Below are 144,179 nucleotides of genomic sequence, written 5' to 3'. Positions count from 1 at the left end.
TCTCTGTAGATTGAGTCCTGATGCTGGAACAAAATATCAAAAACCTAGTTCACTTGCTGTCTCAAACACTTAGTTGTTGGAACCCTGGTATCCTGGATAAGTCACTTACATTCTTTCAGCATTAGTTTTCTCATATGTAAAATAAAGTTAACAACTAACACCTCACTTATAGGTTTATAGTGAGAATCAATTGATATACTGTATGTAAAATGATTTTCAAACCTTAATTGCCACCTAAATTTTAGCTATTAATATTACTATTAATCTCTCTAGGCCTTGGCTTCTTCATCTGTAAACCAAGGGGTTGGCCTAGATAGCCTCTGAGGACCCTTCAAACTTTAAATTAGGACGAGGGTTATCAGATTGAAATGTGGCATTGAAAGGGAGTATATCATATTTTGAAGACAAGAGATAGTCTAGGAAAAAACAAGTTGCATTAATTTTGCATATTTCATTCTGAAATATGATAGTAGCTGAGAGATTTACAAAACGTGAAAATGAAACCATAATTGAGTATAAATTGCCATGTATATTATAACAAAATGGTCTTTCTTTAAATATCTAACTATGAAATCTTGATGGTTTAAGAGAGAATGATAAATGATATTCCATATCACCTGTCTTTTCATGTGAACCACTAAGTTATAATTATGTAGCACATAGCTACAAGATATTTATTCTAGTCTAATTTGTACTATTCGTTTATATTTAGGACTTTTCTTAGATTGTTTTTGTTTCATAGATTAATAGGTGATGAAATATCTATAATTAAAACTCTTTTTAATGCCATATTCAAGCTTGCATGAATTTATTTGACATTTGGAGTTGATAAGCACTATTTACAATAGGTCTGTAGAACATACTGAGTATGAATCTCACTATGGTTACAACCAATTGCTTTTCCAAATTTTTCAGAAATAGAAATAGAGGTGAACACAGAATTTCATAGGATTGAACATATAGAGATAAAGAAGACCTCAGAAACCATCTTCATTTTCCAGATGAGGAAACTATAAACATATATATAAGGTCACATAGATAATGATTGTGAAAGGAAAAATTTGAACTCAAATCTCTTGATTAGAGTTTCCTTTCCATTGTAGTTTCCAATACTTTCATATGAAATACAAAATCTGTTCTTCATGATATATTCATGATGTCATCATCAGGATCTAGGAATATATGAACTGAAATTAGGCCATCAGTCACTTAATGTTTATTTAATATTTAAAAATAACATTGAAGAACATTATAGAAAAATATAAAAGAAACTAAAACACAGTTTAAGTTGTTAAGCTTTAATCCACTATTTACTAAAGATTGGATCCTAAAGAGATGATTAAATTCAGGAGTGAAGGTCTGGCATCACCCTATAATTACAACAAACATTCATCCTTGATATTCAGTGAAATTCCTGTTTTAAAATATTATGACATTGTTTTTCACAAACCATGGAAATGTCTTGAATATTCTAGTACCTTGAAAAATTGTAGCAAAATGGATCAATGTGGTAATGTTTACAATGAAGATATACATGTCAAAAAAGAACAGAGGCCATGAAAGAAAGACCACCATGGCCTGAAAAATTCGGAGATTTCTTGTTGTCCCATTTACTACCTCTTCAGGGTTGAGGAAAGGTAGAATTTCTTCCATAGAGCTGATAGAACAATGGGCAAAATAACTGAGAAATCAAAGCCCAAAACCCATAGTATCTAAAATTAGGTAAGAAATCAAATGGGTTCAGATTTTGGGGTAAAGGAACGGGCTTGCTTGGAATATTGGAAGAACAATAAAGAGGGGGGGAAGTTTTTTAATAAAGTATTATAATCTGTATTATACAAATAATTATTTTGAGAGAAGCTACAAATTGAACATATTTTCTCGTATTTCTTTCCCCTAAAACTCTATAAAGCTCTTCAATAAAATACACAAAAATGCAAAAAATATGAGCCTCATTCATTATACAAATGTTTGTATGAGGAATATTTGATAAACAAGGGGTATAAAGCCTAATGGCATGCAGATTAACATGATATTTCTCAATTTAGTGTATCAATATTCATCACTATTAATATGAATTTCTTAAATAGATACAACATATAGGAATTGACTTTGCAGTTGAATAGTAGGAAAAATTGTACTGGAATGTATATGTAAAAAACAACAACAAAAACAATATAACAGCTCCACAATGTTTTCAAGGATCCTAAGTCATGCATTGCTGCAAAAACCCCTTTCCTTTCATGTTAATATTCTCCAAATGATAATATTCAGTTGTACATAATGAAAAACTATGATTTTAGAAGAACCAAAATTACATATAGTGCTCACTAAAGAATTTCAGTACCAGCCTGAATCCTGATCATGAGTGAGTAGCAAAGAGGCTGAACTTTAGTATAACTCTACTTTAATTATAATACACCTCCTGACTTCTCAGGCTGAGATGCCCCAGGGGGGATTGGGAGCCAAACCAGACATATCAGCAGGGTTCCACTGGACTAAAGGGTCTTATACCTTGCCCAGGGTTTCCCACTATTTGTGGCCCTCTACATCTCCCACTTTCCTTTGTTTTAATTGAAGAAGGTATAGTATATATCAGTGGTTAAATCCATCAGCATGGGAGGAACACACAGGCAAGTAGTAATATAACAAGCAATATGAATAAACAAGATACTATAAAAGACTTCATTAGTCCCAGAAGGAAGGTATAGAAAATAACTATTAGTTTACAACCACACATACACTTCCTTCAGCAGCTAAAGACAATCAGTTTCCATCACTTCATATGCCAGGGCATCCAATGATTCCTACAGGTTTTGAAGTCCTGCATCAATCTCATCAGCAATTATTTTTATGGTCATGATAATATTTGTTACACAATTGCCATACACATAGGATTAACGGCCATGCTCTTTCAGTGGCAGATATAATCAGAGTTGGAACCAGCTGCTGTTTTCGGTTTCCCCCCCTCAGGGGTCTTCTCTTTTTCGATGTCTCTCTGAATGGACAAGGTGGATATAATGTGTCAGCATACTGGATTCCTTCTCCATCTATAGAGACACAAGCAAACCTTCTCCTCCAAGCAGTTAACCTATCTGGTCTCTTACATTCACCACTCTCTAAGTATCTTCATATCATCTGGTGCTTGTCTAAATATAGTAGGGCTGCTGGCAGTGGACACTGCCCTTCCAGCAGGTTATGAAACCTCTCTGCTAGAGCATCTTTATCAAAACCCCCAAAATTAATAGTATAAGGAGCTAAATTTAGAAGTTCTCTAGGGTTACCCGTGGCTCCCCCTTTCTTTTGTTTTTGGAGTTCTTGATATCTCTGTTTTTCCTCTCTATTATTGCCTGTCCTTGGGGATTAAAAGGTATGCCAGTGGTGTGTAAAATATTATATTGTGCACAAAAGTGTAAAAAATGTTTAGAAGTATATGCAGGTCCATTATCTGTTTTTATTGCTTGTGGCACACCCATAATTGCAAATCTTTGTATAAGAAATTCAGTGACCATTCAGGCTGTCTCTTTTACTTCTGGTATTGCAAAAGTAAATTCTGAAAAGGTGTCTACTACAACATGGATAAAAGAGAGACGACCAAAAGATTTATAATGGGTCACATCCAATTTCATTGGGTCTCAAACCACGAGAGTTCTTCCCTGGAGGGAGCATAGGAGCATGGAAAGGAAGGCAAGCTCTACAGGCTTTTACTATGCTCCTGGCTTCCTCTTTTATTATGCCTAAATTGCAAACATAAAGTTCTGGCAGCCTTATGATATTTAGGATGAGATTCTTGGGCTGCCTGAAATAAAGGAGTATTGGCCAACATGGTTAGAAAACCATTTTCCTTTGAATTATCATCAAAAATAGGACCTGGAAGTCCACTATGAGAATGGACATGCAAAATATAAATCTTACATGGATGCTTTCTCACTCGCTCTTGAAGTTCCTTAAAGAGCTGATATATATTGGAAGCTACAAATTTTATTTGGGTTGTGGCAATACTTTGTACCACACCTACTGAATAGGCTGAATCAGATATTATATTTATATCTCCTGGATGATAAGTAAGAACTATAATGATTGCATACAATTCACTCTGCTGAGTGGACTGAAAAGGACTTCTGACTACTCTCTTTATAGTTAAATCATGAGAGTATACAGCACAAATTTTATGTTTGGTAGTATCTGTCCTTTAAGAGGAACTTTAGAAACCTTTACTTCAAGAATCCATTGCCAATTATGTAATAGTCAGGTTATCTTTAATGAAGACCAGTGTGTAAAATTTGGAACTGTGGCTAATAAACTTTGCCACTCTGGGATGGTTTCACTGCATACATTAATTTGTGCATTGGTATAAAAGGTATGTATCTTGTCAGATCTTAACCTAGATAATTGTACTGCTCGCTTAATGGTTTTTAATAAAATTCTAGCCAAAAGAACTGTAAGAAGTAAGGCTTTGTTCGGGTTTGCTGGGAGGTTCACCCACTCTATCACACTGTCTCCTTGATGAAGAACTATTGTGAGTGCCTGTTTTGTAGCAAAAACTGATATTTTCAAGGGTTTTTGAGTGGCTCTTTCAACCACATTGGATAAAGCCAGTTCAACTTCTCTCAAAGTCTCTTGAACTTCTTTTTTAAGCTGGTATGGTGAGTTTAAAGCACTGTCTCCCCTTAAAACATCATATACTAGTTGCAATTGATAGGTAGTCAAGCCTAACACTGGACGCATCCATTGGATAGCTCCTATCAATTTCTGAAAGTTATTTAAGGTGTTTAGCTTCTCTGTTCTTAATGAAAGTTTTTTGTACTGTAAGCACTTTAGGGTATACTTCATATCCTAAATATTGAAAAGGAGCATGTCTTTGAATTTTTTCTGAAGCTATATGCAATTTGTACTCCCTTAGTGTTTTCTCACTTAGTCTTTTGTAGACATGCTTCTAACATTTGTTCCTCAGATGCACATCCCAATATATCATCCATGTAATGTAACAACATTACTTTTGGAAATGCTTTTCTTACTAGAGTAAGAGCAACAGCAACATACATTTGACACACAGTAGGGCTATTTTTCATTCCCTGTGGCAAGATTGTACATTCATATCTTTTATAAGGCTCAGCTAAGTTAACATTGGGTTACTGAAAAGGCAAATCTTTTCATATCCTCCTTATCTAGAGGGATAGAATAGAAACAATCCTTAATGTCTATAACCCAATGAGGCTGTTCTCTAGGCAATTGATAAGAGATGTAAATCCAGGATGAAAAGTTCCCATAGTTTCCATCTGTTCCTTTACTTTTCTTAAATCAATCAGCATCTTCCATTTTCTAGATTTCTTTCTTACAATAAATAGAGGGGAATTCCAAGGACTTAGAGAATGTTGTAAGTGTTCTTGGTCAAGTTGCTCTTGTACTATATCTAATAAGACCTGAATTTTATCTCTAGCTAAGGGCCACTCTTCTAGCCACACTGGTGTGTCAATTTTCCATTGAATAGGAACAGGTGAGAGAGTTGGTAGGTCTTCAACATCAGCCCTGTCTAAAAACCAGCGTACTCATTTGTAATCCTAACTGTTTTAAAATGTCTCTTCCCCACAGATTGATGGGGATTTTTTCAACTATAAAAGCAGTAAAAACTCCTGTTTCACCTTCAAATGCATTAACTTCAACTGCTATTGATCCTCCTACACAGACATATAGGTGTCTGCCTTAATCTCTGGCCAGTGACTGGGCCAGTTGGCAACTCTAATGACTATATGATCTGCATCTGTGTTTACCAATCCTTCTAATAGTATGACATTTATATAGCTAGTGAGCATGGGACTGTCAGCTGTAACTCTTGCAGTCTAGAATATTCCTGGATTCTGTTGCTTGGAGTCAGAATCTGGGCAACTATCACCAGATTGCCTATTAGGTGTCTGTATCAATAAAGTTATGTTACTACTTCTCCTGGTTGATAAGTCACACATTGTCTACTTGTATTAGTGACTGGGATATTATCTACACATTCCCCAGTTTCCCACATCAGTGTATGGATGAACACTGTTTTGTAAGTATTCTCAGGAGGTGAAATGGTCAAGCCTACTGTGCTTGGAGGCAAAGAATCCATAGGCTGGAGAACAGATTTCACCTCTCCAGGGGATTTCTCAGTAGTCCCAGCTGCTTAACTCTATTCTCTCCAGTTGTAATCCCTCTCTCCCATCAGATTGCTTTTTGCCTGATTGGTCATGTCTGAGTACTGAACTTGTAAAGACTCTCTGGGTGTAACATCAGCTGCCATCATGCCCCAAGTATTTTTTGTTTTGGGTGCTGGGGCTGTGCTTCCCATCCAGTTTCCCTGAATCACTCTACATTCTGATGCCCAATAGAAGCCTCTGTTGCATTTTGGACATGGGGTTTTGGGTCTTGTTCTCCCACCCTGTTTTCTCACTCTTGTCTCTATGCCAATATTGAGCTTTCAGATGCCCTACTTTACCATATTGAAAGCATTGGCAAGTCTCTCTGGAAGTCCCTTGCCAAAAGGAACCCTGTCTTCCCATGTTCGGATGTTGGGAAGTCTGCATCATAGCCTGAGTATAAAAGCTATTTGTGCCCACTATAGCACAGCCTCTTATGATCTCCAGGAGCATCCTTTTGTAGTCCTAGCATAATTCTTTTACAAACCTCATTAGCATTTTCTTTAGCAAGTTGCCTTATAACTTTTTGTTGCTACATTTTCACCAATAATTCCTATGACAGCTGTCTGCAGACATTTCACAAAATCACCAAAGGGTTCATTTGGACCTTGTGCTATTTTTGTGAAGGCTTCTCCTCTGTCCTGTTTACCTGGGGAAAAGCCCCATCCTTTGATAGCAGCAGCAGCAATTTGCTCATATGCTGCTATGGGGTAATTAATCTGTGCTGAAGTGTCTGCATAAGAACCTACACCTGTTAGTTGGTCATAGCTGATTGCTGTATTAACTCCAGTTTGACTATTTTGTTGGGCTTGTTTTCCTATAGAGTTCACTATATTCAGAAAGCCACAACAAGTTTTATCCAGATTCTAAGCATGTCCAGTCACTAAGGGTTAAGATTTCATAAGCCAAATTCTGTAATAAGACCTTAACATAAGATGATGTAGCCCCATAAAGAGTGCAAGCCTTTTTCAGATCTTTGATAATTTCTAGATTAAAAGGAGTGTATCTTCTCCTTTCTTGACTTAAAGAGTTAAGCTGTTCAATCACAGGATACATTTCTATTCTGATTTCAGAATTGTGCCCTTCTTCTTTGGCTTTAAGTAGTGTCATTTGCAATTGAATCATAGGAGGGGATGATTGCTGGAAGGGAGGTGCTGGTGATATCACTGCCCTTCCCCCTCCTTCTCCACTCTCCACCCAGGAAGGTGAAGTTGTTGGGGAAGGGTCAAAGGCAGAGTTGAAGCTGGGATGTGAGAGTGAGAATCAGTATGCCCTTCAAGTTGACCTAACTCCTCATGCCCTCTGGCAATATTTCCATTAATCTCTCCCTTCTCTTCCTTTTTCTCCTCAAACTTCCTCACCTGGCTGTTCTTAAAACTTTTATTTTTTTTTTTTAGAAGTTGTGAGATTATTTAAAGACAATTGTATTATGTTGTATATATAGAATGTTTTCTTAGAAATTGAATCAGGACCTTTATCATTGTAATATTCACATAGCTGATCTCCTACTAGTTTCCAATTATCTGCCTCTATTTCTTCCTTGAAGAACCAAGGGGACATGCATTCTAATGTATCCAAGAGTCCACCAATCTGCTCCCAAATTATAAGCAAACCTTGCCTCTTTATTAGTCTGAGTATGCTTTTTAGAGAGCTCCCATGGGGTGGGGGTGGGGTAGAATCTTTTCTTAATATCTGCCCCATTTCAGCTAGAAAATTAGAGAGTTACTAATTTAGCTCTTAACAAAGTAAGTTCCCTGTTTGTCTATTTAAATACTCACTCTATTTCCTGGTCACAGGGACTTCTTCAGTGAAATTAGGGTCCTTAGTCACATTGGGTGCCAAATGTAAAGTATGTGCTAGCTCCCCGGGATCCTGGGGATCAGCCAGAGTCAGGATGACTTTAAAGTCCCTTGGTCTTTAGGGGGAGAAGTTAATGAGACAGGCAAGCAGAATCTTTGATTCTTGAGTCTGGAGTTACCAACTTCTCTCCTCCTCGTCCTGCTGCCAAGTGACTCTGCCCTCTCTCCCTCCATCCTCCAATCCTTGCCCACTTCCCTCAAGCACTTCTCTTCTTTATAGCCCCTTCCCCTTTTTTATATCTTTCTTCTACTATTTGTTTTTCCTTCTATGAGCCTCTCCCTTTCCATTTTTCCTTTTCTTCTCACTTTCCTATAATATGAGACAAGATTCTTGGTGAAATGAAATATGTCTAATATTCTCTCTTTGAGCCATATCTTATGACAGTAAGATTCACACAATGTTCATCTCCCTCCCTTCTTTTTATCAATTATAATAGTTTTTTTTTTTTTTTTTTTGCCTCTTCATGATATGTAATTTCCCTCATTTTACCTCCATTTCCCCTCTTTACCCAGTATAATTTCCTGCATTATGCCTGAATTCTCTATGTACACCCATAACGGAGATATAAGTTCTTTCCTTTTTTAAATTTTTATACTTTTAGAGTTCTATCTTTGGAGGTCAGATTTTTTTGTTCAGCTCTGGTCTTTTCAATCAGAAATAAATGAACTTCACCTGTATCATTGAATGTCCATCTTCTTTCCTGAAAGAAAATGCTCAGTTTAGCTAGGTACTTTATTCTTGGCTGCATTCCAAGTTCCTTTACTTTTCAGAACTTAAGATTTCAGACCCTTTGATCTTTTAAGGAGGACGTTGCTAGGTCCTGGGTAATCTTGATTGTGGCTCCTCAGTATTTGAATTGTTTCTTTTTGGCTACTTGTAATATTTTTACCTTGCTCCAATAGTTCTGAAATTTAGCTATGATATCCCTTGGAGTTTTCATTTTGGGGTCTCTTTCAGGAGACAACTGGTGAATTCTTTCAATGGCTATTTTGCCTTCTGATTCTAGGACATCATGGCTGTTTTCTTTGATGATTTCCTGAAAGATAATGTCTGGCCTCTTTTTTTCATTATGCTTTTCAGAAAGTCCAATAGTCCTTTCATTGTCTCTCTTAGATTTATTTTTTAGGTCAGTTGTTTTTCCAAATAGGTATTTTACATTTTCTTTTCTTTCTTTCTTTCTTTCTTTCTTTCTTTCTTTCTTTCTTTCTTTCTTTCTTTCTTTCTTTCTTTCTTTCTTTCTTTCTTTCTTTCTTTCTTTCTTTCTTTCTTTCTTTCTTTCTTTCTTTCTTTCTTTCTTTCTTTCTTTCTTTCTTTCTTTCTTCCTTCCTTCCTTCCTTCCTTCCTTCCTTCCTTCCTTCCTTCCTTCCTTCCTTCCTTCCTTCCTTCCTTCCTTCCTTCCTTTCTTTCTTTCTTTCTTTCTTTCTTTCTTTCTTTCTTTCTTTCTTTCTTTCTTTCTTTCTTTCTTTCTTTCTTTCTTTCTTTCTTTCTTTCTTTCTTCTTCTTCTTTTTTTTTGCTTGACTGATTCCTAATGTCTCATTGAGTCATTTATTTCCATTTGTTCAATTTTATTTTTAGTGAACTATTTTCTTCATTTACTTTTTTTTTTAGTTCTTTTTTTATTTAGCCAAAATTTTTAAGTGAATTATTTTGTTCTATGGATTTTTTTTTCTATTTCACAAATTGTGTTTTTCAGAGAGTTGTTTTCTTTTTCCATTTTGTCAAATCTATTTTGTATATGCTTATTCCATTTCACTAAATCTATTTTGTAAGGAGTTTTCTTCAGATAATTTCTGTGTTTCATTTTCCAACCCTCTTGCAAAATTCTCATTGCCTTTCCCCATTTTCTTCTAGCACTTTTTTTAAGATCCTTTTAATTTTCTTTTAAGAGAGCCTTGTGAAATAAGGGCCAATCTATATCACCATTTGGCACTTCATCTGGAGATAATCTGCTTGTAGTGATTTCAGGGTTTGAAATCTATTCATGTCTTTCATCATAAAAACTATGATTGCAATTTTTTTTTGCTTTTTTTGCTCATTTAAAAAATTGATGTCTGCTTTTGGGGCAAGGATGAGATTGTTCAAGCTTCCTTTATAAGTGGCAATGGCTGTGCTGAGTCAGTACTGATTGACTTCTGGTGTTGGGTAGGAATGGCCAAGTCCTATGAAATTCTGGAGTTTTGGGGTTCACCATTTGCCTTTGTATTTGTTGTATTTGTGTTGAATTTCTTATAACTAGTCTGCTGATCAACTGGCTTATCTACAGAGCAGAATAGCCAACACTTCTGTAGATTCCTCCCAGTAGATTCTCTGGCACATGTGGAATCCACATCACATAGGACTGTGCACTGCCTGCACTGGCGTCTGTGCTTGGCCTGTCTCCCTCCCACATCCAATTGAAGCAGACCTTTTCTGGAGATCTTCAAGATTATTATTAGCTGGTAATTTGTTACACTCTCAAATTAGTGGGTTCTTTTATTCCAAAACCAGTTCACAGGATGGATTTACTTTTAGTGTGATGGTCATGGGAAGAACTCAGAAAAAGAAGGTGCTTCTCCTCTCCACCATCTTGGCTCTGCCTTCCCCCAATAGCATCTTAACATAAGATGATGCAAACCCACAAAGAGTGCAAACCTTTTTCAGATTTTGATAACTTTCAGGTTAAAAGAAGTGTGTCTTCTCCTGATTTGACCTGGAGGGCCATTAGGGTCAGGTTCTTCAATCACAGGGTATGCTTCCATTCTCAATCCAAACATACTCCATCCCTCCTCTCTTGCTTTATCTAATGCCTGCTATTATTGGGATATAGGAGGAGGGTAAAATGGCTATGATAGTGGTACTGACAGTGTCATTGCCCCTCCCACTCCTCCCTCTCCCACTCAAGAGGATGGAGTTGAGGGAGGAGGATCAGGAAACAGAAGATACCCCAAGGGTGCATGGAGTGGGGCATACATAGACAGAAGTAAAGTTGGATGAGAAATAAAGAAGTGTCTTGCTCATCAAACTTCCCAGCCCCATGTCTTGTATCATCCAGAACTGTGAGTGCCATTTCCCTTCCTATTCTTCTCATGCTTCCTTGTTTGACACCCCACACTAAAGGCTTATCTTTTCTTTTTTAATATATGTAATTTTTAAAAGACAATTTTATTACATTGTACAGACCCATAGCCTTATAGTATTCAGTTAATTATGCTCTCACTACCTTCCACATTCTCTGGCTCCAAACCTCTCCTCCCCAGAGAACCATGGAGACCACAACATCTGAGAACTCAGTGATCTGCTTCTGAGTCACAAAAAAAAACCTTGCTTCTTTATTATACTAACCAAGCACTATTTATACTTCCCTGGAGAGGGAGGCTCTTTTGTTAGCACTAGCCTCATTTTGGCTGAAAAAAACCCAAAACAAACAAAAAAACAAACAAACAAACAAACAAACAAACAAAAAACAAAAAAAACAAAAAAAAAGAGGGACTAGAATAGGACTTTCCGAATCTTCCTTTTTGCCTAAACTAACCCCATTCCTGGATCCTGGGGACTCCTCACCCAAACTCACACTGATCTTGTCAGCCAAGCTTCTGAGTGCCCTGTTTCCCAGGGTCACACACTGAACACCAATTGTCCAGACTCACTAAAGGATTTTACCAGCCTGAATCCTGATCATGAGTGAAGAATGAAGGGGCAGAAGTCACAAAAATGGTCAAACAGGAGTCCATTTAGTGAAATTTCTCAGCCTTATATACCCTAATACACTTATATAAGTATAGCATAGGATAGTGTGCATGCAGGACCACATAAACAACTTGTTATTGTGTGCAGATGTTTCCTTGTTACTTAGTATAACTCTCCTTTAATTACAACACAGGTTGTCAGCCTCCTGACTTCTCAAGAAGATCACAATGTCTCTTGGGGATGGGGAACCAAACCAGATACAAAAAGCAGGGTTCCGCTGGATTACAGGGTCTTATATCTCACCCAGGCTTCCCCACTATCTGTGGCCCTCTATAGTACTTCCCAAAAGCCTTAGTGCAGTTTTAAGCTTTAGTAAAGCAGCTTAAATTTATACTAAGATTTTTAGGATAGCCTACAAATGCAATGGAAAAAAATTAGGTTTAACTGTAACATGTTTCCAGTGATGAGTTACATAAACAAAAAGGATTAAGGGCATTATCACCAACCAATATTACAATATAAGCTCTTATCCTGAAGGAATTGTTTCATTCTTTATATCTGTCTCCAGTGTATAGCACAGAGCTTGGTTAATAGTATCACTTAAAAAGTGTTTATTGATTATTTAATTGATATATGCATGAGAAGTATGGCAGCCTTGTCTTAAAATGAGAATGGAAGGGAAGAATTGGGTTTCCCAAGTATTACCCTGATATCCCCAAATATTTAAGGAGCAAGAAGCCTTTTTTTTGTGATGTTGGATATATTCCCTATCCAGAACTCATGGGAAAATATGGATAAAAATCTTTCAAGATGAGACAGTATGAAGGACTTAGAATCTATATGAAGTGATGAGAATATTTACATTTATAGAATTGTGAGGATGCGGATGTACCACTAATCAATGCCAGCTTTATTAAAATTACAGGTACTTAAATGCTATGCAAAATATTACTAAGAAAAATATTTTAAAATGAAGTTTTTGTTGCTTTTAACAATGATACTTCTTTTGGAGCTGCAAATATAAGTAAGGATTCAACCCAGCCACTGCAATACTTTGTATTTTGTAGTTTCCATAAAAGATGTTCTGAGATTTCTTAAATAATCCCAACAAGTTTCTTAAGGAAGGAAGAAAATCGTTTATTAAGTTTTTAGAATGTCTAAGCTCTGAAGATACAAATACAAGGAATTGGCTTTTTGATATAGGGGGAACACATATACATACACATACAAACACACGTATGCACACACACACACACACACACACACACACACAAGAGAGCTTAAAATCAATATAATGAAAGATTTTAAAGTTAAGTCAGAAATAGGACCAGCAGGGAATTGAAAAGGGAGGTTGAATTTCTCATAAAATTGGTGTTGCATGAGGAACTCATCAAAGTGAGAAGGAGAAAGGGTTTCTATGTTGAGATCAATGAAGTGGTCCTATGTTCTAGATCAAGGAGATTTCAGGCACGGAGGGAAGTTCCAAGATGAAACAACATGGTTTGTAAAGTTTAAACATATTAAAACTAGCACTTTAAACTGAAGATTAATCTACTTTTCATTCCCAACAGATACAAAAGAAATGAGGTGTCTCTAGAAGCTGAAGCCTTTTTATAGTCTACATGGCTTCTCAGCCTCCTGACTAAAGCGAGTTAGAATAAAAAAAAAAAAAAAGTCACAATCCAGTTCACATTTGCACTAAGACAGCTCTGACAAAACTAAAGAATAAATCTCAGTATAGTGGAAGAAATACAGGACTAGGAATTCTGGTTACAACCTTCCCACTATGTGACATTGGCTAAATCAATCTACTTCTGTATCATGAAGAGATTAGATTAGATTAAGACATCTGATATCCCTTTTATTTCCAAGATTATGATTTAAAATAATGTGCCAAAATAATAGAATTAATTCACTGGGACAGAGAAAGATACATTATAAGTTAATGAATTAGTTCACAGGATTTAAAAAACAACAACAACAACAAAAACAACAAAAAAACCCCAAAGTATGTCATTTGATTCAATGTTCTTTATTCATTATTTTGGATAATTTTAGGTCAGGCTTACCATTACAATATTTAATAGCATGCTGCTGAATGGACTATTTTCTCAATACAATGAAGCCTCATTATTTTGAAGGGACTTTTATAGAAAATTACAGTTAACTTTTTCGTTATTGGCAGGAACAATTTATGGATTGTAAAGTATCCCTTCTGGGATCACCCCCCAACTAAGCACTTTCATATTCATAGGTTGGGGGCTCTTAGGAATATAGCTGCTACTACCCTCAGACTTCTAAGGGTAGAAAACCTTGAGGGGATAGATTTCTAATAGTTTAGTTCCTGAGTCCCACCAGTTTGCTCTGTTACCCTCAGCCAGTTGAACTTCATTAAACTTTTTAGAAAGAGATTTACTGAGAAGTTACAATAAGAATAGTAAGAATATAAAATCTCCCCTGCTTCTCTTCCCCTGCCCTTGTGCATATACAAGATCCCAGAGAATGGTTTCAAAATTAAAGTACAACAGTACTTTATATTTGTAGACAATCTGTGTAATCAAGATGTTACCCCTAACTCTTAGCTCTGAAAATGTTTTTCTTCCTTCAGGGTTACCTCATGAAATTCTCCTTAAATCTATGCTGGGCAAATCATACACTCCAGGATCAGACCACTTTTTTTTTTTTTCACTTCATTTTTGGTGTTGATATTCTATCATTTCTTCTTGGATGTTTGGGAAGAATAGAATGCTAGTTATAGCATACATATTCCTTTGACTCTTTATCATGATCTGTTATAACTGTTCTTGGCTATCCTATAATTTTTTTCAAACTTTATGATAACCATTAGTTCAATTCCAGAGGACATCAATCTCATAGTAATGAGGGAAAGGAAAGGAGGGACCCCATTTCTCGGCGCATAGATGATCCCATTAGGCGCAGTGTCCCCTGTAAAATGAATTTACAGGCCCGAAAACCTAGATAGATAAATAAAAGGTTTATTGTAGGAATTTGGATGTAAAGCTCAGTTAGAAAGATGCCAGGACCAAAGGTGGCCGCTGGGCGGGCAGGAACCCTTACATGGCTGGAAGGATACCATGTGTTGGCTGGGAGAGCTTCTGCAATGAGGGCGTTCTGACTCACTTCTTTTATACCCAAAAGATGATGAGCGGTACCCCTAAGTTCTTGGCGTGCTTTTCAGTTAGCTCAGATAAGGTGAGGGCTGGGGGAAGCTGAGCTGAGAGTGGGGGCTGGGCCCAGATATTCAAAGGGTGCCTTTGACCAGGATTTGTGAATCAAGGTCAGCCATGGGTTGGGCAATTAGAAAGGAATCTTAAAGGGACCCCAACCCTCATCAATAGTTGCTGTTAAATAGTTACAGGGTCTGGTGGCCAGTGGGGCTTCTGATAATCATGATAGGACCACTAAGTTACCTAGACATTGCCATCTCAGAATACTGGTTGACCTACTATCAGAAAATATAAAAGAAACAAAAGTGATTTGTTCTCATAAACAAATTGATTGGGGGCAATAGCCCCTTTAAGATTTCCTTTCTGATTTCCTAACACTCACAGCTGATCTTTGATTCACAAATCCTGGTCAAAAAGCATCCTTTTAAATATCTGGGCCCAGCCCCTACCGGATCTGAGCTGACTTGGGTTTTTTCAGCCCCCACTATCTGCTCAGGTTTCCCCAATCCCCACAAACAGTTTCTTCCTTATCTGACAAACCCGGCAACAACTTGGAACCGTCCACAAGCCCCTTTTAGGTATAAAAGAGCCAAGCTGGAGCTCTCTCTCTTGGCAGGAGCCCTTCCCCCCAAACAGGGTATCCTTCTGGCCATGTAAAGTGACCACCTTTGGCCCTGGCGTCTTTCTACCTTCAACTTTACTTCCAAATTCCTACAATAAACCTCTTTTTTTTAAATCAATCTAGGTTTTTGGCCTGTAAATTCATTTACAGGGGACTCTCGCCACCACTAGAACTCATTTAACTTTGTATCCTTGTGTCGAATCGAAAGGGGTTGCAGGGGAGCTCCATTTGACTTCCTGTACCCCAAACCTGCCACTAGACCTCAATTAACCTTAATTTTAATTAGGTATCCCTTAGATAGACCGCAACATTTGGTTATACCTCATCATTATGACTACAAGAAAAATCTTTTCAGCTGCCCTTCTTCAAGAAGTTCCAAGCAGTCTTCAATCTCTTCCCTCCAAAAAGACTGGTAGTTTAGTAGGCTTTCCCTTTGATATGCACATTAATTTCCAGGTAGGCAGTTTCCTGAATCATCAGTCTTTTCAGCTACATAGCCACTTAGATGGCTTTTTATCATTACTCAGTAAAAATATGTAAGCCAGTAATAGCTGAAAGTAGGCTCAATAGAGTTTTCACATGGTTGGATTGGAAGCAGGCAGAGAATATTTGCCAAAGTTCTAAATATTAAAAGGAAACAGAGAATATCTTTACATGATTCAAGTACTGAAACTTCCTTAGCTCATTCCCATCTCCTCATTATGATTGTTCAATGGAGTTTTGACTGATGAGAACCCAGTTCTGGAGTGTGATGTGGATTGGAGGGGCCCAGATCTTTATTACAGAACATGTGAAGGTATTCTCTGGTTATTTCCTGTCTACTTACTACTTGGTGAATAAAAAGCACTTTTGGTTAGCTGCTAGGTATGCATACAAAACACACTAACTGGTCAAATCAATCTTTTTTCCCTGAGGGTAAGGGAATAAATGCTATCATGTTGAAAGCTTCCAGGTGGGGAGAGAGAAGTAGCAGTAATGATAGCAGTCTCATGCTGCCAAATGTCCTCCTTATCTCTCTACCTGGCCTACATGTAGTTAAGAACATAATTCCTCAGTATGAATCTTTGCATTCATTCTTTCTGGTTTTTAGGTGAAGGAAAATAGCAAACAGATGCATGCAACTTCGTGAGCTTTGAAGGTGCCAACCTCTAGTGACCCAGGAACAGGAGTTCATATCAGTTTTTCATCTGATGAACCCAGTGAAGTGTAACTTTAGAATCTAGCTCAGCAGTCTATATATGACAGCTAAGATGATATTTTCTGGAGTGAACTTAGAATTGTCTATGCCACATTTGGAAGTGAACCTGTTTGGTTGAATGCTTTGTAACATCTATTTGAGTCCATTCTCCCCATAAATTTATGTGGTATAGAGGAAAGTTTGTCCCTGGGTTAGGAGAATGTGTTTTTAATTATATTTTTTGTTATAGCTTCTCAATGGATATTTCTTCATTAAAGCTAACTTATATTAATTGATTAAATGATATCAGACCTCTAATCAATGGCATTAATGATATTGAAACATGACATTGACAATTGATGTAAATGGGAGTACACCGGGAAAGAGGCTTGAGATGATAACCCTTGAGAATAAATTTACTGCCCTTCAGAGTACCCAATAATTATGAAAGGGAGATACTGCTAGTCTTTTGGGGGCTTAGTATATCAGTGCAAATGAGAGTTAGGAAAATTATTCTTTTATTCTATAAATGTTATTTTTAAATAGAAGAGCTCCTATATCATACTTGTTTAGGGATTCTAGAGAAAGACCTTCCTTCACAATCAACAAATTCACTACTGGGATAGCCTTCTCTAAAATAATTGAAATTTCACCATAATAGACTCATTCCTTTGGTGGTAAAAATGAATTATTTTCTAGGTTATAAGTTCTAAAACTTTTAGCATCATGAATCCCTTTGGCAAACCAGGTACTCTTTATAACTAAACTATTTTAAAACTATTAAAGAAAATGCTAAATTTCAGTTAGAGATTATTGAAAATAATAATGCAATATTGTCTATTTAAGTTCACAAATCCCCTGAAATCTAACCAAGTATACCCTTGGGAGAATCCATAGACCTTTTCCCAGAAGGTTATTTATTCAAATTAAAATGTAATATTAAACGATTATTGTCCATTAAGATATTAATGTGAATTCTTTATTTCCCCCTCAAAATATTTTCTAAAGGGCCAGCATACCAATAGTAGGACATGAAGAGATTAAACTCTAAACAGTTAAGTTTTGATCAGGGTAGAAATGAAAGTATAGGTCTTAAATTATGACTGCAACTCCACAGAAATAATGCCTGGGTAAGGCACAATAGCTCTTTCACAGTCATTGGGCAGGGTGATCATCAAAAAAGGAACCTGGACACAAAGGGACACTATAGAGAGGATTTTGGAACCTGTAACCTAGGTCATTACAGAAACCAGGGTCTGGTCAGATAAGTTATGGCAGTGACAAATCTTGTCAAGTATATAATACTGACCACACCCTAATTGCTATAATGACTGAGGTTATAAATGAGTAGATTGAAGATCAGAGAGGCTGCTCTGTTTTTTTAACCTACATTCATGAAATCATAGGATTTAGAAGTAGAAAGGACTTAAAGAGCATCTACTTTAAGTCTCTCATTTTCAGATGAAGAACCCAATTTCCAGAGAGATTTAGTGACCTCACTAAAAACATCTAAACCCTGATACCAAATCCATTACCCTTTCTTCTAGACAATGCTGCTTCTTCACCTAAATTCTTAAACTTTACTTACTATCTTCATGGAAGAGTATTTTCTCATTTTTATTATGTAATGAATCTTCATTCATAATATAGTACAATGGTTTTTCAGTTACTTATAGGAATCTCCCTGAAGTACTGATAGTCGATACATTTAGCTTTCTTCTTTGTGACACTACTTTATGATTCCAGAGCCTTCTCCCACATTCATGGGGCCCAGGAGCATTTTACCACTTTCTTCTACTGCCAGTGAGTCAGTGCATGAGTGTTGTGCATCTTCAGTCTCACAGGATTCTGTTTAAATAGGTTGAGTTCAGACGTTGGAGAAAAGCTACTTTTATTCTTTCCAGTCTGAGAAAAAAGAAATTCCACCTCACTGATCTGAAAATCAAGTGGAAACTCTATTTCTGTAACCTAGGCATATGGGATCATAGAATTTAGAGGTAGAAAGGATATCTATTAGTGTGTTAATAGCATTTCTATGGTTCTTCAAGGCTTACAAAGTGCTTTTCATATGTTATCTCATTTCATGATCTCCATTATATTCTTATTTTACAGAGGAGGAAACTGAGTCCCAGAGATATTACCTCCATCAATATGAGGAGTGTAGTAAAGCTTGTTCTCAGCACTCTTTCCTAGGGAAGGAGTAAGAAGTTTCCCACCAGCTTGTCACCTGAGGAGAACATGGTAATCGTGCTATAATCATCCCTTACAGGTGACAGAGGTGACAAGGTTTGGGACTCGAGGACAAATATGTATACTACAAATATAAGAAAATCACCAAGTATGACTAGAAATCCCTAATTTTGAAATAGAAAAGCTTTTTATTAAAGAATCTGAATCCTACCACCTTCAATAGCCCCTTCAACACCAATAAATCCAAATACAATTGACAGATCTATTAATTCTCCTTGCAATTCTTTGAGGATTGTCAAGAATACTACTGCCACTTCCCATAAGTATAACAATGCATCATCAAGTAACAGGTTCCAAGGAAAATGTAGCGAATTTTTCTTGATGCCTGTGGGAACAATGAAATGATGTGTGTAGAAGGTAGACTAATTAATGCAATTTGCATCTAGTACCACAGTAATTTACAAACAAATTATACCTTTCTTTCTGGGGGTAATAATCAGCTATAGTCTTATAGAAGACATATTTTTCTTTGGTTTAATCAATAAAAGTGTATTGTATATAATTGATTGCATAGAAACAATATTATAGCTATTATGGCTATTGTATATCCTCTCAAGTTAAAGCAGAAGCTGAAAAAAGTTACTATGAAGATGTGAATGGTAGTCATTTTCTACATTATTGTTTTTGGAAAGAAATCCCATAAAATCACTTTATGTTTATGTTTCTTCTCCCAGAGAAAGTGGGTTTTTGAAGAATTTATGACTGGATAAATGTTGAGAAAGCTTTGATTCTTCTTCCCTAACCTAAAAATGAACTTTGGTTCAGTGATATCAACAAATATAACTGTCTAACTAATTGGCTCAGTTATCATTGGCATGATATCAGTAAGTTCAAGCTCAAGGTTTGATCTTGGCGTTTTCTATTTAGCTTTATTTTGCTTTATTACCACAGAATGTGATCGTAGCAGCAATCATCCAAGATCATGAATATGTGAGGGTGACCAGGCAATGTGTAGTTGCTAGAGGAAGAAAATTACTCTAAGAGGATGTCTCACTAATAACAATTTGGCAATGTGTTATTAAGTACAATGAACCATTCTCTAAAATAGACATTCTTAACCTTTTTGTATGTGTCACATACTCTTTTGGCACGCTGGAAGCTTTTTTTAGAATAATGTTTTTAAATTCATGAAATAAAATTCATATAATTGAAAAGGAAAACAATTATATTGAAATAAGTTATCAAAATATTAAACCAGATTCAGAGATCCAAGATTAGAAACACTTGCTGTAAAAGAAAACTGTAAAAAGGGACATGAAATAAATCATGAAATACACTATCCACCTCCAGATATAGAAGTGATGAACTCTGAGTGCAGATTAAAGCATATTTTACGTGTGTGTATGTGTGTATGTGTGTGTGTGTGTGTGTATGTGTGTATGAAATATAGTGGAGTGTTTTTTTTTTTTGGTTTTTTTTTTGCTTTCTCAATGGATAGATGAGGAGCAGGTAGGAGAGAAAGAATTCAGAACTGACAATGAAATAAAATTCAAAGAATATGAGCAAACAGTTTTTAAAAGAAAAATTGAACACTATTAACAAATCTATAAAAATGCTCCAAATCACCAATTTAAAAAAGAAGTGCATATTAAAATACTTCTGAGGTTTCACTTCAAAGCCATGTAACTGGCAGAAATGATATGATGGTTGTATCTTCTAAGATGGTTAAATTTGTAAGGATTACAATAAAATAGGTACATATACATTGTAGGTGTATTAGTTGGTGGAACTAGAAATTGGCCTAGTTGTTCTGGGGGAAAATGGACTCTTTCAAGGAAAATCTTTGAATTATTTATACATTAACCTTTATTGATGAAAAAAGAAACTTATGTCTTCTCTAAGGCTACAGCTTACCATTGCCTCAGAAAGAAAGGTGTAATTTGTAAATTACTATGATGCTAATTGCAAATTGCATTAATTAGTATACCTTCTACATACATCACTTCATTGTTACCACAAGCATCAAGGTTTTGGTTCAGGTTACTAAAGTTACTTGAAAATGTCAATTTTCTTTTCCTCTTTCCAGGGATAGGAATCATCATGTCTGCATTGGGAGTGTTGTCCAGTCCAACTGGGGTACAGATTTCCTCTCCTCCCTTTGAAAATTGAATACATCAGGCTTTCCTCATTTCACCATTGTGTGTGAGAACTCTTTTCATGTAGGATATCTGGTGTGCTAAAATTTTATCTTTTTCTGGTCCCCATGACTATCCTACCCATTTTCTAGTCAATATATTAAGTAAGTTTATAAGTAGTCAATATAAAGTGTCAGGGGCAGGAATAAGTTTGCAAAGCAGAACCTGGAGGCCACATACAAACTATCTGGAAGATCACAGAAGTATTAAATGGTGCATACAACTCTGAGATGATGTGGATTTGTTAAAGAGGTAAAATTGAGATGATTTGGATATGTTAATTAACTAACCCCAAGACATCATAGTTGAGTTAGTCTGTTCCCCCTGCTTAAAATCCTATAAAAATGAGAATTCAAATTCCTGCCCCCAAGTATTCTTTCATCTCCAGTGGGTCAATACAGTCAAGTACTCTTAACTGTAATCCATGGTTACAAGAGTGATATTCTCTTCTTCTCCCCTTGTCAATACTCTTCCAACACTGTTTCATCCCCTTCACCACCCTATCCCTTGTTCCCACACTCTCCAGCTCTGTATCCCTTTTTATCTATATCTTTTGTGCCTTATTAAAAAGTAATTTTAGTCCCCCTTTACTCCTTCCATAAGGGCCTTTCCCAATGAGTATCCAAAGAACAAGTTGTGTCTTTCCCCATTTCATAATTTCATAAATTATCAATTCACCTGGAGGAACCCACTTTTATGAAACTTTTTTCCCAGTGGACCATTTGACTTTTATATATATATATATATATATATATATATATATATATATATATATATATATATATATATATATATATATATATATATATATATATATTTTATAATATTATCCCTTGTATTCATTTTTCCAAATTACCCCCCCTCCCTCTATTCCCTCCCCCCGACGACAGGCAATACCATACATTTTACATGTGTTACAATATAGTCTAGGTACAATACATGTGTGTGAATATCATTTTCTTGTTGCACAATAAACATTAGAATCCGAAGGTACATGCAACCTGGGCAGACAGATATTAGTGCTAACAATTTACATTCCCCTCCCAGTGTTTCTTCTCTGGGTGTAGCTACCTCTGTCCATCATTGATCAACTGGAAGTGAGTTGGATCTTCTTTATGTTGAAGATTTCCACTTCCATCAGAATACATCCTCATACAGTATTGTTGTTGAAGTGTACAGTGATCTTCTGGTTCTGCTCATTTCACTCAGCATCAGTTCATTTAAGTCTCTCCAGGCCTCTCTATATTCCTCCTGCTGGACCATTTGACTTTTACTTTAATTTTTGCGATTAGGAATTTAATAAGCACCAGATAAAATAAGCCTTTTATAGACATGAGAGAAGAAAAAAAAATAAATGTAGAAGAAAATGTGAATCTATTATGTACAGTTTATTTTTCTTTTTAAATATATAATAAACAATTTGTAGCTTTCAAAGCTATTCTGTTTGCCTGTGATTCTTTTATACTGTATAAATTGTTTTTCTTAAATATTTTACAACTTTTCACAATTTCACAACTTTTGATTTTGGAAGCTGTTCTGCTTATCTATCATTCTTTTTGGCCATTCTTCACTTCTCTTTTATGTATTTAAAAAAATAGTTCAGGGGCAGTTAAGTGGTGCAGTGGATAGAGCACCAGCCCTGAAGTCAGAAAGAATCTGAGTTCAAATCTAGTCTCAGACACTTAACGGATCCTAGCTGTATAACCCTGGGAAAGTCACTTAACCCTAATTGCCTCAGAAGAAAAAAAAAATAGTTAATTGATTCTTTTCTGTATTTTCACAGTTATCAGCAAATGTGGATATTTGTTTAAGAATTAAAAAAGGAGATTGTATATGAAAATGTGATTCTATCATTGGCAGTTATTTTTTTAAGAATACATGAAGTTTCACAGCATCAATGCCATATTTTTTCCTCTGCTTGTCCTGTTCTGATTATCCTTCTATTCCTATCTCTCTATTTTCATATGTTTTAATGATATTATTTTTTTAAACTATCATTATCACTATTTCCTCTCCCCCATAATCTTCCTTCTGTTGATAAAGCTTCTTTTGTAATAAATAGTCAAGGAAAACAAATCTGTGTTGTATTTGTTGATTGTGCTTTAAAACACCTCTCTATCATGTCTCTTCCAAGACACAGGATGACTCTCTGTCATCAGTCTTTTGGAATCATTATTGGCCATTGCATTAATTATAGTTCTCAAGTCTTTCAGTTATTAATTTTTACAATGTTGTAATTAGTGAATGAATTATTTTCTTTCCTTTGTTTGCTTTAGTCTGTCTAAGACACAGGGGATTTCTAGGGTAGAAAGTTGCTTAAATAGACAAATTTGGTCACTGAATTGGGTGATACTGATTTTGTGTATGTAGTTATAAGGGTGAATTCAGTTTTGAGGTGGGAAGAATATACCTGGTATTTTTTATTGTTATTTTCTGCCTATGTTTCTTTCAAAGGAGAGAAAAGATCGTAAATTGCTTATTGTGTTTTAGTATGATGGCAGATTTTCTAAAATTATTATTTGTCTGCAAATATGTAAGATCCAATATGCTACTAGGCAAGCATGATCGATATTGCTTCACTATAGTGTCCTATTGCATATATGTTTACAACCTAAGATATATATAATCTCAGTGCCAATAACACATCTATCACAGAGAAAGTCCTGTCTTTTTTGTCTTATTTCTTAAGGAGCCCTATCTCCTGCTGGGACTTTGGGTTATGCCTGTTGATTCATTTTCATTGCCTGTTGTTTGCCCTCCCGGGTGCAGATAAGAAATAATGACATGGAGAACAACTATCAGTTGAATATTCCTCTTCATTTCTTCTGTTTATTACCTAGTGAGGGCTCATGTTGTGGGAGGACACGGCAAGTGTTCTGTTCGAAATGCTGCCAAATAGCCTTTTTGTGTTGCCTCATAGGTTTTTGTTCATTCCCTGAAGCCTTCATCAAAAAAGAGCTGGACTTTGAAAAGGCTCTAACATAGGCCATATGCATGTTAGTGGGTTACCCCCCCATTTTCTAATTTTTTCTTTGGACAGGGAGGGTTGGCTCCAAGACCAAAATATTTGTAAGGTGTTTTTTGCTGTAGGATGCTATAGAATAATAATATGTAGGTATAAAATGGGATGAAGACTTTCCTTTAGCTAACTCTATTCCATAAAGACTGTGAGTGAAGAATAGGAAACTAGTAAGAAAATGGTCCTTATGAAAAGTTATTAAAAGGGAAGGGGTTGATTTCTTTTCAAGGATGTCATTTGTTTGGAATTAAAGTGTTCTGAGAAACCTGATTATGGATATAGAAAATTTGATTCCCAGAAGAGTTCCCTGTTCAATTTGATGAGCTTACTAGATGTGAACCTTTTAATTAAATGTCCCTTTGAAGGTTGAGGACATGCTTATTTAGTCCATTTTGGACTTAGTGTAGGTGGATTAGAGATGAATTATTTGGCTCTGTAATGGGAGAAGTCAACCATTTGTGTTAAGCCTATTGCAAAGTGGTGTGGTTACAAAGCTGGTCCCTTTTCACCTTTTCCCATTCCTTCTTTTCTGGATAGATCTTCACATCAAGGAGCTAGTAGCAGATCTATCTACAGAGTTAAGTTTGGGTTCTAACATGGTTGACCTTTGCAGGTAATAAACTACAGGCATAGACACAACCTATATAAAGATGCACAGCAACCTCACCTGCCATATACACAAGTATATAAATTCCAAATATGGGACAATCTTTCATTTTTTTTTTTACTGAGAGGCAGCATTCTTACATGAACAAACAGCATCGTATAATAGAGGTGAGAGAAGAAACAGTGTGATTTTGGAGGTCACAAGAACTGGATTCTAATCCTACCTCTGATATTCACCTGTGTGATCTCACATAAATCATCTCTTATCATTCCTGGGCTTTAGTTTCCTCACCTGCAAAATGAGAAAATGGGATTACATGGTTTTTGAGGCTCCTTACATCTCCAGGTTTATAATCCTATGATGACTATATAAGTTACGTGGAGATCTGGGTTCCATTTTTTTTTGTTTTGTACTTCCTCATGTAATTCTCTGGAGTTTCAGTAGCAGCCAAAATAAACAAACAAAAAATTCCCTAAACCTATTATAGTCTTGAGCCACATCCAGCAAGAAGGTGAGAGTCCCAGTGTATTTTGTCCTCATTGGGATTCATCCGAAGTACTGTTTTCCATTTTTGATACCACATTTTTAGATAAGATGGAAAAATCTCCAGGGAAGAACATTGTAAAGAATTTGCATCTAAATAATTTAGTTGTAAGAGAAGAGAAAGACTTAGGGGGACCTCAATGGCTGTCTTTAAATGTTTGTGTTAAATGTTATGTGGAAAAGGAATTAAAATTATTATGTTTGGTTCTCAAAAGAAGAACCAGAAACAAATGGTAGAAGTTGAAAAATTTGGGGTGAATGCAGGCTTAAAAATATATATCTTTCTAACAAGTAGAGATGTATAAAAATGGATGGGCTTCCTAGAGAGGTCATGGAGTCCCACTCTTTGGCAATCTTCACTCAGAGACTGATCAAACAAAAATGATCACTTTTGGGGGATATGATAGTGGGAATTTCTTTTTCACATGAGATACTAACATATCTTTTCAACTTTTTGGTTCCTGTGATTCTGTGAAGGTAAAGCAAATAACATGTGAAACTTTCTCTTAAATGTGACAGCAAGGAAGAAATGTTTAGGAAGTGGAAGTGATAGTAACTTTGAGGGAAAGTGACTGGATTAGGTAGATATTCCTAGAGAAGGAATGGAACACTGGACATGAGATAAACAATGATTTTTAGAAAAAAAGAGTCTTTCCTCCCCCATATAATCTCATGGGCAAACTTTCAAAATCAGGATATGGCTGAAGAAGGAAAGAAGGTTCTATATTTTTACTATATGATAAAAATTGGTACCCACAAGAAAGAAAAGGGGCAGATGAATAAATCATAAGATGTTTTCTGATGAGCTCAGCTTTTATTAAAATTATTTATTTTTATTCTAAACTTAATAAATACCAAACAAATGGAATATTTCCATTATAGATAGTAGAAAAGAAAAAGAAGGTTCTTTATGAAACTCTATCTCTATTATATATATAGTTTACTTTTTTTGGTAATTATATAACAATTCAATCTCTAGCTTTGAAAGCTATCCTGCTTTTATGTGATTCTTTCTTGGTCTTCCTTCTATTCCCCTTTTGTACATTTTAAAATTTTGTACATTTTAAAACATTGGAACTGGAGTCAGGAGGACTTAAGGTCAAATCTGGCCTTAGATATTTAGTAGCTGTATGACTTGGGCAAGTCATGGGAACCTTAGTCTCTGTTTCCTTACTTGTACAATGGGGGTGACTATAGCATCTATTTCATGGCATGGTTGTGAAGATTAAATGAGATATATGCTATGGAAAGAATACTGGTTTTGTAGTTAGAGAACCTCAGTTTAACTTATTCTCTGTGTGGCCTTAAATAAATCACTTTCTGAGCCTCATTTTTCCTATCTGCAAAATCAGAAGCATATATTAGATAACCTCTATGTTCACAATTTTTGATTTAGAGCTGGAAAAAACACTTTGGAGGTCATTGGGTGCAATTCTTTCATTTCACACATGAGGAAACTGAGCTCCAACAAGGACTTCCCCAGAATCACATGGCTCACTGTCTGAGATGGGATTTTAACTGTATTCTTGACAATATAAACAGGGCTAATATCTTAAGTCCAAGGAGTGATGTTAAAGGGAAAGGAGGAAAGTAGAGGTGCTATTTGGGAGCAGGGAGGATATCTAGCAGCTACAAAGACTCGTCATCTCTCTCTGGATATTCTTATCAACATACAGGGGCTATGGATAGCTCTGAGTTAGATGTGGTTTTTAAGGTGTGACTCAAAGGAAAAAAATAGAGAGAGAATTAAAGGAAAAGGTAAAAAGACTGAAAAGCAAACAGCAAAGGAAATACTAAAACAATTGGAGGAATGACCAAAAAAATAAAAATGAAGGTGTGCTTGGTAAGTATTAACAAAAATTGTGTCCATGTGCCTTACATGATGTAGACTGATCTTCTTGTTACAGAAGCAAACTTTTGGGTAGCTATCTGACTTAAAAGAGAACCTAATAACAGTTTAAATTTGTTTTTCTTTATACAAGAAAGCTGTTTTTTTAAAGATCATGCACAGTATGTGTATATTTACATATGTATTTTTGTAAATCAATCATATTTTAAATGCATTAGAATAGCTAACTATTTAAAGGAATACTGTTATGAATCCTTATAAAAGAGAGATTTTCTTTAAACCACAAGGGGGTGTTGCTAGTCATTTGCCTGATCCTATTCAATACAAAGGTTTAGCAAATGAAGGTCTCATGCACCTCACAGCAATTATGGCTTGTTTCCAAGGCCAGAGAGCACTCTTGAGAAAATGTCATGCTCTTTATGGTTCACAGGGGTAACTACCTCTTTTTCTTACCTCTTTCTCCATTACAGATGTCAACACTCTCTCATTAATCTATGTGTATGGTGTGGATTTATTCAATTACTTTTAGGGCACATGGTGTCCCCACCCAGTAGTAAACTCTGCCTTCATTTCTTTCCTATTGCATTTTAATAGAGTCATTCACATTTGTATGCTTTAGTGGAGCAAATCATACATCCCTGAATTAACTGGATAAAATTCTTTTCTTAAACTATGGAAGCATATGGAATAAAAAAGGCTTTTTTTGCCCCTTCCCTATCTTTATTCTTATATTTATACTTTTCTCCTCTCTACTTACTCTATGATCCAACTACACTGGTCTGCTAGCTGTTCTTCCACATCACACATATATAGATGTGGATATGACTATTTATATTGTCTCTCCCATTAGAATTTTCATTCAACCAGTCAAGTTAGCAAATATATGCCTGGCAGTGTGCTAAGTTTGGAGAAAAATGAAAGAGCAAAACCAACTTTTTGCTTAAAGAGCTCAATTCTAAAGATCCAAACAATTATACATATACAAAACAAATGAAGGGCAAATTGGAGGCAGTTCCAGAGAGAAAGCTAGGAGAAAATATTTCTTGTCCAATGGGAAATTTGAGCGGAGAATATGAAGCTCTTTAAGAAAAAGCATCTTATTTTTGCCTTTCTTTGTATCCCTGGCACTTAGTAGTATGTTCTGGCACATAATAAGCACTTAGTAAATTGGCCAACTGACTATTAAAGGGAGAGACCTCTGATCCCATCCTCTAATTGCTTCCTGGAAAAAAGAGTCTGATTACCTGAACTGAATTGCTTCTTATTGCATGCTCATGAGTAATGGTGTGATGGAATAAAGTTCAAGAGTGGGTCTGGGACTGAGATTCCTTTCAACCTCTTGAACAAGTCATGCCTACCTTGGTTGATTGCAGGGTCTTTCACAATTTACTCAATCCACCTTCCTCTTGCTGCTGCTTTTCTTCCGTTAATTTACTGCTAAGGTAAATTCTTATCTTATTGGACGTAACAAAGTTGTGAATAAGAAACAGAGGGAAGAAGTGTGTTATGCTCTCATAAAACAAATTATTCTACTCCTTGGATCTCCTTTTTTATCCATGTTTTTTTTAATATATTGGATTTGTTTATAATTTGTTTCTCTAATTCAAAGACACAGGTATAAAACCTATATCACTCAAAAGTTCAAAAGCAAATAAATAAATGTTTTCCTCTAAGAAACCTGAGAGGTTTCATGTCTAGCTCTACTGTTAGCAGAACAAAAGCTCATCCAATCTTTAGTTCCACTTTGCCTTCTAAACAGTAATTTCATGACACCATCATTATCTTCTAAAATTTTTACATGAGATTATGGTAATGTTATTGTTTCTCAAATAGAACATCTGGGGACATTTTGAAGCCAGATGGAAGATGGTTCCTTGATGAATATGGTACCTAGGGCAAAATTCTGAATTTTGTTCTTCCAGAATTCATTTCATCCCGTGAATCTTCATTCTATTTTAATGTCATTGTTTGTTTAACTTCTTTGTTTTTAATTGGATAATAAAAAGTACAACACAGGGTAGAGAGAGAAAGAGAGAGAGAGAGAGAAATAGAAGGAGAGGGAGAGAGAGAGAGAGAGAGAGAGAGAGAGAGAGAGAGAGAGAGAGAGAGAGAGAGAGAGAGAGAGAGAGAGAGAACAGAAGGAGAAAGATTTCAAAAAAAGGTTAAAATTGATGAGCTGACTAAAACATCAATTTATACTACCTTCCTCACTTTATAAAGAGATTGTGCTAGGCTTATATTTCAGTAGGAGTGAGTATGAAGTATGTTCAATAATTCAAGGAGCCTCTAGAATAATTCCTACCTAGTGGCACTTTCTCTATCACAATAGCATATCTTTATATGGTTTCATGTTTTCCACATTATAGGTCACTTATTACAGTCATTTCCTATACTTCTCTGTGAATCTGTATCTCCTCCAATAGTTGAGTCTGGATAAACATTAAATGAAATATTGATGACTCTTTCTAACATGATTAAAGCTATTATTCTATTATAAGAATTGTTGATACCTAAAGGTCATTCTAAATATAATTTCTTTCTATCACCTATTTCTTTTCAAATAAAAAGTTTGGAGGCAAAAAGTCATGTCAGCAACCTCAGACAGTGCACTGGAAATGTTACAAGCATATTTACACCTAAGAATTGTTAGAGGACTTTTTCCCCTCTGGAGATAGTAGCTCAGAAAATTCCCTTAAAAATTCAAGAAATAAAACCAAGTGCCCAGAAGATCAAAGGCATTGTTTTTAACTGGGTCCAGATATGAACTAAAAATCACAATTGAATACAGAACATAAAGTCCACAATTCATATTTCTGGGTCATGAAAAATGGAAGAAATTTCCAAAATTTAGAGAGATGTCAGAAGCATAGGTGATTAAGTTAAAAAGTTATTCTAGAAATGTTGACCAAACAGCGGTTCCTCTTCCTCCTCCTCCTCTTTTTCCTTCTTCCGTATTTTACATACAAACCAGATTCCAGTTCTTACATTAGTTAATTTATTTAATAAGAATTTATAAATCATTAAGCCCCTACTCTGTGTTAAACATTGAATTAAACGCTTAGATATAAAGACAAAAATGAAACAGTCCCTCCCTCAAGAAGCCTACCTACTTTCAAGCTGTTATAGGCCACTAGATGGCATAGTGGACAGAGAGCCATGCTTCAGGTTAGGAAGACGTTTTCCTGAGTTCAAATATGGCCTCAGAACTAACTGTCTGCTGCTAGACAAATCATGTCGCCCATAAAGTGAGCTGAAAAAAGAAATGGCAGTGTCTTGCAAAGAAAACCTCAATTGGAGTCACACAAAATCAGATAGAACTGAAAATGAGTTGACAACAAGAAATTTTGTTGGGTACTATGGTAAATACGGGAAAAAACAAACAAACAAACAATGACAGGTTCTTTAAGTTACAACAACAATAATGATAGTAAACATTTATATAGCATTTTAAAGTATGCAAAGTCTTTTACAATTTTTGTGACTTTTGCAAACAAAATTGAAACTCATTTTTATCCTTACAACCCTGGGAGGTAGGTGCTATTTTTATTCTCCTTTTGTAGATGAGAAAATTGAAATTCAGGAAGATTATAGTATAGTTGAATGGTAACACTTATATGAATGAGAAATTAATTGGAAATATAACACAATACAAAATATTTCTCATAGAAATTATTAATGTTAATAATTATTATTAATGTATTAATTAGCACATTAACATTACAGATATATTCAAAGGATTTTCTAGCCAGGAGGAACTTTTATTTCATAGCTTCTTAACCTTTTTTTGTATCATGGGCCCTTTTGATAATCTAGAAAGTCCGTGGACCATCTGTTTTTAATAATGCTCTTAAATGAATAAAATGTAATACATCATATTATTAATATATAATATATGTACATACATACACACATCTACATACTGTATAGACATATATATATATATATATACATATATATATATATATATATATATATATATATATATATATATATATATATATACATGCATGTGTGTGTAGATATAGTTAGATATTTTGTTATTTTTTTAAAGCACTCTGACTTTAGAGTTAAGAAACTCTGGATTGATTGGCTAATATGACTAAAAGGAAAATAAGGAAAATGTTGGATGTTGTAGGGAATGTGGGAAAACTGGGACACTAATGTACTGTTTGTTGATGAATTCTGAATTGATCCAACCATTCTGGAGAGCAATTTCAAAGCTATGCTCTAAGAGCTAAAATAATAATAATAATAATAATAATAATAATAATAATAATAATAATAATAATAATAATAAATAATAATATGTATACTCTTTGATCCAGCAATACCATTGCTAGGTCCATATCACAAAGATAACCACAAAAGTGAGGGAAAGACTTATTTGTACAAAAATATTTATAGTTCCTGTTTTTGTGGTGGATAGAAATGAGAAAGTCAAAGGGATGTCCAAAAACTGGGGAATGATTTTACAAGTTGTGGTATATGATTGTAATGAAACATTATTGTGCTATAAGAAATAACAAGCAGGGTTATTTCAGAAAAAAACTTAGAAAGACTTACATGAACTGATCATAGTGAAGTGAATGGAACTAGAAGAACTTTGCACACAGTAACAGCAATATTGTTTGATGAAAAGTTGTAAATGACTTAGCTATTTTCAACAATACAATGATCTAAGACAATTCTAAAGGAATAATGAAAAGGCATACTATCTGCCTCTAGAGAAAGAATTGGTATTGTTTGAATACAGACTGAAGCATGCTGTTTTTCACATTCTTTCATTTTTCTTTTACTTGAGTCTTTTTGTACAAAATGATATATGGAAATGTCTTAATAATTGCATATATATGACTTGTATCTGATTGCTTACCATCACAGGGAGGTTGAGAGGAGGGAAGAAGAAAGGTAGGGACAGAATTTGGAATTCAAAATTTTAACTAAAAAAAAGAAATAAGGAACTGCTGTGGTACTCCATCTTCTTAATTTACATATCAGGAAATAAGGCTTAGGTCACAGTAATAAGGTCAAGATATATAACTAGATCTTTTTACTGCCTACATAGTATCCTCTTCATTGTGCATGCTAACTGTGATCTAAGAATTACAAGTCTGAGTCTATGTGGTCAAATTTGAGGAGAGTCTTGCTAAATGGGAAAAAAAAAAAAGAATTAAAAACATGTCTCTTGGTCTTAGTAGACAGAAGCAGGAGAGGACACTTGGGATAGCTGGGAAGAGGAAAATAACAAACAAACAAACAAACAAACAAAAAAGGATTGTCCATGGCTAAAGATATGAGGAGTTCTGGGAAATTATTCCTGTCTCAGAAATTAGATATGGATCCACACTTAACACCATATACCAAGATAAGATCAAAATGGGTCCATGATTTAGGCATAAAGAGGGAGATAATAAATAGAGTAGAGGAACAGAGGATAATCTACCTCTCAGACTTGTGGAGGAGGAAGGAATTTATGACCAGAGGAGAACTAGAGATCATTATTGATCACAAAATAGAAGATTTTGATTACATCAAACTAAAAAGTTTCTGTACAAATAATACTAATGCAAACAAGATTAGAAGGGAAGTAACAAATTGGGAAAATATTTTTAAAAACAAAGGTTCTGACAAAGGTCTCATTTCCAAAATATATAGAGAACTGACCATAATTTATAAGAAACCGAACCATTCTCCAATTGATAAATGGTCAAAGGATATGAACAGACAATTCTCAGAGGAAGAAATTGAAACTATATCCACTCACATGAAAGAGTGTTCCAAATCACTACTGATCAGAGAAATGCAAATTAAGACCACTCTGAGATACCACTACACACCTGTCAGATTGGCTAAGATGACAGGAACAAATAATGACAAATGTTGGAAGGGATGTGGGGAAATTGGGACACTAATACATTGCTGGTGGAGTTGTGAAAGAATCCAGCCATTCTGGAGAGCAATCTGGAATTATGCCCAAAAAGTTATCAAACTGTGCATACCCTTTGACCCAGCAGCGCTACTACTGGGATTATATCCCAAAGAAATACTAAAGAGCGGAAAGAAACATATATGTGCCAAAATGTTTGTGGCAGCTCTTTTTGTTGTAGCTAGAAACTGGAAGATGAATGGATGTCCATCAGTTGGAGAATGGTTGGGTAAATTGTGGTATATGAAGGTTATGGAATATTATTGCTCAGTAAGAGATGACCAGCAGGAGGAATATAGAGAGGCCTGGAGAGACTTAAATCAACTGATGCTGAGTGAAATGAGCAGAACCAGAAGATCACTGTACACTTCAACAACAATACTGTATGAGGATGTATTCTGATGGAAGTGGAAATCTTCAACATAAAGAAGATCCAACTCACTTCCAGTTGATCAATGATGGACAGAGGTAGCTACACCCAGAGAAGAAACACTGGGAGGGGAATGTAAATTGTTAGCACTAATATCTGTCTGCCCAGGTTGCATGTACCTTCGTATTCTAATGTTTATTGTGCAACAAGAAAATGATATTCACACACATGTATTGTACCTAGACTATATTGTAACACATGTAAAATGTATGGTATTGCCTGTCGTCGGGGGGAGGGAATAGAGGGAGGGGGGGTAATTTGGAAAAATGAATACAAGGGATAATATTATAAAATATATATATATATAATAAAAAAAGAAATTATTCCTGTCTCAGATATTCTATTATGTAAAGGCACAATGGAGAAAAATATGTGTTCTATTGAAATATACATACTATCTATTCCTCCTCTGAGAGATGGAGGGAAACATTAATTGAAAGCAGATGAGTTGAAATCTGAAGGAGGCAAAATCAGAACAATGACAACATTTTTTCTTCAGTTCCTTAATCCCAAAGCTATAAACTTAAACACAATAGATATTAGTCAAAATTAGAAGAATTAAAAGGATTTATTATATATATATATATATATATATATATATATATGTATATATATATATATATATATATATATATATATATATATATATTTTTTTTTTTTTTTTGCCTCCTGGAGATCTTTGACCCAAGGAATAGAATTGTTGGATAAAGATGTCACTTGAAGGATCAAAACCCATTTTTTTTAACATGTCACTTCATACAAGTTCATGTGATGATAAAATAATAGTCCAATAAATTCACATTCTTGTACATCTTTTAAAGAATTACTCATCAAAAATAACAAAGCTTTTTTTCTTTTTTCTTTTTAGGGAAAGAAATAAGTAGATGCTCCAATGGACTGGACTAGATGAGAAAAAGTGAACACTTTTGAAATATTTTCTATATATTTTCTATATGTATTTCTATATATTTCTATAAAGAGTCTAGTTAATAAAATTTTTGGAGACTAAAAGGTATCATGCAGCATAGAAAGAGTGGATGGATTTGTTTTGGGATGAATTTTTTTTAAATAGTGACACAACATACAGAAAATAATTAAAATAAAAGTTTGTCCAGTAATGACCTCAGAAATCTCTAAAGAATATCATGGGTGCAGGCTAATCAGCAATCAGTAAGCACTTACTAAGTACCTATGTATTAAGCACTGTGTAAAACACTGAAAATACAAAGGCTAAAGATAATTCCTAAACTCAAAGAGCTCACTATCTAAAGAGAGAAAGAAGCAAACAAGTACAAACAAGCTATATAAAGGATAAACAAGATATAATCAACAAAGAGAAGACTCTAGAATTAACAGGGATTAGGAAAGGCTTCTTGTAGAAAACAAAATTTTAGCTGGAATTTGAAGAAAGACAGGAGACAGAGAGGGATTGGAAGAAGCTTTCAGTCATGGGGGACAGCAACCTCTCTCTCTCTTTCTCTCTCTCTCTCTCTCTCTCTCTCTCTCTCTCTCTCTCTCTCTCTCTCTCTCTCTCTCTCTCTCCTCTCTCTCTCTCTCTCTCTCTGTCTGTCTCTCTGTCTCTGTCTCTCTCTCTCTCTGTCTCTCTGTCTCTGTCTCTGTTTCTCTCTATGTCTCTCTCTGTCTCTCTCTCTGTTTCTCTCTCTCTCTTTCTCTCTGTCTCTCTGTCTCTCTCTCTCTGTCTCTCTGTTTCTGTCTCTGTCTCTGTCTCTTTCTGTCTCTGTCTCTGTCTCTGTCTCTGTCTCTGTCTCTGTCTCTGTCTCTGTCTCTCTCTCTCTCTCTGTTCACCCCCCTTCAATTTAACAAACATTTATTAAGTATCTACTATGTATGTGTTGGGGCCTGGTGCCAGGTTTTGGGAGGAAAAAAAAAACTGCCCCTGTACTTATATGTTTATTTATTATTTATTTATATTTATTATACGTAACTGTAAATTATTATTTATATTTATTATATGTAACTTATATTTATAGAGATTACAATAATGTTCATTTTATATGGAACTATTAACCTGATGCAACCTGCTGCTGCTTTAAAGATTAGCAAACTCCATTCAAGCTACAAAATAGCCATTTGAAATCATCCATTGAATCAAGGCTCAAAATGCAAAAGAAACAGCTGGTATAGTAGAAGGAGCATTGGACCAGGAGCCATAAAACCTGGGTCATTTACTAGCTGTGTGACTTTGGGCATGTCCCTTTGTCTCTGAAGACCTCAGTTTCCTCATCTATAAAATGAGAATCAGGGTTGAGTAATGACTAGGTGATTTTCCACCTCTCAGATTCTAGGATTCCAGTGAAACACTGTCAAAAAACCACTGGGAAACTTCAGAAAAAATATCTTAAAAAAATTTAAACAGGCCCCTATTTTTTCAACACCTGATTTCAGTAACTTAAAAAAATAGAAATAAAGTTCCCTTTTTGTGGTTACCATGAGTAGGATGGGGCCTCCCTCCCTGCCATAAAATGGCTGGATTGTAAATCTCTGCAAAGTGGCATTTGGTTTAAGCCCTGCAGTAACTCAGTTTTAACTGCTTTGTCATAAACAAGATTCCACAGTATATAAGGGGCTCCAGTGTTTTGTAACTTTATTAGTAAATCTTGGTAGGATCTTTAGAACATTCTGGCAGACCTGCTATTTGGGCACGTGACTCTTGTCTCTGCCTACCTCCATAGAATTATGTCTATGGAGGTTTACTATTGTCCCCCAACTCCTATCTCTTTCCACAGATGTGCTAATTAACTTGCTTTAGATACTCAAGGCTAAATTGCAACCATTTCCTTTGGTGTCATTCCAAGTTATTTATAGGGAGAAATTTTCACAGTTACTTGATGTAAGATGCAATTTATGGGTAACTGAGTACATTAGGAATATCACTATGCAGATTTTCAAAGCACACAGTAGCATGCATTATGCTCTTACCCTGTGTGACAGCAATCCAGTCAAAGAAACATGTCCAGATACTGGGTGTTATGTCTGTCAGCTGATGGTTAGACAGGAGGTCAGACTGAATCAATTAGCACAGCTTCCCATCTGGTGCCTGAATTCATTTTGTGCAATTGCTAGAGATGGAGAGTCTACAGATAACAGTTACTGTAACAAGGACATGGCAAAAGCATATACTATATTTATGAGACCTTATCACTAGAAGATGACTTTGTTAATCATGTTATTCTGAGGATGTATTCACTTGTATGGGATGTAATCTCTATTTCCTACTAATAAAAGTCATCAGATAAAACATCATATAAATTAAATAGGTTATCAGATTTGGATAATTTCATCCATTCATTCATGTTAATTCAACACAGATTTATCAAATGCTAATCATTTATTATTCTGGCTAGAAAAAGGAATCATGGGACATAATACGTCACATAGTCATATCTATTTTATATATACTAGCTAGATATTGCAATCAATAGAGTGCCAAACCTGGAATAAGACTTGTCTTTCTGAGTTCAAATCTGACCCCAGACATTTAGTTGTATGAATCTGAGCAACTTACTTAACCCTGTTTGCCTTAGCTTCTTCTTCTGTAAAATTAGTCTGAAAAGGAAATGGCTAACTACTCTGGTATTTTTGCCAAGAAAACTCCAACTGGTGTTATGAAGAGGTGGACATGATTAAAACAAAGTAACTAAACAACAACAATTATTTTACCAGTAGAGGAAATTGAGGGGCTAGGGAAGTAAATGACTTAAATGAGGTAACGCATCTAATTGGTGGCACTAGGAACTAGAATCAAAAACCTAATTTATTGTTCTTTGTATTATAAATTATTCTCTTTGGACTAAACAGTTAAAATCAAATTAAGTATCTGGAAAAGTCAGGCAAAAATGATTTTACTGCTTTGTGTTATGCTTTTTCTCTCCATTGACCTCTTAAAAGACAGTTTTTATTTGTTTTTAGCTTTTGCTGTTTCTTATTCTGACTCCAATTTAATTCAACAAGCATTTATTTAGGGTAGCCATTGTTATTGTGCTAGGCACTGGATGGTATAAAGGCAAAAATCTGAACTAACTCCGCCTCTCAAGTAGTTTACATGCTCTTTGAAGGAAACCAAAATAAATACAAATTATTATATTAAATAATTTCAGTGGGATGGTATGGGACATGAGACAATTGCAAAATGAAACAATTCACTCCCAACTTTTCTTCCAGGACTTCTTTCCTTTTTCTTTCACACATAGATGAGGATGATTTGTTCCAAAGGCCATGAAGATGGCTGAAGAAGCATGGTGGTTAGAGTTCAGTCAAACAACCAAGATGAGTGCATCCCAAGTCAGTCATCTTGACTTATGTCTTGTCATTGGACTTGATGATCCTGGAACAGAAAGTGAAATTTTGTGTAACTCTCCAAGTGAAGACATCATCCCTTCATGTCATTGGTCCTCTTTGAAAACCAAGGCCAACAACTTTTTCTTTCCCTGCTTTCTTATTGCCCAGAAGAAATCTCTGCCAGTAGAGCTCCTCTTTAATGATCTGTGAATGATTACCTGAAACATTATTTTAGGAGGTCTCAGCAATGCTCCCCAGCATTGTTGACTATACAACCTTGACTTCTTTTCCTTTGCTCACCATCCCCTCCCCTTTCCAGCATCTTTCTATTGTATTTTTTCTCTCCTTAGAACATAAGCTCCTCAGAGTTTTGGATTGTTGTCCTATTAGGATCTGAGCTTATCACAGTAAGTCCTCAATAAATTATCTATTTACCTGCTTCTCTTTTCTCTGTCTATTTCCATGACTGTGTCTGTGTCTGTCTCTCTGCCTCTCTCTGAATCTCTAACTCTTTTCTGTTTATATCTCTCTGTTTTCCTCCCTCCTTCTCTCTCTCTCTCTCTCTCTCTCTCTCTCTCTCTCTCTCTCTCTCTCTCTCTCTCTCTCTCTCTCTCTCTCTGTCTCTCTTTGTCTCTGTCTCTCTCTCTCTGTCTCTCTATTTCTCTCTCTCTCTCTCTTTCTCTCTCTCTTTCTGTGTTTCTCTCTCTGTCTCTTTCTCTCAGAATTATTGGGACAGAGGTATTCTGGTTCACAATAGGAAAATGAGTATCTATTTACATTTTCCCCACATTTATTGAGCTTAGTATCTTAGATATTGAATAAATATTTTCATACCAGTGGTTCAAAAATTTTCATCGAAAGGCTTATTAGAGGTTTCTTGAGATCAAGAATTTGTTGTTAATACCCTCCATCCAAAAAAGAAAAATAAGTTAATGGCTTACTGTGGTATAAGGATGAATACAGTAAATTTCCAAAGAATTGATTGCTGCTGTGAGGGTCCTAGGTTTGGAAACTCTGAAGGAAGAAAAGTTAAATCCATTTGGGCTTGAAGGACTGAAGAGAGGGGTTCTCCTTCTGGCTCCATAAAGGGAAAAGTAATCATCAATTCAAAGAGGCAGAAAGGATGATTTAAAAGGTTTTAGTGGCTTCTGAAAAAAAAAAAGTTATAATTAACATACTTTGTAGTATTATTTACCAGTTGGCAAGGATAACTATTAGTAATTAGCTTGGAATTGTGATGTAAAGAATAGCCTATTAGATGCTAAAGGTGAAACATCCTCAGATGTGTTTGTACTAAATCACCACTTACAGTAGATGGCATAAAAATAGTATTTTGAAATTTAGAAACTACTTTTAAATCCCCTCTATTTAGATTTAGTAAACAACCCTGTATCATCAGTCTCATTTTACAAATAAGGAAAGTGAGGACCATAGAGCTAATAAATGTCTTGACTAAAGTTACCCAGCAGTGTCTGGAAGTTAAAATACTGGGAATTCAAATTCAGGTTTTATGAGTCCAAATACGATGCATTGTATCTTAGTTGTTAGTTACTATGGATGGGATGAAATGTTAGTGCTGCTGTTGTACCACAGTTCCCTTTTATTGTCCTGACTCAGTTTCCCTAATTGTTTTACCTCAATTTCCCTGAATTGTTCTGCCTGGTTGCAACATCCACCCTTCTAATCATCATGATCCAGATAAGGAGAAAGACCTTCTATCTTAGACATCATGACCTCAGACCTTCCCAAGTTATCAGAACATCTGGTGCCTCTCCCCACCCTGTCAGAACTGGATTGATAGTCCATTCCATTCTCAGTACTCTGACACTGCTCCTGCCTGAGTCTACCCCCCCCCCCCGTTAGCTTGGAGCCACATGCATTTATACTTCATGGGAAGCACACATTAGCTGCTGGATGCTGGATTCTTGGAGACAATAGTTGTATTTAGCCCTGGGACCAAACCAGGGATCCATTTTGTCCCAGTAAATCCCTCCCTTTCAAATGAAATATTAAAAACTCTGTAATGTCTATCTTGCCTCAGTTTCTCCGGCATTACATTGTAAGAAGTCAGAAACATAGATCCAGAGCTCAAAAGAGAATTAGTGACTGTCCAGTTCCAACCCTTCATTTAATAGTTGAGGAAATGGGGACTGTAAGTGTCTTACCTAATACAATTCAGGTAGTAACAGTGAAAATTCATTCCTTACTCAGGTTCTCTAAGGTTCTTTTCACTCATGCTTCTTTTTTTTTTTTTCTCCTTGGAAGCTAACAAGCATGGGGAAGCTTGAATACTAAAAGCATCACTAGTCCCTTTTCTGAATTCTAGGGAATTCTTTCTGCTACTTCTGAAGGGAGAGCAAGCTTTTTGGTCAGACACATTCTAAGGAAGTAAGTTGGGAAGTTAGCTCCTGCAGTGGATAGAAGGCCAGTCCTAGAGTCTGGAAGATTTATCTACCTGAATTTAAATGTGGCCTTAGACACTTACTAGTTATGTGACCCTGGACAAATTGCTTAACACTGTTTGTTTGAACTGGAGAAAGAAATGGCAAATTACTCTAATTTTTTTTTTGAAGAAAACCCCAAATAGAGTCATAGAGAGTCAGACACAATTGAAGAAAATGAACAACAAAAAAGAAGGAAGCAATCATTGAAATTAGGACACTACTGGTAAAGTTGAAAGAATGTTATTACAATACTTAAGTTTAGACTGATTCTTACATGAACTACCTGTGTGTCTTTGTTTAAGTTACTTTATCTCTGAGTTTTGAAAGCTCATTGATCTTGAGCTGTAATGGACCTTAGAATCCATCTAGTGCAACAGAGGCTAAATAGCAGAATTCAAATTCAGTTCCTGTGTCTAGCACCATGACTATGATGGATCAGCTAGGAAACAGGATCAGCTAGAATAAATTATGAAACCAAGAGTGACAAGAAAAAAACTATATACTCTTTGCTACTATAGAAGCCATTGGTGAATCTTTTCCTATCATTGGGGGAGAGGCAGACTAGGTATGTGACATAACCTAGCAATATAGTGCAATGGGTAATAATGTATGTAACTAGATTAGGTATACCCATACTAATAAGTATCCCTATGAATGGAAGGTCATTTGACTATAAGCTGTAATGGTCACATGTTTTAACCAATGTCTTAATTTGCTTATTCTTGGGTGCAAGCTGTGGGTCTTAAACAGTAGGGAGAAAGGAGGAAATGATGCGAGAAGGCCTTCAAGGTGAAAAAGTGTACTCAGTTTATTCAGCGGGGGTCTCTCTGTCCCCACTAGCATGTGGCTTTAAATGTTATAGCTCTGGTTGCCATGATTCCCTAAGATGCTTAAAGTCTATTTTGAGAAGTCCTGCCTCATACCTAAATGACTTTCAAAGTCCTGCCAGAATCCCAAGGCATCTTATGTTTTGAAATGACTATAATAAACTAATAAAGGACTAAACAGAATTCCCCCCATTTATATCCTTCCCTTCCAAATAAAAAGAAAAATATCAGCAAAAATAACTAATAAAACCCAATTTTTTTTTTATTCTAGACAAATTTGGAAGATTATGTTTGTGGAACGTCTTTGTTTTATTTAGTTATCTTTCAAAGCAAATCTCAGAGTAAATATAAGAGACCTAAAAAGCAAATAGGATAATTGTGATTAAAGATTAAATTCAGGTTATTTAAAACTACTTAGAAGGCCAAGTCCATTATTGAGATTCTGAACCAGGCTTTGCAATGGTAGGGAATGAAAGAGATCTGAAGCAACACAAAACAATTACAAAGTCAAGAAACAGAGGGGGTGAAGAACTTCACATTTGGAAGTTTCTTTAACATAAAAGGCTTCCATGTGTCTGTCCAGGGCTCCTCTTCTGTTGATGACTTGAATTGTAAAGTTTGTCTGCTCAGTGAAAGCTTGGTAGTGCAATGCTTAATATGCTCAGGAAAACTTGAGTTCAAATTCTATCTCATTAGTTTGAGATTCTGTGGAAGTTATTTAATTTTTCTATTTCCCACTTTCCTCTTCTGTAAAATGGGGATAATAATAGCACCTACATCCCAGGTATAAGGATTAAATGAGATACACATATAAAGTTCTTTGTAAGCATATATATATATATATATATATATATATGTATATATATATATATATATATATATATATGTGTGTGTGTGTGTGTGTGTGTATGTATTTTATATAAACACATATAAATGCACATATGTAAAAATGTATCTGTGTGTATGTATGTATAAATGTATACAGATGCTTGTTCTTCGGTTGTGTCTGACTCTTTGTGACCCAATGGACCATTCTGTCCATGAGATTTTCTTGGAAAAGATATTATGGTGATTTGTCATTTCTTTCTCTAGGAGATTAGGGCAAATAGAAATAATTTGCCTAAGGCAAATGTCTGATGTTACTCAGGTCTTCTTGACTCCAAAGTTAGCTCTCTCTTCACTGAACCATCTAGCTATTTCCTAATAAATGCTAGCTATTATTGTGAGAGACTGACAAAGATTGTTTGCACAGTTTTACTCCCTCAGCACCCCTCCCTAAGTAGATAGTGAGAAATATTAAAGAGTCAGACTCCCACAGAATGTGGCAAGCTTCAAAAGTAATATAAGATTATAAGTATCACTGACCAATGAGCTTTCAGAAGGAGAAACTAACTTGACAACAAATTTCTGATAAAGAAATCTAGGCTAGAAATTGGATTAAACTTACCAGGATCAATGACTTGGAGAAGGTTTTTCTGTATCGTGCTTGCTTAATAAACCTCATGCATGTAAGCTGACACATCCAGCATAAAATTAGGGCTTCTTTAACATAATATGTGATGCATGACAAGGGAGGGAGAACATGTTCAGGAAAAACATGTTAGGAATGATGTAATCATAAAGGAAACTGACCAATCCATTCTCTGAAGGAAAGGAGCTGTGATGAATTAACAGTATAAAGTTTGTCTTGCTTCTGTACTTAGTGCTCCTTCTGCTTAAAGAAGGCAGAGCCCACTTCCAGCCAGAAACATCCAATTCCTCTGAATTTCCTCTTTCTGCAATACATTTTCCTTGATATTTGAATTTCAGTGTCAAATGTGTTTCTAACATTATGATTCTCATTTTTTCTAAACTAGATTTTATCCTTTATGAGAGTTTTCCTGTGTTGTGTCATATTTTTATTTATTTGTCAAGCATTTCCCAATGACATTTTAATCTTGTTTGGGCTTCATTCAGGAGGTTTGTTAGCCTCTTGCTGGCAGCTAATGTCAAGTTTGTCACCTCTATGTGGCCTACAGAATGCCTACCTCAGTTTCCCCCAGGGCACTTGGGATTGTCATGACTTTGGGGAGTACTAGCTGGAAAAGTATCATATCCTGTAAATCTAGGTAAATCAGCTAGCCTTTTGATTTCCTAGGTTATTATAGGTTAATTATAAGGTTAAATTGTAGAGAAGATATTGACCTATATTGGTTGAGGTAGATCCCAGAGTTCCTTATATTAGCTAAATCCCAAGGCCAGTCCCTCTGGCTATTAAACAACTGGAGATTTCAAATGGAGTCTTTTAGGACAGCAAATAAAAGAAATGCTTGCCTGCCTGTCTACCTAGATCATTGTTTTGCAGTTGGATGCAGAGAATAAAGCCCATTCTGCACAATTTCCCTTGGTACTTTTGACCACGAGCAACAAATAGATGAAAGCACAATTCGTGTTTGTGTCCATGTTCTGTGTATCCTCCTCTTCCTACTCTCAGACAGCTAATAAAGGCTTAGGAGGCAGGTGACAAACTACAGACTTGTGGAAGGAAGCTAGGCCATTAAGCCATTTAGACCCTTTTCAAGATGCTGCTGACAGATTTAACCTCTTCTCTGCCTGACAAAATGGGCTTCCAGCTGTCAGCAAAGCTTCATATCATTTGATATATAGGGCACTTATTTTTGGAAACAAGCTGTATATCCAAAAGCACTCATGATTAAGAGATTTAACCAGATGGTGGGCAGCACTGACACCCTCCTTGCTTCAGGCTCTGGCAGTCTAAGCAACAGCAGAATTTGGAGCCACGGGGAACAGAAGCAGTGGCCTGCTTTAGATAAATGATCTCCTGCTCCAATTTGGTGACACACCCCCATCCTCCAGGACAAAAGTACAGTAAGCTCTATGAGTATTAAAAAGTCTAAAGTTCAATTCAATTCAATTCAATTTAACTTAATAATAGGTATATGCAATCCAAGAAAACAAATCCATCTGCTATGATTGATTTCAACTCCAGCCCCCTCCATCATCATCATCATGCCTCCCTTCCCCCAACAAACTCATCTCCAAAAAACTTATCAGCCCGGAGATTGCTTCATCTTTGGCAGTCACACTTCATCAAAACCCTCTCTCGTTTCTGAATTCTGACTGGAAGGCTCCCCATAACCTTCCTTATAGCTATGTTTTAATTTACCAATAGGCACTCTGCTTGCTTTCAACTTCTTCTTCTTCTTCTTCTTCTTCTTCTTCTTCTTCTTCTTCTTCTTCTTCTTCTTCTTCTTCTTCTTCTTCTTCTTCTTCTTCTTCTTCTTCTTCTTCTTCTTCTTCTTCTTCTTCTTCTTCTTCTTCTTCTTCTTCTTCTTCTTCTTCTTCTTCTTCTTCTTCTTCTTCTTCTTTTCCCTATGTTCTCTAGTGTTTTTAATAGGAATCAGTGCCATGTTTTGTCAAAAGCTTTTTCTATTTCTTTTTTTTTAATTTTTTTTATTTTTTTATTTTTTACCTTATCTTTTTTTTAAATAATTTTTATTATATATATTTTTATAATATTATCCCTTGTATTCATTTTTCCAAATTATCCCCCACCTCCCTCTATTCCCTCCCCCTGATGACAGGCAATCGCTTACATTTTACTTGTGTTACAATATAACCTAGATACAATACATGTGTGTAAATACCATTTTCTTGTTGCACAATAAGCATTAGATTCCGAAGGTACATGTAACCTGGGCAGACATTCATTTCCTAGTGTTTCTTCTCTGGGTGTAGCTACCTCTGTCCATCATTGATCAACTGGAAGTGAGTTGGCTCTTCTTTATGTTGAAGATTTCCACTTCCATCAGAATACATCCTCATACAGTATTGTGTTGAAGTGTACAGCGATCTTCTGGTTCTGCTCATTTCACTCATCAACAGTTGATTTAAATCTCTCCAAGCCTCTCTGTATTCCTCCTGCTGGTCATTTCTTACAGAGCAATAATATTCCATAACCTTCATATACCATAATTTACCCAACCATTCTCCAACTGATGGACATCCATTCAACTTCCAGTTTCTAGCTACTACAAAAAGAGCTGCCACAAACATTTTGGCACATATATGTCTCTTTCCGCTCTTTAGTATTTCTTTGGGATATAAGCCCAGTAGTAGTACTGCTGGGTCAAAGGGTATGCACAGTTTGATAACTTTTTGGGCATAGTTCCAAATTGCTCTCCAGAATGGCTGGATTCTTTCACAACTCCACCAACAATGTATTAGTGTCCCAGTTTTCCCACATCCCCTCCAACATTCATCATTATTTGTTCCTGTCATCTTAGCCAATCTGACAGGTGTGTAGTGGTATCTCAGAGTTGTCTTAATTTGCATTTCTCTAATCAGTAGTGATTTGGAACACTCTTTCATGTGAGTGGATATAGTTTCAATTTCTTCATCTGAGAATTGTCTGTTCATATCCTTTGACCATTTATCAATTGGAGAATGGTTCGATTTCTTATAAATTAGGGTCAGTTCTCTATATATTTTGGAAATGAGACCTTTGTCAGAACCTTTGCTTTTAAAAATTTTTTCCCAGTTTGTTACTTCCATTGTAATCTTGTTTGCATTAGTATTATTTGTACAGAAACTTTTTAGTTTGATGTAATCGAAATCTTCTTTTTTGTGATCAATAATGATCTCTAGTTCTCCTCTGGTCATAAATTCCTTCCTCCTCCATAGGTCTGAGAAGTAGACTATCCTCTGTTCCTCTAATCTATTTATTATCTCCCTCTTTATGCCTAAATCATGTACCCATTTTGATCTTATCTTGGTATATGGTGTTAAGTGTGGATCCATATCTAATTTCTGCCATATTAATTTCCAGTTTTCCCAACAGTTTTTTCCAAATAATGAATTTTTATCCCTAATGTTAGTATCTTTGGGTTTGTCAAAGATTAGATTGCTATAGATGTACCCTTTTTTGTCCTTTGTATCTAATCTGTTCCACTGATCTACCGGTCTATTTCTTAGCCAATACCAAATGGTTTTGGTGACTGTTGCTATATAATATAGCTTTAGATCAGGCACACTTAGACCCCCTTCCTCTGAGTTTTTTTTCATTAGATCCCTTGAAATTCTCCACCTTTTATTCTTCCATATGAATTTTGTTGTTATTTTTTCTAGGTCATTAAAATAGTTTCTTGGGAGTCTGATTGGTATAGCATTAAATAAATAGATTAGTTTGGGGAGTATTGTCATCTTTATTATATTCGCTCGGCCTATCCAAGAGCACTGAATGTCTTTCCAATTATTTAAATCTGACTTTATTTTTGTGGCAAGTGTTTTGTAATTTTTCTCATATAATTCCTGACTTTTCTTTGGTAGATGGATTCCCAAATACTTTATACTCTCAACATTTGTTTGGAATGGAACTTCTCTTTGTATCTCTTGCTGTTGCATTTTGTTAGTGATATATAAAAATGCTGAGGATTTATGTGGATTTATTTTGTACCCTGCCACTTTGCTGAAATTTTGAATTATTTCTAGTAGCTTTTTAGCAGAGTCTTTGGGGTTCTCTAAGTATACCATCATGTCATCTGCAAAAAGTGATAGTTTGATTTCCTCATTTCCTACTCTAATTCCTTGAATCTCTTTCTCGGCTCTTATTGCCGAGGCTAGCGTTTCTAGTACTATATTGAATAGTAATGGTGATAGTGGGCAACCTTGTTTCACTCCTGATCTTACTGGGAACGGTTGCAGTTTATTTCTATTGCATATTATGCTTACTGACGGTCTTAAAAATATGCTCCTGATTATTCTAAGGAATAATCCATTTATTCCTATACCCTCAAGAGTTTTTAGTAGGAATGGATGTTGGATTTTGTCAAATGTTTTTTCTGCATCTATTGAGATGATCATATGGTTCTTATTAATTTGATTATTAATATGGTCAATTATATTAATAGTTTTCCTAATATTAAACCAGCCCTGCATTCCTGGAATAAATCCTACTTGATCATAGTGTATTATCCTGGAGATGATTTTCTGAAGTCTTTTTGCTAATATCTTATTTAAGATTTTAGCATCAATATTCATTAAGGAAATTGGTCTATAATTTTCTTTCTCAGTTTTCGATCAACCTGGTTTAGGTATCAGTACCATGTCTGTGTCATAAAAGGAGTTTGGTAGGACTCCTTTGTCCCCTATTTTTTCAAATAATTTATATAACATTGGAGCTAATTGTTCTTTAAATGTTTGGTAGAATTCGCATGTGAATCCATCTAGTCCTGGGGATTTTTTCCTGGGGAGTTGATTAATAGCTTGTTCTATTTCTTTTTCTGAAATGGGACTATTTAAGCAATTTATTTCCTCCTCTGTTAATCTCGGGAGCCTATATTTTTGGAGGAAGTCATCATTTGGAGGAAGCCATCCATCATTCACTTAAGTTATCAAATTTCTTGGCATAAAGTTGGGCAAAGTAACTCCTTATTATTTCTCTATTTTCCTCTTCATTGGTGGAAAGATCCCCCTTTTCATTTGTAAGACTAACAATTTGATTTTCCTCTTTCTTTTTTCTGATCAAATTTACCAAAGGTTTATCTATTTTATTGGCTTTTTCATAAAACCAATTCTTGGTTTTATTTATTAATTCAATAGTTTTTTTACTTTCAATATTATTGATTTCTCCTTTTAATTTTTGTATTTCAAGTTTAGTATTTGGTTGGGGGTTTTTAATTTGGTCTTTTTCTAGCCTTTTAAGTTGCAAGCCCAATTCGTTAATCTTCTCTTTCTCTATTTTCTTCAAATAAGCCTCTATAGATATAAAATTTCCCCTTATTACTGCTTTAGCTGCATCCCACAGATTTTGGTATGATGTCTCATCATTGTCATTATCTTGGGTGAAATTATTAATTGTTTCTATAATTTGCTCTTTCACCCAATCATTCTTTAAAATGAGATTACTCAGTTTCCAATTACTTTTTGGTCTATTTTCCCTAACTTTTTACTGAATATAGCTTTTATTGCATTGTGGTCTGAGAAGAAGGCATTTATTATTTCTGCCTTCCTACATTTAATTTTGAGATATTTATGTCCTAATATATGGTCAATTTTTGTATAGGATCCATGAACTGCTGAGAAGAAAGTATATTCCTTTCTATTGCCATTCAGTTTTCTCCAAAGGTCTATCATACCTAGTTTTTCTAATGTTCTATTTACGTTTTTAATTTCTTTCTTGTTTGTTTTGTGGTTTGATTTGTCTAAATCTGAGAGTGCAAGGTTGAGATCTCCCACTATTATGGTTTTACTGTCTATTTCTTCTTGCAACTCTCTTAACTTTTCCTTTAGAAAGTTAGATGCTATACTACTTGGTGCATATATGTTTAGTATCGATATGGCTTCATTATTTATGCTACCTTTCAGCAGTATATAGTTTCCTTCCTTATCTCTTTTAATTAGATCAACTTCTGCTTTTGCTTGATCTGAGATAAGGATAGCTACTCCTGCTTTTTTGGCTTTACCTGAAGCATAATAGATTCTGCTCCAGCCGTTTACCTTTACTCTGTATGTATCTCCCTGCTTTAAGTGTGTTTCCTGCAGACAACATATTGTAGGGTTCTGATTTTTGATCCAATCTGCTATCCGTCTCCATTTGATGGGATCATTCATCCCATTCACATTTACAGTTAAAATGACTAATTCTGTATTTCCTGCCATCATATTATCCCCAGATTATGCTTTTTCCCTTGATGCCCCTGATCCCCCTCCCCGATATTTAATTTACAGACCCCCCTTGTGACGCGCAACCGTCCCTTTTTTTTTTAGTATCCCTCCCCCCTCCCTCCAAGTCCCTTCACTTATTCTCCTTTTCCTTTTCCCTTTTTCTCTCCCCCCTTTTAATGAGGTGAGAGAAAATTCTCTGAAAAACAAATATGTTAATTATTTACTCTTTGAGCCTTTCCTGATGAGAGTAAGATTCACACAATGATTCTCCCCCTTACTAAATTCCCTCAGATATGGTGTATTTTCTATGTCTCTTCATGCGATGTAGTTTCCCTCTTTTTATCATTTCTTCCCCTTTTTCTGAAACGACCTCCTTCCCTTTACTACACCCCCCTTTTTTTCTTTTATATCAGTAAAATCAAATTATCCTTGAGTATTTTTATATACCCACAACAGAGTTACAGTTCTCAACGGTTCTGTGTACCTTTTTCTGTGTCTCTTCAGTCTTGTGGATGTAGATCAAATTTTTTGTTTAAGTCTGGTTTTTTTGTTAGAAACATATAGAATTCCTCTATTTCATTGAATGACCATCTTCTTCCATGGAAAAAGATGCTAAACTTAGCTGGGTAGTTCATTCTTGGTTGCAGTCCTTGATCTTTTGCCTTACGGAATATCAGGTTCCAGGCCCTTCTATCTTTTAATGTGGAGGCAGCCTGATCTTGAGTGACTCTTATTGTGGCACCTTGGTATGTAAATTGTTTTTTTCTAGCTGCTTGCAGGATTTTCTCCTTTGTGTGGTAATTCTGCAGCTTAGCCACAATATTCCGTGGTGTTCTTTTTTTAGGGTCTATTTCAGAAGGAGTTCGATGAATTCTTTCCACATCTACTTTCCCTTCTGTTTCTATTATCTCTGGACAGTTCTCTTTGATAATTTCCTGTAAAATAGAATCTAGGCTCTTTTTTTGGTCATAGTTTTCGGAAGTCCAATGATCCTGAGATTATCTCTCCTAGATCTATTTTCCAGGTCTATAGATTTTCCTAGTAAGTATTTGACGTTGTTCTCTAGCTTCTCTTTTTTTTTTTTTTTTTTGTTTTGTTTGACTGATTCTTGGGTTCTCTGTGAATCATTCATTTCTATTTGTTCCATCCTGACTTTTAAGGAGTTATTTTCTTCTTTCACAGTTTTTAGTTCTTTTTGTAAATGCCCAATTTCGTTTTTAAATGAATTATTTTGCTCTATTGAATTTTTTCCATTTCCCTAATTTTTTTTGAGAATTATTTTCTTTTTCCAATTCAGAAATTCTATTTTCTTGAGATTTTTTTATCTTTTCCAATTCAGAAATCCTACTTTCCTGTGATTTTTTAATCTTTTCTAATTCACAAATTTTGTTTCCCTGCAAATCCTGTGAATTCTTTATTTTTTCCAACTCCAATTTCAGGACATTGTTACTCTCTATCATTGCTTCTCTTTCCTTTCCCCATTTTTCTTCAAAATCCCTTAACTTTTTAATAACCTCTTCTAGGAGAGAGTTATGTGATGGGGGGCTGGAATCGTTCCCCTTTAGGTTGTTAACTGCTGTCTCTCTGCTGTTAACTTCCTCGGGGTTGGATACCCGCTCTTTCTCTGTATAAAAGGAATCTATAGTTTTTCTGGCTTTTTTGCTCATATTTAAAAAATCTTTTGGGGTCTGTCCCTGGGGTAGGAAGTTATTTATTTACTTCTTTACGAGCTTCCTCCCAGACCGGATGGATGCAGAGGCTCTTGGGCCTGAACTAACATAGAGCTCTGGGAGAGAGTTCCCCATCCCCTCCCTGGAATTGCCTCAGAGGTGACTAGCACTGGTGTGCCTTGAGGGCGTTGTGTTCTAGCGGCTTCCCTGACTTTTGAGATTGAAGTAAAGAAGGCACAAAGCCCAGCTTATGCTTCCTGGTGGGGTGTGGATGTCTGTAGCAGGTGACGTGAAAAGCCCCTGCGCTCAAACTGGAAGTGTCTGCCAGAAACCGTGGCCCCTAGTTCAAAGGTTCCTCTTCTCTGGGACTTCCTGGAGCTGAGTTCCACACCTGAGTTCCACCCCCTCCAGCTAAGCTAGGCAGTGTGTGTTGCTTTGGGCCGTATCCGCCCACTTGTCAATCTCTTAACTAGTCTTAGGTGGGGGCTGAGGCCACACCCCCTGGTGCCGAGATCTGCTGAGTCACCCCCCAGGATCCGGGAAACTCTAATCTATCTGAATTTTTAAAGTGTTTAGATTTCCCTTCTGAACTGCTATATTATAAGCAGAGAAGAGCTAACAGCCTGTGCCAGATTCCTTTATCTCAGTGGCTGCTCTGATCCCAGAGCCCTTCCCACCACAAATGGCGCAGTATGCTAGCACCCAGCCGTCTGTGCTGGCCTCTCTTCTTCCTCCCCTGGGAACTGACCTTTTCTGTTGAAACTCCAGATTCTCTTCAGCTGGTAAGTCGTGCTTCCAGTCCTTGTGGTATCTATCAGTCCAGGGCTATTTCTGAGGCTGATTTATCTAATTTGTTGTGAGGGAGTAAGGACGTTGACAGAGTTGTGTGTTTCTTCTCCGCCATCTTGGCTCTGCCCCCTTCTTTCTATTTCTATTGAGATTATCGTATGATTTATATTGGATTTGTTATGGATAAAGTTGATTATGGTAATAGTTTTCCTGATACTGAACCAGCCTGCATTCCTCATATAAATCTCATTTGATCATAGTATATCTTTGTGCTGATAAATTACTGCAATCTCTTTGCTAATGATTTATTTAAAATTTTTGCATCAATATTCATTAGGGAGATTGATCTGTAACTTTCTTTTTCTGTTTTGCCCCTTCCTAGTTTAGGTATCTGTGTCATATTTGTGTCATAGAAGGAATTTGATAGTACTCCTTTTATATCTATTTTTCCAAGTAATTTAAATTGTATTAGAATTAATTGTTCTTTAAATATTTTGTAGAATTCACTTGTAAATGCATCTGGCTCTGGAGATTTTTTTTTTCCCTTAGGGAGTTCAGTAATAACTTGTTCAATTTCTTTTTCTAAAATGGAACCATTTAAGTATGTTATTTCCTCTTCTATTAACCTGGGTAATTCACATTTTTGTAAATATTTATCCATTTCAATTAGATTGTCAGACTTGCTGCCATAGAATTGGGCAAAATAGCTCCTAATTATTGCTTTAATTTCTTTTTCACTGGTGGTAAGTTTACCCTTTTCATTTTTGTTGTTGGTGATTTGGTTTTTTCTTTCCTTTTTCTAATAAAATTAACTAAAATTTTATCTATTTTGTTATTTTTTTCATAAAACCAACTCTTATTTTTGTTTACTAATTCAATAGTTTTCTTATTTTCTATTTAATCATCTCTCTTTTGAGTTTCAAAATTTCAAATTTGATATTTAATTAGTTTTTTTTTTTTTTTTTTTTAGTTTGTTCTTTTTATAGCTTTTTTAGTTCCATGCCTGATTCATTGATCTCTTTTTTCTCTATTTTGTTTATGTAGCTATTTGGATATATAAAGTTTCCTTTAAAAATTGCTTTGGCTGCATCCCATAGGTTTTAGTAATTTGTTCGATTATTGTCATTTTCTTGGGTGAAATTATGAGTTATTTCTGTGATTTGTTATTTGAGCCACTCATTCTTTAGAATTAGATTAATTTCCAATTGGTTTTTAGTGTATCTTTTGCTGGCCCTTTATTGAACATAATTTTTATTACATTGTGGTCTGAGAAGAAATAATTTACTATTTCTGCCTTTTTGCATTTGATTATGAGGTTTTGATGCCATGCTCAAATTTTGTGTACGTCCCATGTACTGCTGAGAAAAAGGTGTATTCCTTTCTGTCCCTATGTACTTTTCTCCAGAGATCTATCATATCTAGGTTTCCTAAGATCCTATTAAATTCCCGAGTTTCTTATTTATTTTGTGGTTTGATTTGTTTGATTTTGAGAGGGTAAGGTTGAAGTTCCCCCACTAGAATAGTTTTGCTTTCTATTTTTTCCTGTAACTGGATTAAAATCTTCTCTAGGAATTTGCCTGCTCTACCACTTGGTGCTTACACATTTAGTATTGTTACTACTTCATTAATTATGGTACCCTTTATCAAGATGTATTTTTGTTCCTTATGTCTTTAAATAAGATATGTATTTATTTTTACTCTTTTGAGATCAGAATTGCTACTGGTGATTTTTTATACTTCAACTGAAGCATAATAAACTCTGTTTCAGCATTTTACCTTTACTGTGTATGTGTCTCTGTGTCAAATATGTTTCTTGTAAACAACATAATGTAGGATTCTGTTTTTTAATACACTCTGCTATTTAATTCTGTTTTATGGAAGAGTTCATCCCATTCATATTAACAGTTATGATCAAGCTCTGTATTTCTCTCCATCCTATTTTCTCCCCTTTATATGCTTTTGTTCTCTCTTTTCACCCTGTCCTTAGTCCAGTATTTTTTACCCATCCCACCTACTATTTTATCTCCTATCACCCCTCTCTGCTTCTCTAACTATTGTTTTTTAATCCATCCAACTCACTACCTTAAATCCTATCACCCTTCCCCTTTCCCTTAGTAGTGTTATTGATAGAAGATAAGGTAGTGGGTGAGTTGGTTTAAAAAAAATAATAAACCACCCTACCCACTACCTTATCTTCTATCAACCTTTTCCCCCTTCTCTTACCTTTTCCATAGTGTCTCTGCCCTCCTTTCCATTCTGCCCCCCCTTTTCTTTTCCTCTTTCTCCTACTTTTTTATCTGGTTAGATACATTTCTATATCCAACTGAAGGATTAAATTATTCCCTCTTAAAGTCCAAAAAATGTTTATTACATTCATGACTCATAACTGTAGTAAGACAGGGAATTGCTATGTTAGCACATATAGCCAGCCATCTGAAGATAACTCAATTCATTAAGCATTTATTGTTATTGTTTATCCTTCACAAAGAGGACCAATGACATTAATAGGATGATGCCTTCTTTGACTTGCAAGTTAAGATTTAAGTGAGGTAGAACAATGCAAATTTATTAGCCTTTCTCTTTCCTGCAAAGTCATTTAGAGTCCTATGGCTAGATATGTTATAATATTGGCAATTACCTTCAGGGAAATGCTAAAAGTGCCTCTAAGTCTCTTGGTTATTTTGAATAAGGACTAGAAACAGGGACAGGGAATCATTGGGCAGCTTTAGGGGCAAAGTACCATCAGAGGAACAGGAAATAGGAACTCTAAATTTTACTTGGTACACAAATCCTAGCCTCCTTTCACTTTTTTCACCTAGACCTGATACTCAAACTTCATTGGATTTAATATTACACTGCCCTCTCCCAATTCTTGACTCTAATCACAGATCACCTCCTTAAGGGAAGGAAGTATGCAAATAGCCCCAGAAAACTAGAGGAAGGGCTATATGTTTATAAACATTTTATCTCATTTATTCTCATATCAGTCTGTATAAATACCCTCCAATTTTTTTTCTTCGCTCAAATTCCAATTTTGTATCTCCATATTAATGCCAGAAATTTCCATTTGGCTTTCTTGTCTGCATCTCAAATTTGACGCATCTAGAATGACATTTATCATTCTCCCCAAACCACATCTTTTCTAAACTTTCTCCTTTCTGCTGATGAAAATGCCACCAAATCTTACAAAATCACTTGGCTTTAAACTGTTGAGCTTACTTTTTTTTCCTTGTGATTCATATCTAATTAGTTGCCAAATCACCTTGACTCTTTCTCTACAATATTTCAATCATTAGCCCAATTCTCTCCATGAATATTGATAACATTCAGACCCTAGCACCTCTCTACTAGATAGCTTTAATAGACTTTTAAATAGACCACCTGATTCTCATCTATTTTTTCTCCACTTAGCTTCTTCCTACACAATTCCCAATATAATCTTCCTGTCTTATTATTTTACTCAGTGCTTCTCTGTGGTCTACAGTATAAACTACTAATCCTTTAACCTGACATTTTCCATTATATGATCTGACTTCAACTTACAATACTTTTTTCTCCTTATTTCATATGCTTTCTATTCTTCACACATTGTATATTGCAGCTAAACTAGACTGAGTTTATTTAAACTGGTCCTGTCTTTTGTGTCTGGGCATTTATGAATACCGGAAATGTATTTTTTACTCTTTCTCTAATATTGAAAATTTTCCATTCCTTCAAGGCCACCTCAAGTAATATTTGCTCTAGGAAATCTCTGAATCTCTAGGTGAGATCACCTTTCTATATACACAAACATATACACACACATACACACACATGCTCAATTAATAAGCATTTATTATTTTCTCTCCTCTAACACCTATTGTAAAAAGCAAACAAAAACAATCCCCTTGTAACAAATAGGCATAGTCTAGAAAAACAACTTTCCATATTGGTGTGGACTCCTTTCTTAAAATTTCATAGAGCATTTAGCTAAATAGATCTTTTGCCCATGTAGTATGCTATTTATTTCTGTTCAGTTCACATTTGCCTTCTTATTTTGGAAGTTACTTGAAGAGGAAATTATGCCATTTTTAGCTATCCACAGAACCCAGTAGAATGCCTTCAATATATTAGTTGCTTAATAAATATTTGTTGAATTGCATGAAATGGGATTGAAATCTGACATTTCCTGTCTGTGAGCAATGTCCTTCAAGTGCCTATGGCTCCTGAGGCCACCAGGATTGTCTTATTTAATTGTTTGCTATGGCAATTGTGCATAGGTTATTTTTATATATAGGATTTGGATGACTAGATTCCTTTTTGTGAGATTTCAAGAGTTGGGAAGGTCCCTTGACTCCCCAAGTACATGCTTCGATGCTTTTTAATTCCTGAATTTCCTTGCTGTTGGGAAGAAGAGGAGAGGAGAAGGCAAAGGCACACTGGGGAACCTGAGTGATGGGCAGGAAAGCTAGAAGCAATTCAGAAACTGAGGGAAGGCTATAAAAGCCGACCAAGGAATGGTACTGCCAAAAAGGGATACACTCCAGACTGTCAGTCACAGAAGTTGCTTCATAATTATCTCCCAGCCTGGCTTGAACTTGCTGATATTTCACAAATTGTCATATTTCACACATACTTCATCTACTAGCCTAGAGACAACCATTTCCCAAGTAACACAGGGTTAGTTTCAATATAAATTCTAAATGTGATTATTACCTAATTTAACCATAGGGCATTGATAAGAGATTTTATTTCATTATAGTATATAGCCTAGATCAAATATCAGTTTAGAGCTACTGATTCTTCTAAAAGATATAATGATTATGGACTCAATTCCCTTCCCCAAAACTTGTTTCCTTTTTCTTAATAGGAAGTTCCATTACAAATGGTTAAAGGTAATTGGATAAGGGTAATGCATTGGGAATGAGGTACTTGAATGAAGCTAAGTGCAATGTGACTGTGCTTCTTTTTAATTAGACCCACAGTGATTTTCAGTCCAGCTAGACCCTAATTCTGGTCTTATTAATTATAATAAGTCAGAATTAATTGATGTTTGATCTTGAAAAAGACTCAGAATATAGACACACACATGTACATGTGTATAAATGTGTATATATAGAAAATATAGACATGCATATATATGTACATTTATATATACATATATATATATATATAAGCATGTATATGTGTGTGTCTGTCTCTCTGTGTCCATTTGTATATCATTGTTAATGAAAGAACTTGTTCTTCTTGAATTGGCATTTTTGTCATAAAGTTATGGAAGGTGGTGAAAGGGAAAGAAAAAATATAATTTATGTTATAAGTTGCAAAAAATAAAATTTATTTTTTACCAATTCTTGGTTTAAACTGAGATTAACAACTTTTTCCTTTTTTCATCTCAATGTCCTCATCTTTTTCCTCCTTTTATCCTGAAAGTAGATATGATGAATAAGCTTCATAGTGAAGTATAGGTGGTGTTTCTGTATGTGGACTGCTGAATCCTTTTTAGAGTTATTCACCTACTTTTGTGTACACTTGATTCATCTAATTCTCACCTGTTCTTCTAAGAAGCTGTAGCATATTCATCATGCAACTGTCTATGCAGATATTTTAAACCAGGTTAAGGGTAACTCACAGGTGTCAAGCTTGTTGGCAAGTTAAAAGGATATCTATCCTAAGCTTACAAAGACTTATAGCTTCTGGGAGCTACAGATCAGAGTTAAGTGAAAAAGGTGGACACGAAAGTGGATGAGCAGTCCTAAAAATGGGCTTAGCAGCCTTCACCCAAGAGATGATAATACTCCTGAATACTGGTGTTGTACCAGTTTTCATATCTTTGATATCATATCTTCAAAAAATCACTCCACTTTCCTGGGACACTGTTTTTTCATCTGGAAAATGAGAAATTTAGACTCTCTATAAATGTTAAAGCCCATTTTAGTTCTGTAATTCCATGATTTTGTGGTTCCAATAGGCAGAAGGATTTGATGTATTGATTCTCTCAAGTAGGAGTGAATAGAATGATCACTGCGATTTGGCTAATGGTAGCTCTCATAGGCAAAGACATAACATGAATTTTGTTGCCCAGAGCAAGTACCATAAAAATGGTCTCATCAAACTACTCAAAAGGATTTTTCAAATTTATTTCTCAGTGAGAGACCTTAAATTTCACTGTGTGTAAGTCCATTGCTGTAAAAACCTCCTGGGAATGGGAGAAATCAGGATGGGACAGACTAGAAGTTACTTACTGAAGTGTGGCTGCTAGAAGAAATAGCTTCCTATTTTAAACAATTATTGTTCCTAATTTGTTGCAAAGTTTAGTAATTTTACCTGTTAAAGAACTGTGAATATTGTCATCATCATGCAAATTTTGGCACCCTGAAGGAAATTCTTAAATGTCTTTTTTGAAATTTATTTTTCAATTAACAAGTATTTTATTACTCTTCTTCCTACTTCTCACCTTCCTCAGCAAAAGAGAAGAAAAAAAAATCTTGATAACAGATATTACAATTTAGCAAAACAAATTCCTTCATTGTATGTGTCCAAAAAATGATTTCTTTCTGTATCTGCAACTATCATTTTTACTAAAAGTAGCATAAAGAGCATGATTCCCCTTTACTTCTTTTAAATTAAGGTTGATAATTGAAGTGATCAGAGTTCTCAAGTCTTTCAAAGTTACTATACTATTGTTGCTGTATTAGTTCTTCTACTTAACTCTGCGTTAGTTCATATGCATCTTCCAATCCTTTTTTGTCATTTCTTATAGCAGTATTTTATTACATTCATATATCACAATTTGTTCAGCCCTTATTGATGGATTTCCTCTTAAAATTTAGTTCTTTGACACTAAAAACTGGGAAAGCTCTAGCTGTGTTACTTTACTTCAATCTTAGTTCAGAGAGGATATCTTCAAACTATCTAATTCCAAACAAAATTGACCTGGGAATCCTGAAGGATAATAATCTTTGAAGAGATTTATTTTTGGTAATAAATAGAACAGGGAAGTAGAGGAACTAGATTTAATTAAATATAAACAGGAATATGAATTGGGGAAAATAATGAGAAATCAATGTTTCACTTAAATAAACGATAAAAAAGACCTTTCATTTTAGATATGCATGCAATCTTCCTTTTCTCTGACTTGAAGTGGAAAAAAAAGACATATAGTACAAAGACAAATTAAGAACACCTTGAGGAATCATGGACTTTTCAAACTTTTGGGGGGGACTTTTTTGGAATTCAGATTGATGTTTTGTTTTCAGAGTATAGCTTGCTGCTTTTTAAGATGAAAGATTCTGTAAGAAGAGTCCAAGAACCTGTATAAACCAATGACTTACGAAAATCCTAATTTTTATTCTGTAAGGGAATTTAAAAGAGATGTCCTCAATTATGCTTGAGAACACAAAACTTTATTGAGCAGAAGTATTTTGAAGTAATATGTAATTTTATAAAACATATGTTTTAACCTTATTGAATTAGAAACATTCAGTCTGAGAAATTGAAATGAAACACACAAAGACATACCTGATTTATCTATTCATTCTTCAAGTTATAATTTATCTGACTCTGCATGTATTTTATGTTCCCTCACCATTGCCAATGAGAATACTTCAATCCTGTCCCATCTTTATCAGTATTGTTCCATAAGTACTATTATAAATAATAAGTAGTACCTTGATATTTAGATATGGCCTCATTTTCCCTTTCTTCCCAAGGATGCATAGTTCCCAAAGGAAGAAGACTCTGAATGGATTAATATACATTTAGTAGAAATTTTCAAAATTAATTTTGGCAAGAAGATGAGATATGACAAAAAGAGGAAGTTGGGAGAAGAAAAATGATGATGCATATTGTGTCTTGATAGTTTTAAAGACCTTAGATTTCTCCTCCCTTCCTAAAGGTCAGTCATTGGGCATTGATGTGGCTAACTGATACTTTTCCCAATACCTAACTTAAGATTTAACAATAGTCCTCTAGACTCTGAGTTCACATTACTTGTTAATATACCTTATTAAGAGGGCAGCTAGGTGGTGCAGTTGATAGTGCACTGGACTTAGAACTAGCAAGATTCATCTTTATTAATTCACATCTAACTTCATACACTTACTATGTGGCTCTCGATGAGTCACCTAACCCTGTTTTCCTCAGTTTCTCATATGTAAAATGAGTTGGAGGAGGAAATGGCAAACCACTTCAGCATTTTTGTCAAGAAAAATCTAATTTAAGAAATAAGAAAATTGGAGTGTTTTTTTCCCCCCATGATTAAAGACATTCACTCATACCAAATACAGGTAGTATGAGTCAAAAAACAATGGGGGGGCCATAATTACAATTTTTAAACAAAATATTTTTTCTTCATCCACCCTTTCATGGGGGAAGTCAGCCTCAGCCTTAGGGTCAGGATTCAAATTTAGGATTATTCCTTCAGGAGGAAAAATTGCTAACAATCTTACTCAGTAGGATATTGCATTTAAAAACCATCAGACTATCCATATCTCTTCTGTTTGATAGCTGGTAGTAATCTACTTCTGTTTTTTCTTTTTACATCTTCCTGACTCCAACTGGGTGGTGGTTGTCAGAATCTTTGCTGGGAGTAGCTGGGAAGAGGGCAATGACCTCATTTCTTATCATAGCATCATAGGGCTGGATGTGAAACAAGAAATCATCCATTCTGTTTTGCTATTTTCTGCTAGGTAATAAAAATCTTTCCAGACAGAGGGGAAACTCTCATCTTTAAAGAACTCCAGTAAAGGACATTCCACTCATATGTTTCCATATCAAGTCTTTTTCTCTGCCAGGAAATTTTTAATATATATATATATATATATATATATTTTATAATATTATCCCTTGTATTCATTTTTCCAATTTACCCCCCCTCCCTCTATTCCCTCCCCCCGACGACAGGCAATACCATACATTTTACATGTGTTACAATATAGTCTAGGTACAATACATGTGTGCGAATATCATTTTCTTGTTGCACAATAAACATTAGAATCCGAAGGTACATGCAACCTGGGCAGACAGATATTAGTGCTAACAATTTTCATTCCCCTCCCAGTGTTTCTTCTCTGGGTGCAGCTACCTCTGTCCATCATTGATCAACTGGAAGTGAGTTGGATCTTCTTTATGTTGAAGATTTCCACTTCCATCAGAATACATCCTCATACAGTATTGTTGTTGAAGTGTACAGTGATCTTCTGGTTCTGCTCATTTCACTCAGCATCAGTTGATTTAAGTCTCTCCAACCCTCTCTATATTCCTCCTGCTGGTCATTTCTTACCGAGCAATAATATTCCATAACCTTCATATACCACAATTTACCCAACCATTCTCCAACTGATGGGCATCCATTCAACTTCCAGTTTCTAGCTACAACAAAAAGAGCTGCCACAAACATTTTGGCACATATATGTCTCTTTCCGCTCTTTAGTATTTCTTTGGGATATAATCCCAGTAGTAGCGCTGCTGGGTCAAAGGGTATGCACAGTTTGATAACTTTTTGGGCATAATTCCAGATTGCTCTCCAGAATGGCTGGATTCTTTCACAACTCCACCAGCAATGTATTAGTGTCCCAGTTTCCCCACATCCCCTCCAACATTTGTCATTATTTGTTCCTGTCATCTTAGCCAATCTGACAGGTGTGTAGTGGTATCTCAGAGTGGTCTTAATTTGCATTTCTCTGATCAGTAGTGATTTGGAACACTCTTTCATGTGAGTGGATATAGTTTCAATTTCTTCCTCTGAGAATTGTCTGTTCATATCCTTTGACCATTTATCAATTGGAGAATGGTTCGGTTTCTTATAAATTAGGGTCAGTTCTCTATATATTTTGGAAATGAGACCTTTGTCAGAACCTTTGTTTTTAAAAATATTTTCCCAATTTGTTACTTCCCTTCTAATCTTGTTTGCATTAGTATTATTTGTACAGAAACTTTTTAGTTTGATGTAATCAAAATCTTCTATTTTGTGATCAATAATGATCTCTAGTTCTCCTCTGGTCATAAATTCCTTCCTCCTCCACAAGTCTGAGAGGTAGATTATCCTCTGTTCCTCTAATCTATTTATTATCTCCCTCTTTATGCCTAAATCATGGACCCATTTTGATCTTATCTTGGTATATGGTGTTAAGTGTGGATCCATATCTAATTTCTGCCATACTAATTTCCAGTTTTCCCAACAGTTTTTTCCGAATAATGAATTTTTATCCCTAATGTTGGAATCTTTGGGTTTGTCAAAGATTAGATTGCTATAGATGTACCCTTTTTTGTCCTTTGTATCTAATCTGTTCCACTGATCTACCGGTCTATTTCGTAGCCAATACCAAATGGTTTTGGTGACTGCTGCTATATAATATAGCTTTAGATCAGGTACACTTAGACCACCTTCCTCTGAGTTTTTTTTCATTAGTTCCCTTGCAATTCTTGACCTTTTATTCTTCCATATGAATTTTGTTGTTATTTTTTCTAGGTCATTAAAATAGTTTCTTGGGAGTCTGATTGGTATAGCACTAAATAAATAGATTAGTTTGGGGAGTATTGTCATCTTTATTATATTCGCTCGGCCTATCCAAGAGCACTGAATGTTTTTCCAATTATTTAAATCTGATTTTATTTTTGTGGCAAGTGTTTTGTAATTTTTCTCATATAATTCCTGACTTTTCTTTGGTAGATGGATTCCCAAATATTTTATACTCTCAACATTTGTTTGGAATGGAATTTCTCTTTGTATCTCTTGCTGTTGCATTTTGTTAGTGATATATAAAAATGCCGAGGATTTATGTGGATTTATTTTGTATCCTGCCACTTTGCTGAAATTTTGAATTATTTCTAGTAGCTTTTTAGCAGAGTCTTTGGGGTTCTCTAAGTATACCATCATGTCATCTGCAAAAAGTGATAGTTTGATTTCCTCATTTCCTACTCTAATTCCTTGAATCTCTTTCTCGGCTCTTATTGCCGAGGCTAGCGTTTCTAGTACTATATTGAATAGTAATGGTGATAGTGGGCAACCTTGTTTCACTCCTGATCTTACTGGGAAAGGTTGCAGTTTATTTCTATTGCATATTATGCTTACTGACGGTCTTAAATATATACTCCTGATTATTCTAAGGAATAATCCATTTATTCCTATACTCTCAAGAGTTTTTAGTAGGAATGGATGTTGGATTTTGTCAAATGCTTTTTCTGCATCTATTGAGATGATCATATGGTTTTTATTAATTTGATTATTAATATGGTCAATTATACTAATAGTTTTCCTAATATTAAACCAGCCCTGCATTCCTGGTATGAATCCTACTTGATCATAGTATATTATCCTGGGGATGATTTTCTGAAGTCTTTTTGCTAATATCTTATTTAAGATTTTAGCATCAATATTCATTAAGGAGATTGGTCTATAATTTTCTTTCTCAGTTTTCGATCTACCAGGTTTAGGTATCAGTACCATGTCTGTGTCATAAAAGGAGTTTGGTAGGACTCCTTCATCCCCTATTTTTTCAAATAATTTATATAACATTGGGGCTAATTGTTCTTTAAATGTTTGGTAGAATTCACATGTGAATCCATCTGGCCCTGGGGATTTTTTCCTGGGGAGTTGATTAATAGCTTGTTCTATTTCTTTTTCTGAAATGGGACTATTTAAGCAATTTATCTCCTCCTCTGTTAATCTAGGGAGCCTATATTTTTGGAGAAAGTCATCCATTTCACTTAAGTTATCAAATTTATTGGCATAAAGTTGGGCAAAGTAACTCCTTATTATTTCTCTAATTTCCTCTTCATTGGTGGAAAGATCCCCCTTTTCATTTGTAAGACTATCAATTTGATTTTCCTCTTTCTTTTTTTTGATCAAATTTACCAAAGGTTTATCTATTTTATTGGCTTTTTCATAAAACCAACTCTTGGTTTTATTTATTAATTCAATAGTTTTTTTACTTTCAATTTTATTGATTTCTCCTTTTAATTTTTGTATTTCGAGTTTAATTTTTGGTTGGGGGTTTATAATTTGGTCTTTTTCTAGCCTTTTAAGTTGTAAGCCCAATTCGTTAATCTTCTCTTTCTCAATTTTCTTCAAATAAGCCTCTAAAGATATAAAATTTCCCCTTATTACTGCTTTAGCTGCATCCCAAAGATTTTGATATGATGTCTCATCATTATCATTATCTTGGATGAAATTGTTAATTGTTTCTATAATTTGCTCTTTCACCCAGTCATTCTTTAAGATGAGATTATTCAGTTTCCAATTACTTTTTGGTCTATTTACCCCTAACTTTTTACTGAATGTAGCTTTTATTGCATTGTGATCTGAGAAGAAGGCATTTATTATTTCTGCCTTCCTACATTTAATTTTGAGATCTTTATGTCCTAATATATGGTCAATTTTTGTATAGGATCCATGAACTGCTGAGAAGAAAGTATATTCCTTCCTATTGCCATTCAGTTTTCTCCAAAGGTCTATCATACCTAGTTTTTCTAATGTTCTATTTACTTTTTTAATTTCTTTCTTGTTTGTTTTGTGGTTTGATTTGTCTAAATCTGAGAGTGCAAGGTTGAGATCTCCCACTATTATAGTTTTACTGTCTATTTCTTCTTGCAGTTCTCTTAACTTTTCCTTTAGAAAGTTAGATGCTATACCACTTGGTGCATATATGTTTAGTATTGATATGGCTTCATTATTTATGCTACCTTTCAGCAGGATATAGTTTCCTTCCTTATCTTTTTTAACGAGATCTACTTCTGCTTTTGCTTGATCTGAGATAAGGATAGCTACCCCTGCTTTTTTGGCTTTACCTGAAGCATAATAAGCTCTGTTCCAACCTTTTACCTTTACTCTGTATGTATCTCCCTGCTTTAAGTGTGTTTCTTGTAGACAACATATTGTAGGGTTCTGCTTTTTGATCCAATCTGCTATCCGTCTCCGTTTGATGGGATCGTTCATCCCATTTACATTTACAGTTAAAATTACTAATTCTGTATTTCCTGCCATCGTATTATCCCCAGATTATACTTTTTTCCCTTGACCCCCCTGATCCCCCTCCCCGATATTTAATTTACAGACCCCCCTTGTGACGCGCAACCCTCCCTCTTTTTTTTTTTTTTTTAGGATCCCTCCCCCCTCCCTCCAAGTCCCTTCACTTATTCTCCTTTTCCTTTCCCCTTTTCCTCTCCCCCCTTTTAATGAGGTGAGAGAAAATTCTCTGAAAAACAAATATGTTAATTATTTACTTTTTGAGCCTCTTCTGATGAGAGTAAGATTCACACAATGATTCTCCCCCTCACTAAGTTCCCTCAGATATGGTGTATTTTCTATGTCTCTTCCTGGGATGTAGTTTCCCTCTTTTTATCACTCCTTCCCCTTTTTCTGAACCAACCTCCTTCCCTTTACCACACCCCCCTTTTTTTCTTTTATATCAGTAAAATCAAATTATCCTTGAGTATTTTTTATATACCCACAACAGAGTTACAGTTCTCAAGGGTTCTGTGTACCTTTTTCTGTTTCTCTTCAGTCTTGTGGATGTAGATCAAATTTTTTGTTTAAGTCTGGTTTTTTTCTTAGAAACATATAGAATTCCTCTGTTTCATTGAATGACCATCTTCTTCCATGGAAAAAGATGCTAAACTTAGCTGGGTAGTTCATTCTTGGTTGCAGGCCTTGATCTTTTGCCTTACGGAATATCAGGTTCCAGGCCCTTCTATCTTTTAATGTGGAGGCAGCCAGATCTTGGGTGACCCTTATTGTGGCACCTTGGTATTTAAATTGTTTTTTTCTAGCTGCTTGCAGGATTTTCTCCTTTGTGTGGTAATTCTGCAGCTTAGCCACAATATTCCGTGGTGTTCTTTTTTTAGGGTCTATTTCAGAAGGAGTTCGATGAATTCTTTCCACATCTACTTTCCCTTCTGTTTCTATTATCTCTGGACAGTTCTCTTTGATAATTTCCTGTAAAATAGAATCTAGGCTCTTTTTTTGGTCATAGTTTTCTGGAAGTCCAATAATCCGCAGATTATCTCTCCTAGATCTATTTTCCAGGTCTATAGATTTTCCCAGTAAGTATTTGACGTTGTTCTCCAGCTTCTCATTTTTTTTGTTTTGTTTGACTGATTCTTGGGTTCTCTGTGAATCATTCATTTCTATTTGTTCCATCCTGACTTTTAAGGAGTTATTTACTTCTTTCACAGTTTTTAGTTCTTTTTGTAAATGCCCAATTTCGTTTTTAAATGAATTATTTTGCTCTATTGAGTTTTTTTCCATTTCCCTAATTTTTTTTTTTTGAGAATTATTTTCTTTTTCCAATTCAGAAATTCTATTTTCTTGAGACTTTTTTATCTTTTCCAATTCAGAAATCCTACTTTCCTGTGTTTTTTTAACCTTTTCTAATTCACTAATTTTGTTTCCCTGCATCTCCTGTGAATTCTTTATTTTTTCCAACTCCAATTTCAGGACATTGTTATTCTCTATCATAACTTCCCTTTCTTTTCCCCATTTTTCTTCGATTTCCCTCAATTTCTTAAGAGCTTCTTCTAGGAGAGAGTTATGTGATGGGGGGCAGGAATCGTTCCCCTTTAGGTTGTTATCTGATTCTCTGCTGTCAACTTCCTCGGGGTTGGACACCCGCTCTTTCTCTGTATAGAAGGAATCTATGGTTTTTCTAGCTTTTTTGCTCATACTTAAAAAAAATCTTTTGGGGTCTGTCTCTGGGGTAGGAAATTATTTACTTCTTTACCAGCTTCCTCCCAGACCGGATGGATGCAGCGGCTCCTGAGCCTGAGCTAAGAGAGAGCTCTGGGAGAGAGTTCCCCACCCTCTCCCTGGGAGTGCCCCAGAGGTGATTAGCACTGCTGTGCTTCGAGGGCGTAGAATAGTGAAGACAGCACGAAGCCCAGCCTATGTGTCTGGGTGGGGAGTGGATGTCTGCAGCAGGTGACGTAAGAAGCCCCTGCGCTCAAACTGGAAGTGTCTGCCAGAAACCGCAGTCCCTAGTTCAAAGGTTCCGCTTCTCTGGGACTTCCTGGAGCTGAGTTCCACTCCCTCCAGCTAAGCTAGGCAGTGTGTGTTGCCTTGGGCCGTATCCACCCACTTGTCAGTCTCTTAACTATTCTCAGGAGGTAGCTGAGGCCACACCCCCTGGTGCCGAGATCTGTGCCTGAGTCACCCCCAGGGTCCGGGGATAATCTAATCTGAGTTTTAAAATATTTTGGCTTTCTCTTCTGAACTGCTAAATAATTAGCAGAGAAGAGCTAACAGCCTGTGCCAGATTCCTTTACCTCAGTGGCTTCTCTGATCCCAGAGCCCCTCCCAGCGCAATGGGCGCAGTGTGCCCCTACCCCACCGTCTGTGCTGGTCTTTCTTATTCCTCCCCTGAGAACTGACCTTTCCTGTTGAAACTCCAGATTCTCTTCAGCTGGTAAGTCGTGCTTCCAGTCCTTGTGGTATCTATCAGTCCTGAGCTAATTTTGAGACTTAATTTATCTAATTGGTTGTGAGGGAGTGAGGACGTTCACTGAGTCGTGTGTTTCCTCTCCGCCATCTTGGCTCCGCCCCTCTGCCAGGAAATTTTTTTTCCCTACATCTAACAAAAGTTTTGCATTCTACACCTAATGTTTATTTCAACAACAAATCTAAGCCCCCCTTTTCTGCTCTACTCTAGGATTCAACACCATATTTGATGAATACCTACTATGTCTGAGACGGTGCTAGATGCTGAAGTTATTACTGTGCTGTTTGCCTTAATATACTAGGTATAGTATACTAAGTGTAATTCAGCTAAGAGGTGTCTGGTGTAGGACACAGCATGCTGCACCTCCAGTCAGATGATGTGGGTTTGAATTCTGGCTCTGAGGCTGACAGCTTTGTGTCCATGGACTACTTATTTAATGTCTCTAAGCCTCTATTTACTTATCTGACAAATAGGGATAATAATATATATGGCCTCTCCAGAAGCAGCTAAGTAGTGAATTATTAGAATGCTGAGTCTAAATTAGAAAGATGTGAAATCAAATCTAGTTTCAGACACAAATAAGCTGTGAGGTTAAGGGCAAGGTGCAGATACCTCATTTTCTAATTTCTGCAAAATGAGTTGTTGTGACAATAAGATAAGGTAATACAAGTAAAGCATTATATAAATAACTATATAAATGTTATTGTCATCATTATTATTACCTAAAGAAAGGTTAGGACAGAGACAGAATAAGGACCTAAAAATTCTATCTCACAAAATCAAATTCAATATGCATTTTGAAGTGCATAATGGTACATTTAAATGGTGCAGTAAATAGACTTTCTAGCCATGAAATTAGAGTTTAAATTCTGCCTCAGACACTTTTTTAGCTGTGTGACCCTGAGCAAAGCACTTAATCATTTTCAGTTTTATCTTCTCATCTGTAAAATGGGCATTATAAGAACGTTTACCGCACATTGTTCTCACAAGAATTAAACAGGATAATATATTTAAAATGCTTTACAAACCTTAAAACATGATATAAATTTTGGTTATTATTATAATGATTAAACTTATTCTGATCTTCCCAGGGTTGCTGGGAGGAAAGTACTTTGTAAATCTAAAGGGGAAAATAAATGTATTTCTCATAACCTTCTTCACTCTTGTATATTCTCAACTAAACTTGCATCCTGTTCTTTCTTCTTTAGAATTTAGTAATTTCTTACACTTACACTGGTTTGCCCCAGTTGTTTTTATATTTCAGCTCTTTAATCATTTTGGTGGTTCTCTTGGAATTTTCTCTAAGCCTCCACTTCTCTTTTAAGTGGTGGAGTCTTGAACTAGAAAATCAATGGTAGCATCAATGGTAGAAAAAATAATGAAAAATGCATGGTCTAATGTGGACAAGTCAGAAAAAATCATTATTGTACCTTATGACAATCTGATATTTGATTGATTTTTCTTCTATTTTTTCAAAGCAAGGAAACAGTGCAAAAAGGAGAGCAAAAAATATGTAGATTGGAGATTAATTGTAGATTAGGCTCTTTTCCCTCCCAGAGATTTTAGCAGAGAATTGTTTTTTGTGGACATTAAGATTTCTATTGTTACGGAAATATTTGTATTATTTTGTAAGTTCCGAATAAAATAAATTTAAAATTTCTTTCTTTCTGCTGAAGCATTTAGGGTTAAGTGACTTGCCAAGGGTCACACAGCCAGGAAGAGTTAAGTGTCTGAGGCTGGACTTGAACTCAGGTTCTCCTGATTTCCGAGCTGGTACTTTCTCCACTGCACCACCTAGCTACCCTCCAAAAAGTAGATTTTCTTAAATAAACTACATCTTCTGTTTGGATGGTGGAACCTTCCTACAGTTAAGATTTCATTGGTAGAGGGAACTTTTACTGAGAAAACTCTGAAAATCAATTCTGGTTAGCACTTTTCTGGGATTTAGAATCTTAGACCAGTCCAGAAATAGGAAATGATGGGGAAAGCATGCTGAAGAGAAATGATGTGTTGTCCATTTTGACATGAGTAGAGAAAGGGGAAGACCCTAACTAATTAATTCTAAAACTTCTAATGAAAAGTCTCTAGTTAAAAAGGAGAGATGACACAATGCTTGAGTCAGCAAGATAACTTGGAACAAGGCATGCTTTAAAGGAAAAATTAATATGCCAACCAATAGTAGGATATCCCTTTTCTTTGAATCTTTTGATTGAAATTGGACCAATTCCAATACACAAAACTGGGATTTAAATATTAGGGACATTGACTTGTGTGCAGACATAGTTTGGGATCGTTTTTTTCGGGTGTGAACTATCCTTCATTGATAAATCATTGTGGTTTATATATATATATATATATATATATATATATATATATATATATATATATATATATATATATACACACACACACACACGCACACACACACATACACACAAGGTTTTTTATTTCTTGCTCTCAAATGATCTCAGCAATAACACCTAAACCAATCCTTGAGCAGGTTAGATTTTTGGAGTTTTACAATGTATATTTGATTGGGTTTCCAAAGAAAGGTGATGAATTTTCCTGTTACTTTACAATGGAGGGCAATTGAAAGATTTTAAAATTTCCTATCTTTTTGAAGGTTTAATTTTGGGGAGATCTTAAACTTCAGTTTCTTGGCAAAAAGAACGTCTGGTGTAGAAACTCAGTAATACAGATCAGGCAATTAGTTTTTAGTTTATCGCCTTAGAGACTGACTTCTCACATTGAGAGCTTCTCTATATAAGGCATGATCTACTAGTATTCTTTCTTTCTCAGGCTTGACTCATTTTCAGTTCCCTACCAATCTCCCATTTCTCCATGGCAAAAATGTTTAAAGGGAAGTAGAGTCTTTCTTTTACCTATGGAAACAATCAGGGTTAAATGACTAGTCCAGGGTCACACAGCTAATATCTAAGGCCAGAATTGAACTGGCTCCAGGGACAGTGCTCTACCCACTTCACTCCCTAGCTGCCACCTCTTTATGAGCTGACCCTTTGCTCTAGGTTGCAAGACCTGCTGAGATGCCATTCCTGAAGGACCACCATGGTTGTCATAACGTTTGGCTTCTTTTCCCCATTATCTAAAAAAACGCCATGAGAAAATCCAGCTGCTGCTTCTGACAGGAATTCTATTCCCACTCTCACTACTCTTGTCACTGACCTTGTGAGCCACAGTTCCATTTTTTATTTTCCTGTCTTTTTCTTAGAGGAATACTCTTCAGTGACTCCCCATCTCTGTAACAAGGAGAAAAGGATCTTTTAATTTCAAATCTTGAGGTAAAATCCCTGTTGAACCATCCTAGTTATGGTTCTGAATATGGAGTAGTTTTTAAAGCAAAAGAGAGGGAGTTAAGTATATGTTCATGTTGAAAAATTGCAACATGTTTTTTTTTAATATAAATTGGAAAAAAAACCTTCAGCCTTTTAAATAGACAGCCTACATCTTTGTAAATAATGAATAAGTTTTGACCATGCTGGGGAGAAGGGTTTAACAATGAACATTTCTTTCTTTCCGAAGTTGTCTTTCTGATTCTACTCCCAGGGCATTTGATTTTTGACCTCCATTTACCTGAATGTATGCTTCTTCCTCAATGTTTGGCCAACCCGATAGCCAGAGTTAAGAGAACATTGCCTGACACGCAGCTTATAGATATAAATACTGCTTTCCTTGACCCTATCCCATTTTTCTTGGGAAAAGAGAGAACCTTTTCTTCTTCTTTGCTGCTGCTGCTATTCCTGCTGCTGCCATTGCTACCTAGATATATATTGATAGCACTGAAACTTGCTTGTGAATGCTATTGACACATTTCCACTTAGATTTTGTAAAAGAACTTAAAAGTGTAATGGCTTTCTCATAACAGCTTTTCATAGTTGTAAATGTGATGGGAGGCATTCATTTTTTCTGCATTTTTGTTATTGAGTTATTTTTTTTCTGTCTGATTCTGTGACCTCACTTGGGGTTTGTTTTCTTGGCAAAGATATGAGAGTAGTTTGCCATTTCCTTCTCCAGCTCATTTTACGAGAGGAAACTGATGCAAACAGAGTTAAGTTATTTGTCTAGGGTCACACAGCTAAATGAAAAATCAAATTTCAATTCAGAAAGATGTTTTACAGACTGCAGATCCAATGCTCTAAGTATTGAGTTACCTAGGTATTCCCCATGAAGTTGTCCTAGATGATTTTTACTATGCCACTACTGAACTATTAGAATGAGACACACACTGTATATAAAATGAAAAAAAAAATGTAACCAGAAAGATTAAGAAAAATATCAAATGTTATGAATTATAATGACCAAGCTTGGTCCTTTGAAGGAGATGAGATAATCTGCCTCCTTTCAAATGAAGAAATTGTTCTGGAACACTGCATATGCTGCTTGACTGGTGGATCTTTCAGTGGATTTTGCTAATTGTTTCTATCCTCCAATTTCCAGCAATATAGGGTTATGAGAAAAAGTTCACTAGCTAAGAGAGGGAGGAAAGATATATTCAGAAATGATTGTGATGTTAAAAACAACAGGTATCCCCCAAAAAAGCACATACAAAAACCAGAAATCATTTTTTATTATTGCAAAGGTGTTATCTAGTAATATAGCATTGCCATACAAAGATCCAGCTGGACTTATTTTAAAGAATAGATAGATCTTGTATGATTAGCAGAATTCATTTGCACACAGAGCTGAATGTGGTAAGACACTTAAACAATTTTTTGTTTACTCTGTTAAATAAAGATTTCTTTCTCTGTTTAACCTTGTTTACATTATTGGGTTACTTTGCTCAGCAAACTTTTCCTTCATTGATATTAAAAAGACAAAAAAAACCCAGATTGAATTATCACTTGTGAATTGTAAGGTCAGAAAATAGTGATCTTTATAGTTATTGCTCTTACTTTAATTTTTTTTTTCCTACTGAGGTTTACACATATCATGAATAGGCAAAATAAATTAAATGGATATTCTTGGGGGAAGTTTTTTGGAAGCCATAAGCAAAGACTAGAAGACAACACAGTCTATGACCAAATACTTAGCCCAACTTTTATGAAAAACTATTATAATAAATATCCTATTAAAGAAAAAGAAAAAAAATAAGACTTCTCTGATACAAAAGGAGGGCAAAAAAAGTTATGTAAAAGATTTTGATATAGGGAGGGAGGACAGTTCCAGAATCTAGTCCCAGCAATGTGGAAAGGATAACTGTATATTTATTTTAGCAGCCTAGAAATTCTTAGACATTTTGAAATGAGTTTCTCAGTTATGAGGCTAGATCTCTTTTTCTTGCGAAAATACTTCTCAATTTGGTAAAGAGATTCCTTTTTTGGGGGTGTTATGAACTACTGTGACAGCCTTCTCAGAATAATGATAGAGTTTACAAAATTCAAGATAACAGGATAAAGAAAATGAATTTTTAAAAATATTAATATAAAGAACTGTGTTTTAGCCTCCAAATAAAATAACTGCCTCCCTTGATTAGTTTTTGTTGTGTGTCATTTTGGGGAATTAGACAGACCAAGGTTTTCTTTGTCATATGTCTTCCTTGGCTATTTAAAATCTTGAACACTTAATCTGGTCAAATTTTTAAATTTTAATGATATTTATGAACTTGGCAAATTTCTCAAGAGTAATGGAAAGAGAACAATACAGAATTATCAAAGTTCAATAATATTTCATAAAAGTCCTTGATTTGGGGCTTTTGGTTAGTTATTTTGTAACTTTCTTAATAATACACTATTTTTTTTTTTTTTTGCTGAGGCAATTGGGATTAAGTAACTTGCCCAGGGTCACACAGCTAGGAAATGTTAAGTGTCTGAGGCTAGATTTGGACTCAGGTCTTCCTGACTTCAGGGCTGGTAATCTGTCCACTGATCCACCTAGCTTACCCTATTAATCAAATATTAATGTAAACTGCAAGCTATATTTTTTTTCAAAACACTAAACTCTCTTCACCCCTTTGCCTTAGTCTTAACATTTTTATCAGAATGATTGTTAAGAAGAGATTAACTATTATAATCATTTTTAATGCAATTAAAAACAAACAAGGAAATACACAATAAAACTGAAGAGGACAGGATTTAAGAAAACTTGTCAAGAGCAGAAAATCAATCAAGTGAATACCACAGAAACATTTATCACGTTCCTAATGTGCCGGATATGTATCTTTTACTAAAGACAAAATATGTTTCTGTCTTGAATTATGACATGCATACATAGATATTAACACCCCTCTGGATTACATAATCAACTTTAGAGTTTAATTCCAAGATTGTTACCACTATTTCAAATTCTAATCTATCCTTTGTGTCTGGTATCCTATAATTATACCTTCTGAGCCCCCATTGGTATGCTTCCTATTATCAGTCAGGCAGTAGACACAATTTGCTCTTGATAAGGACTTCTACCAAGATAGAATTAAAAAAAAAAAAAAAAAAAACAACAACAACAACAAAAAAAACCTAAAAAATCCTTCTCTCCCATCCCCCACCAAAAAAACAACTCAGATTTTCCTTCAAACATTCAAAAAATCCATGAAAAGGATGCACACAAATAATGTATATAATGATAGTGGATATGAGACACAAACACTCACAATTCTGGAGCAGCAGGTTTTCAATGTTTTATGTTTCCTTATGAAGTCTTGATAAGACATCTCCTTGTATTAAGTGTCTCTGCTTGGTGGAGTGCTCAGTTGGGACCCTGAGTAATTTTCAATTGCAAGAAATATTTCTGTATTGGCTTACATTCTAACTGGCTTTCCCCTTGTTGCTAGAAATTAACTTTCTGAAAGCTTTCTTGAGATTTGAGTAATTATCTTTTTGTACCAATATCTGTGTAAAATACATATCTCTGTTCCCTCAGCAGCTTTGAACACTCTTAAACCGCCTCTTCAATGGCTGGATGGAGAATCTTCTATTTAGTTAGGTAGCTCTGTTGCTAGATTTCATAAAAAATATATCTATCTTCCTTTTTACAGAGTGCCTTCTCCTCAGGAATAGACCAGTTTCTTTCTCAACTGCAGGTTTCCATTAAAACTCCCTCTAATGCTTCTGTTGTTGTTGTTTTTAGTCATTTTCAGTCATGCCCACCTCTTCATGAATCTTTTGGGTTTATGGGGGGCAGAGATAATGATTTTGTCATTAACTTTCCCCAGCATATTTTGCTCTCAACAATTCCCTCACATATTCCCTGACAACAATGTTAGCAGCTGAGTTTTTAAGAGTTATTGAGAGATTTGGTCAATTTTTAGTCCAGGAAACATCATTGCACTTTCTTACTCAGAGAGAGGAATATTTCCCAAATTTGGACAGATCAATTTATTGCTAGGAATACGAGATCAATAGATCTGGAAGGGACTTCAGAGAATCAACAAATTTTAGCATGTGAAAGCATCAGAAAAGTTTATTAGAGAAGATAGCATAGCAACACATCAAAGAGAAAAGGAAAATTAAGAATCTTAGCAATTTCCAAGTGATGCAGAAAATAGTTTGCAGCCCAATGATATCACTAGCCTAGCAGATGTCTTTGATAGTTTTACAGAGGAAGAAGAAGCAAAAGCAGAAGCTGAAGAAGGAAATAATAAATATGTAGACAAATGTCCCTGGATATGGCCACTCATGTTATTTTTCTCTTTCTAATACTGGACTCCATGGAAGAATTGTTTTTCTATATTGTTTAATTAAATGCCTTGATTTAATTAAAATGCCATCTTGTTGCTCTGACCAAAAGCAAAAACAAATGAAAACTAACCTAAAGGCAAGTTAATATTGAATGAAAACATTTCTTGAACATAGAGTGACTGTTAGGAGACCCATAACTGAGGAAGACCTGGATTAAATATATCAATTTATATAACAAAGTATCACCATCCCAAGAAATAAAAACTATTTAAAAATAATAGTGACATTTCATATTTATGTTGTTGTTGATGTTCATTCTAAGTTCCTGAAAAGGACCAATAAGAGGATGATGTCTTGACTTTGAGTGAATTGAATTTAAGTGGGACAGAGCTATACATAACCATCAACCTCACTCTCTCCTCTAGAGTTATTGAAGTTCAGGGGCAAAACAAAAATCAACAGGACTTACAGCTTTAGCCCTTAGTCATTGACTGCATGTTGCCTCAGACAAACTGAGACCTGAGAAAGGTCAAGGTCATTATATTTATGTAGTACTTTACTTATTCTTACTAATCCTGTCAGATGAAAAGTACAAGTGTTGTTATATCTATTTTTCAATTAGGGAAAATAAAACTCATGGATATTAAATGATCTTGCCCATTGTCACACTGCTAATAAATGGCAGACATAACACTCAAATCTAGACTTTGTTGACTGGAAACCATTTTTCTCAATCTCACATGATTTTCCTTAAATTACGAATTTCTTTAAGTGCCTTACAATGCTTTGCATTGTTTCCCTTGAACATAGGTCAGCTATATTAAACCAACTTATATGAGATGTGATCTAAAACTTGAACAGGAAACAGGATTTACATTATCTGAAATGAGAGAAAGAAGAAGCTTAATTAGAAAGTGTATGGGGGTATGATGAGGAGTGGGACATGAGAGTTATATATTGTTTATTTTATTTATTGTTGAATTTCATTCTCATTTCTTTATGTGGGAGTATAGCAATGGCACTTTGTTCATAAAGCCACATTAATTCTCTTTAGGTTTGTGCAGGGGACAGAAAGAGGTGAAAAAAAGAGAATTTATTGCCTATTTTGGAGCCATCTCCAAAAGTGAGCCATACCAGCCTAGACCTAAAGTATGAAGCAGTGATGTGTTATTTCCAAAAATATTGTAAAAAAGGCATTTTCCTGTTTTATTTCAGGCTTAGCCTCCATCCTCTTCAGTCACTAAAATGTGCATATATGTCTATTGAGCTTTGTAAAATGACTTATTTATAGTCTTAAACATTCTTCTTTTTCTCTGCCTCTTTTTTTTTTTTTGGATAAGCTTCATTCTGTTCCTAGAGAAATAAAATAACTTGAAGCTACAAATAAGCATAATTTAAAATGCCTAGACTATTTTATTTTCTGGTACTCTCATCAGTATATACCTCCAAATATGACTTCAAGGAGTCATAGTCATTTCAGCACATGATTTCTGTAATCAATCTCCCCACTAATTAGTTATTACATTTGCTCAGAGTTCAAATTCTTTTTAGTTTTTCTTTTTCTTTCCCCATTTATAATATCAAAGTTATTGTGTATAGCATTTTTCTGGTTCTGCTGACTTAACTTTGTGTTAGTTAATGCTAGATTTCCTTGAATTCTTCACATTTGTTGTTTTTTTAGAACACAATAATATTCTGTTATATTCATATATCACAGTTTGCCCAGTCAGACCAGAATAGAGGGACACTTGTTAGGTTCTTACTAAGTGCTGAGTCGGTACTTGACAATTCTCTAGTTCCCGCCTTTCCTGGAGAAGAGCTTGCATGCTTAGGAGGAGTAAGCTCATTGGTTGAAGTACTTCTTCCCAGAAGCCCTTGCATTATCCCACGCCCATTCTCTGGGAGGATAAAGAGGGTAGCTCTGGAAGAAAAAGTAAGTCTCTGCTCTACATGAGGCTTGATGCGGCTCTCTGCAGGAAGGGAAGTCACTTCTCTGGACAGGAGTTAATGGCAACTGTCTGGAGACAATGGTTCTCTAGAGGAAGAAGAATCTGTAGGAGAGATTTGAGTTGACATAGCAGATCTCCTCCCAGAGAGCGATCAGCAGCTTCTGGAAACGACAGCATGTTACAATTGGCGTCCACACGTGGGGCAAGGACTTTTCCTTACCCTGACAAGGACTTATTCTGAGCCCTTCAGAGAAGCTAGACTGGATCATGCAATCCAATCCAGATCTCAGTCTCTCTGACCCAGAACCGTGATTAACGAGCAAACTTTGTTAAAGATTAAGTGAGCTTGCTAATAGATAAATAAGGAACTTAACTTGTTAAGGGCTAAACCAGCAATCTCTTATAGTGAAATGGGGCACACGCCTTCTGTTCAAGGAAAATGTTTAGAGAGCATCATCAAGGTTACAAAAATCCAAGGATTTATTATAATTTTGGAGGAGATTACTGAACTTTTAAGAACTATGAAGGTCATATGTCCTTGTTTTTCTCTGGAAAAAAAATTGGATCCAGATGAATGGGAATTAGTGGGAAAGCAATTAGGTGAACACTACAATTGCCTTTGTGACATTTTACCCTTTGGTTCCAGACCAAACTCAATTTCCAAAGATACAATTCATACCTGCAATTTAATCCAAATGGCTTTAAAAAATGCTATTCTAAAGGAAGAGAAGAAGAAGCAAAATGGGGAAGTATCAACTAAACTAGGTGAAAAGGATGATTCAGATAACAATGAAGTTAAGTACAATTTTGAGCAACAGGAGCACCTCCCATCTCCTCCCTCAAATAACCCTTCAGAGGTGGAGCAAGAAGGAGGAGGGGAAGAGGCAGAAACACAAACAGAATTGCCTGTGAAGCAGCCTAAGCCTATGACAAGATTAGAAAAAGCATTGGTTAAAGCTAAGAGAGAAGGACAGGATATAAGTGATTTTATATATGCATATCCTGTGATTGAAGAGATTGATTTTGTAGGCCATAAAAGGAGAAAATATGCACCTTTAGATTTGAATAAAGTTAAAGATTTGAAAAATCTTTATGGGGCTACATCAGCTTATGTCAAAATGTTACTAGATGGTTTGTCTTATGAAGTCCTAACCCCGAATGATTGGAAATCCATAGCAAGGACATTCCTGGAACCTGGAGAAAATTTGTTATGGCTTGTGTAATTTTATGAATTATGTAAAATCCAAGTCAGATGCAATTTGGAAATAGGAGTTAACACACAATTCACTTTTGAACACTTAGCTGGTGAAGGTCAGTATGGAGAGAATTCAGAACAGATTAATTATACCATGACAATATATGAGCAAATTGCTAAGGCTGCAATAAAAGCTTGGGGTTCCCTCCCTAGACAGAAAGATCGGGGAGAAGCTTTCACTAAAATAGAGCAAGGTCCCAATGAACCTTTTGCGGATTTTGTGGGATGATTGCAAACTGCTGTCAAAAGAACTATTGGAGAAAATGCAGCTACAGAAATAATGACCAGACATCTGGCTAAGGAAAATGCCAATGAGATTTGCAAAAGAATTATATGGGGATTAGATAAAGATTCTCCTTTAGAGGAGATCATAAGACGTTGTGCTACAGTGGGAACAAATGCTTTTTACACCTGGACAATGATGAACGTGGAAAGACAGGGTCCTTCCTGGCAAGGGACTTCTAGAGAAACTCGGAGATGTTTTCAATGTGGAAAGATTGGGCATCTAAGAGCTCAGTGTAGATATGGAGATACAGTGAGAAGACAGGGTGAGAGAAGACCTAAAAGTCCATGTCCAAAATGTCACAAGGGCCTCCACTGGGCCTCCGAATGTAGATTGACCCAGGGAAATGACAGGCGGGGCCCAGCTTCAGCCCCTGAAGTGGGGCATGCTGGCAGCCGAGGTTACATCCAGAGAATTTTAAGACATGATCAATCAGCCAAAAGGCAATCAGATGGAAGAAAGGGATTGAAATTAGGAAAATAGAGTTGTGTGCAGTAGAGCCTACTGAGATACAACCTGGAGAAGTGAAATCTGTTCCAGTTAAGCTTATGGATCCTTTGCCTCTAGGCACAGTAGGCTTGACCATTTCACCTTCTGAGAGTGCCTACAAAACAGTGCATACACTGATGTGGGAAACTGGAGAACGTGTAGCTAATATCCCAGTCACTAACACAGGTAGACAATGTGTGATTTATCAACCAGGAGAAGTAGTAGCATCAGGCTTATTGTTACATACCCCTAATAAGCAATCTGGTGATAGTCGCCTAGATTCTGACTCAATGAACAAAATCCAGGAATATATTGGACAGCAGCTGTGACAGCTGACCGACCTATGCTTACTATTTATATAAATAGAATACCATTTGAAGGATTGGTAGACACGAGTGCAGATCATACAGTTATTAGAGGTGCCAATTGGCCCAGTCACTGGCCAAAGATTAAGGCAGACACCTACATATCTGGGGTAGGAGGATCAATAGCAGATGAAGTTAGTGCTAGGCCTTTGAGATGGATATTTGAAGGAGAAACAGGAGTTTTTACTCCTTTTGTGGTTGAAAAAATCCCCATCAATCTGTGGGGAAGAGACATTTTACAGCAGATAGGATTACAAATAAACACTTTGGCTTTTTAGGCAAGGCTGCTGTTGAAGGCCTACCTGCACTTTCACCTGTTCCTATTCAGTGGAAGAATGATTCACCAGTGTGGGTAGAACAGTGGCCCCTAAGAAGTGATAAAATTCAGGCCTTATTAGACATAGTGAATGAACAACTTGACCAAGGACACTTGCGGCCTTCTCTAAGTCCTTGGAATTCCCCAGTATTTGTGGTGAAAAAGAAATCTGGGAAATGGAGGATGTTAACTGATCTAAGAAGAGCAAATGAACAAATGGCAACTATGGGAACTCTTCAGCCTGGACTTCCATCTCCTACTCAGTTACCAAGAGAATGGCCTCTATGGGTTATAGACATTAAGGATTGTTTCTATTCTATCCCTCTAGATAAGGAGGATATGAAAAGATTTGCTTTTTTTCAGTGCCTAGTGTTAATTTGGCTGAGCCTTATAAAAGATATGAATGGATAGTTTTGCCACAGGGAATGAAAAACAGCCCTACTATGTGCCAAATGTATGTTGCTGCTGCTCTTGCTCCAGTAAGAAAAGCCTTTCCAAAAATAATATTGTTACATTCTATGGATGATATTTTGGTATGTGCACCTGAGGAACAAATGTTAGAGGCATGTCTACAAAAGACCATGGAAACACTAAAGTACTACAAACTGCGTATAGCTACAGAAAAAAAATTCAAAGATATGCTCATTTTCAATATTTAGGATATGAAGTATATCCTAAGACACTCACAGTACAAAAGCTGTCTTTAAGAACAGAGAAGTTCAACACCTTAAATGATTTTCAAAAATTAATAGGAGATATCCAATGGATGCTTCCAGTGTTAGACTTAACTACCAATCAACTACAACCTCTATTTGATATTTTAAGGGGAGACAGTGCTTTAAATTCACCACGCCAGCTTACAAAAGAAGCACAAGAGGCTTTGAGAGAAGTTGAACTGGCTTTATCCAATGTGGTTGAAAGAGTCACTCAAAAACCCTTGGAAATATCAGTTTTTGCTACAAAAGAGGCACCCACAGCAGTCCTTCATCAAGGAGACAGTGTGATTGAGTGGGTGAACCTCCCAGCACAACCAGAACAAAGCTTTACTCCTTACCCAGTGCTTGTGGCTAGAATTTTATTAAAGGGTATTAAGAGAGTAACACAATTATCTGGAATAAGTCCTGAAAAAATATACACATTCTATACTAACGCACAAATTAATGTATGCTGTGAGACCATCCCAGAATGGCAAATTTTATTAACCACTGCTCCAAATTTTGCACATGGATCTCCATTAAAGATAACCCATCTACTACATAATTGGTAATGGATTTTTGAAGAAAAGGTTTCTAAGATTCCTCTTAAAGGACCAACAATCTTTAGAAAGGCCTCCAAAGAAAATATTTGTGCTGTATACTCTCATGATTTAACCATAAAGAGAGTAGTCAGGACTCCTTTTCAGTCCACTCAACAGAATGAATTATTTGCTATCATGCTAGCTCTTACTTATTACCCAGGAGACGTAAATATAATTACTGATTCAACCTATTCAGTAGGTGTAGTACAAAGAATTGCCACAGCCCAAATAAAATTTGCAGCCTCCAATATTTATCAGCTCTTTAAGGAACTTCAAGAGCAAGTGAGAAAACATCCAGGAAAGATTAATATCTTGCATGTCCATTCACATAGTGGACTTCCAGGTCCTATTTTTGATGGAAATTCAAAGGCAGATAGCCTTCTAACCATGTTAGCCAGTAGTCCTTTATTTCAGGAAGCACAAGAATCTCATTCTAAATATCATCAGGCTGCTCGAGCTTTATGTTTACAATTTGGAATCACAAGAGAGGAAGCTAGGATCATAGTAAAAAGCTGTACAGCTTGTCTTCTTTTCCACACTCTTACACTCTCTCCAGGGAAGAATCCTCATGGTTTGAGACCCAATGAAATCTGGCAAATGGATGTGACCCATTATAAATCTTTTGCTCGTCTATCTTTTATTCATGTCGTGGTAGACACCTTTTCAGGATTCACATTTGCAATGCCAGCAGCAAAAGAGACAGCCCGAGTGGTCACTGAATTCCTTATACAAGCATTTGCAATTATGGGTGTGCCACAAGCAATAAAAACAGACAATGGACCTGCATATATGTCCAAACATTTTACACACTTTTGTGCACAGTATAAGATTTTACATACCATGGGCATACCCTTTAATCCTCAAGGGCAGGCAATAGTACAGAGAAGAAACAGAGATATTAAGACACTCCTCCAAAAACAAAAGAAAGGAGGAGCCATGGGTAACCCTAGAGAATTTCTAAATTTAGTTCTCTATACCATTAACTTTTTAATTTTTGACAAAGATGCACTGGCTCCGGCAGACAGGTTTTATAACCCAACAGAAGGGCAGTGTCTAGTGCGAGCAGCTCCACTGTCCTTAGATAATTGCCAGGTGATGTGGAGAGACCCAGAAAGTGGTGAATAGAAGGGACCAGATAGGTTAACTGCCTGGGGGAGAGGGTTTGCTTGTATTTCTTCAGATGGAGAAGGAATCAGATGGATGCCAACAAGTTGTATTTGACTTGGCCATCAGAGAGAGACAGAAAAAGAGAAAGACCTCAAAACAAAGGAGAAAATCTAAGAAACATCTGACACTGAAAGAGCATGGCTAATAAGAAGACTGTTAAAGAACTTTAAAAACCAGCAGGAATCATTGGACTTCCTAACTCAAGATGAGACTAATGGACAACGGACTTATGGACATTTATAAATTTTCAATTTATGATTATTTGATCATGTTATTTGTTATATACTTCTGGCATGTATTATGTTACTATGTTACTATGTGCTTATGTAATTTATGTAATTATGTGTAATACCCCCCATATTGATGATTTTGTGTTTCAAGGTCATGACCACCCTATGTTCTAAATCAAAAGAAAGGGGGAGATGTTAGGTTCTTCCTAAGTGCTAAGTCAGTACTTGACAATTCTATAGTTCTGGCCTTTCCTGAAGAAGAGCTTGCATGCTTAGGAAGAGCAAGCTCATTGGTTGAAGTACTTCTTCCCAGAAGCCCTTGCATTATCCCACGCCCATTCTCTGGGAGGATAAAGAGGGTAGCTCTGGAAGAAAAAGTAAGTCTCTGCTCTACATCAGGCTTGACGCAGTTCTCTGTAGGAAGGGAAGTCACTTCTCTGGACAAGAGTTAATGACAACTGTCTGGAGGCAACAGTTCTCTAGAGGAAGAAGAATCTGTCGGAGAGATTTGAGTTGACATAGCAGATCTCCTCCCAGAGAGCGATCAGCAGCTTCTGGAGACGACAGCACATTACAGACACTTACTTTTTAATTAATTTTATAATTATAAACTTTTTTTTAACAGTATATATGCATGGGTACTTTTTTACAACATTACCCCTTGCATTCCTTTCTGTTCCAAATTTTCCCCTCCTTCCCTCCACCCCCTCCCCTAGATGGCAGTCATTCCCATACATATTAAATATGTTATAGTATATCCTAGATACACTCTATGTGTTCCTTCTGTGGTTGTAGGTGATTCTGTCCATCATTGATCAATTGGATCTGAGTTAGATCTTCTCTTTGTTGAAGATATCCACTTCCATCAGAATGCATCCTCATATAGTATTGTTGTTGAAGTGTACAAAGATCTCCTGGTTCTGCTCATTTCACTCAGCATCAGTTGATGTAAGTCTCTCTAAGCCTCTCTGTATTCCTCCTGCTGGTCATTTCTTATAGAACAATAATATTCCATAACATTCATATATCATAATTTACCCAACCATTTTCCAATTGATGGGCATGCATTCATTTTCCAGTTTCTAGCCACTACAAAAAGGGCTGCCACAAACATTTTGGCACATACAGGTCCCTTTCCCTTCTTTAGTATTTCTTTGGGATATAAGCCCAGTAGTAGCACTGCTGGGTCAGAGGATATGCACAGTTTGATAACTTTTTGGGCATAATTCCAGATTGCTCTCCAGAACGGTTGGATTCTTTTACAACTCCACCAACAATATCAGTGTCCCAGTTTTCCCACATCCCCTCCAACATTCATCATTATTTTTTTCCTGTCATCTTAGCCAATTTGACAGGTGTGTAGGTTGTTCTCAGAGTTGTCTTAATTTGCATTTCTCTGATCATTGGTGATTTGGAACACTCTTTTATATGAGTGGAAATAGTTTCGATTTCATCATCTGAAAATTGTCTGTTCATATCCTTTGACTATTTATCAATTGGAGAATGGCTTGATTTTTATAAATTAGAGTCAATTATCTGTATATTTTGGAGATTAGGCCTTTATCAGAACCTTTAACTGTAAAAATGTTTTCCCAATTTGTTACTTCTCTTCTAATCTTGTTTGAATTAGTTTTGTTTGACAAAAGCTTTTTAATTTGATGTAATCAAAATTTTCTATTTTGTGATCAATAATGGTCTCTAGTTCTCCTTTGGTCACGAATTCCTTCTTCCTCCACAAGTCTGAGAGGTAAACTATCCTATGTTCCTTTAATTTATTTATGATCTAAATCATGGACCCATACTCATCTTAGTATGTGGTGTTAAGTGTGGGTCCATGCCTAGTTTCTGCCATATTAATTTCCAGTTTTCCCAGCAGTTTTTGTCAAATAATGTATTTTTATCCCAAAAGTTGGGATCTTTGCATTTGTCAAACACTAGATTGCTATTTTTATTCACTATCTTGTCCTGTGAACCTAACCTATGCCACTGTTCAACCAGTCTATTTCTTAGCCAATACCAAATGGTTTTGGTGACTGCTGCTTTACAATATAGTTTTAGATCAGGTACAGCTAGGTCACCTTCATTTGATTTTTTTTCATTAATTCCCTTGAAATTCTCGATCTTTTGTTCTTCCATATGTATTTTGTTGTTATTTTTCTAGGTCATTAAAATAGTTTCTTGGGAGTCTGATTGGTATAGCACTAAATAGATTTTAGGGAGTATTGCCATCTTTATTATATTTTTTATATTTATTATATTCCCTCGGCCTATCCAAGAGCACTTAATCTTTTTCCAATTATTTAAATCTGACTTTATTTTTGTGGCAAGTGTTTTGTAATTTTGCTCATATAATTCCTGACTTTCCTTTGGTAGATATATTCCCAAATATTTTATACTATCGACAGTTATTTTGAATGGAATTTCCCTTTGTATCTCTGGGCACTTACTTTTTGTTATTTAATATTATGTTTTTCCAATTGGATGTAAAAACAATTTTAATATATATTTTTTTAAAATTTTGAGTTTCAAATTCTTTCCTTCCCTTTCTTTCCTTCTGCCCCATTGGTAAAGGAAGGAATTTGACAAGTTATACACATGCAATTATGCAAAATACATTTCCATGTAGGTTACTCTGTGAAAGAAAACACAGATTAAAAAAAAATAAAAATAAATAAATCAAGGGGCAGCTAGGTGGTACAGTGGGTAGAGCAGTAGCCCTGAAGTCAGGAGGACTTGAGTTCTAATCTGACCTCAGACACTTAAGACTTCCTAGCTATGTGACCTTGAGCAAGTCATTTGACATCAATTGCCTCAGCAAAAACAAAAACAAACAAACAAAAAAATATCAAGACTAAATAAGTTAAGAAAAAAAAGATCTTTGATCTGTGATCAGGTTCTACCAGCTCTTTTTTTTCTGGAGATGGTTCGTACCTTTCATCATAAGTCCTACAGAATTATCTTGGATCATTGTATTTCTGAGAATAATTAAATTATTCATAGTAAATCATCATGCAGTATTGCTGTCACTGTGCATAATGTTCTCCTGGTTCCTATCATTTCACATTGCATCAGTTCATCTAAATTTTCCTATGTTTTTCTAAGTGCCCACCATTTCTTAAAGCAAAATATAATTCCATGACTGTCATGTACAACAACTTGTTTAGCCATTTCCCAATTAATGGATATCCCTTCAATTACCAATTCTTTGTTACCACTAAAAGAGATGCTATCAATATTTACTCTTCCTCCAAGGTGGTATAATTTAAGGAGAGATATGTTTACTATTCTCTTGTTTTGTTTACTGATTTATGAGTGACAACAAGAGCTCTTTTCCTGGAATTATGATCAGGGTCTCTGTTCTCCTGTGGCTGCAAGGTCTGTTGTACTAGTATTCATCCTTGCACTGGACTAAGATCCAGAGCTGAGACCTAGATCCAAGTATAAGCAGTGCAACCTACCCCCAGCAAAGGAATTCCTGTAAATTTCCTTTTGCTCCATGTTCGATGCCCTTTCTGTCTGTGCTGAGAGGTCTGGAAACCACCACTGTGACCACTGATGCAGTCACATTAAGGCCTCCTACTGGTTTGTTGGGAAATGGCCTGTACTGATTCAGTTTGCACTGTATTGTCCTCTTCTCTTACCTTGGTGTAACAGGTCTTTCCTGTTAATTTTCTAAGTTGTCTTGGACTGGAAAATTGTCTCACTCCCTCTTTTTCTGGGTTCTACTGTCTCGAATTTATTCAGAATCATTATGGAGGGGTTTGGAGCTCAGTGAATCCCTACCTTTACTCTGCCATCTTGGCTCTGCCCTTTCACAGATTATTCTCAATAGGGATTTACTTTGTTCCTAGGGCTTTGTCAATACAAAAAGTGAAATTTAAAATATTTTGGAATATATAAAAACTTTGAAGTAGACACTTAGTATAACTGAGTTAAGTGGTGCAAAGAGGTTAGTTACTGATTTATTTGCATATTTGCATAACTCCAAATTGTTTTCCAGAATGGTTGATTCACAGCTTTACCAACAGTATACTATTATACTTGAAATCCAAAGCCAATATCATATTGAATATTTCCTTTTTTTTTTGTCAAATCAGCCAATTTGCTGAGTGAAATCACATCTTGTAATTCTAATTGCATTTTTATTATTTAATGTTTTATATGGTATTTATAATTTACAATTCTGCTTTTAAAAGTAATTATTCATATCATTTGACAACTATTGGCCTTGAGAATGACTTTTGGAATATATTATATTTCTATGTCAATTTCCTACTTATTCTGATATCAGACTTTTTCAGTGATATTAGATTCCCCCCCCCCCAATTAACAGTTTCTCTTATTTTAACTATCTTGACTTTGCTCTTACAAAATCTTTTTTAAAAATTTCAAGGAATAAAAATTATTGGTTTAACGTTTTATTCTTTGTATGATTAAGTATCTATAATTACAAAAAAAAACTTCCTTTAATATGTTTCTTTTTGATTGATGTGATCCTTTATCTAGGTCTAGTATCCATTTGGAGCTTTGGTGAAATAAAGAAATTTTGAAAAAGATGAAAGGCCAAAGTAAAGAAAGTCTCCCAATAAATCACTCCTATAAACAGAAAAATACATGTAAGCTAGTATATAATTCATATGTGGTTACTAAGGAACTAGAGATCTGAGTTGATCATGAATCAGAATTATTAGGAACCTCACCAAAAGTCTTGAGCTTTAATGTGGTGCCAGGAACATAAATGAGCTAAGGCTTCATAGGGCAAAGAAGAGGAAATATCTTTTTTCTAACGAAATAAATTGAGGCAGCTGTCTATGAAAATTAAGAATAAGCCTAAGGTCATATTTTCTTAGGTAGTAAATAGAACTTGGGGAGAAGGGAGGTATAGGAATTCCTCTCATGGAATAAAAATTTGGAAGGGGTAAATATTTTCATTTAATCTGACTGTTTTTCTTCTTACTTCACCTGCAATGATTTTGCTCATGCAAAAGTGTTTTAATTTTTTTATAATTAAAATAACTTATTTTATATTTTCTGATTATATTAATCTCTTGTATCTTGAAAATACAAAAATCTCTTTTTTAAAGCAATTTTTATCTAAAATTTTATCTAAGAATGAGTAATGCTGCCTCTGGGCACTTGAATGGCCCCAAATCTTCTGACTCAGCTTCTCAGCTCTTGTGAATTTAAGTGGTTAGAAGACTTGGACTTCTCATTGACATCCCAGCAGTGATGCTGGGACAGTTAATAGCAGTAGCTGGATCAAAAGCTGAGAACAAAGTAGATCCACTGAGGAAAGGCAGTTTCAGGATCTATAAGGAATTCATCATAATGCTGTATTACTCCTAAGGAGAACTTTATGCCCACAGATGTGAGTTTATCTTTTTGACACATGAGATCTTAATCTTGAGTCCATTTTCCCCTGGACTGTACATACATACATGTATATACATGTATGCATGTATATATACGTGTATATATATATACATATATATGTATGTATATATATATATATACATATATATATATATATATACATATAGATGCAGAAGAGAGAGAGAATGAAGGAGAGAGAGGAAAAGGAAAAGAAAAAGAGGAGAGAGAGGGAGAGGGAGAGAAAGGGAGAAAGAGAGAAGTGGAGAGGGAGAGAGGGAAAGGAAAAGGGAGAAGTGAGAGATGTGTCCCTGATTTAGGAAGATTTTTGGTACTCATTTATATTATACCACTCTAGTAAATAGCTGTTTCCTAAAAGCTAATTAAATCTGGCTGACTAATGGATATCAATTGATAATTAATAGTAGGAATAACAGGGGACTTGTGAGCAATAGTATCAGAAGAAAAAAAAAAGTCACAGTTGCCTACAGAACCTTGAGGATAAATAATAACAACTCATTGGAGATCAAATCCACCAGAGTTAGGGGCAGATGAAAAAACGAACCCAGACACTGGACTACAAGTGCCTGACAGTTTTTGTATAGTTCATTTCTTATTTTTATACAATAATCTTCATCGTACAGATGAGAAATTGAAGGCCACAAATATGAAATATGTTGCATAACATCACATTACACTGATAGTGGTCAAGTGAAGGTTGGATACGTAGGTCTCCTGATTCCTAAATCCCAATTCCACTCAGTTCAATATATTTTGTTGCCTCTCTTCAGCCTCTGCTGTCTATAAAAGTATCTGTATATACAGTTGCCCTCTTGGATGTGGATATTTAGCTTTTATGATTTGATCTTTCTGAATCTGGGACTGCTAGCCTTAATCCTGTCAGAGATCACATCAAGATCCAGAATAGAGGGATGATATAGAGATAGCTTTTTGATTTGTTGTTGTTATAGGGTATGATATCTTAGGGTATAACAGGGTATGACGAAATATACAAACCCTGATCATTTGAGAGGAAAATTAGATTGTTCTGATGCCTCAGGGCACTGATCTTGATGAATGGGCCAAGTATAATCTAAAGCAAAGAAAAGTTTAAACTCTAACCTCAAGAAATTCATTCTGTCTGCCATGCAAGCTTAACTGAACTCTTGTTACTGTGGAGATAGAAAGGCTGCAATCTCCATGAACTCAATCACTCAGTTTATTATGGCAATGCATCTAACTATAATGAACACATAGAGAGAATATATATATGGAAACAAATGTGTCAGTAAACTAAACTTATTCCATTTCATAATTTTCCTAAGGAAAGTTTATGAATTCAAAATACATAATGTCACCTTAATATAGATGATCTTTGCTATTTGATCTGTTCCTTAGATACACACTGGTATCCTTATGAGGAGGAGGTAAGATTGTTATAGCAAGTACAGTACATGCTCATGTGTGTACATACATACATATACATAAATGTGTATGCATATATATCCACATCTATGCATATGTTATGCTCTTGTATGTATATGTATATACTGTATATACACATGTAAATATGTATACATATATGCACATACAACCCAGTACTCAATCTGTTCATAAGCACTTCCTGTGTATATATATATATATATACATATACAACACACACACACAAACACACACATAACAAGATAATAAAAAGCCATTGGAATGTATTGAATTGGTGGTGCTGTGGCCAGAACTGAATTTTGGGAAAATCAATTTGACAAAAGAATGAAGGATAAACTAATGAGGGGATATATAGTCACACAAACATATATGCCTAGTCTATCATATACATATTTGTATATATCTGTATAAGATAATATGATATGACATGACATACTATTATATAAAATATAACATAACACTCAAGCACATATATACATAATGCAACAAATATTCTATTTTATGTTACATTATTTTAAATTATATTAATCTCACACATATACATACACACGTATATATTTGTCTCCACTGGAATAATTATTTTTTAATTGTAGTACATTTATTTATTTTTAATACACATTGCTTTATGAATCATGTTGGGAGAGAAAAATCAGAGCAAAAGAGAAAAACCATGGAAGAGATTTTAAAAAAATAGAACACATTCATAAACATAACATGTGTTGATTTACCTTCAGTCTCCTTAGTTCTTTTCCTGGATGCAGATGGAATTTTTCTGTCCAAAGTCTACTGGGATTGCTTCGAATCCCTGAACCACTGAAAAGAACTGAGCCTTTCATAGCTAATCATCACACATTCTTGCTGTTATTGTATATTGTATAATTGTATATTGTACATTGTATAATGTATTCCTGTTTTCTACTTGTTTCACTCAGTATCAGTTCATGTAAATCTTTCCAGTTCTTTCTATAATAAGCTTGTTAATCATTTTTAGTATTCCATTACTTTCATGTACCATGGTTTGTTTAGCCACTTCCCAATTGATGGGGATCCACTCCTTTTCCAATTCTTTACTACTACAAAAATAGCTGCTACAAGCATTTTTGCACACGTGGGTCCTTTTCCCTCCTTTATGATTTCCTTGGGTTTCAGACCCAATAATGGCACTGCTAGGCCAAAGGGTTTGTACAGTTTATAGCCTTTTGGTCATATTCACTGATTGCTCTCCAGAATGGTTGGATCATTTCACAACTTCATCAACAATGCACCACCACCATATAGACCCTTATCATCTTGTACTTAGGCTACTGCAATAGCTTTCTTCCTTGATTCACCTTTCCCTTTTCCAATTTAATCTTCATTCACTTATCAAATTGATTTTTCTCAAATTCAGTGCTGATCATATCACTCCCTATTTAATAAACTCTAAGATCACCTTATTAGCTCCAGGACTGAATACAAATACAACTTATAGCTATCTAGGGCTTGAACAAGGAGTAGAGTTGAAATAGTTTTGACAAGTTTCAAGCCAATTAAAAAAAATTAATTGTGAGCATTTATACTTTGGAACTGGGCAAGCAATAAATCTGAGACTATTTTATTGCTTTGTTGATTGTATAAACTAAAGTGAAGGAGAAAATATTAATAATGCAAACAATTTCAGTCACACAAATGACTTGACCCACTGTGTTCTGTCTCCAAATTTGGCACTTTTCCCATTGTAATAACTACTTTAGAAAGGTAAGTGACCTATGGTGATGATGGTACATGTGTGTAGAAGGGAAGGAGGTAGATTTCTTAATTTCTAACTTTTTTGATAAGAGAGAGTAATACATAGTATTTTCTGGCCACCTTAATGTCACCTGTGCTCTGGCCTTTTTCCCTTGGAACTCATGCTCTGAACTCTGGAACTCTGGCTTCTTACTGGTAAGTATAAAACCTGAATGTCCTAGTCTTTGGCCCACAGTTTCACCTCTGCAGGCAAAAACATTTCCTCTTTAACTCTAGCTCTAAGAATAATAATCTATTTAATTCAACTATTCCTGGATTACTGGTGAAGTTGTTGATCAAATGGTCCTATGACAATAATAACTTCTGACTTCTCTATCCAACAGTCCTCTTTGATCAAGACCCCCCTTATATGTATTGTATTTATTAAAATGTCAGCTTCTTGTATCTAGGGACTGTTTTGTCTGCTTATATTTATTCTCTGAGTATTTAGCATAGAGTATGACTATATGACTATTGTGCACTTAATTAATGTCTTTTCATTTATTCATTCAGATTACTATGGTGATTTCCTATGTTTTTACCTAATGCTCCAAATATATATAACATATATATATATATATATATATGTATATATGTGTGTGTGTGTATATATACATACACACATACATGTACATGCATATTGGTTTACTTTATTTTCATAATTATATACAATAAATGTGGGAATAAGTTGTCCTAGAATTGGCAAGGAACATCCTTACTATGGCAAAGCCTGTGTTTGGAGTAGACAGGTTTGGGAAAATTAAAATAGAAAAAAAAGATAATTTAGTTTAATGATATGTTTTGCACATCCCACAAAAGCAATTCCAGATATATAAATAATACAATTTGAAGTAAAACATAGTTAACTTTTTTGTGAATGCTTTAACTCAATTAAAAAAAATAAAAAATAAAAGTAAAAAGTTCTCATTTTTATACAACTGTTCTAAGTTATCTTTTAAAAGAACAAGCAATTTTTTCAAACTTATATTCCTATTGGACACCATAACCTTTCCTAGTAATAAGACATGCAGGTACTCATTGAACTTGTTTTAATTATCATCATTAAGCCAGTAACCTCCACATCCAGCTTGCCCCAGTCTTTATCTTAAACTTCAATTCCATGTCATTATTTGCATTCAAACTGGGTATCTTAGAGACATTTCAGACTTAACATGTCCAAAATAGAACATATTATTTTTGTTGTTTTTAGTAATGTCCTATTCTTTATGACCTCATTTATGGTTTTCTTGGCAAAGTTACTGAAGGGGTTTTTCGTTTCCATCTCCAGCTAATTTTACAAAGGGGGAAAGGGAGGCAAACAGGTTGTGACTTACCCAAGGTGACATAACTAGTAAGTGTCTCCTCTTACTTCCTCTCTGCCTAGTTTCTTCCCACTTTAGTCAATTGTCTATACTACTGCTAAAATGATTTTTCTTAAATATAGAAGAGGCTTAGATCTGACATGTCTTTTTTACTCATTAAGTTCCATTGCTTTCTTATTTCCTCTAAAATAAAAGAAAAATAGATTCCTGTTTACTTTTATTGATTTGAAAAATAGGTATTTTTTTGTGTATATCTTCAAGTAATTTTCCAATTTCTTTTTTTTGCAGAAAAATAATAAGTACATTGAATTTAGTATGTAAATTGTGAATCTGATTACTAACTAAATAAAATAAATCATTCCCTATACCACAAAATTATCCATGAACCTATTTCATTTGATGATTTTCAAGTATATAATATGGTAGGTAAAAAGCCTCTCATTCGAACCTTTATTGATCACTATCATTCTTTCTTCAACACCAGCCTCCTACTTTTTGCCAACAGTCATTGTATCTAACAAGATTTTTTATCACCCTATTTTTGTACAGATATCTGAGCAATGGATTTTTAAGTATTGTTAGGAAATTACTTGAACCTTGTGGAAAAACATTGGAGAGCAAAAAATTAGTAATTTTCTTTTCTTTCTTGTCCATTGTTTTTATTTTGTTTTGTTTTGGTGAGGCAATTGGGTTGCGTGACTTGTTCAACATCTCACACAGAAAACTTGTCATTTTCAAAAATTATTTTGGCTGAAATCTCCTTGTAATTAATTTTTCTAAAGATTATCCTTTTGGTCAGTCATCATCTCCCATCACTATATACCCCTCATGCTGCTTTTTTTGCCCCATTTTTCTACCATCTGCTTTTGTACTGCTCCTGACAGTGGAATGGTATAGTTTTGCCACCCTGAACAATCTGGTAGAGGGCAATTAACTGATACAGTACATAGAGTGCCAGGTATTCAGTCCAGAAGACTCATTTTCCTGAGTTCAAATCTAAGGTCACACATTAACTAGTTGTATGACTCTGGGCAAGTCATCTTATCCTATATACCTCACTCTCCTCATCTGAAAAATCAGCCAGAAAAGGAAATGTCAAACCACTCTGGTATCTCTGCCAAGAAAATGGATCCTGAAGAGTTAGACACAATTGAAATGACTGCACAACTACCTGCTCAAACTATTCCCCATTACCTTTATAATCATGTTAAGCAAGAAAATAGTCAATTAAAAAGTTTTAAAATCTTTCAGAGATTATGAAAGCTGCTATCTGGTTCCAATTCAATGCAAACATGGTGAAATGATTGGCATAGAGATAATAGGCTCCAAGATATGTTAATACAGAATCTTATTTTGAAAATATAAGGGGCAGCATGGTGACATAGTGGACAGAGAGTAGGTTTTTGAATCAGGAAGATTTGGGGTTAAGTCTCATCTCCATACACTAGCAATACGATTGAGCAAATTCCTTGACCTCTCAATGTTTTCTCTAAGATGCTAAGATGCATTAGTGAAGGGACTTTCTTGTACCAGCAAAATCATAGCACTAAACTCACACCAACAAACACATACACACATGTATATGACTGTGCTTATTTTTTATGTGTATGTATGCATACAGGTTTATATATGCTTGCATGTATAGACATCCATACCTTTATTATGTATATTCCATAAGTGTGTGTACATATAGAACTATAAGTATATATATATGAATATCTATATTAATAGCCACATCTGTGATTTTGTCATTGTAGAGAACCCCTTTCAAGAAAATTTCTTTAAAGGTGTAGATCAACATATACTGTATACTTTGTAGTAGAGTTTTAGTGATTTATCTAGGGTCATATAGTATGTGCTAGAGGTGCCCAGATTCTCATGATTCCAGGGCCAACTTTTCATTTTTTTGTGCCATAAGGTCTCACTAGATATATTTTGATACCTTGATAGTTCTATTTATGGGTCTCAATGGCTAATCAATTCATATGTGACTAGTGGTAATGCACAAATTTCTCTGAATTTAGGTAAGCATTTTTAAGCACATGTAGCCTTCCTTCTGGACAATGTTTGAACCCTTTATAGCGTGTTTAAACCAGTCAGGTTACAGACATAACTTTTGAGGTCCTGCCATGACAAGACAAAGAGTTTGAGCAGGCAAACACGTATTTAATATTTACATGTAAATCAGAGCTAAAGCCAAAACAGCAGTTAATGTATGAAGTGAGAAGAGAACAAATATTGAATTGCTTTCTATTGCCAAGACTAATTGTTTAGGTAAAGGCTTGAAACTTAATTTATGGCTCTCAGTAATTAAAGGTCTATTTGAGTTTCTCAAATATGTTTGATTTTTTTTTCCAAAATGTGTCTTTCATATTTTCCTATGGATAACTAAGTTTAGCAAATATACTTTCTTCTGCTAATAGCTTTTATTAAGTCTAACATTCCATAAAATTTATAATTAGCTTTAGGAAAAACAATGATAAAGAACTTCTCATGCTTATAAAGCTCTTTAAAGTTTACAAAGAACTTTTTCTCACAACTCTTGTGATAAAGATAGCACAAATAGTATGATTCCATTGCATAGATGCAATAGATCATTGCTAATGATCATATTATCATTAATCTAGAGCTGGTTGGAACTCCAAGGTCATCTAGTTCAACTTTCTTGTTTACAGGTGAACAAATTGAGGTCCAGAAAGAAAATTTCCCCAAGATCATTCAGCTATTAAAGTATAAGAGCTGGGATTTGAACTTAGATCTTTTAACTCTAAATTCAGTGCTCTTCTCTTTAAATCTAAACAGAAAGAGTATTCACACATTCACTAATTTGTTGTTACTTCTGAGGATCACAAACACACCCTTAGCATATTGGACCAGATTTTAGAATAACAGCTTAGGCTTTATATTGATAATTTGAGTATCATAGATTCATTCTCTATTGGAAAATTGACTTTCTAACATTGGAAACAGTTCTGCTATATACATGCTTTGGGAAGGGACAAGTATGCATAATTCAAGGATCTCCTTCCTAGTTATTTTCTTGCTCATCAATCCATGGGGGAAAGAGCACAAAACCATCTCTTCCCCACTGGAAATGCTCTCTCAAATACTACTTGGAATATTTACCTGGAGATTTATCCTATGCAACCAATGCCCTGGAGGCTAACCTGAGTCTTTCTGTGGACAACTCATTCTCTAAAGCAGTGGTTCTCAATATTTTGGTCCTAGGATGCCTTCAAATTCTTTAAAAAATTATCAAGAATAACCTACCCTCATATCTCCAAGAGATTTATTGTACTTATGTGGTTCATATCTATCAATGCTTACCATTCTAGAAACAGAATGTCTTGGTATTATTTTTCAAATAGTGTAGCCCTAATTGACCATCTGAAAAGGTCTTAGGAATCAGCAGTTTCCATGCTATTTTCTAAAGCTGTTAAAGTTGTGAAGAGTCCACTGGTAATTGATGAACACTGTTCCTCCACCTGAAATGCTCCATTAGCTTCACCTTTACAGTTGGCTACAGATATAGCACAACAATTAAAGGAAGGATATTTCTTTTTGCCCCTAAACCTCTGCAGGGCTTCTCTAATTACAGGGCTGATACCTTCCTTATTACAAATATTTTAGGTCTTTAGCCATAACAGATAAATATTCACATAGATTCAAAAAACACAAATATCTTTAGAATTTCCTATTATGTATTGTCTTTATGAAAATATGATGTTATGAGCTCACTATTATTTGGACATATATTTTTTAGTTATATATAAAGAAAAAAATTGTGCTTAGGAACAAAGGAATAGAGATTTAGAGATGAAAGGAAGCACAGATGCTTTCTAACCCTGTCCTTTTATTTTATAAATGAGAAAACTGAGGCCAAAGGAGCAAAACAAAAATATAAATAATAAATGTTGGACATGATATGGGAAAATTGTGACACTAATGTGCTATTAGTGGAGTTATGAAATGATTCAACCATTCTGAAGAGCAATTTGGAACTATACCCAAAGGGCAAACACATTGTATCTTTGATTCAGCAATAACACTGTTAAGTCTGTATCCCAGAGATATTAAAAAAAATGCAGTGCGGAGAGCTGGGAAAGGACCTACGTGGACAAAAACATTTATAATAGTCTTTTTGTAGTGGGAAAATATTAGAAATTGAGGGGATGCCCACCAATTGGAGAATGGCCAAACAAGCTATGGTAAATGAATTTAATGGAATACTATTGTGCAATAAAAATATGAACAGATAGATTTCAGAAAAATACAGAACCAGGAAAATAGTGTACACAGTACAAACAACATTGTGTAATGATCAACTCTGATTGATTTATCTCTTCCGAGCAACACAATCTTGAAAGATAATTTCAAAGGACTCCTGAAAAAAAAATCCATATCCAGCTAAAGAACTGGTGGATTCTGAATGCAGAAGAAATAATACTATTTTTCATGTACTTTGGTTTTTGTCTTTTTTTTTTTTAATTTTTATCTGTTTCTTCTTTCACAACTGTGATTAATATAGAAATATGTTTTATATAACTACACATATGTAACACATATCAAATTGCTCAACATTTTAGGAGAAGAGGAGGGGAAGGAAAAACTTTGAACTCAAAAATATTGTAAAATGAATGCTCAAAATTGTCTTTACATATAATTGAGAAAAAATAAAATTCTATTAAAATAATATTATATAGACCATAGATGTCAGAGGTAGAGTAATTTTAATCCCATGTCTTTTATCTTCAAAGCTCATGTTCTTTCTACTGTACCACATAGCCTCCTTTTGTCTTGGATCAGAGTTATGATTGGTTGGTTGGTTGTTTAGCCATTTCAGTCCTATCCAACATTTCATGACCTCATTTAGGGTTTTCTTGACAAAGATATTGGAGGGGCTTGCCATTTCCTTCTCTAGTGACAAATGAAGTCACAGACACATAGTGAAATTAATAAAGAAAGCAACCCACATTGATAAAGTCATACATCCTTGAAGAATTAAAACACACACATATATATATATATATATATATATATATATATATATATATATATATATATATATATATATATATATATATATATATATATATATATATATATATATATATATATATATATGTGTTCATGTTTGGATGGAAATATATCCACATGTATGTGTGTTCTGTATACAACAATTCTCATAGCAAGTTTGAAGTATGGATGCTATTATGAATTTCATTTTACAGTTGAGGACACTGAGACAGTGAGCAGTTAAGTGGTTTACCTACCAGGATCAGTGAATGAGTGACTGAAGGCAACTTTGAACTCGGATTTTCTGATTCAGGGCCGACAATGTTAATTTCAAGTCTCTAAAGTGACTTGCTCTTGAACATCCAAATGTTATGGATTTGAGCTCTGCTTGTCACGAAATTTTAACTGCCATCCACTTAGCAACTATATCCTGTTGCCTTTTATGTGTCACTCAGTCAATTCTTATGTATTTATTAAGCCCTGATTGATAAGTACCTGGGTTTGAATTCTGTCTCTAACACTTATAATCTGTGTGTTAATTAGTAAGTCTCTTTTGTCTCTCTAAAGCCTTGGTTTTCTCATATTTAAAATGAGTAATTTAGATTAAATTTAGATCAAATTAAGATCCCTTCCAAACCTGATGATCTGAACCTCTCTGATCTTCTGATCAAATGAGCCACTTTTAGACACTGGAGATACAACAACAAAAATAAGTAGTTAGAATGTTAAAAACTTACATTCGATTGGAGGGATATCAACATGCTATATATTTCTTTAGTTTCATTGTTGTTTTTGACTAGTAAGATTTTTTTTTGTTGATTTTTCAATTTCAGAGTTTATTGTTTACTTATTAGCTTAATTTCTCAAAAATTTCTTCTTAGTTTCAATTACTTGGGGGCCTTTTATCTCGTACAAGGCATTTAAAATGAAATGTTGAAAGCCTAGCCAACTATTAACTGATGAGTGGGGTCTGCCTTACAATTAATCAGAATTCTGTTTTCAGTTTTATAACTAACTGCAATCAATCATGTCTATTCCACTGTTAGGGAGAATAGGCATAATAGCTCCGGCTGCTCCAAAGAGTCTCCATTTATCTCCCTTTGGGGTGCTCATTTCCTTTACATACTGAACCCAAGTACTATCTCAGCTTCTTCACATTCATTTCAATATCTTGTCTTTTGAAGTATGCACCATCTGGAAAAGCAACCTCTTCCCTTAGCCAAATCATTTATGATTTAGGGATGCAGATGCCTGCAGTCTTCTAAATAGCTACTTAATCAATTAAGTAGCAAATGTGCCTGAAGCACCTATTCTATACCTAGAGTGCCAGGCACTCTAGAGAGAAATAAAAGAAATAGAAATGCTATACCTGTCCTCAAGCAGTGTAAAATTTAGTTGGAGAGATAAGATTAGCAAAGCTACAGGAATTTAGTGAAGGGAGAGATCACAGTGGACTGGAGTAATTAGGTAAATTTTCATAGAGATGGGGAGGGGGACTGGAGCCCACCTTAGAAGAATAGGTTAGATTTGGAAAGATATTTGGAGATGAATATTCAAGGCCCTTCACTTAGGGTTAAATCAGACTAACATAGGAAAGAACAAATAATGATTATTTCACTTATAATACATTATTAATATTATATTATAATAATATTTTACATATAGCTCATACAATATTATATATTACATTAAAACACTATTTTAATCCTAATATATAATGTATTATAATGTAATATTACGTATTATAAATGTATGTATATGTTTATGTATTATATATAAATCTCCTTCCTTTGATGTCTCCACAAGACATGGATGTTAGCAAGTGTTCTTGAAGGTTATGCCTCCAACATGCACTCTGCCTGGCCCTGACAAATTAAAAGTCTTTGAATATAAGGCTGATGATAAACTATATACATATATACACATATATATATATATATACACTCACATACACATATACACATGTATGTAAATATATATAATATGTATTTGTGCATATATAATATGTACATTTTATACATCTATTTATACATATTACATATACTTTATAAAAACATTTTTTCTATTCTTTATTTTAGTTCTACTTTTACTGCACATGGGATACTTTTCTATGTATGTTTCTCAACAAATATCCTAGCTAGTTTTGAAGGAATTCATCACAAATTTAGCCACAGATGGATGAGTTTTTTAGCCACAACTCTCAAAGGCCATTTACATCAGTTGAGGCTGTAGCAACAGCAATAAAATCACAGATGCTTTAAGGATTGATGTGTTATATGGAAAAGGTACATTGGGGGAAAATCTTTGTAGGCTCATAAATTTTTACAAAGCTAGTCTAATGGGTAAAGTGAAAAAAGCAGTGAATTTAGTACAATTTAACCAGTATTCAATTATATACCTACTATGTGTAAGAGACAGATTTCGAAGGTGAGGCTCTGGTGTTTCAAAGAAACAAATTAAATGGTTCCTGCACTCAAGGAGATGGAATCTCCTTCATGAAATGAATTTTATAGGAGAGGTACAACACATTCTCAGGATGATTGGTGAAAAAAAGAAGTTTCCTTCCCTCTCTTCTCCTTCCACTCTATATACCTTATAAAAAGTATATAAAATATATGTATATACTTTATATATATATATACACATATAAAATATATATAATACAATATACAGAATATTACAAGTAAAAAGAATCTTAAAGAGTGTTTAGCTCTTCATTTTACTGAATGAAGGAAATAAGAGGTAAAGTCATTTATTCAAATACATAGAGCTAGACCTATGGCACATCCAGAGCTAGAATCCAGTTCTGCTGAAATGTGGTACATGTTTCATCACTCAAGTTAGATCCTCTGCATGAGAGGTTTTTAAAATGGGATCTACAGATACCCCATTTCCACTCCAGAAATCCATGATTATATTTCAGGGTTTCTAGGAACTTGGATCCAAACATGATGTCTGTATTTTCACTAACCCCTCTCAGACTTAATATTTTAATGAATTATTTATAACATGGTTGTTTGAATCCCAGTCCCATAGGGCTGGACCGCTTATATTTTATGCTTCTTAGGGTTCAAAATACTCTGAAGATGTGGGTAGTCTTTCTTCTTCCCTATTAACACTATTTTGTGCCTTTCCTATCTTAAAGGCCCATTAATTAAGATCTCAGTATTATTTAACCAATTGAAATCTAATTAGCTTTTGTAAAAGGGATGTTTATTTTGCAGGTGTAGCAAGAACAAAATGCAAACATTTCCTCAAATTTAAAAGGATCATAATCCCTCCAATCCTCTGAATTTATGTGATATATAAGTCTCTGGAGATAATGGGCAGGGAAGGTGTAGATTCACATAGCTTAATTCCTACATAATGCTGGTCCCACCAAGCTCATATCAAAGCCAAAGTTTTCTAGGAATCAATGAAAGTCTTGCTCCTCAGGGATTTGCTGCTGCTGCCTGCAACACTTAAAAGGATCTTGGAAATCTGGATCAGTTTGGTAGAGCTCCATGGCTAGAGCAGATTTTACTTTCTACACCTATAATGTAATAAATGAATAAAAGGCCCAATACAAACAGGCTTATTTCTCAGGGCAACAAGACCTCTTAAAGTCTCTCCTCTTTTTCTTTCATATTGTGGATGAAAGAATCACCTCCTCAGATGTGAATGTAGCACACTATTCAAAGAACCAACTCTTATAGTAATGAGGGAAAGGAAAGGGGGAATCCCGTTTCTCAGCACAAAGATAATCCTATGAAGCGCAGTGTCCCCTGTAAATGAATTTACAGGCCCAAAAGCCTAGATTGATAAATAAAAGATTTATTGTAGAAATTTGGAAGTAAAGTTCTGTTAGAAAGACGCCAGAGCCAAAGGTGGTCGCTGGGCGGGCAGGAACCCTTACATGGCTGGAAGGATACCATGTGTTGGCGGGGAGGGTTCCTGCAAAGAGGGTTCCAGCTTGGCCCCTTTTATACCCAAAAGGAGATGGGCAGTACCCCCAAGTTCTTGGCGGGCTTTTCAGTTAGCTCAGATCAGGTGAGGGCTGAGGGAAACTGGGGGCTGGGCTTGGATATTCAAAAGGGTGCTTTTGACCAGGATTTGTGAATCAAGGTCAGCCATGGGCAGTCAGAGAGGAATCTTAAAGGGATTTCAACCCCCATCAATAGGAATGCAGAAAATAGAAAAAAGACTGCCTCCAACTGAAATGTGTGAGAGTCATGGTTCATAGTTAAAAAGAATCAAAAAGATTCTCTTGTTGTCAAATTTATTTATGTCATAACTGACAGACTAGTCTCTAAGAGAATCTAGCAATTAGAGAAAGTTTGGGGACGTTTTTATATAATGAAATTTGGTGCTTAGCTAGCAGGCTAACAGTCTATATGGGGAGAGCAAGGTACAGATAAGGGAAGATCCAGGAGATCTTTTCATCCAAATAAGGAGACAGGATGTCTTTTAGCAAAGTGCTGTCAATCATACAGGATAGGTTTTTTTCAGGGAACAAATAAGATACAATAGATGAGAGGTTTTATTGCTCTACATTTCTTAATTAGATAAAGCAGTTTTAATAGAACTTTGTGTTTGACCCATCATTTCCCACTTTCTGTCTTTTGGGAAGAGGAAATTCTGGGGACAAAGTTTGGGGACCTATCACAACTACATGGTGGGTCAAAGAAGAATATCTATACAAGCTCCGTTCCTCCAGTCTCCCAAAGCAATCATTTCTGATTTTCCAGCTGGATTTGTAGCATTTCTCTTGAGTCTACAAAACTCAAGATTATTATGAGAGAGCCCATAGATTGCTAAACAAGTCAATGACATGCAAAAAACTTATGAACTTGGCTTTATGCCATGATGATTCTTTACAGATTACATAATAAGTTTAAGAATTTGCTATCTACAAATTAATGTTTTGATGCCAAATTTAGTCAACGATACAGGCTCCTGCCTGAAAGATTACTGCTCAGTAGGAAAAAGTGTGGCCCCTTCCAGCTCTTAAATAGGGCAGATGTTAAAGTCCCAATCACTAGAGAAAAAAACAAAACAAAACAGTGTTAATGAATAGCCAAGTTTGGTCAAAAGGAGGCTGTTTTCTTTTTTTGATTAATGAAAATACATTTCCTCAGTCCTAAGTGCCAATGCACACAAGTAACAGTCAGATGCTTACTTAGTCCAGGTGATTTAAAAAAAATATATTCTATTGCAATTTAAGGTGGTGGTTGGTTTGATTTGTAAAGCTGCCTTTTATGCTTTCCTGGCAGCAGGACACAAACACAAAGACATTAAGCATTAATTAAAATACTCAAAATCTAAACTGGCAGCAGTTAATAAGACACTGAGAAGCTGCCTTGGGGCAGGCCAATTAAAGAAGCTAGGTCTTTTCATTGTGCCCTGAAGCTCACAGAATCTGTCATTCCAGAGGAGGTAAAGAACACCAGAGAGTCCAGCCCTTTACAGAAGCACTCTGTTCTCAGCTTCCAGCAGTGGGATTTGGGGATCGAGGAAGAGAAGCACACTCACTGAGCTAAATTGTCATCAAGGGTTATAGAGAAATAGATGGTCCCTCCGGCAGCCCCAAAAAGCAATTAGCTAAGAATCTCAATAAATCCCAATAAGGTAGAGAAACACATGCTGAAAAGATGAATGCTGCACCAAAAGCAGATTCTCTCTTATCACTGATGCATTTTATGGTAACATGTGAATAATTGAATATCAAAAACAATACTAAAAATCAGCTAAGCAAGCTTGGTGGAATGGAGAGGGTCAGACAATGCAGTTTGAATCATGGCTCTGCTACTTTTTAGGTATATGGACTTGGGCAAGACATGGTATCTCAGAGCCTCAGTTTATTTAACTGTAAAATGGGAAGATTGACTAGGTAAAAGACAAAAGATGTTCCATGCAATCCCAAATCTATGTTCCTACTAACAAGGTAGTCTATTTTCTCAAAGCAGTAATACCTTAGAGTCTTTGCTGATTAATCACTGTCTCAAGGTCAAAGAGATGAAATAATGTCCTCATTGAAGTCTGGAATAAGGAAGACCCGAGTTCAAATATAGCCTCAGATACTTACTAGCTACATGGTCCTGAGCAAGTCATTTAACCTTCTTTGACTCAGTTTCCTCATCCACAAAATGAATTGGTGAGGGAAGTAGCAAACCACTCTAATATCTTTGCCAAGAAAATTATATAAGAAATCACAAGATCTGACATGGGTTAAATGATGAATAACAACAACAAAATTCTGTTGCTTTGGAAGAGTTAGTTCTCTTTTGTGTTGTGATAACTGACCTGCATTGTTATTTCATATAAGATCTTGTTTTAGGAGAATAATATTTAGACTTGAAGGGATTTTTAGGTATCTTCTAGTACAAGTATTTCTAACCATTTTTGTATGTGTCATGTGTCATTGACAACAATTTTGTCATGCAGGTAAAGCCTATGGACTTCTCAGAATAATGTTTTTTGTCTATATTCATCATTGAAGTTTCAATTAGGTTAGGGAATAAAGATTTATTTTTTCTCTCTATCCAAGTTAATAGCCTCCATGAAATCTGTATGCAGACCACTAAGGATTTGGAGACACTATGTAAAAGACTTTTTATCTGATTCACATGATTCATTTTATAGATGATAAATGTAAGTCATGGAGAGGGGGAATATCTAGCTCAAGGAGGAACCTATAGCCTTGACTAAGCAAGTCTTTCATCAATCACTCTAAATATAATCATTTATTAAATATCTATTCTTTATCAAGTGGTAGTACAAAGATGCCATTGTACAATTGATGCCAATGAACTTACAATTTTTGATCAAATCTAACCCCACATCCATTGATCTCTCTACTATGCTGTTTCCAGTTTAAAAATGGTTTGCTTAATTTCAACAAGCTAGTTAGTAATGCAACCTCGATAATAGAATTGACTAATAACAGCTTAATGTAATACCTACAAAATTATTCAATCAAATACTAGCCAAAAACACACTCAAAATATGACTTGATATTTTTTGTCATATTAAGATGTGCAATTTGTGACCCAGATCCAAAGCTGTGGTTTCAATCTTGGATTTTCTTAATAGCTACCTCACTTTTTGGTTCATACCTTGACCCGGGATTTTCCCTGAGGACATTGTAATTTGGTTCATTTTATCCTCATTCAGACTTTGCCACTAGTAATCTAAGAATTATACTCATGCCACAAAAGGAAGAGAAAAGGAAAAATTTCTAGTTGCTGTTTTGAACTGAAAATCAAATGTAATACTAAAAATGATCCAAGAAAGTACTAATGCTAAGATGACATTGAATATTGGACAGATTATTTTCCTTTTAAATCCTGCAAACATTCAAATGATTTATACCTTTTTAGGGGGAAGGGGGGAAAAGATAATAGTGAATAGGACTTGGGGCCTAGAATAAAGAAGGCATAAATTCAAATTCAGCCTTAAACACTTGCTAGCTGTGTGTTAAAGATCACTCTTTTAATGCTGTTAAAAACCTCTGCAAGTCACTTTAACTCTATTTACCTCAGTTTTCTCATTTGTAAAATGAGCTGGGGAAATCCAATGTCATTGCCAAGAATATTCCAAATGGAGTCACAAAGAGTTGGACACAATACAGGTGATAAGTATAATATAACTATTTTTATCCAGCAGGAAATTCAAAAATTTTGTACTGGAGCTCGTTAAGAGTCAGATTACTCTTGTTCTCTTTTGGCTGAATTCTATTTCTCCAGGGAAATATATAGTCCTTCATACCTTTAAGATTAATTTTGATGATCCCCCCAAAAGGAGGAAAGCCCTCAGTTTTCTAGAGAGTCACCAATTCTCCCCTCTAGTGAGGACTCATGTAGTAAGCCTTCATTTTTGTTTAGACACATAGCTTTTTCCCCCCTAGTACAACAGGTCAGGAATTTTATTTTTTATAATAATAGCTTTTTAATTTTTCAAAATACATGCAAAGATGGTTTTCAAAATTCACCCTTGCGAAACCTTGTGTTCCAAAATTTTTTCCTTCCCTCTTCCCCTCCCCTTTCACCTAGGCAGTAAGTAATCCAATATATGTTAAACATGTGCAGTTCTTTTAAACATATTTCCACATTTATCATGCTGCAAAAGAAAAATCAAATCACAAAGAAAAAATTGAGAAAGAAAAAACATACAAGCAAACAACAAAAAAGTGAAGATAATATATATGGTCCACATCCAATCCCCATAATCCTCTCTGTGGAAGAAGATGGCTCACTCCATCATAAGTCTATTGGAATCTGCTTGAATCACGTTATTGTTGATCAAGAGAGTTTAATCTTCACATAATTTTGTAGTTGCTATGTACAATGCTTTCTTTGTATCATTCATTTCATGTTCAGTTCATGTAAGTCTTTCCAGGTCTTTCTGAAATCAGTCCAATGATAGTTTCTTATAGAACAATAATATTCCATTATATTCATATACCCTAATTTATTTTGTCATCTGATGAGCCCCCATTCAGTTTCCAGTTCCTTGTCACTACTAAAAGGACTGTTGCAAATATTTTTGCACATATGGATCCTTTTCCCTCTTTCATGATCTCTTTAGAATACAGGCCCAGCAGAAACACTGCTGCATAGTTTGATAGCCCTTTGGGGATAATTCCAAATTGACCTCTAGAATACTTGGATTAGTTCATAATCATGAGATAAAGAGTTTGGTTTTTTTTTTTGAAACTAATTTTATAATTATAAATTTTTGACAGTATATATTCATGAGTAATTATTTTTATAACATTATACCTTGCATTCATTTTTCCAAAATTTCCCCTCCCTACCTCCACTCCCTCCCCTAGATGACAGGCAATCCCATACATATTACATGTGTTACAGTATAACCTAGATACAATATATGTGTGTAAATCCAATTTTCTTGTTGAACGTTGAGAATTGGATTCCTAAGGATAAGTAACCTGGGTAGAAAGACAATAGTGCTAACAGTGAGAGTTTGGGGAATAGCAGTGGTCAACTTGAGCCAAATTCTTAAAAATGGCAAATTATAAGTTTGGAAAAACATTTTACAATAATGATATTTTAGGGGGGAAAAATCACAAAACTATAGCAATGCTTCCTTTTGATTTTTTGCAAATAGACCCAGATATCTTAGTGCCTTCTACTCTTCCCCACACAGATAATTTTCCTCAGGAAAAAATAAAACAAAAACACTAACAGGAAAAACAAGGCATTAATATGACTAACTAAAACACAGAAGTCATCTGAAATTATGCAAAATCTCAAACAAACAATCCCACACAAATTATATTCATGGAAAGGAGGGAGATATATTTTTTCTTTCTTTTTCAGGGTCAATTTTAAAATGTAAATTAATATGATAATAATATAAATTAAATAATATAGTATTTAAATTATACATCATATAAATAATAATATAATATAAAATATAAAATTTATAGTCAATTAAAATAAATATAGTATTGAGTTTTATTTTATATTTCTATACTTTTATGCTATTGTAGTCTTTTATGCATATTATTTTCCTGATTTTGTTTACTCTTTATCAGTTTACATAACTTGCCATATTTTTCTATTTTTTAAAAGTTTTCTATTCTTCTGGTTGTTTAGTCATTTTTCAGTTGTGTCTAATTCTTCAAGACCCCACTGGGAGGTTTTCTTTACAAAGATTTCAGAATGGTTTTCCATTGTCTTCTCCAGTTCACTTTACAGATGTGGAACTAAGGCAGATAGTGTAAAGTGACTTGCCTAGAGTCATATAGCTAGTAAGTGTCAGAGGCCAGAATTGAACTAAGAAAGCTCCAGACATGTCATTCTATCTATTGAGTAGATGACTTGCCCAACAGGTCTTAAAATCCTATTAATTTTGTATAGTACTCTTGGTTTGTTCCTCAATTGATGACCACTATATTTTGTTTTGTTTTTTTCCTTATAAAAAAGTTCTGTTGTTAGAATTTTTGTTTACATAAAATCTTTTTTGTTTTTTATCTTTTAGGGGGGATATATTCCTAGCAGTCTTATCTATGAGTCAAAAGGCATAAAAAATTAAATCATTCTTTTCACATAAACCTAAATTCCCCTCTCCCAAAATAGTTTGGATAATTTGCAACTTCACACATGGTGTATATGAAAGAAGCCATATTTCTACAGCTTTTCCAATATTTACTATTTCTGTTTTTTGTCATCTTTGCCAATTTACTGAATGTTAGGTGAAACTCTCAAGCTTTAATTTGCATGTCTCATCAGTGTTTTGCAGTAATCTTTCACATGAATGTTAATTATTCACAACTCTTGATAATTGTCAGTAGATATCCTTTAACCACTTACCTAGGAAAAAGGAAAGAAAACAAGCATTTAAGCTCCTGGTACAGTGCTAAGATCTTTACAAATGTTATCTCATTTGATTCTGACAACAACCCTGGAAGGTAGGTGCTATTAATATAACTAATGAAACTTGAGCAAAAATAAATTAGGTGACTTGCCTAGAATCATACAGCTACTAATTATCTGAAGCCAGATTTTTTTAACTCAGATATTCTAGATGCCAGGTCTAGTGCTCTATCTAGTTCATAACCTAGCTACTTCCTATCTATTGATTAGATACTATCTATAGGTTAATGGCTTTTGGTCTTATATATTCATTGTAATTTATTAAAGAGACATTGTGCTATGGTGGATAGAGTGCTGGACTTCAAATCAGGAACTCCATACTGGCTTTGTAACTTTGTCACAAAATGTCTAGACTAAAACTTCTTAAGCTCTGGATCAAGCTATGTCTGCCTTAATTTCTCATCAGTAAAATGAACTGGAGAAGACAATGGCAAATCATTCTAATACCTTTGTCAAGAAAATCCCCCAGTGGAGTCATAAAGAGCTAGAAACAACTGAAAAATGACTGCACAACTAGAACAGAAAACTTTAAAAAATAGAAAAATATGGCAATTTGTACAAATTGGTAAAGAGTGAAGTAAGTAAAATTAGGAAAATAAGATACACAAAAGACTACACTAATGTAAAATAATGGAAATATATAACAAAACCTATTGTTATATGTGAATGTGGGGGTTGCAAAATTATGATTTATCAGAAGTAAATATTTGGTTTGTATACCTATTTTATATACTTATATATTTGGGGTCATGTAAATTTTTCTTGGGCAAAAAAGGGGTCATGAGTGGAAAAAGTTTAAGAAAGCCTGATTTAGGCAACTTTCAGAACCCATAAGTTAACAAGAAGGTGCTGATTTAAATTAGTAGAAATAATATTCTCACTAGGGAGTTATCAAAACTAAAAAAAAAATTACACCTCTAATTTGTGTCTAATCTTTACTTAACTTTTTTGGCAAATCTTTATTAATGATATAGATTTTAAAAATTCCCCAATTGACAATTTTATTTGTTGTGCTAGATTTATTGATTTTTTTCATGCAAAAGCTTTTTAATTGTATGTGATTTAAATTATCTATTTTTATCATTGATGATCATTTTTATTCCTTATTTAAATTTTCTCTCCTTATGTGCAGTTGTGAAAGGAATCTGCTTATATTTTTCTCCAGTTATTTTTTCCTGATGTAACGTTTCATAATTAGTCTGTTTCCATTTATAAACAATTTTAAGCAATCAAATGATGGGGGCATGAAGCCAAAAGGAATTTTTGAGAGAAGTTCCCATGATGAAACATGCTCAACTCAGAAATATGCCAGTTCTGGGTCACAGTTCTGAGCCTATAATTATCTTCATTTTTTAGATAAGGAAATTGAGGCAGATAGAAATTTAATCTTGAGCATTTGGAATTGCAATGAGGACCAGTCCAGACTAGGGCATGGGAATATACAAATAGTGTTTGGTCTCGATGGCCCCAGTATGGACTTTAGGAATAATATGGGATTTTTCCCATCAGTTTACTATGGAGAAGTCAGCTAATTGGATGCTGGGCTATTTCTGAGAGTGTTTGTAGGATTCCATGATTCAGCTCTTCTTTTCTCCTTTAGTGGTGTCTAAAGAAAATAAGCTGCTATGGGTCTTATTCAGAAGGAAAGAGACCTCTGGGTACCTCTTACTTTAAGTCACTGTGAAGCTAAGGATGGATAATTCTGCTGTGTTTTGGGAGAGATGGTGGCAGTGGTCATATTGGATTCCTCCATTAGGGCCAGCACTTGTCTTATAAATACTAATTCTATAATCTTGGCCTCTTATTTTGCCCTTTCATACTCTTATGTGACAAAATATCCAACTAAGCTTTGACTATATGAATCTCAAAAAGTCAAGAAAATAAAATGCCAGGGCTCTGGGAGCTAGAATCCATATTGCATGTTGTTAATAACTGATTCCAGTGAGGAACAAAGATCTCAGCAAAATTCATGAAAACCTAACATTGAAACAGAAAGAAGGAATCAAAGAGGAAAAAAGGCAATTGGTATTTTCTATTTCAGCACAAAAACATAGTTGCATTTGGAAGTAAATTGGATGGAATGAATCCTATAAAGAAACATATTTGAGTTTGAATCTACTCTTACCTAGGGACTTAGGTAATATAATAAAGAATGTATCCTTTGGTGGTGGGTAAAATATTTGTACTTCTGTTTTTGCTATTTTTTTAGTAAATACTCCTTTGATATTGATGTCAAGAAAAATGATAAAAATACAAATTGATATTAATATCAATGAAAGCTCATTATTAAGGAGTTAAAGTATACTTGGAAACTAATCTGTTGTTTAATATTAGGGAGATATACCAGAATGGATGCTTAAAATAAGTCATTCTCCAGTTGATAAATAGTCAAAAGGATATGAACAGACAATTTTCAGATGAAAAAATTAAAACCATTTCTAGTCATTTAAAAATGCTCTAAATCACTATTGACTAAAGAAATGCAAATTAAATCAACTCTGAGGTATCACTACATACCTCTCAGATTGGCTAAGCTGACAGGAAAAAGATAATGATAAATGTTGGGGGAGATATGAGAAAACACTAAAACATTTTTGGTGGAGTTGTGAACTGATCCAACTCTTCTGGAGAGCAATATGGAACTATGAACAAAGGGTATATTCTTTAATCCAGCAGTGTCCCTACTGGGCCTGTATCCCAAAGAGATTAAAAAAAATAATGTGCATAAATGTTTGTAGCAGCTATCTTTGTAGAAGCAAAATACTAGAAATTAAGTGATGGAAAATGTTGGAATATGCCTGAATAAATTATGGTATATGAATGATATAGAATATTACTGTTCTATAAGAAATGATCAGCAGGATGATTTCAGAAAGGCTTAGGGATACTTACATGAACTGATGCTAAGTGAATAGAACCAAGAAAACATTGTAACAGCAACAATAAGATTATACAATGATCACTTCTGGTGGATGTGGCTCTTTTCAACAGTAAGGTGATTCAGGCAAGTTCCAATGGTCTTATGACGGAAAGAGCCCTTTGCACCCAGAAGGGGGATTGTGGAGACTGGGTGTGGATCACAATATAGTATTTTCACTAATTTGTTGTTTGCTTACACTTTTTCTCATTTTTTTCCTTTTTGATCTGATTTTTCTTGTGCAGCATGATGATTGTGTAAGTATGTATAGAACTGCACATATTTAACATATATTGATTTCTGTCTAAGGGGAAAGGGGAAAAGAAGGGAGAAAAAGTTTGGAACACAATTTTTTGCAAGAGTGAATATTGAAAAAGCATATTTGCTTTGAAAATAAAAAAATACTATTTAAAAATAATAGTATTAAAGACAACTCCTTTCTTACAAGGGTACTGCACTGAAGGTTCCTCTGAACAATTTGTAATAAGATGGGACCCCACTCAGTTATGAGAATGGGGTAGAGATATAGAAGCTTTAGTTCTTAGAAAGACTATAGAATTAATGTCATTTTTCATTTCCCAGGACCCTATTGTCTTAACAATGAATACATCTTTTTGCCATACTTCTGTCCTCCTAAACTCTAACCTTCAGACATCCCCATCTCTGGTTCAAGGCAACAACAGGGATAGCAATGGAATCTCAAATCCTTCTTAACCTTTGTGGTGCAACATTATGTGTTTAACAAAACATGTGCCCTCTAGAAGTTCTCAAGGTAGCTTAATTTACTTTCAGGGACTAGTTGTTACCCGAGGGTAATCTGTTTGAATTTGCAGAGACCCACACATAGATCTTTGTCAATTAAGTGTCTAAAAGGCTCAGTTCTGGGGAATATGTTGCATCATCTAGCTGCCTAAACAGCATTTCTGTCAATCCCCATCTCTATGCTCATTTTCTATTTCAGCACAACACATAATGTTGCTGAATAGGAAGTCAAACAAGAAAAGAGCCTTTGCTGAATCGACAGAAACTTGAGAGGCCTTTTTTATCCACACATTGGAGCAGGATGAGAATTCCCCCAGTGAAGCTCAACAATGATGAAGTATAGGATGGGTGCCAGAATTCAACCCAATTTCTGATCCAATGCGTGATTCTGAAATCTATTATTGTGATGATCTACTAGTAGATTCCATTATTATCTATCAATTGAGTTTACTAGACATCACATATACTTGTCAAGTGGATGTTTCGCTCAATAGATTTTGGGGGTGAGATGCTTATTAACATTTGCCAATTGATTGGGTCTTTGCCAATATGAACTTTCATTGAGAAGCAAATACCCTCTAAGTGTCATTTATGTACAGGAAGGCAGGATAAGATTGACTTGTTATTGATTGAAATGGTCTTCCTATTTTCTTTTCTAAGGAGAATGAATCTATTCTATACCAGAATCATATTCTATGAAAGATTTGGTTCCCAGACTATATGTGGATTAGTCATTGATAATCTGACTTTGTGTCTAACTTTGTTAAGTACATTTAATTTGTATTTTGTCTACATCAGCTATGTTATTCCTCTCTAGGGTGGTGGGGGAGAGAAGGAAGAAAAGGAAAAAAAAAGAAAAAAAAAGAAAATTATTTGATAACTTTATTATGAATTTAAAAGGAATAGCGAGTTGTACATACTAGATTTGCAGTTTCATATGCAATTACCTTTTCTTCTTACTATGTTGTGGAAATACTTGTGTTATTTCATAAATTAAAAATAAAACAAACACAAAAGGGAATTATGAGATAATTTCTTTCAAATGTCCCAGAGTAGTATTTTCTTTTTGTAAAATTAATTTTATTTTTTCTGATTATATATATACAATCATTAAAAAACACATTTGCTAATGAATCATGTTGGGAGAGAAAAATCAGAACAATGAGAGAAAAAAGTAATAGAAGAAAAAAGAAAAAAAAAAGGGAACCATAACATGTATTGATTTGCATTCAATCTACATATTTCTCTCTCTGGAAGCAAATGGTGTTTTCCATCCAAAGTTTATTGAGATTGCCTTGGATCACTGAACTGCTGAGAAGAACACAGTAAACCTTTTTGTACCAAGTACAATATATTCCTGGTTCTGCTTGTTTCACTCAGCATCAATTCATGTAAATCTTTCCAGACATTTCTAAAATCGGCTTGTTCATCATTTTTATAGAATAATATGCAATTATTTCCATATACCATAACTTATTCAGCCATTCCCCATTTGATGGGCATCTATTTATTTTTCAATTCTTTGTTGCTACAAAAAAAGCTGGTACAAACATTTTTGAAGTGTGTGTCCTTTTCCCTCCTTTATGACTTCCATGGGATACAGACCTAGTAGTGACACAGCTGGATTAAAGGAATTGCAGTTTTAAAGTCCTTTGGACATAGTTCCAAACTGCTTTTCAGAATGGTTGGATAATTTCACAACTCCACCAACAATGTTTAGTGACCCAGTTTACCCATATTCCCTCCAACATTTATCATTAACTTTTCCTGTCATTTTAGCCAATCTGAGAGGTATGAGATGGTTTCTCAAAATTGTTTTAATTTGTATTGCCTTAATCAAAGTGATTTAGAACATATTTTTATTATTATAGATAGCATTAATTTCTTTATCAAAAAATTGTGTGTTCATATCCTTTGACCAATTCTCAATATTGAAATGATTCATATTCTTATAAATTTGACACAGTTCTTTATATATTTTAGAAATAAGGTCTTTATCAGAAACACTGGCTTTAAAAATTTCCCCCAGTTCTGTGCTTCTCTTTTAAACTTGTTTATGTTGCTTTTGTTTGTGCAAAACCTTTTTAATTTAATGTAATCACAGTTGTCCATTTTTGCATTTCATAATGTTCCCTAGTTCTTCTTTGGCCAGAAATTTCCTTCTTTCTCCAAAGATCTGATAGGTAAATAATTCCTTACTCTCCTATTTTATTTATACTATCCCCCTTTACCCAAATTATATACTCATTTTGACCTTAATTTGGTATGGGATATGAAATGTAGGTTTATGCCAATTTTCTGACAAATTATTTTCAATTATTGTTGAATAGTGAATTCTTATCCCAAAAGCTGGAGTTTTGGGGTTTATCAAATACTAGATTACTATAGTTATTGATTATTGTATCATGTGCATCTAATCTATTCCATTGATCCATTTATTTCTTAGCCAGTATCATAAGTTTTGATGACTGCTACTTTATAATAGTTTTTGTACTGGTACTGCTAGGAAACCTTCCCTTTTTATTAATTCTATTGATATTTTTGATCTTTTGTTTTTCCAGATGAATTTTATTATTATTTTTCAGCTCTATAAAATAATGTTTTGGCAGTTGTTTAGATCAGACTTTATTTGCGTGAGAAATGTTTTATAATTGTGCTCATACAGTGCCTGGGTTTGTTTTGACAGGAGGACACCCAAATATTTTATTTTGCCTATGGTTATTTTAAAATGAATTGCTCTTTTTATTTTTTTTGCTGCTGGGATTTGTTAGAAACATACATAAATGTTGATAATTTATGTGGGTTTACTTTATAATCTGCAATTTTACTAATACTATTAATTGCTTTAAGTAGGTTTTTAGATGATTCTCTAAGAATCTTTAAGTATACCATCAAAGAGCGATAGTTTTATTTCCTCATTGCCTATTCTAGTTCCTTTTTCTTTTCTTATTGCAAAAATCAATATTTCTAGCACAACATTGAATGATCCTTGTTTCATCCCTGATCTTATTGGGAATTCCTCTATCTTATTTCCTATTATAAATTATGCTTGCTGATGATTTTAGATAGATGCTGTTTATCATTTTAAGGAAAATAATCCCTTTATTTCTATGTTCTCTAATGTTTTTAATAGGGATGGGTGCTATTAGAAGAGCATTTTCAAGATTATATCTACATACTTTGAGTTTATGTTTTGTTAATAAAACATCCTAAGGTTCATTTTGGAGGCCTCTGAACAGAGTAAATGAATGAAAGTCTAAGCAGGAGTCCATATATTGCTTTGGGGCATATATAGTTTCAATTGATTTATTAAGCCTCAAAAGTATGGAAGACAAAGTTCTGTTTTGCTCTTCCCATTCCCAAATAATAAATGTCTGGAGATCATTGGTTTACTATTAGAGACTTTCAAAGAGATCGTTAAAAATAAAAGATCCTTCTGGCTGCATTCTTGACTTTTCCCTTGTTCTTGGGAACCTTCTTGACCTTGTAATCCTTGCATGTCTTTTTTGGTAGTGCATTAAACCAAGTAATATAGAAAGAGGAAGCAATAACAACAAAACCTGAACTCTTTCTTTATGGTCCATTTCCTGGGAGTAAATGGAAATATAACAATCTTATTATTTTATTGGTACTGAGATACAAAAGGCCAGATCAGCTTTGAGGAGGTCCAATCAAGTCAAGTTAAAAAACAGAGTAGCCTGAAGAATAATAAAGACTTGCCTGCCTGGTCAACATCCTCATAATGGATGTTTTGTTAAGAACCAATCAATCATAGGGAAAGTCCAAAACATCAGAAAGTGTTTCCAGTATCACATCTAAATGAAGAGGTTCCTGAAGCATAGTAGAGACAGAAGTGGAACTTGGGAATTCCTTATTGCTTAAGGAATACCCCAGAACTCAGCCACTGGCTGACTAAAATGAATGCCTAATTACTTCCTGTTAAGTGAATATTCACTGACATTTTAATAAGATTATAATTATTACAGAAAGAATTACTAAGCTGTCATTGCATGGGATTCATAATTTACTATTTCTCAAAAAAATACCCGAGCTGAAATATTAGTGAAAATACTCTGAGTGAAAATATTTTCCTCTCTCAATAGAGAGGTGTTGACTATAAAGGTAGAACTAAGGTAAAGGTGTTCTGTAGGCTTAAATGTCTCTCTTTGTTATAATAATAGGTTCAATGGGGAAGTAGTATTAGAAAAGAGATAATATTTTAACAAAGAACAAGAATCAATACATGTTTTTAAATTACCAAAATATTCTAAATATAAATACAAAGGGGATTTCTAAAACATTGAATCAGTAATAATAATAATATTTCTACAGCTTTTGAAGGTTTACAAAATGCTATAAATATCATCTCATTTGATTTTTCAAAACATCTCAGGAAAGTAGATGTTACTATTTTCCACATTTTATAGATGAGGTAACTGAGACAGAAGACATCAAGCTCATTGTCAGTAAATCCCTGACATGATGCTTGAAATTGGCTTTCCTACTCCAAGTCTAACACTCTATCCATTGTACCACATACTAAGTAGTTGGATTTTATGATACTAAGACCATAGTTACCCATTACTTACAGTTCAATTCTATCAGTCTCAATTATCTGGAATATTCCTGCAAACCTGGCACAAGTGAGAAAGTCCTCTTAGTAGTAGGGAAACTCGTTTTAAAGATGCTATTTATTTCATTTTATTTTTTGCTATTTATTTTTTAAGAGAAAAATGGAACCACTCTCAGGACAAAGGTTATAATGATAGAATTGTTTGTAAAATTAAAGTTCCTATTTCAATGAGCTGTTTTTCCTGATTTGCCATGGCAAATTCCATTTCTACTAAAGTAGCAATTGGTCCCACATCTGAAGTAGGTAAAGTTTGAAGGATGAGTAGCTAGAAGGAAGCAATGCTGACTGCAGATATGGACAAGAAGTGACTGCTGATAGGGACAAGGAGACAAAAATATTGGTCTAGAATAGAATAATATTTTTATATTTCTATTTTTATTTAGATAGAAAATAGGTGAGAGAGAGTTCAAGTATAATGAAGCAACATGGAAGGAAAAATCTTTGTTCTAACTTGGTACAGGAAGGTTCTTCAGCTTCCTAAGAATAGAAAAATGACATTTCCAAGGATTTATTTGTTTTGCTATGGAAGTTAGGAAAAACATTGATGACAAAATTAGGGGAAAAATTAAATAAAGCTGATTAATACCAAAGCTTCCGTGGATAAATTGGAGTCTGACAGAGTAAATAAAAGTCCTAGATGACTTTAGAAATACATAAAAAGTATCAAGGTCAAAGAAAGTGTTTTATGTATAATCCTGTGAGTGAAAAAACAGAGTTAAATTAAGATAGTGATCGATTCAACCTGAATATTAGTGAATTATTCATCATGTATTTAAACATTAGTTTTTCTTTTAATCTTAGTCTATATAATACTTTGACTTATTATATACAAAAGTTATTAATTAATGAGATGGATACATAGTATGAAGTAGACTAGGGGAAATAGTACTGAATCTAGACTCAGAAAAGCTGAGTGGAAATCTTCACTTTGATAACTTATTACCTGAGACATGCAGCTAACTGGTGTAGTACATAGAATGGCAGACCTGGAGTCATATGTCCTGAATTCAAGTCTGCCTTCAGGCATTTTTTAGTTTTCGTGACCCTGGCCAAGTTATTTGATCCAATTTTTCTCAGTTTCTTCATTAGTAAAATGAGCTGGAGAAGGAAATAGGAAACTACTCCACAATCTTTGCCAGGAAAACCCCAATTGGGATGATGAAGAGTTAGACAGAGTAATGGACATTCAAGAGTTCTGGTTTTGAGTGGATGTTGATAACTAAAATGTGCGTTGAGTTTTTGAATTAGAATATTCTAGAAAATTCAAGGGTAAGTTTCTGAAAGTAAACTCTCTTAATTCAAGTGGATAAAGTATTGGACTTGGAGATAGGAAGAGCTGAGCTTGATCTTTAGTCACTTCATTTCTCTCTCTCTCTCTCTCTCTCTCTCTCTCTCTCTCTCTCTCTCTCTCTCTCTCTCTTTCTCTCTTTAGTGAAGCAACTGGGGTTAAGTTTAGGGTCACACATCTAATAAGTATGGAGTATCAGATGTGAAATCAGGTCCTCCTGACTTGAGGAACAGTGCTCTATCATCTAGTTGTCCCATCACTTCATCTTTTTAAGCCTCAAATTTCCTCATAGCATTTATATCACTGTGGTACAGTAAGGATCAAATGAGGATGTGTTCTAAAGCACTTTATAAACTTTATAAAGGTTATATTAAATGATAGCTGTTAGAAACAGGTAAGGAAATAATTTTGTAGAAAAAATACCTATTATGGCAATAGTCTGTTAAAAGTAGTGAGGGTGATTAAAATGTGCCAGATTTCACATTTATAATCACATATATAAGATTTTTCAGAATTGATAGGACTCCACAGTACAATCTTTATCTGAAAGCAATATCCCTTATACCAAACAAATGACCATATAGTCTTTTCTTCAAGACCTCAATGAAGAGAAGCCTACTCACTTTTGAATAGGAAGTTTCATTCGGAAGTTTTTTCTATTAATCAATACCTAATTTTGCCTCTTTGAAACTCACCCTTTGCCCCTGGCTATTTCTTCCTACTGAGTAAGAATATGTCTAACATGTCTTTCACATGGCAACACTTCAGAAACTTGAAGGTTTTTTTTAAGTAAAATTTTGAAATAATAGAGCTGGTGCTCTATCACATCTCCTCAGGCTTATTAAAGTTGGTTCTAATGTTATTAAAATTATTCTGAGGAAGACTTGTTGAATGTGGACTGTGTCTCTTTTTTATGAAATTATAAGTTCAATGAGATATGCATGTACTTTTTGTTGTGGGGGTCTTTGGCATTAAAGTCACATAAACAACATGTCATTTTATGTTTTGGTTGATTAAAGTTGAGATTAGTTGGAATTTTTATTCAGGAAGAAGTTTGTCTATAATGATTTCTAAAGTTCTTTCGTTCTGATTCTCTATGTCTCTAAGACAATTAAATTAGAGCCAGAAGCAGGAAAATTATCAAAAACACTAGTTAATATTTGAGGGCAGCTAGGTGGCAAAGAACATATGGTAACCTAGGCCAGTAAGATCTGTGTCCAAATCTGACCTTTAAAAATTTACTAGTTGTGTCATTCTAGGCAAGTCACTTAATTCTGTCTGTCTCAGTTTCCTTCTCCACAAAATGAACTGGAGAAAGAAATGGCAAACCTCTAAAATATTTTTCCAAGAAAACCCCAAGTGGAATCATGAAGAAATGGACATGACAGAAGAACTAAACAATATCAAATATGATTCACTTTTCTCCCTTTTCCAACTGTCATTCTCATGTTTTGCTGGAGAATCATCAAAGGGATGTAACCTATGTTGTGTTAGACAATAACAGTAGTTGCAACAGTAGCAGTAATTGTAGTAGTAATAACAGCAGAAGTATCAGTAATCAATTTTTATATCACAAATAATTTAAAATATATTATTTCATTTAGTCAAACAACTCTAGGAAATAGTTACTATTATTATTCCTATTTTATAGATAAAGAAACTGATTCTGAGAGTGACCAACCTGCTCATTCAGAGTTATACAGTATTAAATGTCTGAGGCAGAATTTGAACCTTTCTTTATTTCATGTCTAGTGTTTTATCTATTTTGTCAGGCCAAAGGATATTTATTAGGCAAGTTCTTAGTATGACAATACCTCAGGAAGAGTTTTGAGAAATAGTAGCTCCCTGTTTCTTCCTAATCCAATACAAAAAATGTTACATAAAAAGTAAATCTCTGCTTTCTCTTTGTAGGAATCTGTCTTCATATATATTATTCATCAAACTTCAAAGTATATATGTGTTGCATACTTCCCTGTGTGTGTGTGTGTGTGTGTGTGTGTGTGTGTGTGTGTGTTTTAGTTTTGCATTTTATATCCATCAAATTCCTTGGAATCTACTCTTTCAGCCTCTGCTAAAATTTCTTGGAAAACAGTTTGCACATTATTATAAAAGAATCTTTTTTGTTTTTCATTGTTGCTGAAGGCTCAATTATTCTTATAAATCTTGTTACCTTGTTAGCAGAAGTGATGGCTAGAGACAGATTGATAGCCCTGTAGTAATTAAATCAAAGCACTCAGGTGATATAAATCATCATCTTGTGCTTTAGCAACCCCAACAGAGCTCTGCTGGAAAGATAAGCTTAGAAACCTTAGGCTATCCAATAAAGCATTATCATTAAAAAACTTCTATACATGTATCTTTCTCATTCCACTATCTTGTATGTAAGGATATTGACCCAGGTAGGGTCAGAGTATTTGGTAAAATGGAATTTTTCTACATTTTACTATCATCTTCATTTTCTCTTTTAATTTAGGACATAATGGAAAAAAAAAAGAACAATGCATGTCTATATCTATGCTGTGTTTTGTATGACTATTTGTTCATTCAACAATGATGAGTGGGTGGAGAAGGATTTCTCTTTTATAATCAAACGTTTATTATAAAAATATGACATGGAAGTGTGTTCAAATGGGAAAACTTGTCATCTTCATTATTTTTAATGTCAAAAGAAATCTGATGTCCTTTCTTCAAATATAGATGTATTTCACCAGAATAATAAAAGTATTTATCTCCTTCCATCCATCTATCTATCTATCTATCTATCTATCTATCTATCTATCTATCTAAAGAGATATGTACTTGTGAACATTTTAGTATGTGTGTGTGTATTTGGCTTATAAAAAATCTAGGGATAATTTCAGGTAGTTGTATCTGTGTTGAATTTTAAGAATAGCTCATATTTCCTCATCTTACTATTTATGTCGTCACTGATACATATACATGAACAAAGTCGGTTTTCTCCCTAATATTTTTCAGACTAATGGAAAAATACTGTTTGATTAAATGAAATAATATACTTTGAATTATTTGTGATATAAAAAATTAATTACTACTACTACTACTACTACTGCTGCTACTACTACTACAATTACCGCTACTGCTGTAACTACAGTTATTGGCTAACACAACATAACAATTGAGTACAGCAAATAACATTACAAAAAACCAAATAGATTATATTAACAAATTTCTGATATGGAAGTCATTATTGATTCTGTGAAGAGTCAGAGACCTACTTATTAGGGCAAATATAAAAAAATTATGCAAAACTAGCATAACAGCGCATAGAATATAACAATAGATATACAGAGTGTGTGTGTATGTATGTGTGAGTGTGTTGCTCAATTACAACTCAAATTACATAGGATTATTGATTTAGAACTAGAAAGGTCCTTTAGAGACCATCCTTTAGGCCAAACTCCTAATCTTATACATGAGGATACTGAACTTTAAAAAGGTGGCTTAGAGTCATGTAGCTACATATATGAGACAAAATTTTAACTCAAATCTTTCTGATTTTAAGTTCAATTTTTCATCCATTGCATCATCTAAATGATTCTTACCCTGATCTCTCTAAGCAAGTTTTCAATGACCTCCAAATTATTGTTGTTCTTGGTTTTTGAGGATGACCAAAATGACATCACTATATTAGAATCAACTTTATAATATGTCCAGCTGTGGCTGATCAAACTCAGATAAGCTCAGTCCAAATGACTATTTATGGTAGCTTCTCTAATTTTGTGTGTTTTGTGTTTCCTTTGAGTTTATTCAATTCGGTTTTGTTCATAGAGCATAGCACTTTCTCTGATGAGGGCACGTCATGCTGGGAGGTCCTGCACCAGTGTCTCTATTCAAATGGAAGTGATTTAGTTTTTCTGGCATGGTGCCAGAATACTGTTCAGGTTTCAGAGGCATACAACAATGAGGTCAGTACAATAGCTCTGTAGACCTTTAGTTTAGTAGTCTAATACCTCTCCTCTCCCATAATTTCCTTTGGAGCCTCCCAAACACTGAGACAGCTCTGACAATGTGTGCATTAATCTCATTATCATGTCCACATCCCTAGAAAGTATGCTGTCAAGATAAGTATCCACAGCATCCAAAACTTCACCATTTACTGTAATTAATGGTTCAACATATGGATGGTGTGGTACTGGCTGATGGAGGACCTAATTGTTAAATAAAAAATAGCAAAATAATTTGTTGCTTCTGCTTCAAAGGCTGCATTGAGTGCACAATCATCTGCAAAAAAAAATCATGCACCAACACTCCCTTTATTTTGGTTTTCACTTGTAGCCTTTTCAAGTTGAAGAATTTACCATCAACGTGGTAGCTGACGTTGATTCCATGTTTATCCTCATTGAAGGCTGAAAAATCATGGTGAAAAGCATGAGGGAAAGCACACAACTGTGTTTCACTCCATTGCTGACGGGGGAAGCTTAAGAGCATTGACCAGAACCTGGACAAGCATGCCATCATGAAATTGACATATTATACTGATGAACTGAGCAACTGAATTTTGACATAATTTTCCATAAGTCTCCATGGGTGACAGTATCAAAGACCTTGGTCAGATTTACAAATGTTATATACAGACCTCGGTTTTGCTCCTGGAATTTTTCCTGGAGTAATCAGCTAATCATGCCAATTGTTCCTTGGTCCCTTCTGAAGCCAGCCTGGTTCTCAGTAGATGACTTTTTTCTAGGTTTATGGTCAGCCCATTAAGGAGAACTTTGGCAAGGATTTTACCAGCAATGATTAAAAGAGATTCCCCTGTGATTGTCACAGGGTAATCTATTCCCTTTACCTTTATAAAGATGGACAATAGAAGCATCCTTGAAGTCCTGGGCATAAACATCTTCTTGCTAAATAATCTGGAAAATTTCAGTCAGCTTTTGTATAAGCAATGGATCCCACACCTTGTAAGTCTCAGCTGGAATAGAATCAGCACATGGTGCTTTGTCCCATGAACGCAGTAGCTTAGTGGAATTCCAAACCTCTTCTTCAGTTGCAATTTCAGCTAGAAAGTGATTTCAATTTGAAATAAATGTCAATAGTTTCAGCATTGATTGATGATGGTCTTGTTGAGAACACTATGGAACTGTTCAGTCCATATCTCCAGAACCATGTCCTTATCACTAATCAGCATGGTACCATCAACACAGAGTAGTTGAGATGCACTTTAAGTCATTGGCCCATAAATAGCCTTTGGTACATTGTAATAAACCACTTCAGATTGTTACTATCAGCATAAAACTGAATTTCATCTGCCTTTTTACTGAGGCAAGAATCCTGCAACTCTCTAAGTTTCAATTATACTTTACTTCTGATGGAATTGAATGCCACCTTCTTAGAGATGGATGCACTATCCTGCTGCAGCCTGTGGAGTTCTCATTTTGCAGCTTTTGAATTTCCACATCATTTTCATCAAATCAATCTCGATATTTGCGAGTATTCTGACACAGATGAGTGCTATACACGTAATCTCTGAAAGCTGCCCACTCCTTTTCTGCTCCATTGTTGCTGTGTGTTGACTCAACTTATTCTCCAAGTTGACAACAAATTGTTCCCTCTCAGAAAAGCACTCTTAATCTATTGATTAGATTTTTCTGGTCATTTTTTTTGTTTTGTTTTGAGACTATTACTTTTGTTGAATGTGACTATTTAGCCTGGAGAGGATAAGTCTATGATCAGTCCAGTACTCTGCACTACATATTGCCTTGGTCGCTCTCATGTCCTCTTCTTAGAATCACATAGCCTAATAAATTCTGATGTTGGCTGCAAGGGTGTAAGCACAAAGTTTTATTGTTTATTGTCTATTGTTTATGACATGCACATGTCTTCTGTAGTAAATGAACATTGTTGTTGCTGTTTCCAACTCCATTCCTTCTAAGGACGTCCTGTCATGTCTGGTAGACTGAGTCTACTCTAGCATTAAAATCACCCAGAATTATAAGCTTGTCCTTTTTTGGCACATTGATAAGGATCTCCAAATATTCAGAACATTTTCCTTCAACCTCATCAGAATTTATTATGATGGGAGCATAGGCACTGATGATGGCGGAAATGGCATTTTCCTGCAAGTGGCAATTGCATTGTCATGAGCCAGTTATTCACTCCTTTTAGAAAGCAAATGAGTTTGTGTTTATTAGATTAGTTTTGATTGCAAAACCTACGCTTAGCTTCACAGTGCAATCACTAGAAAAGTGCATGTCCAGCTCCTGCTTCAGTGAGCTAGTCTTCATTTGCCAGCCTTGTTTCACTCAGGGCTGCTATTTGCATGTAATACCTTTTGAGTTCTCTCAAAACAAGAGCTGTTCTTCTTTCAGGTGTACTAGATTTTGTGTTATCTATAAGTGTGTATATGCATTCCATGTGCCAATGGTGAGTGGAATCAACTTTTCAGAAATATTTGTACAATTTTTAGTGTCTCAACCATAGAACAGGATCCCTGTCTTGCCACAGTAATCAGGCCAGGGTTGAGTAAGTGGACAATTTTTAGGGCACCTTTTTCTAGCCTCTTCCTTACACATAGAGGTGAGCAGTGTAATCATTAAAAGTTTGTTCAGACACCCATGGGCTGCTGAATCCCACTGCTGCTTATATTGAGAAGACAACCCTATGGCCTGGGCTGCCTATATTCAGACTTCCAAATAGAAAATGGACAAAGGAAATGATATTAATAAAAACAATTTGAATCAGAAGTTTAATTGATATAAATTAATAATTATTATGAAAATGTGGAAGCATATTTAAAACCTCTTTTTTAGTTTGTCTAGAAATATTATGAAATATGAATTCTCCAGTTTAAAACTTTTCCCACAATTTTTACTTCGAAAATTGAGAAGGCTTGGGTCTTCCTTTGAAATGGACTACAGTTGATAAACATGGTTAATATAAAAGAAATCATTGCCTTCCCACTCATCTGTAATAATTGGCAAAATGACTCACCTAGAGAAAGTTTCTGCTCTTTTAAAATTCAAGGTTAAGATATTGATCAGAAGAAAATTTTTTCTTTTTAGTTTCTTAAGGAGCAGTAATCTCTAGGAAATAATTGAGTGGTGAAAAATCTGGAATGGTAACCCTGAACTATATTTTAATACACTGAGATCAAATTTTATTTGATTGAATTTGTTTAAGATTCCTATACATGTTATCCCAAATTGTCTTAGGATAGAAAGTCATGTAAGAAGGCATGGAAGTTTGCGCCAGTTTAGATATCTTTCTCTCTCTTGAATATTGCTATTCAATACTAAATTCAATATTTTTCCTAGTACCCAGAAACTTGATATCAAAATCCATTATTAGTATTAATATTTTACTTCAACAAGAAAACCAAAGATCTTAAAAATCAATTTAGTTAGCAAAACTTGATCTACCTGTCAAATAGCAGCCAGTTTAGAATATAAATTCTTTTGTAAGATTACGGAGGATGGGAGAAAATTATAAGTAGCATCAACTTATCAAAAAACCAAAAAATAATAGAAAGAAAACAATTTAGAGCCATGATAAATCCAACTAAGGAAAGTTATCCTGAAGGCATTTAAGTATAAAAGTGGAAGGAAGACAACAAATCAACCAAGATGGAAAATATTTGCAAATTTTTAAAAATATGCTTTTTACCACAAGAAGCAGAACAAGCACATTTATGCTCCAACATGACAGTTCAGAATGGGCTTTCAGAAGAAATACAAATGGCATGGGAGAAAATAAAGAAAGAGAATTTTTGCTGGTGTAAACCACTTATATACAAAGAAAGTGTAAGCTGGAGACTATACAATTTTAAGAACACTGAAGTATCAATTCTCAAAAGTATCTGAAGGAGAGAGAGATTATAGAAGTATTAAAAAAACCTCAGGGCTTATTACAGAGAAATAGGTGACAGAGAATATAAATGAGTAATGTAGTTTTTACTTTTCAACCCATATATGATTTTTATCATAGTAACTAATATACATATCAAAGGCATCTTTGATGAGGGGATTTGAAAGGAACAGGCAGACTTTCTTGAGTAATACTCCACAGTAGACAACATTTTTACCATCACACAAATGACTGAAAATTATAAAGAATATATTATTCCACTTTGAAGATTATACACATACTACATATATATATATATATATATATATATATATATATATATATATATATATATATATATATATATATATATATATACATATATATTTAAAATTAATACAACTATGTTAAAGGCTCTCTTCCAACAAATTGAAAAATTATATAAGGTTCCTTAAATGATATAGTTACTTGTTTTACAACTTTCAGATCACTGATGTCAAATAAGCATAAAGTAGGGAAATAGATGCTTAACAAAGATGATGTCATGTTGAAGATGCACAGCAAAGGTTAAATCAGAGAGGGAATTTCTATAAAAGATGTCTTCCAGATGTTCCTGATTATGGGTGACATTGAGATGATAGAATGAAACCTCTGATCATTAAGAAATTTCCTCAATGAGATCCACAATCACTTCAAATCAGGGGATTTTTGCCTTTTTATGTCATGTATCCCTCTGAATGGTGATGAAATCTGTAAACTCAGAATAAAGTTTTTTAAATGCATTTTACAAAAGAAACCACTTATATTAAAATTAAAGTATAAAATATTTCTTTTCTTCAAAAAGGTCAAAGATAAAAAGGATGAACTAGTTGATTTTAGAATAATATAAAAAGGTTTGCACACAGTAATAAAGAGCGAAATGGGCAGAACCAAGAAAATATTGTATATAGTAACAGTAACATTATATGAAGAACAACTGTGAATGACTAAGGTATTCTGAGTAATATTCAAATCAACTACAAAACATTTATGAAGGATGATGTTATACACTTGCAAAGAAAGAACTGATAAATAAATATTCATACTATTATGTGTGTATGTGTGTATGTGTGTGTGTACATGTAATGGTGGCTTTCTCCAGAATGGCATGGAGAAGGAGAGAGGGAGGGAGACAGCAACTTAAAAGGTAACAAAAAATAAATAAAATAAGAAAAACTAAAAAATATTTTTATCTCTATATTAAAATAAGGGTTATGGACTCCAGCTTAAGAACTTTTTTTCAGAAAGGTTTTGTCTATTTACTTACATTCATGTATACACATACACATAGACACACACAAAGTGAATGAAGAATGAACTTATGAAAAAGGTATGTTCAGAAAATTTCCCATCCCCTCAAAAGTGGGAATATTCTCACCTTTTACTGGCATAGCCAAAGAATTTACTTTTAACCTTGATAAGTTGACCACTTTCCTACTGTTTGTGTCCTCTACATAAATTTTATACATGCCTAGAAACCAAAATTTCTGTAAGCCCAAGGAATGGTTTGAAAGTATTTGGAGTATATTTTGTAAGACATGTCTTAGAGAGAAGTGAGGAGAAATAGAAAGCTAAGAGAAAAGCATAGAGAGGCAAAAAATGAAGAAAATGATTTGTAGTTAGAAAACTGCTCTAGAGGAAGTATTCCTGCCAACATTTTCCAATGTCTCTATAGGTGTCCAGCATGTTCCCAGGATAAGCCCTTGTTACCCTGCTCAACATAAAAATCCTCAACAATGAATCTATTAAAATCCTAATTTGCCCTTCAAGCTATAACTTAATTTTCCAATCTCAAAAAGGAAATCAAATATTCCTTGAATATATAATCTGAAAGTGATAAATTTCTGGATGCTTAAACATAAATAAAGAAATCTAAAGAAAAAGTTGAGATTCAGTTAGTGTAAAATAGAACTAAATCTACTTTACCATAACAGACAATGCTACTACATATTCTGTTCTAGAAATGTTTTATTTTTGGCTGACTACCAATGGATCTTGGCAAATAGAAGTCACGTTGATTCTTAAGTCTATTATTAAAGAAAAAAAAAAGCAAAAATAGCTTAAAAGGGTATGTCTATGTATTTCAAGGGAAAAATAATATTTAAAAAGATATAGAACAAGACTCACAGAAATAAACTTTGTAATCTCATCAGATTTAACAGATGAGAAAACTGTCATTTTCTTCTTTGGCTGTAGGCAAGAAGTTGAGAGGAAAAGACAATAACTTGAAATTCATTTTCTCCATCTTTTTCTTTTCTTCTTTATCCTACCTTTAAAAAATCCCCCTACCCTCTCTACCTATCATTTTGCTTTATTGAAAATAATTTTGTAATTGTAGTGTTTTCTCCATGATAACACCTAAGGTGAGTTTGTTATTTCTAATATTTTTCTTTTGTACTTTCTGATAGGAATCTGAACCATTTCAACAAGCTGGTTGGGAAATGTGTCCTGAAGAAATGAAAAAGAATAGAAGAAATCAAAGGTCACCATCACAGAACTAGACCTGCACTCAAAACTTCCAATTTTGTGAAATATGATCTCCTACCCCCTGCACAATGCTTTCTATCTTGACTCTCTTGCTGAGTGTAAGTGCTTTGGGGGATTTCTTCCTCTATATATCTAAAGGAGAAAAGCAATCATGAAACTTATTTTTAGTACAGATGGTCCTCTGAAAATAAATCCCTCCCATTTTGTTTCTAGCTTTCAAGCTTGCCTGGAATTTAACCTCAATCTTAAGTGTTTGTTTTGAGAATTTTCTTCTGCTTGAATAAAAAAAAAAACCTTATAGAATACTATAATATTCTTTGTTATTTCTAAGAATGTCTTGTTCAAATAATTTTCTTTCCCCAAAGGCACTTAAAGAGTTTCCTCTATTACAAGGATTAGACCTCCAGTTACTTTCTTTCTCTTTAAAGAATACAAATTGATTCTGATCCATGTTAGTGGCCTTTATTGAAATCTGCTATCAGGGAGACAATTTCTTGTTTTGAGATATACAATATAAGCAGGTAGACAGATTAAGGTTGTAGGACTTATACTCATCATTTGACTTAATTGAATCAAATCCCTCCCACCTCAAGAATGTTATCTTGGAACTAATGAAACAACAAAATCAAATAAAGGTGGCTTAGTTGTACCAGATCTAAAACGATATTATAGATCAGAGGTCATCAAAACCATTTGCTAGTGGCTAAGAAATAGATTAGTTGATCAGTAGAATAGGTTAGATTCACAGGACAAAATAGTAAATAACCGTAGCAATCTAGTGTTTGACAAACCCAAAGACTCCAGCTTTGGAGATAAGAATTCACTATTTGACAAAAACTGCTGGGAAAATTGGAAACTAGTATCACAGAAACTAGGCATTGACCCACACTTAATACCATACACCAAGATAAGGTCAAAATGGGTTCATGATCTAGGCAAAAAGAATAAGATTATAAATAAATAGAAGAACACAGGATAGAATACCATACACTAAGATAAGGTCAAAATGGGTTCATGATCTAGGCAAAAAGAATAAGATTATAAATAAATAGAAGAACACAGGATAGTTTACCTCTCAGACCTGTGGAAGACAAAGGAATTTGTGACCAAAAAAGAACTAGAGATCATTATTGATCACAAAATAGAAAATTTTGATTATATCAAGTTAAAAAATTTTATGCAAACAAAACTAATGCAGACAAGATTAGAAGGGAAGAAATAAACTGGGAAAACATTTTTTCAGTCAAAGGTTCTTATAAAGGCCTCATTTCCAAAATATATAGAGAATTGATTCTAATTTATAAGAAATCAAGCCATTCTCCAATTGATAAAAGGTCAAAGGATATGAACAGATAATTTTCAAATGAAGAAATTGAAATTATTTCTAGCCATATGGAAAGGTGCTCTGAATCATTATTGATCAGAGAAATGCAAATTAAGATAACTCTGAGATACCACTAAACACCTCTAAGATTGATTAGGATGACAGAAAGAGATAATAATGAATGTTGGAGAAGATGTGGGACAACTGGGGCACTGATACATTGTTGGTGGAATTGTGAATGCATCCAACCATTCTGGAGAGCAATTTGGAATTATACTCAAAAAGTTATCAAACTGTGTATACCTTTTGATGCAGCAGTGTTACTGCTGGGTTTAAATTCCAAAGATATCGTAAAGGAGGGAAAGGGACCCATATGTGCATACATGTTTGTGGCAGCCTTTTTTTTTTTTTTTGTAGTGGCAAAAAACTGGAAACTGGTGGATGCCCATCAATTGGAGAATGGCTGAATATGATGTGGTATATGAATGTTATGGAATATTATTATTCTGTAAGAAATGACCAGCAGGATGATTTCAGAAAGGCCTGGAGAGACTTACATGAACTGCTCCTGAATGAAATGAGCAGAACTAGGAGATCATTATACACATCAACATTACTATATGATGATCAATTCTGATGGACATGGCTCTCCTCAGCAATGAAATGAACCAAATCAGTTCCAATTGTTCAGTAATGAAGAGAACTAGCTACACCTAGAGAAAGAACTATGGGAACCACAACATAGTATTTTCACTCCTTCTATTACTGTCCATTTGCATTTTTGTTTTCCTTTTCAGGTTATTTTTACCTTATTTGTAAATCTGATTTTTCTTGTACAGCAAGATAAATGTATAAATATGTATACATATATTGCATTTAACATATACTTTAACACATGTAACATGTATTGGTCAACCTGCCATGTACGGGAGGGGTTGGGGAAAGGAGGGGAAAAGTTAGAACAGAAAGTTTTGCAAGAGTCAATACTGAAAAATTACCCATGCATATTTCTTGTAAATAAAAAGCTATAATAAAAAAATAAAAAGAAAAAAGAAATGTTATCTTGAATCAAAATATCTAAATTCTTATAACAATTTTTGATATAGTTGCCTATAAGTGCAATATTCTGTTTTGGAGGAAATGTTACTATCCTTTTAGCTTGTTCCAGAAATGGGGGCTATTACCAGTTGTCTAGACCATTGTTTTGCTACTCAATTCCAATAACTAGAGGAAAGAGTGAGACTGATGATTTTACATAGCTCTGCTTCACTTAAAATCAATTCACTCACTTCTCCTGATGTTCGTCGTCCTCTTTGAGAACAAAGGACAAACAACAACAACAGTTTGAAATTAAATTAAAAATAGTACAGTAGACAAAATGAATATTTAAAGTGCTAGATTAAAAACAGAAAAGGAAAGGAATAAATATGTAGAAGGAAAATAAAAGATACGAAAAGAAGTATTCAGGAGAAAAATAAAAGATACCACAAAAAGATTTTTAAGAGAAGAAAATTATTCATACTGCCTCAACTTTCTGCTTGAAGTATATTTCTTGCTTCTATTCCTATGCCTAGATTGAAAATGTTCTCTGAAGGTCACCAATAATCAATCTCTTAGTTATTCCAATTGACCTATTTTCAGATGTCATGTATTTGACATTGTATTTCTTTCACAAGTCCCTCTTTTCACTTCAAGGAACAATACAGTACCATAGTTTTACAGTAGAACCTTAAGAGACTCAGTTCCCTCATGGAGGGGAAATGAACTTTGAGCTTGATAGAGCAGCAAGCCCTTGACATTCTATTGCTACATTTCTTTACCCTAGGAGCTCTGATAGGCCTTTAATCAGGTTTGAGATTCCTCTTCAGAAGAGAAATAAACTTAGGGTGGCTAGACAGCAATTTCACAATATACCCATGAGTAGCATTTTAAACTCAGGGATCTTTAAGGGCTTCCAGATTTATACTACTAACCTAAATACTTGACTAGAAATCTTCATTTTTCCAGTGGACTTATACTGTCACAACAACTCAGAAATTAAGGAATGCTATCTAGATTTTTTCCCCTCTGTTTCTCTGTGTGTGCTTTAGTCTATCTCTGTGTGCATGTCCTTTTAAAAAAATATTACCCTAATATTACCCTAATTTCCTCCTACAACTTTATTCAGGTTCTTTGCAACCTATAGCTTTAGTTTCACTCTCTTTTCTAGGCTACAGAACCATATTTCCAAATTCATACTGAGCAATGAAAGGCATTAAATTGTAGGGAAAGAGGAGTGGTTTGAGATCAGAAGATGGGGATTCAAATCTTGACTCTACCACTTGCTAAGTAGTAATTTTGAGCTAATTATCTTCCTGGGCTTCAGTTTTACTAGTTGTAAAACAAAATAGTTGAAAAAAAATAGTTTAATTAGGAGACTATCCCTTCAAGCTCTAAGTGTTTGTTTTCCACATAGATATTGCATACCAGCATCTTAAAATCAAACTAATACTTTAACATTCCCCCCACCTGCTTTTACTTTTGAATTTACTAATTCTGCAGTATATTTTTAGGGAAGATATTTAGTTTTTATTTATTTTTCATTTTTTAATGAAAATGGTTGCTGAGAAAGAATACTTAAATAGATGTATCTAATGGTAAAAAAGAAAAAAAGTAATGGGAAGAAAACAGGAATTTTATATTCTGTTTCAATACTCATCAGATTAATTCAGATTAACTGAAAAGAAGGCTATTTGGAAATAGTAAAGAATCTATTGTAACTATAGAAGGATTACTTTTTTTGGAGTTAGAAAGGACATCAGGCCTATAAAGCTCAAAACTTATTTTATAAAGAAACTTAGACCTAGAGAGGTTGAATGACTTGCTGAGGCTCACTTTGTTATTGTCTCAGAGAAGAGATCTGACTGAACCTATGCTTTTCTGGCTCCAAATGTAGCACTAGATTCAATGAGCCATATCGCCTCTGGGGATACACAGCTACCTCTCTGCATGACCAGATGTAAAACATCAAAGGAAAAAAGAAAGCATTCCAATTATGACAATTTCCCAACCATCCTTGATAATGTTTCCAATGGCTCAATCATCACCTAAGGCTGCTTACACATTTCTATTTCTGTTAATGATGCTACCATGCTCCAGACCCTCAGGCTTGAGACTCTATAGCCATTTAATATATTATTGTCCTTCCAAATCTAATCAGTTTACATATTTTGCTTATTCTAGACCCTCCAATTTTTCCTGTTCATCTTCTTCCATTGCTTCTGTCATCACCCTCATTATCTCTTGATCTAGACTTTGGGCCTCTGAACAGATGCCTCCTGATTGATAACTCTACTTCTCATCCATTTTTTTTTTAGCCTGCTGTCAGATCAATCTTATACCAAGGTATTTGTGCCACTAGTGCCCTTACACCAAAAGTACTTGTTGAATTTCTAGTGTTTGAAAACTTAAGACCCAAACCCTTAGCATTTTGAACTTCTAAAATAACACTACATATACACACACACACATACGCATATATATATATATATATATATATATATATATATATATATATATATATATATATGCATGTTGGCACTGTGTCACCTAGCTGTCTTGCAGTCTAATAAGGAAGATAAAGCAAATCAAAGATAGAATGGGTTAAATGTCATAAGAGAAATTAAAATCATTACAATATAATAATACTTTAAAATTTACAAAGAACTTCATATCTGACTCTCAAAACATTCCTGTGAGGTAGATATTAAAGATAGGAACTACTTTTTCTATTTTACAAATGATGAAACTTAGTCTTAGAACTAATAAGTGTTAGATGCAAGGTTCAAACTCACTTTTCTCTTGTTGCCTAGTCTAGTCCCTTTCCTATTATATCATTCTCATTCTGGCCTCAAGCTAGCCTTACTTTCCAACTTTTCTACTGCCTAGTTAAATTAAGTTACTTACTCTTCAGGAGAACGACTCTGCTATTCTGTCTTTATATCTTGACTCTCACACTATTCTCTTGCCTGGTATGATGATAGTTGGCCACATTTATAAGGTACTTTATGGCTTATAAAGTGCTTTATTGGATCTTTATAATAATCCTGTGCAAAAAGCAGTAAAATTATTATCATCTCTGTTTTATAGATGAAGAAACTGAGGCTCAGAAAAATGAAATATTTTATTTAAAATCATGCAGGGAAAAGGCAGCTAGATAGAGCACTTGTCCTGAAGTCAGGGAGACCTGAGTTCAAATCTGACCTCAGATGCTTAATACTTCCTAGCTGTGATTCTGAGCAAGTCACTTAACCCCAATTGTTTTAGCAAAAAACAAAATATGCAGGAAGTAAATGAAAGAACTGGGATTAGAATTCAATTAGTTTCATTTCCTATTTAGCTGTACCTCCATATTTATTATTAATTAGTTCAGAAGGCATGCTGAGTGGTGAGCAAATTTTTCCTACAAGAAGTACACCTCCAGTTCACAGCCTGGTCTTACCTCCCCACCCAGTTGTTCAAAGGGACAGGTGGGGCTTCCAGTTAAAAAGAAACAAACCAATTCAGTTTAACCCAGCCTAGCCAGGCTCCTCTCTTTTTGGCTCAACTCACTTTCTGAAAGGAGCCAAGACTTTATAGTTTCCCCCATGGCAACCAAACTACCTTGGGGGGCAAGGGGAGGCCTGGCTATGGAGGCCCTACCCTTCACTGCCCAGAGCTCTGGCCGCCAGGTGTCCTGGGTCTTCCACAGCTGCTGCTGCACTGCCACTGCTCCTGCTCCTGTTCCTCCTGCTTCTCATTTTTCCAAGCTCACTAGCTGCTCTATGCCCCTTCCAATACTACTGTTTGGGGAGCCAGGAAACTATATGCTTCAATCACTTTGTGCCGCAGAACTGCTCTGCAGACTGCCCACCAGTGTGCACTGCCTCAGCATCATGGGTTTCCTCTTATCAGTCCTGCCCACCTCCATCACTGGGAACTGCCCAAGGCCGAGGGCAATAGCAGCAGCGCTGCTCGCGCCTCGCCAAGCTCACATCCCTACTGCTCAACCAAGACAACAGCCAAGTTCGACAGGTGCAGAGCAAGAGTCAAATACTGAAGCATATTTTTTTCATTGAAATGAGTTGAATACCGAATTTAACAATTTTCGAAGCAGAGGAATGCTGAGGTACCGCTGCATCATTCACTTCCTTGCCAGTTTGTTGTACTTCCAAGGTCAAGTTCAAAAATCTCTCTCCTCTGTGATGCTTTAATTTTACAGAAGTAATCATTTTCTCTTCAGAAACTCCCTAAAACCTGGTTTATTTCTCTTATGGCATCTAACCTATTCTGTCTTAGATTTCCTTTATCTTCCCTATTAGACTGCAAGGTGGTACAGTGCCTAGAGTTCTGGACCTCGAGTTTGGAAGACTTGCATTCAAATCCAACATTAGACACTTACCAACTGTATCATCCTGGGCAAATGATAGTACCTCCCTCCCAGCACTGATATGAGGATTGATGAGCCATTTGTAAATTACTTTGAAAACCTTAAAGTATCATATAACTGCTATTATCATCATTACCACCATCACCATCACAACCATCATCATTTCATTTGCATGCTTTCCCTATTTTAGACTTAAGAAAAAGTCATGGGAGAGAAACTAAGCCTTAAAATGATAGCCTTTTGGAAGAGGAAGGGAAAAATCTGGAAAGAAGTAATACTTTTTAAGATATTAAAGGGAACAAATGCTCATAAAATTGTCCAGCAAGCTTTGGGAGTACTAGTCTGAGTAGACATAATTGGAATCTGTAAAGACAGAAAGCTTAGGGTAGCTATTGGGAACAGCTTCTTCCTTCAGACAGCTACTGGAGCCACCTGTCATATGGTATTTTGAATTTAAGGCCCAGGCAGATGTATACTTGGAACAGAAAACATAGTCAAAGAAAGAAGCAATTGCTATTGGGGAGAGAACAGGCTTTCCTTCTGCTGTCTTTTATCTATAGGTTTTCCTCTGTTTCTTATTTCAGAAAGGGTCAGAGACTAAAATTCACTTTTTTATAGAAATATTTTTTAGCAGAAGCCAAAAACTCTTTTTTGTTTCACGATTCACTGTATTATATTTTCCTAGAGAGACTGATCAGAAGAATTTCACAACATTTTGAACCTGCCTGAGCATTGAACTTGAAGAGCATTTCTACACTGTCAAGATAAAGCATATTCTCCAGAATCACCTATAACCATATCTGTCATTTTTGCTTTGTACCCAGGCAACAGAAAGTGGAGAACTGCAGGGAATTTCTTCTTAATTTTGTATTGCCGTTTTCTTTACCACTGTACAGTAATATAGAGCACAGTCTTTCCTAAAAAAAAAAAAAAAAAAAAAAGTTTGTCCCAGTTTTATTATTTTTAATTCTTTTGCACTGAGTGCTGCTTGAAATAAATTGGTCATTCATGAATCCCAAAGATCAAAGACAGAGAGAGGTCCAATACATATGAATATAAAATTATAGCAGTATTTTTGGGAGTAGCAAAGAAATGGAAAAAGCTGCTCAAAGACTGAGGAATGCTTAAGCAAAACTGTGATAACTGAATGCTTTTTGTGCCACATTGAAAGACAGGGGAAGATTTAGATGAACTGAAGCAAAGTGAAGTAAGCGCAAACAGGAAAACAGTAAGCATAGAGACTATTGCTTTTATTATTTTTATATATTGTTCTTTTAAAATTTATTAATTAATTTAATATTTTCCCAATCACATTCAAAACTTTTTTTTTACATTTGTTTTTTAAGATATTTGTGTTCTACTGTCTCTCCCTTATCCTCACCCAAAATTAAGAAACCACATGTGAAGTTATACAATACTATATTGTTTTTTATTTAAAAACTAAATTTTAGTTTGTGATATAAACAAGTATTTCTGTAACAAAAGTAAAAAAATGATCATAAAAGTAACTGCTATCATATATGTTATAATACATTCTATTATTCTATTATATACAACTTGCAATTGTTATGATTATTCTTTAGTTATATGAATTAATTATTGTTGATGATGAAGATGAAGATGATGTTGATGATGCTAGGTCTTCCCTTGTTCAGTCTGGAATTTTAGCAGTACACGTAAACCTGTTCTGTTTTTTGGGTTAGTTTGTTTTTTACAGTGACGTTTCATCTCTTCTCATGTGGCCTAGTGGTGTTCCATTCTTGATTCCTGGAAACTCATTTTCTTGTTGCTAGACTCAGTGCAGACATCTGATTGGTTTTAGTCCTACTGTAGCTCAGAACCCCTGAACTCAAGCTTCAGCCTCCTCCAATAGTAAGAATTATAGGTATACCTCTCCATGTTTAGCTTTTATTGTATTTATAATATAGACATATACTATATATACATGCATATATATGTATGTAATACATACAGAAAGGCATATTTTGTAATATATGCATATTATATTTATAGCATTTATAATGTATTGTTCAATGTTTATTCAAAATAAAAATTTTAATGAGAATTATTTAAATGTGATAACATATTAAGTGATGCAGGGTGAAGTACAACAGGAAATTAATGTGTATAGTGGGTATTACAATGGAAAGGCAACAACAGTAAATGCATCAAAATTTAATGGTATGTAAATACATTGTTCATGACTGACATCTAATAAGTGATATAGTGCAGCAGAAAGGAACACTGTCTCTAGAGTCAGGGGTTCAAATCTGGCCTCTATTATTTTTCTACTTTGTGATTTGGACAAGTCATTTAATGTCTACAGCTTTCATTTTCTTCAACTGTAAAATGATAGTTGGTTTCCAAGGTTCCTTCCATTTATTCTATAAGACCCACTTACTTATGACTGTGAGGAACTATAGCAGTAGAACATAAAATTGGTCTTGATTGTTGTGTTAATTTAACTTCTATCCTCCTCCCTTTCTATTTTATTCATTATAAGGGGTGACTATCTGAAAAGGAAGTGAAGATAATCTAAGAACCAGACCTATAAGCATTTTTTTAAAGAAATAATTGGGCCATTATCCAAGAGTTGAGAATCTTTTGTATTATTAAAAAATATTTTGCTATAATGTCATTTCATAAAGTTATGGATTCTTAAAGTAAGAAAAACTAGAGAGTTCATTGACTCCAACCTTCTATCTTATGTAGAAAATACCATCTAGAAATTTTTTGTTGAGTTTAGATCTGTATTGATGGAAGGGGAACCCACTAATATGAATCATAGTTATTTTGAAGTATCAAAAAAGGAATATTACATTAGCATTTTAGCTAACTATATCCTAAAACTGACTCACTATTTCCTGAAATCTAGATATCTCTTCTTGTTATGTGTCATTTGCATATCAGATCAATTAGAGTAGGTATATATCTACACTGGAAAAAAAAAAAGCTACTCAAGTGGGAAAGCCTTTATGTGTTGCTCCAGAAAGCAGAATTATGCCCATTTCACTGAAATGACAAGGATTCAGAGGGTCTAGGAATCCCCTGAAACCACCTGATACTGTTACCTGGGCAGCATGGAAGTGTCAAGGCAATGTTTAATGATTCTTCAGCTTTATTTTATTTATTTTTTTTTAGGTTGTTTTGATTGTGTCCACATTTTCATGACTTCATTTGAGTTTTCTTGGCAAAGATACTGGAATGGTTTGCCATTTTCTTCTCAAGCTCATTTTATAGGTGAGGAACTGAAGCAAATAAATAGTGTTAAGTGACTTGCCAGCATAGTACAGCTAGTAAGTGCCTGAGGCCACAGTTGAACTCATGAAGATATCTTCCCCATTCTAAGCCCACTGCATCTAGCTGCCTCAACTTCAACTTTATGGGACCTGTCAGAATTTGTAGTCCACAGGTATAGTCTTCAAGAAATCAATAGAATGTATTATAAAGCAGGGCTTTAGGCAATCAAGCAATTATTATGCACTTAATATTTTCCAGGTGCTATATATTTGATCCTGGAGATACAAAGACAATAAAAAACAAAACAAAACAAAACAATTCTTACTCTGGGGGAACTTACATTCTATTGGGCGGTAGGGGTGGACAAGGTCTACCTGTATAACTATATAGTTACCCTAGAGTTGGCTTTTAGAAATCATTAAAGAAAATAATTTATGATGACTTGTTCAATTTATCCTTGGTTCAAGGATCATAGGTTTTAAAGCCGGAAGTGTTATGCCTCAGTTTCCCTGCCTCAGTTTCCCTGAATTGTTTTGCCTCAGTTTCCCTGGTGGCAACCCCTCCTTCTTGGTTATTAGGACTAATTAGGGCCACAGAGCTCTGTATACTCTGGCATTCCAAAGAATCATAAAACTCCAGATGGATTATCTCAAATATTTCGATGGATCTCTATATCTTTCTGGCTCAGACTTCCTATCTCTCAGTTTCTTCACTCCCAACTTCCTTCTTCACTACAAACCTGTCAGAATTAAAAAGTTATGGCCTTTCCTGGAGCATCCACTCACCAATGCTCTGCTGCCCCTCCCCCCACCTTTGTTTATCCGATTGCTGGAACCCTATAAACGTCTCTGGAATCATTCACTTGTTGCTGGATGTTTTGAGTCAAGTTCAATCCAACTGGTGGTTAGCATGGCTGCCAGTCCAAACTTTCCACTATTAAAATATTAAAACCCCTCTAATCTCTGTCTTGCCTCAGTTTCTCCAGCATTACAGAAGGGATTTTTGAGAGGATTTAGTCTACTTCCCTTATTTTAAAGTTGTAGAAATGAAGAGAACCTTGTTTGAGAACACACAAATATCTGTATGTGGCAGAGGCATAATTGAAATCCAGATCTTCTGATTCTGAAGTCATCACTTTACTGACAAACATGCTTAATGACATTTATTAGTGGCTAATTCAAGTTTGCAGTGTACAAAAATAATGAAGCTGATTTTATTTTAATTTTTCCTAATTAAATCAAATTGCAGATTTTTCTCTGTGTCTCTATTATTAATGAAATATAGAGATCGCAAAATGCAGCTGACCTGTGATAAACTTCAGTTGTTTACATTCTGTTCTTTGCACATCATTCTGTTTAGTCTCTGTGAAGTACCCCCATACATGGAATGTTCTTCTTTTTTACTTCTATCTCCTGGTTCCTTCATAATTCTTCAAGATTCATATCACATTACACATTCAGAAGGAGTCTTTTTTTGGTCCTTTCCTCCTTTTCCCCCTCACTGTGTTTCTTTTGAGATTATTTTGCATTTGGTCTCTATTTTATAATGTATTGAATTATTGGCATATCATCTATATCATTACATTAACTTTTCATGGGTAAATATTCTGGTTTTATCTTCATATTCCTACTGTGTTGGGGAGGAGTAGCACCTCTGGTGTGAAGGTTTACTGAACTCTTTTCAGGATCATCTTTTCTTGGATCATATTGTCTTGACAATAGCATGAAATACTTTATTAATAGTTTTGGTAAAATAAAAATATATCTTTTTCATTTCCTATATACTATAATAATTCTGCCCAAAAAGGAAGATGGAAATTAGCCTTGCATGGTCTGCTTTTGATGAATTCATGCTGGCTTTTTGTGGGCAGTTTTTCTTTTCCCCTAATGGAATGGGTAAATGAGAACAATTTGTTTCAACATCCCACAACCTATGGGGAACTTAAAGTTTGGTCATACATTAAAGACACTAATAGAGTCATTGTCAGTCATTCTGACTTTTGTCTTTTTACGATACTTTTATGATTCAGAAAAGAGATAGAGGCTGATGATTTTATATAGCTCTGCCTCACTTAAATCCAATTTATAAATAAGTCAAGACAGTACTCCATAATGTCATTGATCCTCTATGAAAATGAAGGATCAGCTAAAACAACAAACAATCACCACCACCACCTCCTCCAATATGTCCAGTAATTAATATAGTGACAGCCACAAAATAAGCACTTAATACTTATTGACTCTCTGGCTGACAACTTCTTTGGGCACCTATTTTCCTATTTGTAAAATGAGAGTTCAGTTTATCTCTACAATCCCATCAATCTCTAATACTTTAAGATTACATAAAATTAATGTATTATCTTTTAAAAAAAGCCTTTTTGTTTCAAAAGTTGTGATGAACCCACAAACTCTGATAAATGAAAATCCTTCAATATCAATGACTGTCCACATGGACCATTATATTGAGGTTAGAAATGTCACCATAGGGTCAATAATCTAAGCTTTAATTAGCCTATTTATTGTATGTAATATGTAACATGTTGATGCACAGAATAAAATGTAAACTATTTCTAAATCTAAGTTTTTTACAATATGATAACTTTGTGAAGGCTGATTCTGGGGAAAATATTTGTCATCATTTTCCTGAGTTCCAACTGAGTATCTATCATGATCTTATTGAAAGATAGCAGAAGATTTACCCTGTGAAGTTAAAAAACTGACAGAAGACCTATTATCAAGCAATGATCTCCTAGTATGAGTAATATTGGCCTTGAGAAGTCCTGGAGAGGAATGATGAAAAGATAAAAAAAGTATCTATACGTGTATAACTTGTGATAGGGAGGAAAGAAAAAAAAAAGAATGAGGGTTAGGAGGACAAAGGTGGGAGAGACGGGGAAATCTTAAATGAAAGAATTCTAAGTTCTAGCATGTATGAAAAGGTAGAAAATAAAATAAACCTTGAAGATAAAAAGTAAAAAGAAGAATGAAGTATGGCACATAAAGACTGAAGAATTATTAGAAGCTAGTTAGTATTAAAATTTATCCCATAACCAGTTAGTTTTAATTTAAGGTTTTTTGTTTTTTATTTAAAAGTATCTATCTATATTACTATCTTTTTTTCAGTGAAAAATCTTCCTTTTTTTCTCTTAAAAACTTTTAGAAACATGCATAGTCTTTTTGCTTTATTTTGTTTCTTTTAAAGACTTTATTTTTTCTTCTCCACACTCATTCATCATCTCCCATATATTCCTCTTCTTCAATACCACCCCTCCTCCAAATCCTACATTCATACTCCCCACACATGGTGTACAAGGCTGAAATTATCAGGGAGAAATTGTCAGCAGATATCAGAAACAGCTGGAACACCTGCTTTTGCTTAAAAGCTGGTGACCTATACATATTGCTAGCTTCAGAATTCTAAAAGCAAAATGTTCTAATAATAATAGGGAAGAAAAGGCAAAAGATTGCTGGAGCACCAATCAAAATTTCCAATAAAACTTAATTTATCACATCCCAGCTCTGAATTGTTAGTTTACCGGATCTCCTTTCTTTTCCAAAATGCCATTGCTTAGTACAAGTCTGGATATATTCCTAGCCATAGGACTTCTATGGCCTGAAAACTTATATAGTCTCTTCTCATTAAAATGCACAAAAAGATCTTGAATGCTAAACATGCCCTTCAATGTTCTGTTCAGGTAAATTGGGCATAGTCAACTCACATCTGCATAGTAACGCTGGTTGCCTTCAGTTAGGTTCTTTTTGGCTCATAAAACAAAGGCAAAGATAATACTCAATTTCTAATTCACAATAAAGTCATTAAAAATCTGGGGGATGGGAAAGAATGACTGATCCACTTTTGTAAAAGATAAATTGTGCTCCAATGTTTTCTTCCCCCTTAGGGTCTCATTAGTTTCCATGGAGAAAACTTACCAAAATATTATATAAATAGAGAGGAGTAATCTAGCTAATAGTGAACTCCAGGACCAAGCAAATAATACATAAGGCTGCTGAAGCTAATGGTGCAGGCATTTCATTTGAAAGATGCCCAAGATGTAAATTACCAAGAAAGCTATAGTAGCTTCTCCCATATCAGATGTACTGTAAATTCAGAGAGGTCTGTCAGGTGTCCCAAAGGATGCCTTTTTCTTCCAAAATGGAAATGTCATTCTGAAAGGATCATGTTTTTAATTGGGGGAAAAACGTGGAAATTAAAAAAAAAAAACTATTCAAACAAAAACAATATGTTACCTGTATTAAAATGTGTGCATGTTAACTATATTTACAATAGTAATCTTGGTAGAATTATTGCTTAATCAAACCATTGTGGCTGATGGCAAAGCAATAAAACAAAGTAAATCACTTAATAATATTTTGGGAGCACTGCTTATGTATTACCTCCCATTGGTTTCATAACTTTAAAGATATTAGAATAATTAATTGCTGCTTATGTTTTTTAAAACTTATATTAGCAAAGTTTTTCCATTAGCCAACCTGCTTTCAGTGAGCTAGGATTATGATATTGTTTCTATGTATTCAGAGGATTTTCTGGCTGCTAAATGTTTCACCATATGGGATACAACATTCCAATCCTCTTACAGTAAACCTGTGGGTCATTGGAGCTGGAAACCTCAGCAGGCCCATTATAGTAGCAGTATACTAAGCAACTTTTTTTTTTATTTAATGGATAAAATAGCCTGTATTTGGACAAGAGTCCTTTGTATAGTTTGGTGGTCTGGGTTTGATTTTTTACCTTCTAACTTATATTGCTTAGAAATGTTGGGTTAAGAGCTTCATCTTAAAACTAGTTCCAGATCTAGGAAAACTATACCTTGGAATAACTGATTAAGACTGAATTATCCTTCTATATGCCTTCCATGTTTTCTAAATAAAAATATCTAATTATAACAAATCAGCAGCTTTGGAAATATAGTAAAATTGAACTAAGTTAGATCATCTGCAAGTCATATTTGGACTTCAGTTTATTTATCTGTTAAGTAGGAATTATACTATTTATACTAGGGTACTATATAGTCTTGTTACAATGATCAAATGACATAATAATATAAAGCCTTTTGTAAGCCTTAAATTGCTATATACATGTCAATTATTATTACTTTAATATTTTTGTCTGTGACTGATGGGAAGTCTGATAGAAATAGTGCCAGAACAAATTGCCATCTTATTATTATTCATTTTTGTTGAGTGTTCAGGGAGCTATTATATTCATATATTAAATGATTTATTATTGTTGTTAAATCTTTTAAAATGAATATTATATAGAAATTATTCTGGGACATGCTGCTGTTGACTTCCTTTGATTTTCTGTTTAGTGTTCTGCAGATTATTGCATGGATGAATTAAATGACTACTCTCTATAGAGAATAAAAAAGAGTATTGGGGAGTGAAGGCTATAAAGATGATGATAAGATGATGATGATGATGATGATGATAGTGATGCTGCTGATATTGAGATGATGCTGATGCTTGAATTTATAATAAAATTTTTTGTAATATTGGTAATATTCCTTCATAATTACATGTCTAGCCCTTTCTGTCTGAAAAATTTAATTCTTATTCTTCCCAAACCAAAGAGATAGGAAGGACTAGATAATTGTATTCTTTCTAAGGAAAGGATGGAGAAATTACAAAGTGTTAAACCAATCCAAAACTTCCCAAAATATCAATTGAGTGTCCATTAAAAGAGGTGAGTTCTGTCCCCGTACAAAAACTAAGAGCCAATCCTTTTGTGATGTAAGCTATGTTTATTTAAATAAGACAATTATAATTTGAAACTCCTAATTCTGAATTTACAACACAAATTTCCTCCCTAAATTACTATGTGGGTAGGAAGTAGCCAGAGGAGCTCAGCACATTGTTCTAAGAAAATACTGTTGGTCAGATACAAAAGACTAGAGAAGAGGGCTTGAGAATTTATTTCCTCAGGAGGTAGTATTGAGGAAAAAATGGCCCTATCTTTTAGAAGAATTTGGATCTATTAGAATTGTGCAAAATTCTAATAGAGTGAGTGCAAAAAGAAAAGAGCAAAACATAGAATAGCTCAACTGAGAGTAATGAGAATGGGGTGAGTTATTAATGTTAGGAAAAAATAAGAAAGATAAAGATCAGCTAGTGTAATTATCTGCCTGGATCCCTGATTTTGCAGCAATCTAACTAGTACTATTTAACAAACAGGTTTAATCTGCCCCAGGCAGGTAGACCACTGGATATTATACATTGTATACTTGCATCCCCAATTCTGAAAATCCCAGAAAACTTTTCTTTTAAAATTTCACATCAGGTGTGCCTTGAACCAATCAGAGTGTGTCCTGAGTCCTGAATGACATTGCTGCACTGTAGAATCATATTCTCAACAAATGAAACTGTCCTCTCCCAAAGAATTACAAAACATTTACTCCATTGTATATCTTCTATAAATAGCTGATATTCATATAGTAATTGAAAATTGTATAAAGTGTTTCAAATAATTTATCTTCTTTTATCTTCATAATATGTGATGTTTAAAAAGTTAGAGAGATAATTTCTAGGTAATATAATAATTTTATTAATTATATCAGCATGCTTATTAATAAAGGTTACTTAGCTGCTCTTTCTCTTAGGTCAAAGACAATCATGGCTGGGGGCTCATAGTTTATATGCCTATTGAAAGAGTAGTTTGCTTAAGGGTGACAATCAACTCTGGTTAAAAATTAATGACAAAATTAATATTACAATGAGAGGCTAAACTAGATTAGATTGAAAGTCTTGGAGTGAAATCATGAGAGAGAGAGACTATTCCTATATCTAGACTGCCCCCAGCTTTGGGCAAAAAGATACATTCCCACCTAAGCTTGTATGAATGGAATTCACCTTAAATGAGAGATTTTTTGTAAGATTGGATGGGATCTGATGGAAGAGAAGATTAGCTCAATTTTCAGAGACTGAGATCTTAAAATGAAGATAAAAGAAAAAGAAGAGAATCTGAATCTCCCTAAACCATTATTTATAAATAATCATTTCTCTAAAAGGTGCTATTATTACAATTTTATGAGTAGAGAAACTGAGGCTTAAGAATGTTAAGCCATTTGTCAATGGCCCTATATCAAATAAGGGCTACATACAATTCACATATTTATTGATTTTAAGTACAGCATTCTATTCTTTACATTACACAGCATCCAATACATTCCTATCTCCATAGCATAGCAGAGCAGTTAGGCATCTGTACCCTTCTCCCAGCCCACTTTATATCTGAGTTCTAATAATTGGATTTTGCACACAATCACAAAATCTGTGTTATGGAATGTGAGACAAGTTGTCTGTTAGCCCTTTCTTGAGAACTTTCAACAAATGACTTTCAAAGCAGCACATTTTATTTTGGGGCAGCTCTATTGTTACAAAGTTTTGTTTATTTAATTTTTTATTTTGTTTCTCCCTGATATGAAGCTGGTATT

At 34.7% G+C, this 144,179-nt stretch overlaps 1 long non-coding RNA gene across 1 annotated transcript; it reads left to right on the top strand.

The window, feature by feature from the left end:
* The first annotated feature begins 51,008 nt into the window (after positions 1–51,008).
* LOC141559410 (uncharacterized) lies at positions 51,009–128,988 on the top strand. Its single transcript, XR_012487391.1, has 3 exons — positions 51,009–51,130; positions 126,680–126,856; positions 128,500–128,988. It is a non-coding gene; the product is annotated as an uncharacterized LOC141559410 (long non-coding RNA).
* Positions 128,989–144,179: the final 15,191 nt, after the last annotated feature.

This window comes from Sminthopsis crassicaudata, chromosome 3 (assembly GCF_048593235.1).
Source record: "Sminthopsis crassicaudata isolate SCR6 chromosome 3, ASM4859323v1, whole genome shotgun sequence".
Lineage (NCBI taxonomy): Eukaryota > Metazoa > Chordata > Mammalia > Dasyuromorphia > Dasyuridae > Sminthopsis > Sminthopsis crassicaudata.
The sequence above is the reverse complement of the archived record's forward strand: the minus strand, read 5'-3'. Positions and strand labels throughout refer to the sequence as shown.